The sequence below is a fragment of the Bos taurus genome, chromosome 23 (genome assembly GCF_002263795.3).
Source record: "Bos taurus isolate L1 Dominette 01449 registration number 42190680 breed Hereford chromosome 23, ARS-UCD2.0, whole genome shotgun sequence".
NCBI lineage: Eukaryota > Metazoa > Chordata > Mammalia > Artiodactyla > Bovidae > Bos > Bos taurus.
The window spans coordinates 35,878,653-36,000,548 of NC_037350.1; the positions used below are offsets into that span (position 1 = coordinate 35,878,653).

Genomic DNA, 121,896 nt, shown 5'->3' on the forward strand with positions numbered 1-121,896 from the left:
TTAATGAAACTTTTCATTGCATTGTTTCTTTCGAGTCTATTCAGTGAGTGTTACAATTGCGTGGTATGACAGAAGTTATAATAGTTTAAAGGAAAATGTAAAGCACTGATTTACTCACAACAATAATTAGGTTCCTAATTCCAATTGTATTGGGAAGAGAATTTCCTATCACTAGTTCATGCATTTAAAGGCAAATATTTATCATGGGACTGTTTGTAGAGGGAGGGGGAGTAAATGGAATCTGGTAAGTTGGGTAAGTCAAAGATGGAAGCAGTCAATGAAGTATTATAAAAGAGTTACAAACAACAGAGTAGCTGTACACATAGCAACATGAAGGTATCTTCTAAACATAACTGAGTAAATAAAAACCAAGCAAAGATCAGATTGAAATCTCTAAAACCATATATTTAGGTAAATTAAAAATGCATGCTCTCTCAACAACCCTGCATATCTCCAGGAACACATACAAAATAATTCTTATACACATGTTAGAATGATTGTTCCTGGAGAAAGGAACAGAAAGAAAAGAGAGTGCAGAAAAGGATAAGAAATGATAGATAATAGGTGGGTGGATGGATGAATGGATAGAAGGAAGGAAAGATTGATTGATTGATAGATTAAAAGTAATGGGAGTAACTATTCATTGAGCAATAATGATAATGTGTAATAAAATGAAGAGAATGAATAACTCCACATTTGTACCTAACTACAGTCCATCTGACGGAGAAGGCAACAGCACCCCACTCCAGTACTCCTGCCTGGAGAATCCCAGGGACAGAGGAGCCTGGTGGGCTGCCGTCTCTGGGGTCGCACAGAGTCGGACACGACTGAAGCGACTTAGCAGCAGCAAGGTCCATCTGAAAGAGGAAAGAAAAAGGAAAAGAAACTGGGTTTTCTGAATGTCACTTTTGTTTTTTTCTCTCTCCTTTATTTTTCTGCTTGGGACAGTTATGATTCAGTTTCACACCTGTTTTATAAGTTAAACTGATGGACAGGTTTTATGAAAGACCCATCAAACTACTGTTACAGTAATTCTTAGCAATTAAAAGTATTAGGCACAACATTTGCAGTGACCACTGTAGATATAAAGTCAGATTTTTAACATCTATACACTATTAAAAGCAAATGAAAACTAATTTGGTTTGTTTTGATGTTTACCACTGTCTAATTTCTTTGGAAGGAATGATGCTAAAGCTGAAACTCCAGTACTTTGGCCACCTCATGCAAAGAGTTGACTCATTGGAAAAGACTCTGATGCTGGGAGGGATTGGGGGCAGGTGGAGAAGGGGACGACAGAGGATGAAATGGCTGGATGGCATTACTGACTCGATGGACGTGAGTCTGAGTGAACTCCGGGAGTTGGTGATGGACAGGGAGGCCTGGCGTGCTGCGATTCATGGGGTCGCAAAGAGTCAGACACAACTGAGCGACTGAATTGAACTGAACTGTCTAATGATCTAGGCCAGAGGTTGACAAACTATAGCTTGCATACCAACTCCAACAGAACAAGCTGTTTTTGTACTGCTCATTGAGCTAAGAATATCATTTACATTTTAAAATCGATTTGTAAGTACCTACATAGCATCCTTCATACTGCCTCTTGGCTAGCAGAGCCTAATGTATTTACAATCATGATCTTTAAGAAAATGTTTGCCAACCCCCTATCTAGACCAGAATGACAAAAAATAACATTTCTGATATTCTTTCCATTTTATGGCTTGTATCTCAGGTTATAAGACAATGTTACAGAAACAGTTTGGGGAAATAAAGGAGAAATCATTGTTTGCCAATCCCTGAAGTAGAATATGGGAAAATGTACTGCTAGTTGTAAAGAAATATTAATTATAGGTAGATATCTAAGATCCTTTGGAGAATAATTTATGAAATAAACATAGCATCAGCACAAGAATATAATGATTATCATAGATTATGTTTTCCAAGGTGAGTATGACAGAATTTTCCATTCCACAGTTTTCTTTTAATGACCTGTTGACATCCCTCTCATTGATAGATGGGCATTTGGGTATGCTGGTGACCATGAAGGCAGTGAGGCTACAGACTCAGTAAGCCAGAAATGGATCGACAGTATAATTCAAAATTCCTCTTTTGTGTTCAATGATTTATTCATAAGTCTATTTCTTAAGAATCACAAACAACGTGGTCCAAAGAATAAGCATATTTTTTCATCCTGAATGTTGGAGTTTGGTCTGACATAACCATTTCTAAAAAATAAGGCTTAAGATGTACACTTGTAATTTGTGTTTGTAATGAAAGTAAAACAGTTTGATTGTCATTTTTTGTGACCTGTGCTAAAATGTGTCAGCCAAAATGAAGAATATATATAAATTCTTTCATAACATTATAAAAATATTTTTGATTTATATTTGGGATGATGAAATTTCCTATGCTTGGAATGACAGTGATGTAAACTTCAAGAAAAGACTTTGCAGTTTGTTTTTTTGGTTTTTTTTTGATGAGGACAAACGTGACATTTTCACAAAGCCTTTGGTCTTAACCTTAGAAATCTGGCTGCTTAGGATAAAGGCAGAGAAAATAAGCAAAAAAGCTCTAAAGGTGGGCTGCTATTATTAAATGCAAATATATTCATAAAGGAATTGGCCAAATAGGAAGGTATATTCCACTTTTAATGAATTTTTTAAACACACAAATATTCTGCAGGTATGCGTTTATAATTTAATTAACCTTTAAAGGAAGCAGTGGTTATCACTGGATATGGGCCTGGGGTGATTAGATGTTATCTAGATCTAAGTTTTCATCTTTTATTTTGCGTACATGTTATATAAAATTTTAAATCCATCAAAAGCTACCTTATTTCTCTTTTCATATCTTTGATTTTTCTGCAGAGTCACTGAAAGCTCCAAAAGCACCATGTTTATGGTTTTGAGTTGTGTTGCTAGAAATGCTTCCATATGATGAAAATGCTACATTACTTTTAAAGACACATTTTTCTAAAAACTTTAAAACACTGGTGAGGAATTAAAATACATTTTTCATGTAATATATTCTTGTGGTACACAGTCAGACGATGACAATTATCTGAGTAATTCAGAACAGACATGCACAAGCATCAAAGGCTCACCCCCTAAATACAGTGAATGAAAGTGTCTTACTGAATTTTTAACATTAAAATAGTCAAATAACATTGATAAAATCTACCCTATGGGTGTATACTATAGGATGTTGATCAGAGCACTAAAAAAGCTGGTGAGTGAGTGAGTGAGTTCAGTCACTCAGTCGTGTCTGACTCCTTGCGACCCTATGGACTGCAGCACGCCAGACCTCCCTGTTCATCACCAACTCCTGGAGCTTACTCAAACTCAGTCCACTGAGTTGGTGATGCCATCCAACCATCTCATCCTCTGTCGTCCCCTTCTCCTCCTGCCTTCAATCTTTCCCAGCATCAGGGTCTTTCCCAACGAGTCATTCTTCACATTAGGTGGCCAAAGTATTGGAGTTTCAGCTTCAGCAACAGTCCTTCCAATGAATATTCAGGACTGATTTCCTTTAGGATGGACTGGTTGGATTTCCTTGCTGTCCAAGGGACTCTCAAGAGTCTTCTGCAACACCACAGTTCAAAACTATCAATTCTTTGGCGCTCAGCTTTCTTTATAGTCCAACTCTCACATCCATACATGACTACTGGAAAAACCACAGCTTTGACTAAATGGACCTTTGTTGGCAAAGCAATGTTTCTGCTTTTTAATATGCTGTCTAGGTTGGTCATAAAACTCAGCATTCAGAAAACTAAGATCATGGCATCTGGTCCCATCACTTCATGGCAAATAGATAGGGAAAAATGAAAACAGTGACAGACTTTATTTTGGGGGGCTCTAAAATCACTGCAGATGGTGACGGCAGCCATGAAATTAAAAGACTCTTGTTCCTTGGAAGAAAAAAAGGTGGTTTCACTCTTTTAATCATCATAGTTTGGGTAATCAAGGTATTTGAAAAGTCAAAATTATTAATGATTTCACTAACAGTTGCTTAGAAGCTACAAAGCCCACCAAGCAATTTGATTGGCTGTTTTAACTATTTAACTTGCTCATGTGTAAAGTAAACAAAAATTTTAAAGTTTCTGCACAAAAATAAGATACAGGTCTGGACAAGCACATGCAACAAATTCAATCGGCCCTCCATAGCTGGGGATGCAGACTCTGCAGATTTGCAGGGCCAATTCTATTTCGATGACATTTTACACAGGGATGTGACCACCTGTGGATCTTGTATCCACTGAGGTCCCCAAACCAGTGCCCCCTCCATGACAAAGGACTGTACTTCTTGAGATGCCTTGAAAAAAAATAACAAGAGCAAAATGTCTGGATATCTGAGATTAAAGTTCTCTTTAGATGGACCCATATGAACCTTATTTAATTTTTTAAACTTCACTTATGCACACAAGTGTTGGGAAGATGTAGTTATTTCATAGAATTATCTTCAAAAAATGTTCTTAAATGATAAAATACATGTTTCTATACGCTTAATGGGACCTAGAATGAGAACACTTCATATACACCGAACTTGAAAACATTTTCACAATTTCATAGCTGTTGCCCACATCTGCATCCATGATTTTCTATTTATCCAAATGAACATGATCCCTTTTGTCAGGTACTGCTGAAAGTAAAGTCGAGCTGTTATTCTGCAGTTACTAAAAGAAACGTATAGCTTATACTCATTTTCTGTCTTTCTCTATGAAGTGAAACCCCTTTCTGGAAGAAATATCCTATTTTTCTTCTACTAAGTTAATTTATAAGATATGAGTACAAAATGGCCAGTGAAAAAGAGGACATTCAAATGCCACATCACCTATAATGGTAATAATAATATTGCTTCTGTCAAGTGGCCGACAGATAACCTTCTATTTTTTTTTAATCTACAAGAATTCTCTGACTTTCACTGTACTAATGATGTAGAGTTGTCAAATGAAAAAGTTAAATGAAGGTTTTGTGACATATGCAAGACTTGCATTAATAAAAGAATAAGAGACCAAAATGGCAGATAAACCAAAGACCAATTTGAAGAAGAAATAAAATCACTAGCTTTTCATCCCTTATCTACATAACTCATTAAGACATATTCAAACAAATGGATTGTTTTACAATATAATTTAGAATCATTCTCAAATTCTCCTTGGCAGTGGTAACATTTCCTTAGTGACTCCAAAGGGTTTACAACATGCTATTTCTCTCTCCTCTCTCTTTGGGAACCCAGTTACCTTGGCATTTTCCCTTGAAGTAATGTGTTCTTAATTTGCCTTCAATGTCATATCTCCTCATATCTCCTCAGCAAGACTCACCATCAGCTGCATAAGAATTTCAGTGGGTACAGGTATGATTATAGAAGGAAAAAATATTAATGGTATGACAAAAAAATAGGGTTCCTGTGCCAGTTCTGTTAATAACTACATATGGTCAATACATTTTCTTCACCTGCAAAATGAGATATTTGATTAGATGAACTCTATGGGTCAAATACGATGATTTAGACAAATTACAGATTGTTTGGAAGTTGTCCTTCAGGATGATTAGTCTTCCTGATGAATAAACAGATTGAAATTGAAATGGACATAATCAGGAGAAAATGGAAGAGAAGCTATTATAAATATTCAGGTCAAGATGACCTAGAGAGAGGAGAAAAGAAAATGCTATGGATGTTAGAGAGGAAGAATTGCAACATACCAACTGGTTGAGTGTGAGTCAAGAGAGACAGGAAAGAGAAAGAAAAGGAAAGAAACACAACCCTGAGATGTTAAGTATAGGTGACTGAGAAGAGAGTCGTTTAAAAGATGGGTCGTTAAAGATTTTCTTTTAATAATTCAGCATATCTTGATTGAAGACATATAAGTTGAAATGTCTAACAAGTAGATGGCAGCTCAGAAGAGAGTCAGGAAAAGAAAAATAGAGTTTGGATCATCTTTATGGAAATGACAGGTAAAGCCATGACACTGAATGTGTCAGCCAATGGGGAGAATGCCAGTGGCAGGACTGAGTGCCAAGTAAAGGTTTGACATTGCAAAGGACTCAGGTTATTTAGATTCAGAATTATTTAGACTCAGCAGTTTAAAATCACAGGTGACTAGTAAGGAAAAACAAAACAAAACAAAAAGCCCTCAACTACTTATATATTCTGTCCTGCGTTCTAACTTTTAGAAAACTGTAACATTTTCATTATGGCCAAGTATAATGTCATTTATCATATATGTTTCACAGCTGTTTGAAATACATACACACATATCAACTCCTGCTCTTAAATCTTTATTCATTTCCCTCACACTTTCTTAGTATATGCTTTTATTTATTATTTATTTATTTATTTTAATTGGAGGCTAATTACTTTACAATATTGTAGTGGTTTTTGCCATACCTTTACATGAATCAGCCATGGGTATAGATCCTGCCATTAAATGCATAAAGACAGTTGATAACTTTGTCTCCATTGTAGACTGTACTCAAAACATCTCAAAGTATGCCCCTTTGCTGTAACATGTTTTGCCTTACATTTAACCTTGCCTGTTAGTAAGTTTATTTTCCAGCAATTTTATTTTCATTTATTTTTATTTTTGTGGATCAAACAGAACTTTAATATAAAGAAGTGTCAAGGTATGACAAAAGTATAAGAAGCTTGAGATTGACAAATACACATTGCTATATTTAAAATAACCAACAAGAACCCACTGTATAGCACTGGGAATGCTGTCCAGCAATTTTAAATAACTTGCTTGCTGTGGCTTTTTTGTACTTACATTTTCACTTTTCATAGCCATTTCATTTTAGATCTTAATGTTAGGTTTCTCAACATTGGAGCTACTGACATGTTGGATGGCATACTGATTTGATTTGGGGGGTTTGTGGTGTGTTGTGGGATATTTAGTAGCATCTCTGGCCTCCATCCAGTAGATGCCAGGAGCACTGCCATCTTCAGTTACAACAATCAGAAATGTCCAAACACAGGTGAATGTCCTCTAGGGGGAGAGGCCAAAGTCAACCCCTAAATTCATGCTCTTTTTTCCTTTAATATGTAAATGTATCCCATAAGGTATTCTGTTTGATTCTATTCTGATCTCTAATTTTATGGGGTTTTTGGCTTATTTTTCTATCTTTTGTCAAATGGAAAATATATTTTGTGTGTGCCAGTGTGTTTGTGTGTGTGTGTGTGCGTGATGGTTCCTTTTTTTCTGAGAAACTAAAAGGTTTATAATCTGTTCTTGATTTTCCAGTGATTGTGATGATAACTTTACATCATTCATTGACATCTTTTCTTTTTCAAAAATCAGCTTGACTGTATCTATTGATTCCCAGCTCTGAACCATGAAAAGAGTAACATGTTCATACCTCCTTTCACCTTTGACAGACGTGCAATTTTGCTAGCTTTTTAAATAAAGTTTGTTTTGTTGCTCATTTTATTAGAATTAGGGAGAGATTTGTTGCCCTGACTTCCCAAGCACTCTGACTACTCTCGATGGTTTCAGCCCCTCCTCTGAACCTCCACTGTCTCACCACAATGGAACAATTAAAGAAATGAAATACATCAGACCAGGGAGCCTCAAGGACCCAGGTCTATTGCTATAGCTTCCTGTTCTGTTTGGTGGTACCCAGACTAATTATAAAATTTTAAATTATCCCTGGAAAAGACATGGCTCAGAGTCCCATTTCCTATTACACAATCTCTCTCTTTCCCTCTCTCTCTCACTGGAAGTAGGCACGCTTCAAATCCACTTGCCAATAGACAAGGAATACATGCACACTATATCTGATGAAGAATGGTTTACAAGGTAATTATCTGCCCCACATAACATTAGCATACAGCCAAATATGTGATGCTTTTACTGGAAAAAAATTTAATCTTAAGAAGAGACTCTGTGAAGTCTCTAGCCACATCACCCTTGGGTCTGGCGTTGTTTTTATATCAGGCATTATACTTGTCCAAAAGTATGTGCTGTGCTGTGCTTAGGCATTCAGTCGTGTCCAACTCTTTGCAACCCCATGGACTGTAGCCCACCAGACACCTCTGTCCACGGAGATTCTCCAGGCAAGAATACTGGAGTGGTTTGCCATACCTTCTCCAGGGGACCTCGCCAACCCAGGGATCAAATCCAGGTCTCTGGTATTGCAGGAGAATTCTTTACCAGCTGAACTACCAAGGAAATCCAGAAGTATAGATGCTTCAAAACAAACGTGATAAGAAACTCATAGAATAAGTAACACAAAGAACTCAGGGATCCAGATCAGAAGATATGAATATTCTGTCAGTGAGAAAAAAAAAAAAGGAATTACAGAGGAAATTTTCAAATGCTACTACTACTGCTTTCTTATTGAAGGAGCAAATGCCCTCAAGACACTGTTGAGATTAAGAACTTGGGTTCTAGAGTTATTTAGGAAAGGTAATGATTTGCAAAGCCCTAACAAAGACCAACCTAGATAGCATATTCCAAAGCAGAGACATTACTTTGCCAACAAAGGTCTATCTAGTCAAGGCTATGGTTTTTCCAGTGGTCCTGTATGGATGTGAGAGTTGGACTGTGAAGAAAGCTGAGCGCCAAAGAATTGATGCTTTTGAACTGTGGTGTTGGAGAAGACTCTTGAGAGTTCCTTGGACTGCAAGGAGATCCAACCAGTCCATCCTAAGGATCAGTCCTGGGTGTTCTTTGGAAGGAATGATGCTAAAGCTGAAACTCCAGTACTTTGGCCACCTCATTCGATGAGTTGACTCATTGGAAAAGACTCTGATGCTGGGAGGGATTGGGGGCAGGAGGATGAGATGGCTGGATGGCATCACCGACTCGATGGACATGAGTTTGAGTAAACTCCGGGAGTTGGTGATGGACAGGGAGGCCTGGAGTGCTGCAAATCATGGGGTCGCAGTCGGACATGACTGAGCAACTGAACTGAACTGAACTGAACAAAGAGTTAAGCGATGTATGTCTTAACAAAAAAGAAGGCAATGTAAATAGCAGGATGTAATCAAATAATTACTTCTGTTTATTCTGAAAACAGTGTAATTCAAGAAAGTCCCATCACATTCATCGTTTCTCCAGTGTACCCTTTATATTTTCTGATTTTTCAAATCAGAAACAACACAGGGAACTCTACTCAATACTCTGCAATGCTATATAGGAAAAAAATCTAAAAAAAGACTGGATATGTTTATGGGTAACTGATTCACTGTGCTGCACACCTGAAACAACATTGTAAATCGACAATAACAAAAAATGTAAAAAAGGCAAAAAAAAGAACAAACTCAAACAACACATATCTGATTTTTCTTTAAGTTAAGAACTGGATTTACTTAGAGAGAAACACAATGCACACAGTGGGCCATCTCAGAAGGTGAGAGGCTCCGATATACGGACTGGTTAGTTTTTATGGTCTGGGTAATGTCATAGGATAAAGAGTGGGAGGATTATTCTAACTATTTGGGAGAAGGGACAGACTTCCAGGAACTAGGCCACTGCCCACTTCTGGCCTTCTATGGTTGGCCTCAGACCTGTCATGGTGCTCGTGGGTGGGTCCCTAACTTGCTAATTAGGCACCACAATGAACAGATTCCAGATTCGATTTCCTGTCTGATCTTTTTAGTCCAAGTTTTGAAATTTATAAATCCATAAACAGTATGCCTGTAGTCATTTCCAAATTTAACTTTACTAAAACCATCACTGCACATATAAGTGAAAACATATAGAACAAATATAGCAAAACAGAAACAGATTCACAGACGCAGAGAACAAACCAATAGTTGCCAGAGAGGAGGGGTTGGGGGAATGAGCAAAATTGGTGAAGGGGATCTGGAGGTACAAACTCCAAACATATTTCAGTATAAAGTAAATAAGTCACAAGGATGTAACACACAGCACAGGGACTATAGCAATAATATAATAATTTTGTATGGTGCATAACTTTAAAAAATCTAATCACTACATTGTACACCTGAAACTAATTTTGTAAGTCAACTATATTTAAATCAAAAAATAATAATAAAAAAATCATTACTAATCTAAGTTGAAACATCCTTTTGATCCATTTATTCTGATGATTTAAAAATTTAATTTCTTTAGCTCTTCAATATTCCCACTATATCCAGTGGCAGACAACCTTCAAGTTATGTGAAGTATTTTAAATATTTTTACATCATTAAGGACAGGACAAAAATATTATTCCAAACTTTAAAAATGATGAACAAAAGAAAATATAAAGAATATGCAAGCTCCATTCCTACTTAAATATGAAATCCAATATGATATTCCTTAGTATTAACAATTAGAGTCATTTAGGGGAAAAAAAGGCAAAACTGTCTATTAGTTTCAGGTACTAAAAATATCATGAAGCATTGACCATCATTTGATCTATTTATGCAGCTTTTGACAGAAATCAATCTTCAGGTTTAATCCTAAACCCTCAGGCCAAAAATGGCAATGAATGAATTTTTTAAGTAGAAACAGACAAGTCCATTTTTACTGACCTTCTTGACTGCTCTAAAGTAAGGGCAGGTTTTGATAAAGAGAAAAATTTGCAAAAGAGCACATACAAAATTTAAGGTGGAAAGGGGGTGACATATGGGAAAGAAAGATAGCCATGATTTCTTACATAAAATATGCCTTTAGGGTTATTTAGATATTGCAACATCCCTTTAATAAGAAACATGGGGCTGTGAAGCAGCAAGAATGCACACAAGAAATTTTACAGAGACACAGGTACTTTGGAGTCAAATAAATTAGTTGGCCCCCACTGAATAAACACAACCTACGCTTTTTTAGATTACTCTTTTCCTGGCTATCTACAAAAAGGGCAACACTTTTAAATTTTAAGATTAAGTTGTCAGTTCTTAGGGCAGATTCTCCTACGCTTAAATTTCCAGAAGAGGAGGGACATTTGGGGCAGCATTAACTTCTTTACCACATGGAACTGTTTGCAACAACTCAGATTTTCACTGTCTGGGGGAAAAAACTGGATGCTGAGCATGAGTGAACAAAATCCTGACAAGCACGTAAATCAAGTATGATACTGTATTTTGAATCTCATGAATGAAATATGAGCCTATATAGCATCATATAGTTTCATCATATACCATTTTCCTAATTGCTTAGCTTTGCAACACTAGATTTTGAATCAAATGAATCGCTCATACTTGATTCATTTGATTCAAAATCTAGTATTGCAAAGCTAAGGCAATTAGGGGGATAGTTTTTAAGTGATGTTAGTCTTTGTTGAGATTTCTAAGTCCCCTAAGAGCATTTAGTTAGAAAGATGCTAAAGCATAAGTGTAGCAGGAGCAACTACAGAAAAGGTGAATGCCATAGAAAGACATAATTTTTTTTAAATCACCTCACCTGTCAATTTACTCTGAGAACATGTGGTAAAATTGAAACTAAAGGTCACAGGCTGCTTTAGATGCACAGACTTAAAAATTAAAGAAAGTCATCACAACTTGGTTTATATTCACTACAGTCATTTCATTCAGGGAATCTCTAAAAGGCAAATGGAAATTTTGAGCCATGAAAGATGAATTTTTGTCACCTTGGCCCTAGAGTGGCTTGAGGTCAGAGAATTAAAGCTATCATAAGTTAATAACACTTTGTGCACCCCTGTTCTTGAGGAAAGTGGACATGACTGTCTAGAATTTTGTTCTACTGCTTCATAAACCAGGGTGTGTGTGTGTCTGTGTGTCTGTTTGTCCTTGAAAACTATTGTCTCTTCATCAGAATAAACTCCCTAAGGTTGTTTTTCAGTCACTCAGACATGTCTGACTCTTTGCAACCCCGTGGACATGCATGCCAGGCATCCCAGTCCTTTACCAGCTCCCGGAGCTTGCTCAAATTCACGTCCATCAAGTAGGTGATGCCACCCAACCACCTCGCCCTCTGTCATCCCCTTCTCCTCCTGTCTTCAATCTTTCCCAGCATCAGGGTCTTTTTTAACGAATCGGCTTTACGCACCTGGTGGCCAAAGTACTGGAGCTTCAGCTTCATCATCAGTCCTTCCAAAGAATATTCAGGACTGATTTCCTTCAGGATGGACTTGTTTGATCTTCTTGCAATCCAAGGGACTCTCAAGAGTCTTTTCGAACACCACAGTTCAGAAGCATCAATTCTTCGGCACTCAGCTTTCTTTATAGTCCAACTCTCACATCCATACATGATTGCTGGAAAAACCATAGCTTTGACTAGATGGACCTTTGTCAGCCAAGTGATGTCTCTGCTTTTTAATATGCTATCTAGGTTGGTCATGGCTTTTCTTCCAAGGAGCAAGCATCTTTTAATGTCTTCATTCTCCATTTGCAGTGATTTTGGATCCTAAAATAAAGTCAGTCACTGTTTCTATTGTTTCCCCATCTATTTGCTATGAAGTGATGGGACTGGATGCCATGATCTTCATTTTTTGAATGTTGAGTTTTAAGCCAGATTTTTCACTCTCCTCTTTCATTTTCATCAAGATGTTCTTTAGTTCCTCTTTGCTTTCTGCCATAAGGGTGGTGTCATCTGCATATCTGAGGTTATTGATATTTCTCCTGACAATCTTGATTCCAGCTTGTGCTTCATCCAGTCTGGCATTTCTCATGGTGTACTCTGTGTTTAAGTTAAATATGCAGGGTGACAATATACAGCCTTGACATATTCCTTTCCCAATTTTGAACCAGTCTGCTGTTCCATGTCCAGTTCTAACTGTTGCTTCTTGACTTGCATACAGAAGACAAGGTGGTCTGGTATTTCCTTCTCTTAAAGAATTTTACACAGTCTGTTGTGCCACACAGTCAAAGGCTTTAGCATAGTCAATGAAGCAGAAGTGGATGTTTTTCTGGAATTTTTCTTGCTTTTTCTATGATTCAACAGATGTTGACAATTTGATCTCTGGTTTCTCTGCCTTTTCTAAATCTAGTTTGAGCATCTGGGGTTCTCAGTTTACATACTATTGAAGCATGCTGCTGCTGCTGCTGCTGCTGCTGCTAAATCACTTCAGTCGTATCCGACTCTGTGCGACCCCATAGACGGCAGCCCACCAGGCTCCCCCGTCCCTCGGATTCTCCAGGCAAGAATACTGGAGTAGATTGCCATTTCCTTCTCCAGTGCACGAAAGTGAAAAGTGAAAGTCGCTCAGTCGTCTCCAACTCTTAGCGACCCCATGGACTAGCTTAGAGAATTCTGAGCATTACTTTGCTAGCATGGGAAATGAGTGCAGTTGTGCAGTAATTTGAACATTCTTTGGCACTGCCCTTCTTTGGGATTGGAATGAAAACTGACCTTTTCCAGTCCTGTAGCCTGCTGAAAACACTGCTGAGTTTTCCAAACCTGCTGGTATATTGAGTGCAGTATTTTAACAGTAACATCTTTTAGGATTCAAAATAGTTCAGTTGGAATGCCATTATCTCCGCTAGCTTTGTCCATAGTGATGCTTCCTAAGCCCCATTTGACTTTACACTCCAAGATGTCTGGCTCTAGGTGAGTGACCACACCATCACGGTTATCTGGGTCATGAAGATCTTTTTTGTACAGTTCTGTGTATTCTTGCCACCTCTCCTTAATATCTTCTGCTTCTGTTAGGTCCATACCGTTTCTGTCCTTTATCGAGCCCATCTTTGCATGAAATGCTCCCTTGGTATCTCTAATTTTCTTGAAGAGATTGCTAGGTTAGGGGTGACTATTTTGTGCATCATAGAAAATGGGCAATGTATGTTAAAGGATTCATTTTCCAGCTCTCTTCACATCCCTCCTGATTCCTCTTGAAATGATAAACCTTTCAGTATCTAACTTAACTAATTACTTCCTCTATATCCTTGACATTTAATCTCTCCAATCTGTTGTTTTTCAATCTGTAAACTGGGGATGAAAATATAACTTTACATACATGTTAAAATCTAAAGAAACAAATGAAAATGTACATTTTACTACCAAGATACATCATTTTATAAGGACAAAACTGAATGTGTAAAAATTAAGAAAAAATGAGGGAAATGTATTAAGAGAATAACATGAATTGAAAATCTTTCTTTGTCATCATTATTCTATATTTCTTGGTATGTAGCACATAAGTTTTCAAATCTTAACCTCACCCAGCAATGCTGAAAGAGAAAAAAATACTTTGATAATACATGAAACATCTACATGAAAGATAATGTTATATCCAAGAAACTGCAGAGAAATGAAGGTAAATGTTGCAGTAAATGACTGCTCTAATTTTATAGGTCCTCTAACCCAAACTAGACTCCAGATCTCAGCTTCATTCTCTCTTATTTCCTTTTGGTCTAATTAATCAGACTCCTTCCTAGGTATTCATGTCTGGCCAGTATGTCTTCCTGAATATGAATAAGAAATAGAATACCATTTGATGTTTGAAATTCTGGGGGTAATCTCAACGACGGAAATAGATGACTGGCAAAAGCGAAGGGAATGCCTGATTAAATATATTCATGAAAATGTCACAACCTTATAAAGCCAACTTCTAGGGAAGAGAAAGATGTAGGATGAGATCTTATCTGGTGAAGTGTGCTTCTCTAAATCATCGCCACCATGGACAACAAAGGTTCATCACAGAACAGTATGCGCTAATTAGAAATTTTAGGAAATATTCTCTTAGCCAGAAGTTTCAGGATTACAGACTTTAGAAGAACTAGCTAATCACTGCTCTAGAAGTCAGCTGTATTGGACAGTGGTTCTATGTACGATAGGACAGTGGTTCTCAAATGAAGGAATGTCTTCCATAGATAATTGGTTTACGTCTGGAGATGGCTTTGGTTGTCTTAATATGGGGCTGGGGTGCTAGAGGTACCCAGTGGGCAGAGAGCAGAGATGTTGCTAAACATATAATGCACAAGTCAGCCCCCAGAAAAAGTACTTATCCAGCTCAAAATGCCAGCCATGCCAAAGTTGAAAAACCTTGGTCAAAAATAAGACCAAAAGTGTCTCTTGAGTCCAATTCATCACCATTACAGAAGGTAAAAACAAACATTTTCTAGTTCCCTCGTCTCTTATGTGGTGTGGCCAAGATGAGTCATTCTGATGAAACTTTTAACTCTGAAGCCATAATACAGACAGTGACAGTAGAGTTGTCTCCTACAATACTTCGTCAACTGGGTTTAGGCCAAATGACATCTTACAACTAAAAACAGGCTCGTAGTAGCTAATTGCCTTTACTTTCTTGGTTGACATTTGCAAGAAAAAGAAATTGCAGATAACGAATGAGAACTTGGGAGCTTCTCAGGTGACTCAGTGGTAAAGAATCCATCTGCAGTGTAGGAGACTCAGGAGACACAAGTTTGCTCCCTGGATTGAGACGGTGCCCTGGGGAAGGAAATGGCAACCCACTTCAGTATTCTCGGCTGGGAAATCAAATGAACAGAGGAAACTGGTGGGCTACAGACCACGGGGTCACAAAAGAGTCCGACATGACTTAGTGACTAAACAACAATGATGAGAACTTACTGTATAACACACAGAACTCTAATTAATGCTATGTGTGACCTAAATGGAAAGGAAATCCCCAAAAAAGGATTATCCACGGATGGAGTTTATCCATCCATCTATTATCTATCTACCTTTCTATATATTTACATACATATATCTGATTCACTTTGATGTACAGCAGAAACTAACACAACATTGTAAAGCGACTCCACTCCAATATACATCAATAAAAAGGAAAAAATTGCAAGACAAAGAAAGTATTAAAATAATTTTATGAAACAACAGAAACAGTTCTCTTTTATCTCATCTTAGGCTGTGAAAAGCCTTTCGGATGATAAAGGTACAAATATCCCAGTTTCTCTATCTGCAGAGTACTTTTTATTTATACTTGGAGATAAAACATCTAATCAGCTATGTTACATGACTATCAAGTACCTAAAATAAACTCTTCGGAAACATGTTTTTGAATAATTGAAAGTCTGCTACATGAATCATCTTATTTTGCTGCTAAAAGCTTTGTTAGTTACATTTTATGCTGAAGAGTCTTGTACATATTTTCAGGTATTTGGGGTTAGGTATGTTTTTGCTATAAATCTTTAGTACTTGCCTACTTTTCAATTGGACAATTACATTTATTGAAGATCCCATAGGAAAAGAGTTTTCTCATAAACACATTTTAATATTTTATATTCCTTCTGTTCTTTTGGAGCAGTAAAAGTGATGAAAGTTATTTTAATTATTGTTTCTTCCTTTTGTAAGTGTAAATTATTGATTTGTTAGTGGTTCATATCTGTCCATCTGCTGAGGTAGTAAATTGGTGACTATGTAATCTATGATAATTGCAAAAGACTTCAAAAGTGAATGTTTTATAGATAGACGAGAACAAGTGGATAAAGTCAACTTTCTAGAGTCATTGTTGTCATGCAATAAAAGACACATTTTTTTTTAATCTGCTAGTAATGGCAATGACCTCTGTAAGCATGGAGTCATCACAGCTACTGATGTGGGCCCTGTAACACACATGAAGACTAAAAGCCCACGTGTATGTGTGACGTGACATAATGAAGTGAAAAGATGACAGTACTAGCACCCAGGCACCTCCATCTGCTAATAAGGGGACGAGGGGGAATATCATTTACCCTCTGTAAGTGGTTGCTTCTTCACTAATATAATTTGATGACAACACGGAAGGTCAAGTCTATCTCACAGGGTCGTTATGAAACACAAATTTTAAAAATGTTTTAAAGCTTTTGGCAAAGTATCAAGGAAATGCATGGGGTTATTAAGGTGAGTTAGCAGATCCAAGGAGAAGGCAATGGCACCCCACTCCAGTACTCTTGCCTGGAAAATCCCATGGACAGAGGGGCCTGGGGGGCTGCAGTCCATGGGGTCGCTAGGAGTCAGACACGACTGAGCGACTTCCCTTTCACTTTTCACTTTCATGCATTGGAGAAGGAAATGGCAACCCACTCCAGTGTTCTTGCCTGGAGAATCCCAGGGACGGGGGAGCGTGGTGGGCTGCCGTCAATGGGGTCGCACAGAGTCAGACACGACCGAAGTGACTTAGCAGCAGCAGTAGCAGCAGATCCAAGCTACAGTATCCTTTTTCTCTTAGTATTCTCTTTTTATCAACAGTAGTGATCAGTCCCTCATGTGTTTATTCTTACCCAGAGTGATGGTAAACCACACAGATCAACTGTACTTTTCTGATCATTTCGGTGTCTAAAATTGAAGCATTAATCAATGTAGAGTAAAAAATTTGCAAACTCTTAGACAGCCTCATTGCTGAGAATCTGCAGAGTCTCAACATTAAACTATCTTAAAAGAAGGACCTAAACACTCTGGCTCAGAATTAATTTAAGCTCCAAATGTTTGCAGAACACAGAAGCACTTCTAGGAGCAATACAAAAATGCAGGGAGTAACCTAGCTCTCCAACTGTATCTGTGAAAATATAATCATCCATCTAAATTTACACAGTGGAAGATGTGGCTTCTTCCCCACCCCAGCTACTACAGCACCAAATCCTGCTCAGGGCAATGGGGAGAGATAAGGCTTCCCTGGACTGGATGGCTTTTGATAACCTCGGGTGAATAGATCATCCCAGAGTGGCTCGTGCTTGTATTTAAGCAGGGTCCTGTCTGCTCCTGCTCCTGGTGGTGTCAAATCTGCTCTTGTACCAGGATGTGGTCTCCACGCCTATCTGTCCTAGCAGGGATCACAACTGCCTGAAGCCCCTTTGAGACCTGTTTTCCCAAGCTGTCAGACTGTCCCACAACGCCTATAGGCATTCCAGGGAAATGTTCCTCAAATTTCTAAGTACTGTACATCTTGTTTATTTCCAGAAGGAACCTTCATATAAGTGACTGGGCTATACTATCCTTTAAAAAACAAGGCTGTATCAGCCAAACTTCAAATAATACACTTTCTAGATCAAAGAAGGTGTCAGCATACAAAATATAGAAATAAAAGAAAGGGTCAGTTTTAGGGAAATCTCAGAGATTATTAAAGTGTGCAATAGCTTTTCAATTTTATTTTTTAAATCTCCAAAACAAATGTTAAGCATCTGTATTTGTCAACCTGGAGCGCCGTAATAGAATACAATAGACTCAGTGAATTAAACAACAGAAATTTATTTCCTCACAGTTCTGGGGGCTAGAGGTCCAGGATCAGGCTGCTAGCAAGGTCAGGTTTTGGTAAGAACTCTCTCTTCCCAGCTTGGCTTCACAGGGTGGGGCATGGGGAAGAGAAACAGATGGAAAGACACAGAGACAGAAGAGAAAACTCTGGTGTTTCTCCTCATAAAGACACTAATCCTACTGGATCAGTGTTCCACGCTGAACTTATTTAACCTTAATTACCTTCATAATCCTTCAAGCTAGGCTTCAGCAATACATGAACCGAAAACTTCCAGATGTACAAGCTGTATTTAGAAAAGGAAGAGGAACCAGACGTAAAATTGCAAAAATCCACTGATCATAGTGAAAGCAAGAGAATTCCAGAAAAACAGCTACCTCTGCTTCATTGACTATGCTATAGCTTTTGTGTTGATCACCACAAACTAGAAAATTCTTAAGGAGATGGGAATACCAAGCCACATTTCTCAGCTGTCTCCTGAGAAACCTGTATGCAGGTCAAGAAGTAACAGTTCGAACCAGACATGCAACAATAAACTGGTTCAAAATTGGGAAAGGAGTACATCAAGGCTTCATATTGTCACCCTGCTGATACAACTTACACGCAGAGCACACATGTGAAATGCTGGGCTGGACGAATCACAAGCTGGAATCAAGACTTCTGGGAGAAATATGAATAACCTCAGATACGCAGATGACACTATTTTAATGGTAGAAAGCAAAGAGGAACTAAAGAGACCCTTGATGAGAGAGAAAGAGGACAGTGAAAAGCTGGCTTAAAACTCAACATACAAAAAGCTAAGATCATGCCATCTGGTCCCATCACTGCATGGCAAATAGATGGGCAAACAATGAAAACAGTGATAGACTTTATTTTCATGGGCTCCAAAGTCACTGCTGATGGTGACTACAGCTGTGAAATTAAAAGATGCTTGCACCTTAGAAGAAAAGCTATGACGAACTTAGACAGCATCATAAAAAGCAGAGACATCACTTTGCTGACAAAGGTCCATAGAGTCAAAGCTGTGGTTTTTTCAGGAGTGAAAGCTGGACCATATAGAAGGCTAAGTGCTAAAGAATTGATGCTTTTGAATTGTGGTGCCTAAGAAGATTCTTCAGTCCCTTGGACAGCAGGGAGATCAAATTTGTCAATCCTAAAGGAAATCAACCCTAAATATTCAATGGAAGGACTGATGCTGAAGCTGAAGCTCCAATATATTGGCCACCTGATGCAGAGAGCCAACTCACTAGAAAAGACCCTGATGAGGGGAAAGATTGAAGGGAGGAGGAGAAGGGGGCAACAGAGGATGAAATTGTTGGACAGTATCACCAACTCAAAGGACATGAACTTGCAAACACCAGGAGAGAGTGAAGGACAGGGAAGCCTGGCATGCTGCAGTCCATGGGGTCACAAAGATTCGGAGACAGCCTAGCGACTGACCAAGAACAAGAACCCTCATAAAGAACAGTTTCCAGACATAGAACGTTGGGGATTGAGGCTTTAGCACTTGAATCTGAGAAAGACACATTCAGTCCATAACACCACCTGACATAAAGCACTCTTAGGTGGAACGGGCAAAACAAAGCATGTTTGATATTTTGGTCCTTCAATGTCTTTGTAGGCATTTTTCACCCAGCCCACAGTAAATAGTCAATAAATGAGAACTATGCCTCAGTTCTGAACGGGGTGGATGGGATATGTTAAACAAAGTTGATTCCATGTCACAGAAACAAATAATGATAGTTTTTAAATGCTACAAATTATTGTTCTAAGATTTGCAATAAACAGGTTTAGAACTAACAGAGAAAGGTTGGTTTAGAATTGGGCGCAATTATTCTCTTTATGATGAAGGTACATTGAAAGTTGTATGTTAATACTTCTAGGTCAATCAAGGAGCCCCCAGTAGAGCAGCCAACTGATGAAAAATGGTGCTCAGTGTTTCTATTAAATTCATGCTCTTCTTTTTACGCACTAGTTTTTCTTTCATCCTCCATTTGAACTGTTCCTCTTTTCTCCCAAAAGTTCCAAATAATCTCTTTAAATGTTCACAACGTTTGCTAAAACTAGTTTTATTTATTAATACATTAGCTAGATTTTCCTACTCTTATTCCCAGTCCATTGCTTAGTATTTTGTAGAATTTATGCCAAGTTTTTCTGACTTACCATTTTGCAAGCATCAACAACATTGTACTCTGCATTCATGATGAACACTAAGTTATAAGCGTGTGGATTAAGAGATTAGTCAAAGAAAAGTTATAATTTTATAACTCCTATTTAGGGAATATATTGGTTCCAATCCACAATAAGAAATTAAATAGCTAAATAGAGGTAAATATATGTGCTATATTTGGTTTCAAAACTAAAAGAGATGACACAATAAAACACTCGGGGATGGGATGGGGAGGGAGGTGGGAGGGGGGGTTCAGGATGGGGAACACATGTACACCCATGGCTGATTCATGTCAATGTATGGCAAAAACCACTACAGTATTGTAAAGTAATTAGCCTCCAATTAAAATAAATTAATTTTAAAAAATAAATAAAACACTTTAGTAGTTCATATTTGGGGCATTTTCAGTGTTTGCTATCCAAATAATAACTTGTGGGAAGGGTAAAATTAACCAAGAGAAGAGCAAAGATGGGAAGAGGTTGAACTTAGAAAAGCTGGATGAGAAAACATTGTTCTAGAGATTATGGAAGGGAAAAGTCAGGAAAAGAATGACTCCATTTTCACATGACCCTCATTAAAAAAAAATGATATATCTATCAAACATGTTAATATTCTGGTAATGCATATATTTACTGAATGTCCAAATAAGTCTAATTCTGAATTTGTTTGATCACTTCAAGAATAAACAGTATGCCCAGGGCAAAGTGTACTATATCAATGCCACCAACAGCTGCCACAACTCCGGCCTCTCTATCCTTGAAGAAAAAGAACAAGTGGAACAGACCCAAGGGAGCTTTTTATCTGGGTTTTTCACCTGAGTGACTGAGAGAGTACCCTTGTGTTATCAGACTTCAGATTATCAGAGTAATGGTAACCACACATGCGGGAAAAGGTAGATGAACAGTGAGCAACTGAAGAGAAATTAATTATGTAGCTGATGAAGTATGAGTAAAATAAAGGGATGACTAAAATTTGTAGCAGTAAAATCAGTAACAGATCTATAAATTGTCCATGTAGACAACCTTAGTGCAAGCAACGCATTAGACCCAGGACGGCAGCTATTTTACTGTATGAAAGCATGGACTCAACGGAATCTCCATCTGTACAAAAATAAGATTTGCAAAATTCATGGATATGTAAGAAACACCCCAGTTTTGAGTAATCCCTGTTACTGGAGACTCCTTCATGGGCATCACATCTACACTGCATCACTTGAGCCATCACTGCTAACATTCAAGGCTCACTAGATTCTGCTTCTACTTCTCTGAAACTACTTATTCTTCATTCATCAATGACTCCTCTGTCACCTCATACTCTTAATTATAAATTTCCTTTCTAAGATTTCCTACAAAATATTATGTTTTGCATCTCAAGGTTGCAATGATTACCTCTGTGGTGATGACAACATAGTCTACATATCAAGTCTCAATCATTTATACCAGCTCCAACTTTTTATCATTATAATCTTTCCCTTCTGATTCCCTGCTAAACACAGTCCTAATATTACTTAAAATATTTTCACATGCATCTCCCCTTAGACACAATCTGTTCTCTGCCTACAACTTGGTTAATGATACCAGCATTCGTTTCCTCTGCTAAGCTCATTAATAATGAGGATGATAAAATGAAGGAAGGAGGAGGCAGAGGACTTATTTTAATGAATTTAAAATAAATTTAAAATTTATTGAGAGCTATTACATTGCCACACAATTTGCAAAGCACTTTATGTTAAATACTATATTCAATCCTGAGATAAGGAAACCAAGGCTCATAGAAGTGATGGAATTTACACCAGTCACACAGGTAGGAAGCACTGAGTCTGAATCTCATCTAACTCAGAGCTCTCACTATTAACTGTTAAGCTACAATGCCCCCAAGAAAACGATGCTGCCACTCACTATACAGTCTGACTTTCTTTACAGCTCCTTCCTCTCATGTCCCATCCTATTTCCTTTGCAATGTCTATCCACCTCTTCTGCATTCTTCATTTCCTTTACCACTAGACTAGTTCATAGACATCAAGAAAGTAAGTATTTTAATTAGAGAGGCTCAGCTGCTGGGAGTTTAATGCCTAATGCTCAAAGTAGTGAACTAGGAGGCAAAACCCTCCATTGTGAATCCCACTGATGCTGTTACTAAAGACAACATTGTGCCATTTTCTGCCCAGAGACATGTCAACAAAATAGACTGCTCTGATATCAGCTTGGGGGCTGCTGTTGGGATGGATTGAGGAAAGCGTGTTTAGGAATGTCATGACTTCTTCATTGCTGCTTTGTTCTAATATCATAAAACAAACTACCAGTCAAAAATGAACACATTAATGACTGATCTGATTCATTAATATGAATGAAACATTGGGTGAAAATAACAAGGGCTCAAGTGAGAACCGTCTTTCCTGGGTCAGGCACTCCAGGCACGTACTGAGTTCCAACGAAGTACTTAGACTTCTTTCCCCGGACGAGCAAAGTATTCAAATATAAAAGAACTCACTGAGTAAATGGCAGCATTGCAGAGGGATGAATAAAATTCTTCATGTTAAATTAGAACCCATCAGAATGATTAGTTATTAAATATGCCAGATTTTTTAATGATTCACAAAGTATAAACAATAGCCTACATTCTATAACTTTGCAACTTTTACCACATTCAAAAATAATTGCATACACAAATGAATAATCAGAAATTTTTGAGGCCAGCTACTCTGAGCAAAAATCACATATTACCAAACGCACTGAACTATGCTGATTTTAATGAGATTATTTCCTATGGTTGCTTAGCATGAAGTCCTTAAGAGCTTGATACTCGTGTTATAGCGTGCTCCTGGAATGACCCTTTGCATCATCTAGTCACGGACCTGCGGAGTATGAGATATCTCCGATGCTATCCTATCAAGGGCCAGGGAGAATGTGACAAAACTGCAAGAACGTGAAGCAGTCATAAGGAGGGCAGTCTGCAAGGTGAGCACCCTGCTGAGGGCTTCCTTGCTTTTCTCCTGAATCAAAGAGGAGAACTCTGTAATGAGGAATGGGTTTTGAAATATCTCACTTTGTCAGAACAAAATTATGGCCTCCTGTATCCTAGACTGCTATTACAAAGCAAGAGCCTAGTCATTCACACTGATAGATTCTACTGTAAGTGGGTCGGAATTCTGCTGCAATATTTGACATGTGCAGCCTTCCCTGCATTGAGCACAATTCCACCAAAAGCTTTTCTCTTCCTGGGCACAGGTGGTTGAAACATTTTCAAGGGTGAGAGAACTACAGAATAGAATTTCCAAGATGAGCGCTTTCTTCAAAGTATATCCCAGTACATTCACTAGTAAAATTCTGCTCATATCCTTTCGGTTCTCCTGAAAACAAAGGATGAGAGTTCAAAGAAAGAAAAGAGAAAGTCAAAACCAAAATGGAGTTATGTTTATAGTTTTTAGATTTCTAACAGGTTTCTTTTAGGCTGACTCCGAAATCTATATCTAGAGAGCTTTATATTCATGCTGCTGCTAAGTCACTTCAGTCATGTCCGACTCTGTGCAACCCCATAGACGGCAGCCCACCAGGCTCCCCCGTCCCTGGGATTCTCCAGGCAAGAACACTGGAGTGGGTTGCCATTTCCTTCTCCAGTGCGTGAAAGTGAAATCTCAGTCATGTCTGACTCTTCGCGACCCCCTGGACTGCAGCCTACCAGGCTCCTCTGAACATGGGATTTTCCAGGCAAGAGTACTGGAGTGGGTTGCCATTGCCTTCTCCATTATATTCATGTATATTCCTCAAATCTTAATTTGATAATTAGAGGAACAAAGAAGAGCAAATACTAATAAAACTCATAAGAAGTCATTGTCTTTTGGGTGTTTAGGTTCATCCTGAAGTCAAGACAAACAAGATCTACCCTGACTTTGCGTGGTCAAGATCCCCATGCCTGCAGATAGACAATGAAGATACACATCATTCTGCATTTTTATTCTGTTCCACTGCCTGTGGAGGGATTCACATCAAATTGACATTTATACCAAGCTCCTGGTGTGCCAAGTCTACAACAAAAAGTGCTAAGCCCACATCCATCCCATCCATTTCTGAGATGGTTCTAGTGATCCATCCCACTGCAAACTCCATTGAGCTTTATAGCTTTTTAATGCATGCCTGGGTGTAACGGATCTCATCTTAATAAAAACAAACAGACTTTGTAGCGATGTCAAAATCTAAGAACAATTTGTCAATGTTTCTTATCTTTCTTTAATATATATTCAAAAGAAAACCCATTCCGACCATTGAGAGAAAGAAGTTCTTATTAAAATTTGTCACAAATACAGAAGCTGGCATTACAAAGAAGACCATTAACAGCTTACGTTAGAATCACAGTCAATTATTCTGGGTCAAGTTATTAGAATCAAAGAATTAGATAATTATTCGTCATGCTAGTTACACTACCAAGAAGACTGAATTTTCAGGATTCTTTATGAAAGCCAGTCACGAACTATCAGCCAACTATCACAGTGTTACCCCAGACAGTACAAATGCTTTCCAACTAGTATACCCAAATAGCATGAAGTTTACTGAACTGTCTAAAGATTGTCAGGGTGCTGCTTAGTCCTTCTGGGTTGCTATAACAAAAGATCACAGACTTATAAACAATGGAAATAGATTTCCACAGCATGGTCAGCAGGGTCCTTTCTGGTCACACTCTTCTCATTGTATCTTCACTTGCGGGGAGGGCTAGGGGGCTCTGTGTGTCTCTTACATATAAAAGCAGTCATCTCATTCAGGAAGCTCCATCCTTATAAGTCTATCGCCTCCCAAACGCCCCACCTACAGATACCATAACCACAGGAATCAGGATTTCATCATATGAAATTTCTGGGGGACACAAAGGTTGAGACCAGAGCAGATACAAACGTGAACTGCTCCATCCTCCTCCAGTGGCTGCCTTCAGCCACATTCCACTGCATCCTCATCCCCTGCATCACCTTGCAGCCATTCCATACGTTCTGTCTCTCTGGGTGTAACAAGGCCAGCTCAGTAAGGTATCAACCCCATCTCGCATTCAGCCTAATGTCTCCCTCTCCCCTACTGAGCCCCTGGGAACCTACCAGGGAAAGCAGATGTGTACATTCCTGCAAGGTTCCCTCCACCTCCCTCTCTGGATCTTCATTCCTCTGGCCATGTTGGAAGCAGGATAGAGGGTGAAAAGATGGAAAAGTTCTGACATCACTGACTTACATGGTGCCACTGTAGCCTTTTCATGACCAAGAGGGACTTATCTAGAATTCCCCCTGATTGACAAGTGTCTCTCATGTGGATTTCCCAGGGATATTCACAAGTTGGGGAGAGTTGACTTCATAGTTTCTTTTTAAACCAGGGGAAATGTTCTGGCCCCCACAGCTCCCTACCTGCAGTATTCACAGCCTCTCCGTTTCTCCCGCTCTGCAAGCACCATCTGGAGAAAATTAATTAGCCTGAAGTCAGTTGCCCACTAGCTGACCCACAGGAGACCCATATATCATAAACACTCCAAACAACTGAATGGCAAAAATACTGGTGTGCATCTGACCCCATCCTGGGTTCTCTGGACAATTCTCTGTCTGGTCACATAGACATAGAGTAGATCTGAAAGTTGGATCCATAAATATTTATCTGAGGGGTGAGATACTATTCTCTCCTGTTAGGTCTTCTTTACAATAATTATTTGGCTTTACAAACAACCTCTTCTAGGTCCCTAAATTACAAAACCCTCCAAACAGACTTAGTCTCTATTGTACTGGAGAGAAGTGACTGGATTAAGGTTGTTCAGCTTGATCAGCTGCCTGCAGACAACCTAGGATGAGGGCCAATCTCCCACCTGACTCTCCTGAGAAAGCAGTGAAGTTGCTGGATGGTTTTGCAGCATCTTTAGGGCTTCCGCAGGAATTCCTAGAAAACAGACAATGGGAAATAAAAAGGTAGAAGAGAAAGGGGGTTGTAGGGGAAGGAAAGAACACAAAAATGGAAGCAAACAAAAACATCAGAGGGAAAGTGAGTTAAAGTTTTGGGTTCTGAAGAATAAAATGCTATTACAACACTGTATTTGGTGAAGACCCAAATATAACCTAAGAGCAAATACCATCTCATATTCTCCTTTTACTTCCAATTTCTCTTCTGTCCTCTTTTCCTGAAATTGTCCTTTGTATTAGTGTTCTTGGTTGCTATTAATTGAGTTGACATAGTTCTAGAGATGAACAAAATTTGGCACCTCTTCAGCGCAGAATCCAGGATAATTTTCTTCTGTCATGCAAAGAAACCTTTAACACTCATAGAGGAACACTGTCCAGCAAAAAAATCCTCTTCCTTCATAAAGTGAAAGAAATTGAAGTCACTCAGTCATGTCCGACTCTTTGCGACCCCATTGACTGTAGCCTACCAGGCTCCTCCATCCATGGGATTTTCCAGGCAAGAATACTGGAGTGGGTTGCCATTTCCTTCTCCAGGAGATCTTCCCAGGGTTATTTGTGCCTGAGTCCTGCTCCTGCCCCTAGCTGGGATGACCCAAACCTTTCAGAACATGACAGAATACTCTGTTCCAAACCAATCTATCAATCTCCTCTTTGGCTCCTGCATGCATGCAAAATGTCAGCTTTCTCCTCTTTTCACTTTCTTCTTTTAAAAGGCAGAAGACTGGGAAAACCTGTATGCACTTTCTTTCCAAATCATTTACTGTTGAAAACATCTAATTCTACTCTGTTACCTGCTTAACTTCTTTCCTTCAATGTCTAGATATTTCCAGCAGAGAGGATGGTATTTCTTAGAGAGGAAATTAGGCAAAAAGAGGGACAATGCAATTGTAGGAAACATACCCTCACCATTAGCCCACACTCATCTTCATGTATCTGTCTGTTATAAAGTTTATTCCAAGCACAAACTTGAAGCTTTAGATCAAGGACAGAGGTAGTGATATTAAAAGACCTCTCTGTGCTTGACCATGACATATGAACAGAATACTGATTTCAGAACAGATTTCTGAAAATATTGAGCTGAGTCACAGGTGTTCTGTAGATTCAGCAAGGAGTAGCTGAAAAGAAGATATTCATGGAACTTTTAACAATCACTCCCCTGCCATCCAGAGTGCATTATTTTATCCTCTTCCTCAGATTTTCATAAGATTACATTTGAAGAAATGGCTCTGCTACAGCAAGAATAGTAACAGTGGTTAGCAAATGGAAACAAATGAAAAACCCTTGAAGTTCACTGACCTCATAGATTAGTAAATCATGTTTCAGAGAAACAACAACATGCATTGAGGTTTAAGTAAATCTCTATTTTCCAGAAGTTGGTTCTCAATTTTTGGAGAAAGAGAGGATGACTTAAACACACAAATTACTATATTATAAGGTAGAGCAAAGTAAGGATTAAGAGGTGAAGCCAAAGAAGGTGCTAGAGTGCATTCAAGTACAGTTAGGAGCCATTTGGATGTAAGAACAAGGATTTTTTGGAGTTACACAACTGCATTGGCTTGTTGATGGAGTTTCGAAAGGCTGATAGGATATTAATATGCAAAAGGAGGAAGACAGTATATCTGTCAATTCATTTAGGATCATCTTATGATGTACGTATTGCCTATGTCCTGGAGCAAGGGAACTGAGATATTAATACATATAGCATTATAAAATACCAGTGAATATTCAAGTTTGAAAAAACACAAGAAATGTTCATTTTTCTAATAAACATGTAATATTTCTCATGATTATACTCCTATGATATGCTATATACATTACTGTAGGGTTAGAATGGAGAAAATCTTGTACAGATTACTCATGCATTACATTAGGGGATATAATTTATACCAATTTGGAGAGTTTGCATTTATTCTAAAGGCAACAGGGAACCAGGAAATTTTAGTGCAAGAGAGCAGTGTGTCCAGAATTAGATAAGAGAAATCTTAACCTGGATTGAGGGGCTGTGGGTGTTGGGGCTGGTAGAGAAAAAGAAGCAGCCTAGAAACAGCTGGGAATATTATGACACTAAAAGAAAATCAAAGAGGGCTCTGCCAAGCTAAAAGAAGCAAAGGATGTGAGAGATACAGGAAAAGAATTAGGCCTTGACCACAAAGAGGGAATGAGGCAGACCTAAGGGTCAAAAAGGCTCCAAGAACACGGGACTAGATGAGTAAATAAATGCCTGAAAAGTCAGAGAGAAGGGAGGAGATAATTAAGGTTCTGTCCAAAAGCATACGAACTTTATTTTCCTGTTATTTCATTGACTTTTACCAGAAATCATCAGAAAACATCAAGTCACTGCAGCAAATCACAGAAATAAGTACACTCAAGTCTCTGCTAGACTCTATCGAATACCAGAACCAAAGCATGACTACCCAGTGATAACAAGCAGTAAGTCACCGGTCCCTTTCAACACTCAAATAAGACATGCATTGTAAAGCATACAGGATGAATGGGAATAAAATGAAAACAACCCATTCCTTTACGGAGCCAGCCCAACCACTAAACCTAAACAAAACATAAGTAATGCTTTCCTTAAACATGTGTCCACTTCCTCCAAGAGTTTCTCATTCCTTTTGCTAGAATCCACCCTTGTTTACTATCCCTTCATTGTCTTATTCTCAGCAGAAGGTCAGCTAATCACTAATCAAATAAATAATTAAAAAGTGTTCAGTCCTAAGATAATTTTCGTATTGATGGACTCTTGAAACTGAAAAGCTTTCTAATCCCCTAACAGTAAAGCTCTAATATTGAAAGGACTCCTCCCGAGCCTCTTTCCAAAATGCCCAGTAGGCAGCAGATGCGACTCTAGCTACTTAGACATCTTCTGCTGTAATTATAACATATTTGATAGTGAAGACAGGAAAGACAAATGAGGCAATGAAAGATGTTGAGGAAGAAATGCACGGACAAGTGGGGGAAAAAAATGTATGTTTTAAACACAGATCTCTGCCTGCACACCAGACAAAGTGTGATGGCAGCCAGGTGGAACTAGTCGGGAGTGGATTTTCAAGAAGCTCTATATGAACTGGCACTGAGAAGTCTTATTCAGCTTTATAGTTTAAACATGATTCTTTGGTTCTAAGATTCAGAGACACTTGTCCCATTTAATTACACTAAGTCAAAAAAGGGAAATGCTTATTGCCTATTTAAATGTTGCTAAGAATCTTAAAAGTTCTCATCAGAAGAAAAAAAAGATTGTAACTGTTTGGTGACGGATGGTAACCAGACTTACTGTGGTGATCATTTTGCAATATAAACATATATCTAATCATTATGCTGTACACATACAGCATACACATATGCTGTACACGTACAGAGTACGTCAAGGCTGTATATTGTCACCCTGCTTATTTAACTTCTATGCAGAGTACATCATGAGACATACTGGGCTGGAAGAAGCACAAGCTGGAATCAAGATTGCCGGGAGAAATATCAATAACCTCAGATATGCAGATGACACCACCCTTATAGTAGAAAGTGAAGAGGAACTAAAAAGCCTCTTGATGAAAGTCAAAGTGGAGAGTGAAAAAGTTGGCTTAAAGCTCAACATTCAGAAAACGAAGATCATGGCATCTGGTCCCATCACTTCATGGGAAATAGATGGGGAAACAGTGGAAACAGTGTCAGAGTTTATATTTGGGGCTCCAAAATCACTGCAGAGGGTGATTGCAGCCAGGAAATTAAAAGACGCTTACTCCTTGGAAGAAAAGTTATGACCAACCTAGATAGCATATTGAAAAGCAGAGACATTACTTTGCCAACAAAGGTCCATCTACTCAAGGCTATGGTTTTTCCTGTGGTCATGTATGGATGTGAGAGTTGGACTGTGAAGAAAGCTGAGCTCCGAAGAATTGATGCTTCTGAACTGTGGTGTTGGAGAAGACTCTTGAGAGTCCCTTGGACTGAAAGGAGATCCAACCAGTCCATTCTGAAGGAGATCAGCCCTGGGATTTCTTTGGAAGGAATGATGCTAGAGCTGAAACTCCAGTACTTTGGCCACCTCATGTGAAGTGTTGACTCATTGGAAAAGATTCAGATGCTGGGAGGGATTGGGGGCAGGAGGAAAAGGGGACGACAGAGGATGAGATGGCTGGATGGCATCACTGACTTGATGGACGTGAATCTGAGTGAACTCCGGGAGTTGGTGAGGGACAGGGAGGCCTGGCGTGCTGCGATTCATGGGGTCGCAAAGAGTCGGACACGACTGAGTGACCGAACTGAACTGACTGCTGCTGTACACCTGTTATATGTAACATGTTAAATGTCAATGTTATATATGTATAATGGACATATTACCATTATATTCTATACATATAATTCATACATAATGTAAAAGTGAAAGTGAAGTCGCTAAATCGTGTCCGACTCTTTGGGACCCTGTGGACTATAGCCTACCAGGCTCCTCTCTCCATGGGATTCTCTAGGCAAGAATACTGGAATGGGTTGCCATTTCCTTCTCCAGGGGATCCTCCCAACCTGGGGATGGAACCCAGGTCTCCCACATTGCAGGCAGACGCTTTAACCTCTGAGCCCTCAGGGAAGCCTAAGTTACATATAAACAAATATATATACATACACATATATATGGAAAGTTTTTTTTAAAGGAATATACTAATATTTTGGGTAAAGAAAGCAAATCAACTAAAAGTTACTGGTTTTATTTTCAAAGGTACGTTCTACTTAGCATATTGGGTCTAAAGCATCTTCATGTTTATCTTTACCTCTAAATGTACTTTATGTTTATGCTGATATAAAAATGGAAAAGCATCCTAACCTTGTAATTTTAACTGCAGAACAGTTTAGTTACAATAGCTAATAAAAACCACTAAATTCTGAAACCTATAGGTCAAGAAGGTCCTCTGCTATTGTTGGTCATGTAACAAATATTCACTTAATTCCTCCTTGACTCGGGAACTCTTACAGGTCCTTGGTTTACACCAGTAAACAAAGCAGGCAGACACTTGTCCTCATGGAACTTATATTCTAGGTGGGGGAAGACAGATAACCCACAATAAACATAAATCAAATTATATGGTACGTTAACATTATATGGTATGTTAACAGGTGATCTGTACTATGGGAAAAGAAATGGTAAAGCAGAGGAAGGGGTTTAGGGAGTAAAGGTGAAGAAAGGGAGGTGATTTAAAGATCACCTAATTTGTTAGGGCCTCTTGAGGGTAGCAAACGTGCTTTCTTGCATTCCAGATCCAAGGTTTCCCCTGTCCAGTCAGATTTCTTGCTCTTCTGCCCAACTTCAAAAATGTTTCCATTTCACAGGCTCTATGAAGACTCATACAAACATGAATATTCTGAACATTCTGCCTCTCTTCAGTTGAACCGATTTCACAAATGATTTGGGATAAATTCCCTCAAATTAAGTAACATTTAATGTAGCAAATTTTGATAATTTTCTGTTTACTGAAGAACTAATCTCTACACTATTTTCATTTTACAACACACTATCAGTGCCCCAAATTATAATACGTAGAAATATTATATATGCATTGCTCTTCTAATATATTATGACATTTACAAATATACATAAAATATAAGTTAATGACAGTGAGCTAAAAATAAATAGAAATGCTAACATTTCCTTCCCAAAGGGATAAGGACACTCATTTTTAAGGCCACTGGAATAATGGATTCTGAATGTACAGACATAGTTATACCACAGTAGCTTATCATAATAAAATAATTTATTTTACATATCATTTACTTCAAAGCTCTCAGAATACCACAAGGGGCCAGGAATGAAATTATCTGTGAATATTTCTCTTCATGTTAGGGTTTGTTGCTCACTTGTGTCCAACTGTTTGTGATCCCATGGACTATAGCTCACCAGACTTCTCTGTCCATGGAATTCTCCAGGCAAGAATACTGGGATGGGTAGCTATTACCTTCTCCAGGAAATCTTCCTGACTCAGGGATTAAACCCAGATGTCCTGCATAGCAGGAAGATTCTTTTACCATCTGAGCTACCGAGAAAGTCCATCTCTCTTCATATGCATATATAAAATTTTGTAAGCTCAAGTAATCATTATTGGTCATTTTATTATCCCATCAATTCATCTATTGCTAAATAATCCAAATAGATTTCTTTTTTTCATGGGTTTAAGTCTCAAGTCATAACTTGAACAATTGACCTAGAAGAATAAATAAAATGTAATATTGGTATCATTACACATACCCATTTGTAAGGAAAATTGATGAAAAAATACTGAAGACTTAAAATTTGTTGAAACAGAAAGTGTACTCAGAATTGAATATACATATCACCTACATAAATACTTTCTGAGCTTCCTGTGACTTCCAAAGAAAAGGGTGACATGACTTTCATCTCCTGCCTACTGTGGACTCTTTTTCACTTTCCTCCACAACTTCCTTCACTGAAATCTCTTCCCTAGGTTATAAAACAGACCTTGCGTTTCTGGTTCAGACAAGATGGACTTGATCTCTTTGTGCCCACTCCTCTGTTTGTTCTGGAAATAACAAGAGGCCACTAAATGAGACCATTTATAGTTAGTAAGGAGAGGGTGAACTAGCTTATTAGAGCCCGAAGACTGGAAGAGCAACACAGCAGCACCCAACAGAAGAAAGCAACCCAGGCCCCGCATTCCTGACCTCCAACCTAGCATCAGAAGGCAGCCTGAGAAGGGCCCTTTCTCCCCAGGAATGAATGTGAAGGAACACCAGATGAGTTGGCCAAGTCATCAGAAGGATGGATAGGGAGCAGTGTCCTGGGGGAGCCTTCCATGCAAGGCTGCTGTGCAGCACAGCAAGAGACACAATACAAGCAACCAGGTTTTGGAAGCCTTTGTGTCCCCATTGCCTGTGAGCCCCCTCCAGAGAGCACCCGTAACGTAACCCCATCAGAAACAGCAGGCCAGCCTCAGAAGTACTTGTGGTCCCCCAGAGCAGGGAAGACTGTTAGAACATGTAGCTGGCCAGGGAAGCCTCCACTAGACTGAAACTCCCTTTTGCACTGGGAATACAAGAAGGGGTGGGTAGAACCAGCAGGAAGGACTCAACCACACAGGCAGAGCACCTGGAAAATCTTTGTTTTCAAGAGCCTCAAAGTTCGTGCCTCTGTCCAGAAACACTGAGCAGCTGGGAGGCACTAGGAGGGGAGATCCTGCCCCAGCAAGTCTGGCCCAAGAAGCCCCCTTTTTCCCTAAAGACCCTGAACTGCCTTGTTTCATCTAGAGACACCCAATGGCCTAGACTGGGGAAACCCCTTTTGCTTCCTCAGACACATCCAAGCAGCATTAGATTGGTTAAACAGATCAAAATAACATGGCAAAGGCTTTAAAAAAAAAAACTGTTAATAGAAACAGACCCCACAAACTAAGCCTGGAAAGCCACAATAAACCTAAACAGGATGGCTTTCTGGTAAAACAAGATTTAAATAGGATTCCAGAGTCTTCTAACATAGGACAGTATCAAAGCAAAAAGTGAAAATGACTTGTCATATCAGAATCAAGAAACTGAAAACTGGACTGAGAAAACACAACCAACCAATGTCAACGCTGAAATTAATCAGATGTAAGGAACTGGCACCCCACTCCAGTACTCTTGCCTGGAGAATCCCATGGAGGGAGGAGCCTGGTAGGCTACAGTCCATGGGGTCACAAAGAGTCAGACACGACTGAGCAACTTCACTTTCACTTCAATTATCTGATAAAAGTCTTAAAGCAGTTATCATAAATACATACAAGATAAATTACAAATTCTCTTCAAATAATGGAGAAAAAATCTTATCAAAGAAACAGAAGTTATAAAAAAGAATCAAATGAAAATTACATACATAAAAGTTACAATAAAACATAATTCACAGAATGGGGATGACAAGAGGTAAGAATCACTGAATTTTAGGATAGATTAATAGAATTCATATAATCTGAATAATAAATAGAATACAGATTGGAAAAAAAAAAAAGAATAGAACCCTAGTGACCTGTCAGTTCAGTCACTCAGTCGTGTCTGACTCTCTGTGAGCCCATAGACTGCAGCATGCCAGGTCTCCCTGTGCATCACCAACTCCAGGAGTTTACTCACTCATGTCCATTGAGTTGGTGATGCCATCCAACCATCTCATCCTCTGTCTTCCCCTTCTCCTCCTGCCCTCAATCTTTCCCAGCATCAGGGTCTTTTCAAATGAGTCAGCTCTTCGCATCAGGTGGCCAAAGTATTGGAGTTTCATTTCAACATCAGTCCTTCCAATAAATATTCAGGACTGATTTCCTTTAGGATGGACTGGTTGGATCTCCTTGCTGTCCAAGGACTCTCAAGAGTCTTCTCCAACACCACAGACCAAAAGCATCAATTCTTCAGTGCTCAGCTTTCTTTATAGTCCAATTCTCACATCCATACATGACTACTGGAAAAACAACACCTTGACTAAATGGACCTTGGTTGGCAAAGTAAGGTCTCTGCTTTTTTAATATGCTAACTAGGTTGGTCATAACTTTTCTTCCAAGGAGTAAGTGTCTTTTAATTGTGACCTGTCAGATAACAATAAAAAATCCAAAACTCATCTCATCACATTCCCAGAATAAAAAAAATTGAAAGAAAACAGGTCTGAAGATTACGCAAAGAAATCATGGCTGAAAACGTTCTTATTGTGGAAAAGATACAAACATGCAGATTTAAAAAGCACAGCAACTCAAAATAGGATAAACCCAAAGGAACCCACACCAAGACACATCCTAATTTTATTTCAGAAAATGAAAGACAAAGGAACAATCTTGAAAGCAGCCAGGGAGAAATGATGTATTACCTGTAGGGAAACATCAACTCCTGTATCAGTGAATGCCTCCTATGAACTCTGGATGCCTTATGAAACTCATAAGTCCTGAAAGAAAAGAACTGTCTATTACAGGTTCTTTACATGGCTAAATTATCCATTAGGAATGAAGGAGAAATAAAAGCATTCTCAAATAAAGAAAAAAAAAACTAAAAGAATTTGTCAATAGCATCTCTACCCTTAAAAGTGGCTAAAGAAAGTCTTCACAGAGAAAGGGAAAAGCAAAAGAAAGACTCTCAGAACACTGGGAGAAGAGAACAATGGAAAGAACTAAGTATATGCAATAGACTGTCCTTTTCCTCATAACATTTGTTAATCATACTTAATGACTGAAGCAAAAATTATATCATCTGTAAATCAAAGAATGGTATTTAAAAGGAAGGAAGGTCCTAAATGGAAGGAAGTCTCCACTCCTCATCAAGGAATGCAAAATACTGATACCAACAGGCTATGATAAATCATAGATGTGACTGAAAGATTGACAGACAAATAGACCCATAGGACAGAGAGACACTCAAAAGCACAGAAATAAATTAAAGGCTTAAAAAGGGTTCCAGTAACACAAAAACTGAATAAAATATAAACAGAGAAACAAGAACCAGAAGAACAAAACCAAATAATAAAATGTCAGACTTAAGCAATAACATATCATTAATCACCTAACATATAAATGGTCTAAACATACTGATCAAAAGACAGAGTTGGCAGAGTGAATAAAAGAAGAACATGAGGCCCTGCATACTGTTTCAAAGAAACTCACTAATGACATGGATATGCTGAAAATAAAAGGATAAAAAGGATAGATTAATATCAGATAAAGTAGACTTCAAAGCAAAGACAATTCCTGGAGACAAAGAGGAACACAAGGGAATTACATAAGGATAAAAGACTCAATCCAACAGGCATGCATAATAATCCTATGTATGCATCAAACAATAGTCTTAAAATAAATGAAGCAAATATGGATAGAACTCAAAGGAGAAATAAGTAAATCTGTAATTATAATTCAGAACATCAACATTCCTCTCAGAAACTAAGAGAATAGAGAACTACTAAACAGAAAATCAGCAAGGATATTGAAGATCTGAAGGTCACAAGGAAACAGGACCTTAATGACACACATATATAAACATGAAGACACACACACATATATAATGCTCTCCCCAACACTGGCAAAATATATGCTTTTACCCAAGAAACATTCACCAAGACAGACCAGATTCTGAGCCACAAAACAAAGCTCAACAGATTTAAAAGTGTGGAAATAAAACAAAGTATTCTAAGTATGATATGGGAAAAAAATCAATAATGTAAGGACAACAAGAAAATCTCTAAATGTGTAAATTAAACAACAGATTTCTAAAAATCCACTGGTCAAAAAGAAAATATCAATAGAATTCAGGAATGAAAACAAAAACACAACATATCAACATATGTGAAATGTAGCAAAAGCAGCACTGAGAAATTTTTTAGCACTAAATACTTAAATCCATAAGAAATCAGGGTTTGAAATTAATAATAAAATTTCACACCTCAAGAAACTGAAAAAGAAGAGTTAAATAAACCCAACACGATCAGAAAGAAGGAAATAACAAAAAGTAAAAAATTAATGAAACTGAAAATAGGAAAACAGCAAAAAAAAGTCAATAAAACAAAAAGCTGCTTCTTTGAAAAAATGAAATTAATAAAATTCTAGCACAACTGACAAAAAGAAAGACTACACAAACAACTAATATTAGGAATGAAATAGGGGATATCATACAGATCTTACAGTTATTAAGAATTTTAGCAAGAGAGTATTATAAATAATTTTATATTCATGGGGGTGACAACTTAGAAGAAATGAACGGTTCCTCAAAATTCATAAAATTATCACAACCCATCCAAGTAGATCATCTGAATAGTCCTATAACCTTTAATGACATTGAAACTGTAATATAAAACATTTCAAAAAAGAAATCTTTAATCCAAGATGGTTTTACTGGAGAATTCTAACAAGCATTTTAAAAATTAAGACCAAGTTGACATAATCTGCTAAATAAAACAAAAGGGAGGAAACCCTTCTAAAATAATTCCAAGGGGCCAGTATTTCCCTGCAGCAAAACAAGACAAAGCAGCACAAAAACAGAAGATTACAGAGCAGTAACTCATAAATTTGGACTTAAAAGTCCTCACTCTCACATGTGTAAGTTAGCCAAATGAATCCAACAATTTATAAAAACACATCTTGATAGCTTCGAGTCCCTTCCGAAGTCAGGTTACACTACCTATTTTTTTCAAAGGGTTTAAGTAAATCAGCAATACAGTCAGTTGGGGTCCCAGTAACAGCGTTATGTTAACAGCACTATAGTGCAAATGTCCAAATCTAGGTCAGATCAGAACCTGACTTTTCCCCTTAAAGTTAATAATGCCAAGAGCCATTCTAAATGTCTATGAAGAACAACTACATTTACAGGATAAAGAAAACATTTATACCATGTAGAAATGATGGGTGTGTTGGATATTCCTTATATGCCCCCCTCTAGAACCACCCTTGATCCTTTTCTTTCATGTTATGAACCTTTGGAGATTGCCCAGACCAGACTGCATTCCTCTGGCTTTCCTAGGCGCTGACTTCTCCTTGAGTTTGGCCAATGGGAGACACTAGCAAGAGACTGGAGAATCAGTGGAGAAAGAGATTAGTTATTTGATTCTTTCCTCTGACTCCTTTTCTGCTGGGAGGTGACCAAGTTTCTCCACCGAAGCCCAGAGCTCTGGTCAGAGGCTCTCGCCTTCAGCTGCAGCTATAATATACAAGTCTCTCTAGAGATTGCAAGTTCCACTCTCTTCCTTTGCCCTGTAGGCATAAATGTGTTCATCGCTCCCTATTTTTGCCTATCTCCAAGAGTTTTTGCTATTCCTTTTCAGTTATCCTTAACTCTGATACAACTTCCAATAACCGCTTAAGTTCACCGCTGCTGCTGCTGCTGCTAAGTCGCTTCAGTCGTGTCCGACTCTGTGAGACCCCATAGACGGCAGCCCACGAGGCTGCCCCATCCCTGGGATTCTCCAGGCAAGAACACTTAAGTTCACTAAGCTCTCTTTATTTTCCTTACTTGTGTAAATCATCTTGTTTTCAGACAATGATACAAGTGATTATGGAGCTGCTAGGTAAAGATGGTTCCTCAAGGACCTATCACTAAAGTGTTTACAACAGGAAGGGGATATCTTTTTTCCTGAATTCAAAACCATAAACACAAGAATATGTCTCAGATCACATAAAAATAAATGCTAAAAAATCAACGAGAAAGGAAAGAATTTAGTGAAAGAGTACAAACTTTAACCTCCAAGATGAATAAGGTCGGGGGTTCTAGTGTATAACATGACTATGGTTTGTAATGTATTATTGATATTTGTTAAGAGACTAAAGGGCTTTCCAGTTGTGGTATAGATAAAGAACCCATCTGCCAATGCAGGAGACATAAAATAAATGAGTTTGATCCATGAGTTTGGAAGATCCCCTGGAGGAGGGCATGGCAACCCATTCCAGTATTCTTGCCTAGAGAATTTCCATGGACAGAGACAGGCTACAATCCATGGGGTCATAAAGAGTCAGACAACACTGAAGTGACTTAGCAGGCATGCAAGAAAGTAAAACTTTAATGTTCTCACCAAGAAAGAGGTGATATTAATGGATGTGTAATTAACCTGATGGGGGAATTCTTTAATAATATATACATGCTTAAATCATCATATATACTTTAAATATCTTGCAAGTTTGTTAATTATATTTCAATAAAACTGAAAAAAGAAAAAAAATCAATGATTTCAATACGTTTTTATATAATTTTTTTTTTTAGCTACATCAGTCATTATTCTTGGCAGGTAAAAGGGGCTTTTATTCCAGATAATTGCCCAGCGGGATTAACTGGATATTCAGAAAATGAAAAATCTTGGAAACAACTAGACAACCCTCCCATTTTAGAGATATATAAATAAATCCAAGAATGATTAAGTCACTTTTCTCAACTCATAAAACTCAATGGCAAAAGCAGAAACCCAGTTGCCTAAGTTTAACTGAATCTCTACCAAATTCCCAGGCAAATGGAAATATCTCCTATCCTCTGAAAAATTTCATTCTTATCTCTTTCACAGCACGGACCATATTCCACCATGTATTCATTGTCTGGTTATCATAAGTTTTACCAAGTAGACTAAATTCCTTCAAGGTTCAATCCTCATGTGTCTTTTCTTCTCACTCTATATTCTCACATATGGCTAAAAAGCTCTTTATAAATGCCCTTTCCTCTACTTGGAAGACCCTCTGTCTTTGACCTGATTACTTCCCCGACATCTTTCAGATCTCAGTAAAAACCACTTCCACAAAGCAGCCTTTCCTTTCCTGACTCCAACACAGCTCAGGTCTCCTTGTTATGTGAACATATGGCATTCTGTGTTTCTCCCCTTGACATTTGTCCCAATTGTGGTGCAACATTTAACTTTGAAATTTATCTCATGTCTGCTTTTCTATTAAAATTTAAGTCCTGAGTTACAATGTCCACACGTGCACTCTTCACTGCTGCCCATTCTTCGCATTCAGCAGACCTTCATTAGATGCTTGTTGAATGAAACCATTTTATTCCTTCAGAGTAAAATTTTCCTTAATTTTTAGATGCTGCCTCCCACAACTTACAGGAAACCAAAATCAATGAGGTTTTTTTTTTTTTTTTTTTTCCACCCAAACCGTTATGCCTGATCATTTGGACATAATTACAGAACTGTAATTATTGCACTCATCTCACATGCTAGTAAAGTAATGCTCAAAATTCTCCAAGCCAGGCTTCAGCAATACGTGAACTGTGAACTTCCAGATGTTCAGGCTGGTTTTAGAAAAGGCAGAGGAACCAGAGATCAAATTGCCAATGTCTGCTGGATCATCAAAAAAGAGAGTTCCAGAAAAACATCTATTTCTGCTTTATTGACTATGCCAAAGCCTTTGACTGTGTGGATCACAATAAACTGTGGAAAATTCTGAAAGAGATGGGAATACCAGACCACCTGACCTGTCTCTTGAGAAACCTGTATGCAGATCAGGAAGCAACAGTTAGAACTGGACATTGAACAACAGACTGGTTCCAAATAGGAAAAGGAATACGTCAAGGCTGTATAATGTCACCCTACTTGTTTAACTTCTATGCAGAGTACATCATGAGAAACGCTGGGCTGGAAGAAGCACAAGCTGGAATCAAGATCATCAGGAGAAATATCAAGAACCTCAGACATGCAGATGACACCACCCTTATAGCAGAAAGTGAAGAGGAACTAAAAAGCCTCTTGATGAAGGTGAAAGAGGAGAGTGAAAAAGTTGGCTTAAAGCTCAACATTCAGAAAACGAAGATCATGGCATCTAGTCCCATCACTTCATGGGAAATAGATGGGGAAACAATGTCAGACTTTATTTTTCTGGGGTCCAAAATCACTGCAGATGGTGATTGCAGCCATGAAATTAAAAGACGCTTACTCCTTGGAAGAAAAGTTATGAGCAACCTAGATAGCATATTGAAAAGCAGAGACATTACTTTGCCAACAAAGGTCCGTCTAGTCAAGGCTATGGTTTTTCCTGTGGTCATGTATGGATGTGAGAGTTGGAAGAGTTGGAAGAGTTGTGAAGAAAGCTGAGTGCCGAAGAATTGATGCTTTTGAACTGTGGTGTTGGAGAAGACTCTTGAGAGTCCCTTGGACTGCAAGGAGATGCAACCAGTCCATTCTGAAGGAGATCAGCCCTGGAATTTCTTTGGAAGGAATGATGCTAAAGCTGAAACTCTAGTACTTTGGCCACCTCATGCGAAGAGTTGACTCATTGGAAAAGACTCTGATGCTGGGAGGGATTGGGGGCAGGAGGAGAAGGGGACGACAGAGGATGAGATGGCTGGATGGCATCACTGACTTGATGGACGTGAGTCTGAGTGAACTCCGGGAGTTGGTGATGGACAGGGAGGCCTGGCGTGCTGCGATTCATGGGGTCACAAAGAGTCGGACACGACTGAGCGACTGAACTGACTGACAGAACTGTGGACGCACTTGTTGTTTTAAGTGTCACCTTATTAGATGGAAACCATTGGATTTGCAGTCTCTTATTTCACCTACCTGGTGGCTCTGATGGTAAAGCATTTGCCTGCATGAAGGAGACCTGGCATGAAATCCCTGGAACAGGAAGATTCCCTGGAAAAGGGAATGGCTACTCACTCTGGTATTCTTGCCTGGAGAATCCCATGGACAGAGGAACCTGGTGGACTACAGTCCATGGGGTCGCAAAGAGTCGGACATGACTGAGCAACTAACACTTTCACTTTCCCATTCCACATACACTAGATTTCCCACTTTCACATCCTAAGATAATGTGATAATCAAGTCACTGTCAAAAAGGCTGAATAGGATAGAATAGAGACAGTGCTCTGAACCTGCCACTCGAATCTACTTTCTACCATAGAATTCTTATACTTTACCACAGGAGTTCAATTTCTTAGCTGTACTCAAATCATGACTGATAAAAATACTTTAAGGAGAGCCTACAAATCAAATATTCCTACACTGCACACAAACACCTAACCTCTCTTCCACGGTCCCAAAGAAATTCACCTCCTTGATGAACTGTTATCTACTTTTCCTAGATCCCATCCCTCCTTATGGCTTCCTAATTTCATTCTCACCATTTTTATCTCACTGACCACATTCTGGCTTATATTACAGTTAATGATCTGAACAACACCTATTCCTACTACTTTAGTTCACTTCCCTTAGGGCTACTAAGCCACACCAGCTGCACTGAAATTACTATTTACTGAGTATCTCAACCATGCCAGAAACTGGTATTTTTCACAGACCAGCTTATTTAGTTCTTTTTGAAGTAAATATTATAAGTAAAAGCATTTCAGAAATGAGGAATCTGAATCTCAGAGAAGTTGTTATTCTTTATATTCCTCTGTACCATGAGTATTTCAGTGGAGCATGTATCAAATGAATGATTGCCAAACTGATGTTAGGGACAATTTATGTGGGAATTTCACCTTCCTGGGGATGATGGTCCCACAATGAGATTTATATTTTGGATTAGATGACAACTGGACAAAATGTTAACTGCTATTCCAGATAAAAGTTCCTTTTTTTGTCAATTTTCACTTTCAAAAAGAGGATGTATTCTATATAACTTCAGGCAAATAAGAAAAGGATAGATATGTTATTTGGGAAAAAAAAATACTGTTGCAAGAAACAAAACTATGCAAATTATACCTCTTCTGTATAGACCAGGACCCATTTTTAAACTAGTAAACTTCTTCAAGCTGACATGCTGACATTTTCAACCAAGTTCTCTCACTAGAGTGCATTAATTACAACTCATGCTTTTTACTGGAAGACCAAAGAGAGAAAAATAGTATTCCATAACAGTCAAGTTATTATTTCTATCAAGGAAATTTTCTTACGGCTAAGCTAGAGAAATACACTATGAAACAGAGCACATAATAAGGAGCCTAAGAGTTCCTAACAGGGAAGCTATACAAGAAATGATTTTCTTTTCGAGAGAGGCACAAATAAATCTTCAGCTTGGGATCATGTTTTACACAGAGATTTGCATAATCTTTGGAAATGTAAAGGATTTTCTCATCTTATTTCCTGTGTAGCTGAGAAAACTTAGGCCTAGAGAAGTAAATATAAGTTTTTAAAATCAAGAGCAGTTATGTTAGGACTTAGATGAGAGCCCAGTGACAGCCCTTAGTGTCTAGTCATTGCTCCACCTCTGTGGAGTAGGCTGGAGATTTGGGTACCAGTTAATGGTACAGTCTTGAGGCTGAGTTGCTTTTATTTTGGGAAACCTCAATTTTTGTTCTTAGGCCCGCAACTGACTGCATAAAGCCCATCCACATTATAGAAGGTGATTTGTTTTAGTTACAATCTTTTGGTTTAAATGTCAATTACATCTCAGAAAATGCCTTCCCAGGTGAGCATGTCACAGGACTACAAAAGGAAATTTACAGTTCTATGGAGTATGTTATCATGTGCCACTTTATCTAGAATTGAATATCTATGCTACCTGTTCCACTTTCACGACTATGGAAGAGAAAACAAGCTTGACAATTTTTTTTTTTTCCCCATTTAATCATGTCTAGTGTCTTAGTCCATTTTGGCTGCTTTTACAAAATATCAAAGGTTTGGGGGAGTTATAAACAATGTTATTTATCACAGTTCTGGAGGCTAGAAGTCCAAGATCAGGGTGCCAGCATAGTTAACTGAGAGCCTCTTCCAGGACACAGACATTTCTTCCACCCCTGGACAGCAGGGATGATCGAGTATTTCAGGCCTCTTTCAAAAGAACGCTAATCTCTGCCCACATGCGGGCTCTGCCCTCATAACCTAATCATTTTCCAATGATTCCACCTCCTAAAACCATCACCTTGGGCATTAGGTTTTCAACATAAGAATTTTCAGAGAACACAGAACTTAACCCATAGCACCCAATGAGGATACTAATTCACTAAGGTAACCCAAAGCCTCATCCGTACTGAATGCTATCTAATTATAACCTAAATAATAATTGTGAGTCTAGTCATGACTTTTCTTGTCTCCCGCCCAAGAATTGTGGATCTTCTGTTTCGAATGGTGGTAGGAAGCAATAGAGTTGCCCCATATGTAGTAGCATGAAAATCACTCATTTCTATATCCATGGGGAAGTATGCTGAGAAAACCTGTCTACAGTGGCTGTCATAAAAATAACAATAAGTGAATAACTCCATTGTTCTAGTTATCTATCCGTTTCATGATCAATTCACACATCTGCTTTGTTCTGTCTCTTCATTGTCAGATTTCCACAAAGTGCATATTTGCTTCAAAAACAAAGCTGTCTATTACAGGGAGCACTGATGTGAATATCCCTATGAGTAATATCATTTGGTCCACCAGACAAATTAAGAATACTAAGAATGCCACTGCAGTAGAAACACAGTGGGAGTTTGTTCCAGGTAATTGGAATCCACAACTTAGAATTTTCACCTTTTCCAAAAAGAAAAAAAACATATATATATATATCTCATATATATATATCTCATATATATATACATATATATACATATCTCATATGTATACATATATATACATATATATGTATCTCATATGTATACATACATATATGTATACATACATATCTCATATGTATACATACATATCATATACATATCTCATATGTATACATACATATACATATATATATCTCATATGTATACATACACATCATATGTATACATACATATCTCATATGTATACATACATATCATATATATATCTCATATGTATACATACATATACATATATATCTCATATGTATACATACATATCATATGTATACATACATATCTCATATGTATACATACATATCATATACATATCTCATATGTATACATACATATCATATACATATCTCATATGTATACATACATATACATATATATCTCATATATATATATCTCATATATATATATCTCATATATATATATCTCATATATATATATCTCATATATATATATCTCATATATATATATCTCATATATATATCTCACATTTTTGAGAACTGATTTGTGAAATATACTAAAAGTCTTTTTAAAGAGTATCCCATCCAACATCTTTACTTATTTGAAAATTAACTAACTCTTCACTACTTAGTGAAATTGCCACTTCCAGTGGGTTTTTCCCTCTGAAGAATATTCCTCTTAGATCTAAAACTGCAAAAGACATGAATTAATGAAAGAAATTACAGAATCTCATTGAGTACCTCAAAGGTTTAAAATTCCATTCAGTTCAGTTCAGTCACTCAGTCGTGTCCGACTCTTTGCGACCCCATGAATGGCAGCATGGCAGGCCTCCCTGTCCATCACCATCCTCCCAGAGTTCACTCAAACTCACGTCCATTGAGTTGGTGATACCATCCAGCCATCTCATCCTCTGTTGTCCCCTTTTCCTCCTGCCCCCAATCCCTCCCAGCATCAGAGTCTTTTCTAATGAGTCAACTCTTCACATGAGGTGGCCAAAGTACTGGAGTTTCAGCTTTAGCATCATTCCTTCCAAAGAAATCCCAGGGCTGATCTCCTTCAGAATGGTCTGGTTGGATCTCCTTGCAGTCCAAGGGATTCTCAAGAGTCTTCTCCAACACCACAGTTCAAAAGCATCAATTCTTCGGCACTCAGCCTTCTTTACAGTCCAACTCTCACATCCATACATGACCACAGGAAAAACCATAGCCTTGACTAGATGGACCTTTGTTGGCAAAGTAATGTCTCTGCTTTTCAATATGCTATCTAGGTTGGTCATAACTTTTCTTCCAAGGAGTAAGCGTCTTTTAATTTCATGGCTGCAGTCACCATCTGCAGTGATTTTGGAGCCCCCAAAATAAAGTCTGACACTGTTTCCACTGTTTCCCCATCTATTTCCCACGAAGTGATGGGACCAGATGCCATGATCTTCGTTTTCTGAATGTTGAGCTTTAAGCCAACTTTTTCACTCTCCTCTTTCACTTTCATCAAGAGGCTTTTTAGTTCCTCTTCACTTTCTGCCATAAGGGTGGTATCATCTGCATATCTGAGGTTATTGATATTTCTCCCGGCAATCTTGATTCCAGCTTGTGTTTCTTCCAGCCCAGCGTTTCTCATGATGTACTCTGATACTCAAAACCAAGTTCATCTTTCAACTGAACTACAACAGAAAATTTTCTTCTGCATTCATGGAGTCATTTGAAACATTGAAGCATTTCTCAAATGTCTAGTTCTGCAGTCTTTACCTAAGAAATTTTTTCTTAGGAGTTAGCGAGAGATTGAAGAAAGCTCCAAGGTCACTCATGGTTATAAACGCAATCATAACTGGTCAGTTTTATGAGCAAAGAGCAGTAGCACTGGGATGCATGTTTTCACTATCAAAAATCAAACAACACAAAGACTGTCACTGCTACTGTTGCACAATAAACACCACAAATTCTACATTGAGGATGACAAAATTAATTTGGAAGTCATACAGTGTCTGACGGAAAATTACAAAATGTATGCACATAGCAGGAAAAAACAATTCCACTAATATTCCAGTTGTATTCGAAAGAAGATCTCCACAGCTGCTGTTTTTCAAACTTTCACTGATGAGGAAGCTAGGTTCATGGGATTTCAAAAAGCCACTCTGTCCCCAAACCTCCCTCCAGAGTAGAAGTGGCACCAAAGAGAAGCAGGCAAACGTCAGGCAGCACATATCAAAAACGAATGACTCCTGAAAATTTAAAGCAAACAAATACCTCCTCTCCCACCATGAGCCAACCATAGATGTTTGCTTCTATGTCTTCAGGAAATTCTCATCTTATTAGAGATGCCTGAAAAAATAAAGCCTGGAGGAGAAATGAAGGGATGTGTGCACATCCCTCACATTCTTCAGTTTCAAGAAATCTGTAATCTTTGTAAATTGCTAACAACTTGATCTTCCCTCATAGCTCAGTTGGTAAAGAATCTGCCTGCAATGCAGGAGACCCCAGTTTGATTCCTGGGTCGGGAAGATCCCGCTAGAGAAGGGATAGGCTACCCACTCCAGTATTCTGGCCCAGAGAATTCCATGGACTATATAGTCCATGGGGTCACAAAGAGTCAAACACGACTGAGTGACTTTCACTTTCACTTTCAAAGAGGTATTTATAAATATCAGCAGAAATAAGCTAAACAAAACCAGAGCCAAGGTTTGCACTGCTATTACTTACCACTGTTTGGACTGGGAATTAATAAATTTCACAGATTAACCACTCAAATCAGGAACCAGACTCACCTGCCACATGCCAAAGGCTTGTCAACAAATGAATTTCTCCCCTCATCCACAAAAACAAATACTGCTATATGGCAGCAATTTACCTCTCTCCACTTGGTATTCCACATGCAAAAGGAAATACCCAAGTAATACTGTGATTTATAAGCAATCTTTCAGGGAAAACTGTACTTAAGAAAGATTGTGCTGTGCTGTATTGAGTTGCTCAGTCATGTGTGACTCTGCGACCCCATGGACTGTAGCCCACCAGGCTCCTCTGTCCATCAGGATTCTCCAGGCAAGAATACTGGAGTGGGTTGCATGCTCTCCTGCAGGAGATCTTCCCAACCCAGGGATCGAACTCAGGTCTCCTTCACTGCAGGTGGATTCATCTGAGCCACCAAGGAAGCCCTGAGAAGATGATTAAAAAAAAAACAAAAAAACTTACTTTAAATTTTAACATAAAATTCAAGATGAAAATTAAAAGTAGTTAATGATAGATTTCACAAGAAGGTTTTAGATTATATAACTTTATAAAACATGTAGAAATATCATTAAGCAGGCATCTATAATTTTCAAAATACTATTTTAAAGTATACATTCTATTATCACAAAGATCTTAGAACCTTCCATCATATAAAACTGGATTCAAAATACTGTTCCAAGTACAGAAAACAGGAAACAGTATAAATGAACCTTTCCAGTCACACCAGCCCTTCCCCGAGGTAGCAGTCAAATGGAGGAAAGCTGGACGCTCTTGATAAACACATGTGGGTTCTAATCCAGGTGTGGCCAGAGGTGTAACTTGTATGACTCAGGGCAGGAGATTCAACCTCTCCAGTTTTATGTTTTCTTAAAAATCTTAATGTATTTGACAACTGTTTACTGAATGCCTCCCCAGCACCAGATTCTACATTACTGAAAGAAAATACTTTGATAAATGGGGCAGGTGAAGTCACTGATTTCATTAAGATTATATTCTAGCGGAAAAGACAGGTATTTGAACAAGTAATCGCAAACATGAAGAGATGGGGCAACAGGAAGGATTCACACTGTGGGAGCAGAGAGCAAGGAAACTCGGCTCCTAGTCTAAAGGGTTAGGAGTCACTGTCCAAGGAACTGATGCAGAAGCTAAAAGTCTAAATGATACATGGGAGGAAGCTGAACAAACTATAGGAAAAAATGTTCTCGGCAGAGCAAAACAAGGCAAGGAAGATAGTGCAGGACCATGGTATGTTCAGGGAACTGGTCAGGTCTGGTGTAGCTGGACTGGAGAGAGGAGAGGACAGGGCAGGAGTGGAGCTGAAGCCCAGGCAAGGGCCAGATCTAGGAGAGACCCAGGAACAGCAGGAAGAAAAGGAGGCTCTCTCTAGGGAAAAGGGTAGCCATCCAAGGGTTTAGGGAGTAGAGACACGATTATACTTGTATTTTTAAAACAAAGCCCCACTGAAGAACGGAGCCAGTATTAGAGGGAGCAGAAGGGGATTCCAGGGATATTAATTTGGGGACTGAGGATCACTCAGGAGATTGATGGAGCAGTTTGTGGTAGAAGGTCTGGAAAGAACAGGAAGAAATCTTTAAAAGATTTAAGAAAAAGAATGCTTAGAACTTACAACAAAGTCTAATATGTATGAGGAATAAGGAAAGCAAGAGAGAAAGAAGTTCTCTGGCTATAAAATAACTAGAGAGTCATCCCTGCCATGTGTGCTCGTGTGAATAAAAATATAAATGTGACAATGTAGACTACATTAAGCATCTCTTATACCGCCTAGTGCATACAAGAAACTCAAAAAAATGAAAACGGCTACCTTTAGTGTGAAATAACAATTCACACTTCTTACAAGTGATGTGAGGCTGAATTTTTTTCTGGGTCAAATCCCTTATTTTGCAGTCTACCATTGGGTGCAAAAGCTGCAGTTCACCAATGCAAATGGAAAGGAATGTGGCAGGAGGCTGTGTGTGGAAAGTGTCTACACTGTGACCTCCAGATTATGAATGCTCCACCTTTACATGCTGGCAGCCAATAAAAAATGTTATTTGAGAATATATATCAATCAGTTTGGTGAGATTTTTCTCTTAAATTTATGAAGATGATCAAGAGCATGATATTGATCACAGTTTGTGTTCCTTCCCAGGGAGTCTGTTTTTACTCCTATGGGTTATACTTTTCTGATGAAATCTTTTGGGATGGAATAAAATCTTGAGACTCTGCATTTGCACCTCCAGTAGCCAAGACAAAGTTCTTGGCGGGGTGCTATAGAACTGCGGTTTACCCACACATAAGGTACACATAGATGGAGATGGCCACACAGAGACCTCTCTGGTGGGCAGGGCACAGGAGAACCATCCCACAACAGAAGAAGCCTGTTTTACTTCCCTAGCTATAGACACCGACCATCACTATCACCAAGGAGGAGGGTGGTGTTTCTGTATTATAGGTTAACACGCATACATTTAGACTTCGTATCTACAAGGATGCAGTTCTAACAAAAGAATGGGAGTTGAACGGGCTTTTTTCTAAATTGTAAGACCTCCATATCTTTATACAGAATTACTCTCTCTGAATATTCTGAAAGAGAGGGAAGTCTGCGTGCTACACTCTGTAGAGTCGCAAATAGTTGGACACGATTTAGGACTGAACAACAACTCTAAGTATTCTTTTGTGCCATTACAATGGAGCTCTATGTTATTCAGGAATTAAATAAGTGGGGAAAATTTGTATGGAGAAAAACTTACCCTTGAACATTCTTTAAATCACACACAAAGAATGGTATATGTGGTTTTATACATACTTTGTGGTCTTACAATAAACCTAACATGGTCAGGCTTTCTCAAGCATTTAGACAAAATTCTACCTCTTTAGTGGAGAAAACAGATGAAACACTAGGCCTCCATTTAGTGGTGATTTTTTAAAAATAAATTTTTGTCTGTCTTCTGCTTTTTTAAAAAAAATATATACAATGTTTAAAGGTTGCTTTCTATTTATATTTACTACAAAACATTGGCTACATTACCCATGTTGTACAAAACATCCTTCAGCCTTTCTTATATCCAATAGTTTGTAACCCCCCATCCCTAAACCCACCCACCCACTACTAACCACTAGTCTGTTCTCCACATCTGTGAGTCTACTTTTTCTGATTTTTTTTCAAGCACATGTTAAAGATATACAACTGTACTACATACAAAAGAAAAGTACTTTTCTAAATCTATTTTCAAAATCAACAAAGTCCTATTCTAATTTTTAAAATCAACTTTCAAGAATAATTTGAATTTGTTTATTGTCTAGTTTAACTAAAAAATTACCTAGCTGTTTTGCCATGTCATTGAAACAGTAAAACATCATTGGCCTAATTAGTCATGCTTTTAATGAACTGGAATAATAAATGTGCAGGAAAAAAGGGGGGGTGTGTGTAAGATTTCCCTCCTCTTTTCTCACTCATATGTGTACATTAATCCAAACGAATCCCAATGTCACGTCCTTCTAGACTTTTATTCATTCTCATTTAATTTTAGAACTGAAAGACAAGTCCAAGGTTATCTGCCATGCCAGATACCTTCTCTTTGCCCTTCTGGATATACTTTTTCCTTCTCCACCATGTTTATGGCCTCTGTGGGATGGCCTAGGGACCACATCAACAGGGCCCCTTACTTTCTGTCTTCCTGTTGGGGTCAACAAATGGGAAGCCCTGGCAGGAGATGGATGGAAGGAAACAGATTGAGATTCGTGAACTTATTCCCCTGGCTCCCTCCTCTTAAATTTTCCCAGATACAATCACAGTTTCTTCAAGGTGTCCTCCTCTGCAAGACTCTAAGTTCCAGAGATGCCCCCTTCTCCTGTTTCTTTGGATCTAGGCTGATAATAACTCATTTAATAGCACCCAAATTCCATAACTTGATAACACTCCCGAAATATTGTCATTTCAGTATACTGTTTAATTTGTTTGATTTCTAAATGCTACAATTAAATTTTACACATGAAAACACTGAACCTGAGAAAATATGGCTGTCAAGTTCAAGGTAACACAACCACTAGCCAGCCAGTGAATGACGGTGGGAAGAAACCAGAACATTCCACTGTCAGGAACAGAAGCTTGAAGCAAATTAAACAGACAAAAGGATAAAGACGTTCTTTGGACCACAGAGCAGGGAAGTTCAGTGGGACTGACTTGGAGAATGGGAGGAGGCAGAGTCCAACCTTTATTATCAGGAATTAGCCTTTATTATCACATTTCTGATAATAAAGGCTGTCCCCACAGAACAGAAAATGCAACTACTAGAAGCTGTATCTTACTCATCCCAAAAGTTCTAGCAAAGTCCCAGAGGCAAGTATAATCAAGTTAGCACTACTCACAAGCCCACCATGAACAAATTAGGTGAATCCTGAGTGCTCAGATCAAGACAGCTGGCCATCCCTGGAGTGAGGAAATAGGGTCAGTCCCACCCCCAAAACATAGACTCAGGTGGGGAATAGATGATTTCTAAGAGAAAAAGACAGACAGAAAGCAGAGGAAAGAAACATTGCCAAGAAATAGGGGTAGAAGGAGTGTAGAACCAACAGACAACTGGTATACCAACACAAGACCGGAATCAGTTATCTGAACCTAATTTATTTTCAATTTATGTTTCACTATGACACATACAGCAACCAAGTAATCTGACCTAACCTAAATCTTATTCCATGGAACCTAAAGAAAATAATCAAACTGTACATACCAATGATCAACATCAGTCTGGTAGTTACAAGTCACAGAGAATTATCACATACATTATCTCATTTAATTCAGTTATTCCGGATTCCGAATTCCATATACTTTGCCTGTGGCCTTTTTCAAGGTCAGACAAATGTTTGTGAACTTTGAGAATCCAAAGATTATTTATAAATTCTTCAATGGTGTTCACATGTGGCTAAGAAACTACAGTATAAACATTTCAGAAAAACTCATGGTTGTCAGTTTCATTGTGCTAAGAATCACTGTGGAAATTCAGCCAGAGACCCATTAGGATATATTTCTGGGTCAAAGGCCAAAGTTCTTGGAATGGTCATGTCTTCTTTTCTGCAATCTGCATTTTACCCAGGCCCCAGGGGTCACTCTAATACTAAAAATATAGCTTCCCCACTCCCTGTGAAAACCACAGACCAAGGCTTTTGCCATAATATTGCAGAAAAGCATGGATATGTGTGCCTACTTACCCAGAAATGCATGGTTAGTATAAAAATCTCAAACAAATGATCAAGAGGCCTAGGCTGGCAGACTCTCATGATGGTTTTGAGGCAAACTGTGGGTTTGCTCTGGTGAAATTTAGAGGTCAGAAAATACATGAAAATGACCCCATGATGAAGTATTTAATAAGCTTGGGGAGAAAACAAACTTGGTGTGGATTCCACTCAATTTAGACTGAAAACTAGAACTTGATTCAGAAGGTTAAGAGGAAAGACCAAATACAATAACATAAAAGACTGAATTTGTTCTGCCCTTTCTTGATAAAGGTAAAAAGTATTTAATACAAATAACCTTTGGAATTTATATATATATATATAAGCATCAGTTCAGTTTAGTTGCTCAGTCGGGTCTGACTCTTTGCAACCCCATGGACTGCAGCATGCCAGGCCTCCCTGTCCATCAACAACTCCCGAGTTTATCCAAACTCATGTCCATTGAGTCAGTGATGCCATCCAACCATCTCATCCTGTGTCATCATCCCCTTCTCCTCCTGCCCTCAATCTTTCCCAGCATCAGGGTCTTTTCAAATGAGTCAGCTCTTCGCGTCAGGTGGCCAAAGTATTGGAGTTTCAGCTTCAACATCAGTCCTTCCAATGAACACTCAGGACTGATCTCCTTTAGGATGGACTGGTTGGGTCTCCTTGCAGTCCAAGGGACTCTCAACACCACAGTTCAAAAGCATCAATTCTTCAGCAATCAGCTTTCTTTATAGTCCAACTCTCACATCCATACATGTTTAAGTTTATATTTATAAATTATATCTATATGTAAAACAGTACATAAAATTGCATATATACAGTTTCAGATATTTTCTAAATTTCTCAGTCATGACAACAGATGGATTCTGAAGATTCACAAAAGTTTGCAGTTGAAACTCACATTATGTGATATATTCAAATGTACTTTTCTACATGGTGATGGCAACCATGGATCAACCCCAGTTGGCAAACATGAGGTTAGTAATCTCCAGGTCAGAATTTATTCAGTGCTGCTAGTTAGAAAAACTGAAGTTGATATGTCTGTCAAAGCTCAAAACTATTTTCAGTGCATTTCACATCAGAGGCAGGTGGAAACGCCCACTCTCTGGAGAAACTGTCTCAGAAAACTGGTGACAGATGTGATATGAGGACAGGAAGGGAGAAGTCAGTAAGCAAAAGGTGACTCTAAAATCTTGAGCCTCTAGCTGTGTATTCACTCAACTATGCTTACAGAGCCCTTTGCTTTTCCACTGACTACAAAACAGTAGGAAAGAAAACAGCCGAAGTCAGCTGCTTTCTTGCACCAATCAGTCACTGAGCAATACAAGAAGTAAGCATTTTAGGGGATGCAATTTCATTCTGCAAAGTGTTGGGAGGTTCCCCTTAGTCTATTACCTGTGTCTAAGGGGATTAACTAAAAGCAAATTCAAAATAACCTGATTAAAATCTCCGAGGCACTTTTGGAGTTTAAGTAGAAATGAAATGCAGGTCTGGTAACCAAGATTCAGTCACAGATGAGTCAGATCCGGAACCAGTTTAGACAAATATCTGTGTATCGAATCTGCTCAATCTGGAGTCTCCCCATTTTCCAAACAAATGACTGTGCAGTATCATTTAAGATCCACAATTCAGTTTCATCTCAGTCTACATATGAACTTTGACATGTTAGGACTGTGTTGGAAAGAGGATGCAAACAAGTAGATTTATCAGAGGTTGAGAAGCAAAATAAGAGCTACAGTTGTGGAAGGAAAACTATTGCCTTGCCTAACTGCTGACCTAGCATCTAACGGCTTAAGGCAAAGTTAAGGAACAGATCAGACCTCAACATTCAATCTCTGAGTCTCATGTTTTGAGCTTTACATTCTGAACATAGACTTCCACAATATTATAGCTCACCATCATGATTTCAGGAAAGAATATGGGGAAAGAAAGAGTTTTCAGGAGAGTTAATTTTCATCACAATATGGTTAATATTTAGTTTCTAGCAAATTAGATAGTGTATGTAAGAAACGTATGTCAAGTAAGTACCAATATAATCGCTAAATCATTTGCATGCATAGACACACACAGACTTTTTCTAATGTTATCATAAAGCATGTTGAACATGAAAAGAAAAAAAAAAGCAGTCCTATCCTTAAACTGTTGTGTAATCTAAAGATACAATTATATTGTACCTAGAAGAATGACAAACACCCATAAAATGGGTACTCAACAAATGCTATAACAACAAAAGAAAAAAAATCCTATGAATACAACTAATTTTCTGGGACTAAAGGTATTTAAAGGGCTAATCCACATTATCTCTGTTTCTCATTTTATATTCTTCCCTAAAATGCTATTTCTTTAATAAAGTGTGACTAATTTGCATTCCAAAAGTGTGAGGTGGATCAAAGTTTGTCACTCTTGTATTCTAAGTGTACAAGATTATCACAGGTACAGGCCATTAATAAGCAGATTGCCCTACACCCAGAGTCCTTGGGGACCCATCACTAGCAGTAAAGGGATAGTTGAGACTTCAGCTCAGTTACAAATAGAATTAGGCAGAGAATATTTATACACCCTGTTCTCATTTTCTCCGTTTTCTTTTGAAATTGAGAACATACTTGAGTCACTTTGAAGTGATATTTTGACTTGCATAACATTTTTTTTTTTTGCTCTGCAATGTGAACGTGCATTTTTCAAATATCAAGCCTTTGATCTGAGTTGCTCCACCAGAACACTCTATAGAGGCTGGAAACCATTTCTATATAAGGGTTTGCTATGCTGAGGGGAAGACTTCTCTAGCTTGGAAGAGGTTGGAAATATCCCATCTGAAAGCTCTTTTCAGTCCTCCTCAGCCTAAACACTTTACTGAGAGGGGTCAAAGGTCATCAACTGCCAAAACAAAACCCAAATTACGCAGTGCTCCCACAAGGAAGCTAAGCTAAGTGGAAACTCAGAGTTCACCAACTGGACTCCTTTAATGCAGCAAGGGACAAACAGTAAAAATGCCCTTAAAAAGCAACAGGTACATTCTCCTAAATCCTACTGATTTTTACAAGTTGTCCACTAAGTTTAAAAGACCAGCTTCTTAGGTATCAATGTAGAAACTAAATTGAACTATTCAAGGAGGGAGTGGTAACAATAGTGGTGTGGTCAGCCCAAACTTTGAACTCTCAAAGCAACCAGCCTGCAAACTACAAAGGACCAGATGGTTTTATAAACTTGAAGGTCTATAAATCTTTCCTTAAAGTTTCCAATTTCAAAAAAAAAAAAAAGGTTGTTTTCTTTGTGGGATTGGGGAAAATTTTTGCCATTGGGTATCTGACCCTCTCAAACCCTAATGGCTTTTTAAGTTTTCTTGCCCTACATGCAGGAGACAAGCAGAACAGAAGCCAAGAGAGCAAACTCAGAGCACAGCGTCATCTGGCAGCTGTCTTGCTGGGGAGAAAAGGTTGAGCTTCTATTTCTCAACCTTGACTGTCTCAGTGTAGTCATCACAACTTAATGAAGTTCTGAGATTTTAAACATTCATGGACTGAGTTAACGGATTTGTCCTTCAATTGGAAAAGTAATATATATTTCTGATTTTCAATTACAACTCCAAATCTCCAGTTTTTAAATCATATTCAGCAGTGGCCAGAAAGAGGGAATGATGGGGAAAAGACTTCCCTGATTTTGTTATTTAGTCACTAATTTTTGTCTGATTCTTTTGCAACCCCATAGACCATAACCAACCAGGCTCCTCTGTCCATGGGATTTCCCTGGCATGAATACGGAATGGGTTGCCATTTCCTTGTCCAGGGGATCTTCACCACTCAGGAAATCGAACCCGGGTCCCCTGCGTTGGCAGGTGGGTTCTTTACTGCTAAACCAGCAGTGTAACTGTAATTTGTAATGGAGTCAACTTTATCCCTACAACTTTTAATGTGTGTGTTTGAGCTATCCATTTCCCACATCTTACCCGGTAGAACATGCAGGAAGAGTACAGAAAATTGGAGGGAAAGAGGGGCAGACCAAAGAGCGATCGGTAGCCACAATGCAAATCGGCTCATTTCACTTGTCAAGGTCTGTGTACACACGTGTGTGTGGAGCATCTGTGTGCCAACTTTGTCAGGATGGGATTCAATCAGGCAAGAGTCTGCAAAAAATATGAGGCTTTGATTTTGCTACAAAAATTAGTGAATCACAAAAGGGCAACTGTTCTTGGCAGACCCATCTATCTTACATAGTTTGGCCACTGAAATATGTAAGCATCCCATTATTTCATGTTCTTACATCCATTTCCTGCTCTATTCAACCCTTCATTACACATCACCTTAACTTCCTTCCTTCCCAGGTTTCTTTCTTCCTTAAGTGCATGAAACCCTTGTCTCCTTGTTTATCACAATGAGACTAAGACCAGCATGGATATAAAAATTGCTTTGTAAATTAAGAAGCTTTGAAACAATTTCAATCATGATTATTTATTCATATGCCGAAATATACAAAAGAGAGAGTGGAAAGGAAGACACGAGAAATGCTAAATGCTTAAGATGGCTTACCTTTAAAAAATTATGTTTAATATCATTTAATAATCACATTAAAGTGTATTAGGAATTATTAGACTAAAGAGGTTTCAAATTCCACATAAAATGGAAAAAAAAGAAAAAAACATGGAATGTTTTCAAGCTTCAAGATATATACAATAAGAAATTTCAACAATCTGGGTTGTTGAGTCCTGGGGTGGATGAATCATTAAAGGAGACTGTGGACTGACTTCCCAGGAATTGTATAAGGAGCAGAATGGTCACTGTCTGATGTGGTTCACACTCTGTAACCAAGCAAAAGAAATGAGAGAAATCAGGTCACCCCAATCCTATTTTCCAGTTACAAAATTTGATCAAAGCATTAATTTTTAAAAACTCTTATGCAAAGTCCCTATAACTTTAATACAAACACCCACATTTTAAAATGTAAAACTTCCTACAGAATGGGAAAGTAGTTGAAAATTCCAGCTATTACGGTAACAAATAATAAAAATATCTTTTCAAATAAAACATGCAGTATACAACACATGGACATTTTAACAGCAGCCATTTCAGATGAGATTTCTGTTTATAAGACAACCACAGAGATTCAAAAATCAGAGGTGGTGATATTTAAACAAGAGCAAGTTTCTTGGTTTTTTCATGTAGCCCCACAAAGGCTTTATGATCTTAAGTATCCAGAAGGAAAAATACACTTCAGCCCCATGAAAAATGTCAAACCTCTCAGTGACTGGTCATCATAACACTGTCACAGACCTTCCACACCAACGTTAATGACATCCTTGTTAGAAGATTCTTCAGCTACCCTTTATGTATATCTGTATGAACATATTGATGTCTATGTATTTATATTTGTTGAATATTTTTATTTTAAGAAAATGAAGGAGGAAAGTTAAAATTCTCTTCTGATTTAAAGGTTTTGTGTGGGATTTTCACTTTTTTCATTCACATTTTACTCTGAAAAGAAGAGAATTAGGGCAACAAGATCAGTCTAAATTTTTTATCTTCAGTCACTGGAAAATGGGAACCTGAGTTTCCTTTGCACGCCAGTCTTTTATTATGTGGGGAGTGTGTGTGTGTGTGTGTGTGTGTGTGTGTGTGTGTGTGTGTGTGTGTGTGTGTGTGATGGGCATATGTATGCAAGCATAAGACAGCCACTGCTGAAAAATTTCATACACCACCGATCTAGTCCTGACAAGAGGATCCAGCTTGGGAAACAGAACCTCCCCCTCAGTGCTACCCTCAGCCTCTTGGATCTCCTTCAAAACACAAATGATATGGGGGAGGCTTTATTTCACACAAGCAGGTTCAAGTGATAAGGGACTTTGTCACCTCTGGGGACTAAGCACCCAGTTATAACATTTGTATGGAAGCTGACTTGTTAAATTTGCCCTCAAAGATAAGGAACCCACCAAAGCACTAGAAAAAGGAGAAGCAGGGTCCTCACTTAATAAAAGTGAGGCCAGAGGCTGAGGGGCTATTCTTCCACTGATAACTACTTAATTATTAATCTTTTTGCTCAAGTGGTATTTAAGCAATCAAAAAACGTCTCCATTTTGCCTTTCTCAGTAAATACTGCAAAGTTTTTCTTTTTCCTATGTAGACACCAACATATATAAATCAAATGTCATGAATAGTGACTAGCAAGCAGAGTATTTTTTGAGACATAATTGGCAAATAAAACTGTAAGATATTTAAAGTATATAACATGATAATTTTATATATGTATATATTATTTTAATTTACTTTTAATTGGAGTATAATTTCTTTGCAATGTGTTGGTTTCTGCTGTACAACGATGTGAATCAGCCATAAGTATACATGTATCCCCTCCCTCTTGAGTCCTCCCACCTGCACCCCATCCCACTTCTCCAGGTTGTCACGAGCTCTGGGTAAGCTTCCTGTGTCACAGCCACTTCCCACTGGCATCTATTAACATTTTACATATGGTAATGTACTACGTGTCAACGCTACTCTCTCAATTCAACTTGCCCCCTCCTTCCCCTGTTGTGTCCACAAACATGTTCTCTGTCTGTGTCTCTCTTCCTGCCCTGAAAATAGGTTAACCAGTGCCATTTTTCTAGATTCCATATGCACGCATTAATATACAATATTTGGTTTTCTCTTTCTGACTTACTTCACTCTGTATAACAGGCTGTAGGTTCATCCACCTCAGCTCAAGTGACCCAAATTCACTCCTTTTAACGTTAATTAGAATTCCCTTGTATAGATGTACAACTTCTTTATCCATTCCTCTCTCAATGCACATCTAGATTGCTTCCATGTCCTGACTATTGTAAACACTGTTGCAATGATCTTTGGGGTACACGAGTCTTTTTGAATTATGGTTTTCTCAGGGTATACGGCTTCAGCAATATGTGAATACTGAACTTCTAGATGTTCAAGCTGGTTTTAGAAAAGGCAGAGGAACCAGAGATCAAATTGCCAACATCTGCTGGATCATCAAAAAAGAGAGTTCCAGAAAAACATCTATTTCTGCTTTATTGACTATGCCAAAGCCTTTGACTATGTGGATCACAGTAAACTGTGGAAAATTCTGAAAGAGATGGGAATACCAGACCATCTGATCTGCCTCTTGAGAAATCTGTATGCAGGTTAGGAAGCAACAGTTAGAACTGGACATGGAACAACAGACTGGTTCCAAATAGGAAAAGGAGTACATCAAGGCTGTATGTCGTCACCCTGTTTATTTAACTTATATGCAGAGTACATCATGAGAAACGCTGGACTGGAAGAAACACAAGCTGGAATCAAGATTGCCGGGAGAAATATCAATAACCTCAGATATGCAGATGACACCACCCTTATGGCAGAAAGTGAAGAGGAACTAAAAAGCCTCTTGATGAAAGTGAAAGAGGAGAGTGAAAAAGTTGGCTTAAAGCTCAACATTCAGAAAATGAAGATCATGGCATCCAGTCCCATTACTTCATGGGAAATAGATGGGGAAACAGTGGAAACAGTGTCAGACTTTATTTTTGGGGGCTCCAAAATCACTGCAGATGGTGACTGCAGCCATGAAATTAAAAGACGCTTACTCCTTGGAAGGAAAGTTATGACCAACCTAGATAGCATATTCAAAAGCAGAGACATTACTTTGCCAACAAAGGTTCGTCTAGTCAAGGCTATGGTTTTTCCTGTCGTCATGTATAGATGTGAGAGGTGGACTGTGAAGAAGACTGAGCACCGAAGAATTGATGCTTTTGAACTGTGGTGTTGGAGAAGACTCTTGAGAGTCCCTTGGACTGCAAGGAGATCCAACCAGTTCATTCTGAAGGAGATCAGCCCTGGGATTTCTTTGGAAGGAATGATGCTAAAGCTGAAACTCTAGTACTTTGGCCACCTCATGCAAAGAGTTGACTCATTGGAAAAGACTCTGATGATGGGAGGGATTGGGGGCAGGAGGAGAAGGGGATGACAGAGGATGAGATGGCTGGATGGCATCACTGACTCGATGGACGTGAGTCTGAGTGAACTCCGGGAGTTGGTGATGGACAGGGAGGCCTCGTGTGCTGTGATTCATGGGGTTGCAAAAAGTCAGACACGACTGAGCGACTGATCTGATCTGATCTGATCTGATGCCCAATAGTAGAACTTCTAGGTCATATGGTAGTTTTGTTAGGACTTCCCTGATGGCTCAGCAGGTAAAGACTCTGCCTGCAATGCAGGAGACACAGGAGATGGTTCAATCCCTGAGTCGGGAAGCTCCTCTGGAGGAGGAAATGGCAACCCACTCCAGTATACTTGCCATTTCCACCTACCCCTCTGCCATAGTGCTGACCCTCATTTACGTATGTATTAGAAAAGATTTTCCCTTTCTATTAACTTAAGTTGGAGAAGGAAATGACAACCCATTCCAATACTCTTGCCTGGAAAATCCCATGGATGGAGAAGCGTGGTGGGCTACAGTCCATGGGGTCGCAAAGAGTTGGACACGACTGGGCAACTTCACTTGTCACTTGTCATTAAGTTAAGTAACATAGCTATCATCTGACATGTTTACCTTTTATTTTTTGAAGAGAACACAGGTAAGTGCCACTCTCTTAGCATCAATTATACAACACAATTTTATCAGTTATAGTCATCATGCTGCACATTAGATCCTTAGACCTTAACATTTTCATATGTTATAATGTATAACCTTTTATAAACCTCTCCCTATTTTCCCCATCCTCCAGGCCTTGGCAATCACTTTCCTATCTGTTTCTGAGTACCACATTTTTTTTTAGATTCCTTACAATTGAGATCATACAGTATCTTTCTTTAACTTATTTCACTTAGCATAAGGCCCTCTAGTTTCATCCATGCTGCCACAAATGGAAGAATTTCTTTCTGTTTGTAATGGCTAAATAAAATTCACATGTATATGTCATATCATATTGTTTTAATCTCTTCACCTGCTGACAGATACTTAGGTTGTTCCTATAATAGGCTGTTTCTAGGCTACTGTGAATATTGATGCAATGAACATGAGAGTACAGATTTCCTTTGAGATAATTATTTCATTTCCTTTGAACACATATTCACAAGTGAATATATATCCAGAAGTGGGAATTAATGGTCACATAACAGTTCTTTCTTAAATTTCATGAGAAACTTCCAGAAGGTATTCCATGGGAGTTGCACCAATATACATGCCTACCAATAATCCATTAATACCTCCATTTTCTACACATCCTCAACAACATTTATTTCTTACTTTTTGGTAAAAGCCATTTCAACAGGAACGAGGTGATATTTGTTGTACTTTTGATTTGCACTTCCCTGATAGTGATGTTGAGCATCTTGTCATATACTTCCCGGGCATTCTGTATGTCTTATTGGGGGAAAAGTTGTCTATTCTATAAAAAATAGCATGCATTTTGTACACTGTATTTGAATATATAAAACTCAGTTACCTATCCATACACCAACAACAAATTATAGAAATAGAAACAATCCCATTTACAACTGCATCAAAAAAATAAAATACTTAGAAATAAGTTTAAGCAAAGTGTTGAAATATCTATGTATGAAAACATTCAAGACAAACATGAAAGAAATTTTTGAAAGACACAAAAGGAAACATATTTTATATTTACTGACTAGAAGAATTAATATTGTTAATACATCCATACTACCCAAAGCTATCTACATATTCACTGCAGTCTCTTTCAAAATTCCAAGGTGTTTTTCACAAAACAGAAAAAAAATTCTACAACTTGTATAAAACTGTTGCTTTGTTCAGTTGACAAGTCGTGTCCGACTCTTTGTGATCCCATGACTGCAGCATTCCAGCTTTCCCTGTCCCTTACCATCTCCTAGAATTTGCCCAAGTTCATGCCCATTGAATTGGTGATGGCATCCAAACGTCTCATCCTCTGTCAGCCTTTTTCTTCTGTCTTCAATCTTTCCCAGCATCAGAGTCTTTTCCAGTGACTCAGCTATTCACATTAGGTGGCCAAAGTATTGGAGCTTCAGCTTCAGCATCAGTCCTTCTGAAGAGTATTTAAGATTGACTGGTTTGATCTCCTTGGTGCTCAGGGACTCTCAAGATTCTTCTACAGCACCACAGTTCAAAAACATCAGTTCATCAGCACTCTGCCTTCTTTATTGTCTGTCCAGCTCTTACATGTGTATGTGACTAATGGAAAGAGCATAGCCTTGACTATACAGACCTCTGCCAGCAAAGTGATGTCTTTGCTTTTAACACACTGTCTAGGTTTGTCAGAGCTTTCCTGCCAAGAAGCAACCGTCTTCTAATTTCGTGGCTGCAGTCACCATCCACAGTGACTTTAGAGCCCAGGAAGAGGAAATCTGTCACTGCTTCCACCTTTTCCCCTTCTATTTGCCATGTAAGTGATGGGACCAGATGCCATGATCTTAGCTTTTTTTTTTTTTTTAATTATATTCCATTGTGTGATTAATCATTTATTGACAAACAACCCTTGGTGGTTTAGTCACTAAGTTGTTACTCTTGCGACCCCATGGACTGTAGCCTGCCAGGCTCCTCTGTCCATGGGATTCTCCAGGCAAGAATACTGGAGTGGGTTGCCATTTCCTTCTCCAGATCTTAGCTTTTTTGATATTGAGTTTTAAGCCGGCTTTTTCACTCTCCTCTTCCACCCTCATCAAGAGGCTCTTTAGTTCCTCTTTGCTTTCTGCCATTAGAGTGGCATCATTCACATATCTGAGGTTGTTGATATTTCTCCCAGCAATGTTGATTTCAGCTTTTAGGACTCATCCAGTCCAGCATTTTGCATGACATGCTCTGCATATAAGTTAAATCAGCAGGGTGATAATAGTCAGCCTTGACAGACTTCTTCACTAATTTTGAACCAGTTTATTGTTCCTTGTCTGCTTCTAACTGTTGTTCTTTAAACTGTGTACAGGTTTCTCAGAAGACAGGTAAGGTTGGTCTAGCATGCCCAGCTTCTTAAGAATTTTCCACTTTGTTGTGATCCACACAGTTTGGTGAGATCAATGAAGCAGATGTTTTTCTGGAATTCACTTGCTTTTTCTATGTTCCAGCAAATGTTGGCAATTTGATCTCTGGTTTCTGTGCCTTTTCTAAACCTAGCTTGAACATCTGGAAGCTCTGGGTTCACATAATGCTGAAGCCTAGCCTGGAGGATTTTGAGCATAACCTTACTAGGATGGGAGATGAGTGCAACTGTTCAGTGGCTTGAACATTCTTCAGTACTGCCCTTCTTGGGAATTGGGATGAGGATTGACCTCTTCCTGTCCTCTGGCCACTGCTGGCTTTTCCAAATTGTCAGACATATTGAGTGGAGTACTTTAATAGCATCATCTTTTAGGATTTTAAATAGCTCTGCTGGCATTCCATCACCTCCACTAGCTTTATTGGAAGCAGGGCTTCCTAAGGCCCACTTGACTTCACATTCTAGAATGTCTGGCTCACAGTGAGAAACTACACCATTGTGATTATCTGGGTCATTAAGATTTTTTTTATAGTTCTCCTGTGTACTTTTTCCATCTCTTCTTGGTCTATTCTGCTTTATTAAATCACAAAATACCAAAGAGTCAAGGTGATCTTGAGAAAGAAGAACAAAGTTCGAGACTATGATTGCTGATTTCAAATATATTAGAAAGCTGTAGTAATCAAAACAGAATGACTTGCTTCTGGCACAAAAACAGACACATAGATCAACAGAGCAGAACAGAGAAGCCGGAAAGAAACGCACACCCGTATATTGTCGGTTAGCTTATGAAAACGGAGCCAAGAAGATCCAGTGGGGAAAGGACAAGCTTTTCAAAACGGCACTGGGAAAACTGGATAGTCCTGTGAAAAAATGAAACTGTACTCCTGTCTTTTACCATACACAAAAGTCAACTAAAAATGGAACATAAGACTTTAAGCGGTTAAACTCCCAGAAGAAAACATCGAGGTAATCTTCCTTGACATGGGTTTTTGCAATGAGTTTTTGGGTTTCACACCAAAAGCAAAGGCAACAACTGCAAAAATAAACAAGTGGGACCACATCCGACTCCAAACAAAGGAACATCGGCAAAATCGATGGCAACCTATGGACTGAGAGAAAATATCTCCAAATCACGTATCTGATAAGGGCTTAACATTCAAAAACACATGATACTCATACAACTCAAGGGCAAAAAAACACAAATAATCCACATTTTTAATGGAGTATAAGAAAAGTAAGAGTTTCAATAAATCTGAAGATTAGACTGGAGATGAAAGACACAGCAAGGTTCTCCTTCCAGAACAACAACAGCCTGTGCCTTCCCGGCATTACTTTCTTCATCTCCACTCACTTGTTTGACAATTACAGTTCACAGTGTACATTCTTCAACTCATAGCAATCACTGCACAGTGAGCTATGATATGTGCTAAGAATAGTCCCACTAGGGGAAAAAAACTAATATTTGCATACTTACTATTTAGGCATATAAAAAGGAAGGTAATTCTCAGAGTTTACCATTTCATTATTTTCTATATTTCATTTCAAAATTGAACCATCTAGTAAAAAAAATGAGTTAAGAGACCTCAATAATATACACATAGAAAATCATTTTTAAATGGGAGCATTAATGGATTATAATTTGCAGGTAATTTATTATTACTATTGTAACTGTATTCCTTTTGATTCTCTGCTGCATCAGGTTAGTAATTTATTATAAATATTAATACCAACATAAGGACAAATACTACTAAAGTTATCGTGAATAGAGAAAGACATAGATTATATTAGGCAAGAAATGAAAGTATGGGAAGTCAACAATGGTATTAAAATAAAGGGTAGTATTGCCTTGAGACAAAGTAAGGTTCTCAAAGTTTCTTGAAACACCAAGAACAAGTCAGATGTGAGGAATTAGCTTAATTTGTATACCAGAAACTCTACCTGAAGAAATTTAAGTTCATAAAAACATTATGATGCTAAAAACCAAAATTTGGCCAGAGAATAGGGTAGGGTAGGGTATATAGGCATTCAAAATTCTCCATTGCTTAGTCCATCAGGCACTCAAGGACCACCCTCACTGAAGTCTTTCTCTATTGCTCAACCTACAGGTACCAGCATGGAGAAAGAGATAGCTCTAATCCACAGGCAGTTGAACCCTACTTTTATGGCCTCATGGCTTTCCTTAAGAAGCATTCCATGCAGCACATTTCCTCCACCCCATCCCATCCGGCTGACTCCCCATGGTCAACAGGAGTCCTCACCCTGGGATCATTCCACAGTCCCCATGGCTCCAGCTCCCAGCTTCCGTGGACACCAGTGGACTTACAACCCTGTCCGAGGTATGAGAGGCTGCAGCATGGCTTGTCTATGTGGTTCTCACTCCGTTCAGACTGTCACAGATTAGTTAGCTCACTCCCCAACTGCTTCAAATGCCTCCCCCGTCCCAGTGGATGGGCATGGACGTGGGGATCTCTCCCCTGTGCTTCAGCTCCCTCATCCCCAGGTGCAGGCTGGTCCCACTTGCTCTCCTCCTTCTTTCCCCTTCTCCCTTGTCCCTTCTTTCCTTTGTCCTACTGAGTTCTGTATGAATCCGGATGTTCCTTCTCAGTAGTCAGGGAGTCCTGCAGGATTCACCTGGTCTTCTGTGAGAACTGCTGCGTTTAGACGTTCTTGATGCATCAGTGGAGAGAGGTGTACCCCACTTCCACCTACCCCTCCTCATCTTGTCCACCCCCATTTGTGCATGGATTAGAAACGAGTTTCCCTTCTATTAAGTAACACCGCCATCACCACACGTTTAACTTTTGCATTTTGAGGAGAACACAGCTAAGTTCCTCGCTCTTCAGTTCAGTTCAGTGGCTCAGTCATGTCCGACTCTTTGCGACGCCATGGACTGCAGAACGCCAGGCCCCCCGTCCATCAGTGATTCCCAGAGGTTACTCAAACTCATGCCCATCAAGTGCAGTGGTGCCATTCAATGATGTCCACTCTCTTAGACAATTTCAAATACACAACACAATCTTATTAGTTACACTAACCGTGCTATACATTAGATCCTCAGTTCAGTTGCTCAGTCATGTCCAACTCTTCGTGACCCCACAGACTGCAGCAAGACAGGCTTCCTGTCCATCACCAACTCCCAAAGCTTGCTAAAACTCATGATTGATCTCATGATTAGATCATGAGGCTCACACATTAGATCCTCAGACTTTACTAATTTTTTATACACGAAAATGTGTAACCTTTAAAAATCTCTCCTTATTTCCCCCACCCTCCAGGCTTTGGCAATCATTTTTCTACTCTGAGTTCCTTTTTTTCTTTTCTTTAGATTCTTTATAATTGAGATCACATGGTATTTGTCTTTCTCTGACTTAGTTCACTTAGCGTAATGCCCTCCACTTTCATCCATGTTGCCACAAATGGAAGGATTTCTTTCTTTCTCTAAGGGCTAAATAATATTTACCTATATATGTCACATCACATTGTTTTAATCCATTCACCTGTCGAAAGATATTCAGGTTGTGCCTATACCAAGGCTACTGTGAATAATGCTGCAATGAACATGGGAATACAGATCTCTCTTTGAGACAATGATTTCATTTCCTTTGACTATATATCCAGAAGTGGGATAACGGATCACATAACAGTTCTCTTTCAAATTTCTTGAGGAACCTCCACAGTATTTTTCCATGGGAGTTGCTCTGGTATACATCCGTACCAACAGTGCATAAACACTCCTTTTTCTCCACATCCTCAATAACATTTGTCATTTCATACATTTTTGGTACTAGCCATTCAAACAGGTATGAGTTGATATCTCTTCTGCTTTTGTTCTGCATTTCCTTGATTATTAGTGATGTTGAGCATCTTGTCATATACCTCTTGATCATCTAAATGTCTTATTAGTGGAAAAATGTCTATTCTTTAAAGATGTAGCATACATTTTGTTTACTATATTCCAATATATGAAACTCAGTGCCTACCTATATATCAACAATGAACTATCAGAAAATGGAATAAAGAGAACAATCCCATTTACTATTACTATCAAAAAAAGATAAAACACTTAGAAATAAACTTAAGCAACGTGTTGAAAGATTTTATACAAAACCTTTAAGACATTGATAAGAGAAACTTTTAAAAAGATAAATATATGTAAATTTAGGTTGTCTATTCAATGTGTTTCTTGTTTCTTGAAGTAGGATTTGTATTGCTATAAACTTGCCTCTTAGAACTGCTTTTGTTGCATCCTATAAGTTTTAGATCATCATGTTTTCAAGGTTCTTTGTTTCTAGGAATTTTTTTTATTTCCCTTATTTCTTCAGTAACCTGTATATTATTTAGAAATGTGTTGTTTAATCTCCTTGTGTTGGTGTACTTTAAAGTTTTTTTTTTTTTCCTTTAATTGATATCTAGTCTCAAAGAGTTGTGGTCAGAGAAAATGCTTGATATGATTTCAATTTTCTTAAATTTACTGAGGTTTGATTTGTGACCCAAGATGAGGAAAATGTTCCATGGGCACTTGAGAAGAAAGTGTACTCTTCTGCATTTGGATGCAATGTGCTGAGATATCAATTAGGTCCATTTGCTCTAATATTTCCTTTTAGGCTTATGTTTCCTTATTAATTCTCTGTTTTGATGATCTGTTCATTGGTGTAGGTGGGGTGGTAACTTGTCCTACTACTATTGTGTTAACTGTCCATTTCCCCTTTTATGTCAGCGTTTACCTTATGTATTGAGGTGCTCTTATGTTGGGCACATAAATATTTACAATTGCTATGTCTTTTTCTTGGACTGGTCCCTTGATCATTTGGTAGTGTCCTTCTTTATCTCTTATAATAGTTTTGATTTTAAGGTCTATTTTTTCTGATACGAGAATTGCCAATCCAGCTTTCTTTTGATTTCCTTTTGCATGGAATATCTTTTTCCATCCTCTCACTTTCAGTCTGTATGTGTCTCTAGGACTGAAGTGGGTCTCTTGTAGACAGCATATATATGGGTCTTGTCTTTGTATCCATTCAGCCAGTCTGTGCATTTGGTAAAAATGGAAGATAATATCAAGTAAAACAACTGATAAAGGATTGCTTTCCAAAATATACAAGCAGCTCATACAACTCAATTATCAAAAGCAAAGGTGAGAGCTGCAAAAATAAACTAGTGGGACCACATCAAACTCAAAAGCTTCTGCATAGTAAAAGGAGCCATCGATAAAATGAAATGGCAAACTATGGAATGAAAAAAATATTTGCAAATCACATATTTGGTAAGGGCTTCATATCCATGTATATATAAGAGACTCATGCAACTCAGTAGGAATAAAAAATTAAATAACCAAATTATTAAATGAGCAAAGGAAAAGTATTTTGAAAAATCTGAAGTGTACACTGCAGATGACAGACACTGTAAGATTTTCCTTCCAGAACAAATGCCTGTGTCTTCCTGGAATTGCTTTCTTTCTTTCCAATCACCTGTTTAGTGATCGCAGTTCACAGTATACATCCTTCACTCAATAACAATCACCCTACACTGAGCTATATGTGCTAAGAATAGCCCTACTGACTATAAAAAACTAATCATTACGTACTGAATCTTGAGGAATCTAAAATACAAGGGGATTTTCAGAATTTTCCACTCCATTGTTTTCTACATTCTATGTCAAAACTGAAACATCTAGTAAGGAAAAATGACTTAGGGGACCTCAATAACACATGGATAGAAGTCATTTAAAACTGGGAGCATCACTGGATTATAATTCAGGGGAATGTATTATTCCTAGTAGTACTGTAATTTTATTCCCTTTAATTCTCTGCTATACTAGGTTGATGTTTATTTAGAATAGTAATACCAACATAGAGACATACAGTACTCCAGTTACAGTAGATTGAGAAAGACAAGCTTATGAGGCAGGAACTGAAATTACAGAAAATTAGCAATGGTATCAAAACAAGGGGCAGTATTGCCTAGAAAGAAAGCAGAGTTCTCTAATTTTCTTGAGACAACACACACAAGCCAGATGTGAGCCAACCAGCTTAAACTGTGTACCAGAAACCGCACCAGAAGGAAAATGAAGTTCATAAAAATATGACGATGCTAAAAGCCAAAATCCAGACAGTAAGAGAATAGGGTAGGGTTTATGTAGATGCTGAAAACTACTCAGAGAGATAGACATGGAAGCAAATACACTAATGAGCATCAGAAAGATCAAAGCACAAATGGGTCTGAAAATAAATCATAAAGAGACTTGGTAATCTGATCAAAAGAATAAGAGAATCAAATTAGAAAACCAAAATATAAAGACTTGTGCACGTGATAGACCCAGAGAATGCTCAGCAGAGAAAATTTCGGCCTTAGTGACCAGTGAACACAAGCCTCCAGCATCAGGAACAAAAACCCTGGGCAGGACTAACGACTGTGCGCTTCTGGAAACAGCCTCAGTTTCAAAGTTTGGTCACCATACCACCGAAAAGCGAACGCAGACTAGGATTATAGCTTGCTATGACACTGAATCACAGACAGTAGTGTTTGTTAGTTTACTTTTCTCATTCAACTATAAAGTTAATGAATCACTAGCCGATGATAATTGATGCCATCAGTTTCGAGTCAGATCCTCTTTAGTCGTACAATGGATATCTAAACCTGTTATATGATCCCCAATAACAGTTTTAATAATTAAATTTATTAATATTTAATGGAGGGTAATTGCTTTACAATACTGTACCTCTTTTGGCCAAACATCAACATGAATCAGGCATAGGTAAATCTATGTCCCCCTGCTCTTGAACCTCCTTCCCACCTTCCTTCCAGTCCCACCCCTTGAAGCTGTTACAGAAAAATATGGAAGACTTCACAAATTTGTGTTTTATACTTGGACAGGGGCCATGCTAACCTTCTCTGTATTACTGCAATTTTTTAATATATGTGCTACCAAAGCGAACACAGAAATAACCTTTTTTTTTTTTATTTTATTTTTAAACTTTACAATATTGTATTAGTTTTGCCAAATATTCGAAATGAATCCGCCACAGGTATACCTGTGTTCCCCATCCTGAACCCTCCTCCCTCCTCCCTCCCCATACCCTCCCTCTGGGTCGTCCCAGTGCACCAGCCCCAAGTATCCAGTATCGTGTATCAAACCTGGACTGGCGACTCGTTCCATACATGATATTATACATGTTTCAATGCTATTCTCCCAAATCTCCCCACCCTCTCCCTCTCCCACAGAGTCCATAAGACTGATCTATACATCAGTGTCTCTTTTGCTGTCTCTTACACAGGGTTATTGTTATCATCTTTCTAAATTCCATATATATGCATTAGTATACTGTATTGGTGTTTTTCTTTCTGGCTTACTTCACTCTGTATAATAGGCTCCAGTTTCATCCATCTCATTAGAACTGATTCAAATGTATTCTTTTTAATGGCTGAGTAATACTCCATTGTGTATATGTACCACTGCTTTCTTATCCATTCATCTGCTGATGGGCATCTAGGTTGCTTCCATGTCCTGGCTATTATAAACAGTGTTGCGATGAACATTGGGGTACACGTGTCTCTTTCCATTCTGGTTTCCTTAGTGTGTATGCCCAGCAGTGGGATTGCTGGATCATAAGGCAGTTCTATTTCCAGTTTTTTAAGGAATCTCCACACTGTTCTCCATAGTGGCTGTACTAGTTTGCATTCCCACCAACAGTGTAAGAGAGTTCCCTTTTCTCCACACCCTCTCCAGCATTTATTGCTTGTAGACTTATGGATCACAGCCATTCTGACTGGCGTGAAATGGCACCTCATAGTGGTTTTGATTTGCATTTCTCTGATAATGAGTGATGTTGAGCATCTTTTCATGTGTTTGTTAGCCATCTGTATGTCTTCTTTGGAGAAATGTCTATTTAGTTCTTTGGCCCATTTTTTGATTGGGTCATTTATTTTTCTGGAGTTGAGCTGTAGAAGTTGCTTGTATATTTTTGAGATTAGTTGTTTGTCAGTTGCTTCATTTGCTATTATTTTCTCCCATTCTGAAGGCTGCCTTTTCACCTTGCTAATAGTTTCCTTTGTTGTGCAGAAGCTTTTAAGTTTAATTAGGTCCCATTTGTTTATTTTTGCTTTTATTTCCAATATTCTGGGAGGTGGGTCATAGAGGATCCTGCTGTGATGTATGTCGGAGAGTGTTTTGCCTATGTTCTCCTCTAGTAGTTTCTGGTCTTATGTTGAGATCTTTAATCCATTTTGAGTTTATTTTTGTGTATGGTGTCAGAAAAGAAATAACCTTTCAATAGAAAAAAAAAATCATATAGTCATCTACCAATAAATAATTGATTACATTAGGAATTAGGGTATTCTGCTATATTTACTACCTATTATAAAATCTAATTTTGATAAGGTCCAAATCTCCATGTAGGAATTAAGCATATATTTATGCATAACACATGTATGCACAGAAATACATGCACATAAATGCATCTATGTTATACAAGCTATTATTCTCCTTGCCTGTCACAATAAGCTCTTTAGTTGATGAGACAGATAGTCCCAAATTTCTCCAACTTATATGTCTTCTTTTTGAGAACCACTTATTTTCATCACCTAATTTTAAATAACCATTTTATTCTTAGATACCATGCCTCTCTGAACTAAGAGCAGAGAAAATCTAGTAAATGCTGATGTCTTATCCTTAATTAAATTACCACTCTTCTAGTAAACTGGAAAAAGAATCATGTTCAGATCTCATTCAGGAGGGTAAAATCTCTATTTTATCAGTTCTCTTGTCCAAACTAAATTCTTGCTTACTTCATTCTTAAATTCTGCTTCCTTACAAAGGACAGACAGGAAAAGTAATATTAAAATCATGCTTGCAAGAGTCTATGATTTATGCTTCTGTTGGCCAAAGGTAGGGCCACGTATAGTTTCTGAAATATTACAATACATCATGGAAGCATGAAGGTCTAGTTCTACTGTCAAAGAGGAGATGTTTGGAGATGGTTCAAAAACTAAGCCCCATGGGTTGTCAGGATGTACTCCCAACCAAACGGGTAAATTTTGTCCCTAAAAAGTCAAAGTCAGGAAAGGGCAGGCCATGTTCGCAGAGCTGATGACGTTGTCTTGGGTGCTGACCAGGTAATACTCTTGTATTACCATCTGGAGATTTATTTGCTATTTTCTCAAAGAAACAAACTTAACAAGAAGATTAAAGATGCATAAAAGTAGAAGAGCTGTCAAGGTGCCTAGAAGAAAGGCTAGCCAGGAGAACCAGGCCCCCACACTAATAATTGTCAAAGACTGTAACAGTAAGTGTTTTATAGACAGAGCAGAACGAGTGGATAAAACCAATGTTCTAGGGTCACTGCTGTTTTGCAGTCAAAAACAAAATATTTTTCTCTTTAAGCAGAGTCATCACAGCTCCTGATGTGGTCCTGGTTACACACATGCAGACCGAGAGCCACAGGCATGTGTGATGTGACATCAGGAGGTGGACAGATGACTGTATTGATGCTCAGTCACCTGCATCTGCTAATAATGGGACCTGGGGAAAATCACTTGCCCTTCTCTAAGTCATCACATCTTAATATAATTTGATGATAATAGTGAAGATTAAGGCTATCTCACAGGGTTACCGTGAAACACAAATTTTAAAATGTTTTAAAGCTTTTGGGAAAGTATCAAAGACATGCATGGGGTTACTAAGGTGAGTGAGCAGATCCAAGGTACAGAATCCTTTTTCTCTTAGTATTCTCTTTGTACTCAATAGCAGCGATCAGTCAGTCGTGTGTTTACTCTTACCAGCGTGACAGTAAACCACACAGATCAACTAGACTTTTCTTGTCATTTCAGTGTCTAAAATGCAAGCATTAGTCAATGCAGAGTGAAAAAATTACAAACTTCTAGAGGGCCTCGCTGCTCAGAGTCTGCAGAGTCCCAACATTAAATTGTCTTAAAAGAATGGCCTAAACATTCTGGCTCAAAATTAAGTTCCAAATGTTTGCACGGCACAGAAGCACTCCTGGGAGCAATATAAAAATGCAGGGAGTAACCTATTCTCCAACTATCTGTCTGTGCAAATATCATCATCCATCTAAATTTACACAGAAGGCGCTGCTTCTTCCCCACCCCAGCTACTACAGCACCAACTCCTGCTCAGAGCAACAGGGAAAGAGAAGGCTTCCCTCTACAAGATGGATTTGATAACCGCAAGTGACTAGATCATCTCAGAATGGCTCATGTTTTAAGCAGGGTCCCGCCTGCTCCTGCTGCTGGTCATGTCAAATCTGCTCTTGTGCCAAGGCAACTTCTGCACATCCCTCTGTCCTCACGTTGATGACCTCTGCCTGAACTCCCTTAAAGACTTATTTACCCGTGCCACCAACCTGTCCCACTACATCTATAACCTCTCCTCGAAAATGTTCAATGAGTTTGTAAGTACTGTGGTGGTGGTGGTGGTTTAGTTGCTAAGTTGTGTCCAACTCTTGTGACCCCATGGACTGTAGCCTGCCAGACTCCCAGAATGAAGCTTCGCATAAGTGACTGGACTACACTATCCTTTAAACAAGAAGGCTGCATCAGCCAAACTTCAAATAACATACTCTCTAGGTCAAAGAAGCCGCCAGCTCATAAGATGTGGAAATCGAAGAAAGAATCAGTTTTGTGAAATCTCAAAGACTCCAAAGGAGTGCAATAACTTTTTCAACTGCCTTTTTTTCATTTTCTTTTTTAAATTTCCAGAATAAATGATTTTGTATTTGTCAGCTAGGAATGCCATAAAAGAATACAATAGACTCAGTGGAATAAACAACAGAAATTAAGATTTGCAGGGAATAGGTTTAGAGCTACAATAGAAGGGGGGTCTACAACTGTAAACAATTATTCTCTTCCTGATGAAGGTATTTGAAAGTTATACGTTAATTCTTTTAGGTCAATCAAGGAGCACACAGTAGAGCAGACAATTAATAAAAAAACGGTGCTAAAGGTTTCTATTAAATTCATATAGTTCTTTTTCAGTTCAGTTCACTCAGTCGTGTCTGACTCTTTGTGACCCCATAAATCACAGCACGCCAGGCCTCCCTGTCCATCACCAACTCCCGGAGTTCACTCAAACTCATATCCATTGAGTTGGTGATTCCATCCAACCATCTCATCATCTGTTGTTCCCTTTTCCTCCTGCCCTCAATCTTTCCCAGCATCAGGGTCTTTTCAAATGAGTCAGCTCTTCACATCAGGTGGCCAAAGTACTGGAGTTTCAGCTTCAGCATCAGTCCTTCCAATGAATACCCAGGACTAATCTCCTTTTAGGATGGACAGGTTGGATTTCCTTGCAGTCCAAGGGACTCCCAACAGTCTTCTCCAGCACCACAGTTCAAAAGCATCAATTCTTCAGCACTCAGCCTTCTTTATAGTCCAACTCTCACATCCATACATGACCAGTGGAAAAACCATAGCCTTGACTAGATGGACCTTTGCTGGCAAAGTAATGTCTCTGCTTTTGAATATGCTATCTAGGTTGGTCATAACTTTCCTTCCAAGGAGTAAGCGTCTTTTAATTTCATGGCTGCTTTACTCACTAGTTTTTGTTTCATCCTTCATTTTTGACTGTCCATGTTTTTTCCAACTCTTCCAAGTAATCTTTTTAAATGTTCATAACTTTCGCTATTAGTTTTTCTCTGTCAATGTGTTAGCTAGATTTTTCTACTCTTATTCTCAGTCCATGCTTAGTGTTTCCTACAACTTTATGCCATGTTTTTCTGCCGTACCATTTTGTCACCATAAACAATATTGTATTTTGCACCTGGGAAGAACACTAAGCTTTTTGGTGTGCGGATCAGAGATAAGTCAGAGTCATAACTGTATAACTCCTTATAAGGGAATATATTGGCTCCAACCCACAGTAAACAAGAGATTAAGTGGTTAAATATAGGTGCGTGCATGCATCCTAAGTCACTTCAGTTGTGTCCAACTCTTTGCAACCCTACTGACTGTAGCCCAACAGGCTCCTCTGTCCATAGACAGGCAACAATACTGGAGTAGGCTGCTGTACCCTCTTGCAGGGGATGCTCCTCACCTAGGGATCAAACCTGAGTCTTCTTATATCTCCTGCATTGGCAGGAATGTTCTTTACCACTACCATCACCTGGGAAGCACCAAATATTGATACTTATGTACTATAGTTGGTTCAAATACTAAATTAAAAAAAAGATAATAATAAAACAGAGAGGTTGAACTTAGAAAAGTCAGATGTAAAATCATTTTTTATAGAGACAATGTAGAGAAAAAGTAGGAAAAGAATGACTTTCAAATTTTGTGACCCCCCCCATTAAAAAAATTACACGTCTATCAAACATGTTAATGTTCTGGTTCATATAATGAATGCCCAACAACCCTAACTAATTACCTGATCACTTTCAGGATGAACAGTATGCCCAGGGCAGATAGTACTATATTAACATCACCAACAGCTGCCACACCGCTTCCCTCCATGCTCCTGAAGAAAAAGAACAAGTCGAACACAGGCACGTGAGTCTTTTACCCCTGGGTTTTTCACTGGATCACATGAGACACTAACTGGTGTTACCAAGAATCAGATTATTAGAGGTAATGGTAATCGTACATGCAGAGAAAGGTTGAAGAACCGTCAGCAATTGAAGAGAAATTATATTATGCAGTTGTTGAAGCATGAGTGAAATCAAGGGATGACTAAAGATCTGTAGTAGCAAAATAAATAACAGATCCATAAATTGTCCATGCAGACAACTTTAGTTCAACCAATGCATTAGACACAGGATTGCAGCTATTACACTGTATCAAAACATGAAATGAATGGAACTTCCATGTGTAAAATATAAGATCGCAAAATTCGTGAATATGTAAGAAACACACCCAGTTTTGAGTACTCCCTGTTACTAGTGAGTCCTACGTGGGAGTCCTATACTGCACCACCCGAGCCACCGCGTCTGCCTTTCAAGGCTCTCCTGATTCTGCTTCTACTTCTCTGACACCTCCTTCACTCGTCATTTTCAACGACTCCTCTGTCACCTTTTATTCTTAATTTGTAAGTCTCCCCCACAATGGCCTATAAAACATTGCTTTGCTTCTCAAGGCGGCAACAATTGCCTCTGTTCAGAGGACAACACAGTTTACACATCAAGCCTTAGTCATTTATGGTAGCTCCAAATTTTCACTGTTATAATCTCTCCTTTCTGATTTCCTGCATTATCCTCTGTCTTAACATTATTTAAAATATTTTCACATGCATCCCCCCTTAAAATACTATCTTCTCTCTCTACAACTTTCTTAATGATACCAGCATTCTTTTCCTCTGTTAAGCTCATTAATAATGAGGGTGATCAAGTAAAGGAAAAAGGTCAAAGAGAAAGAGGAGGAGGGATTTTTCAATAAGCTTAAATTTAAAGTTTATTGAGAGTTACTACATGGCCTTACATTTTACTCAGCACTTCATGTGCATTACTATATTTAATCCTATTCAGTTCTCTGTTCTTTACCAGTAAAACAATTCACGGCTGTAAAGAAATCAAGAATATTAACTAGAGATCTTCAGCCCCCGGGATTTTCAGGCTCAATTCTGCTAGTAGTAGTGAACTAGGGGGGCCCTCCACTGTGAATCCCACTGATGCTGTTACTAAAGACAACGCTGTGCCATTTTCTGCCCGGACACGTGTCAACAAAACAGACTCTTCTGATGTCAGCAGGGTGCTGGTGTGGGATCAGCTGAGGAGAGAAGCCTGTTTAAGAATGTCATATCTTCTTCCTTGTCTCTTTGTTGTAATATCATAAAACAAATTACCAATCAAAAATCAATACGAAGGACTCATCTGATTCATTAATACGAATGAATCGCTGGGTGACAATGATGTGGGCTCAGGTGGAATCCCTCTTTCCTGGGTCAGTCACTGCAGCACATACTCACTTGCCATAAAATACTTAGATTCTCTCATGCAAATAGACAACATAAAAGAACTCACTGAGTGGTCATAGAATTTCAGAGGAAAAAAGAAAATTCTTCATGTTATAAATTAGAATGCATCAGAAGAATTAGTTACTAAAATAACCTCAGTTCAGTTCAGTTCAGTCGCTCAGTCGTGTCCGACTCTTTGCGACCCCATGAATCGCAGCACGCCAGGCCTCCCTATCCATCACCAACTCCCGGAGTTCACTCAAACTCAGGTTCATTGAGTCGGTGATGCCATCTAGCCATCTCATCCTCTGTTGTCCCCTTCTCCTCCTGCCCCCAATCCCTCCCAGCATCAGTCTTTTCCAATGAGTCAACCCTTCACATGAGGTGGCCAGAGTACTGGAGTTTCAGCTTTAGCATCATTCCTTCCAAAGAAATCCCAGGGCTGATCTCCTTCAGAATGGACTGGTTGGATCTCCTTGCAGTCCAAGGGACTCCCAACAGTCTTCTCCAACACCACAGTTCAAAGGCATCAATTCTTCGGCTCTCAGCTTTCTTCACAGTCCAACTCTCACACCCACACATGACCACTGGAAAAACCATAGCCTTGACTAGATGGACCTTTGTTGGCAAAGTAATGTCTCTGCTTTTGAATATGCTATCTGGGTTGGTCATAACTTTTCTTCCAAGTAGTAAGCGTCTTTTAATTTCATGGCTGCAGTCACCATCTGCAGTGATTTTGGAGCCCCCCAAAAATAAAGTCTGACACTGTTTCCACTAATTCAGCAAAGAGGTTATGTTTTATACTTCTACAACTTTTACTACCTTCAAAAATCTCTGCATACACATAGGAATAACCAAGAGTTCTTTAGGTCAACTGCTCTGAGCAAACATAACATGTTACCAAAACCACTGAATTATGATTATTTTAATGAGACTGTTTCTTATGGTTGCTTAGAACAAAGGCCTTATTAGGTGGCTACTCATGTTACTGTACTCCTGGAATGAATCTCTGTATCATCTAGTCATGAACCTGCGGAGTATGAAAGAAGTCTCAGATGCTATCCTATCAAGAGCCAGAGAGAATGTGAAAAAAAGTAAAAGAACTTCAAACATTCATAGAGAGGGTGTTCAGCCAGGTGAGCATCCTGCAGAGGACTTTCTTGCTTTGCTCATGAATGAAAGACCTCTGTAATGCAGAAGGAGTTTTGAAATATCTGATTTTGTAAGAAAAAGTTCATGACTTCTATATTCTAGACTGCTACTACATAAAGCAGGAGCCTAGTCATTCATAGTGATAGATTCTACTGTAAATGAATCAGAATTTCACTGCAGTTTTTGACATGTGCAGCCTTCCCTGCATTTCACACAATGCCACTGAAACCTTGCCTCTTCCTGGGCACTGGTGGTTAAAATATTTTCAAGAGTAAGAGAACTGGAGAACAGAATTTCCAAGATCAGCATTTTCTTCAAAGTATCCCAGGACATCTGCTATTGAAGTTCCACTTGTCTTCTTTCTCTGCTCTCCTCAAATCAAAGGATGAGAGTGGGAAGGAAGAAAAGAGAAAGTTAAAACTAAACTTGAGTTATGTTTCTGCTTTTTAGATTCCTAATAGGTTTCTTATAGGCTGGCTCCAAAATCCATATCTAGAGAGTTTTATATTCGTTGTGTCTTCCCCAAATCTTAATTTGATAATTAGAAGGAACAAAGATAAGCAAGTACTAATAAAACACATAAGAAGTCATTATCTTTTGGGTATTCAGGTTATTCTTACAGTCAAGAGGAAGATGGCCTGAGCTAACACTGTCTGGTGAGGACTCCCATCCCTGCCGTCGAGCAATGAAGATAGGCATCATTCTGCATTTTTTAACCTGTTCCACTGCCTGCATAGGAATTCATGAAAAATTGACATTTACACCAAACTCCTGGCGTGCCGACTCCTCCATGACAAGTGCTAAATCCACATCCATCCCATCCAGCTCTGAGATGGCTGTAATGATCTATCCCATAGCAAGCTTCTTTGAGCTTTACGGCTTTTTAATGCATGCTTTGTGAAATGGGTCTCCTCTTAAAAAAATAAACACAGACTCTCTAGAGATGTCAAAATCTAAGAAGGCAATTTGTCAACATTTCTTATCATCATTTAATAGAAAATCAAAAGAAAATTCACTCCTACAGTTGAGAGAATGAAGCTCTTATTAAAATTAGTCACAAATAGCAGAAGCTGGCATTACAAAGAAGACCATTAAGAGATTCCGTAAGAATCACAGACAGTTATTGTGGGTCAAGTTATTAGAATCAAAAATTAGATAATTGTTCATCATTCTGGTCATGCTACCAAGAAGACTGAATTCTCAGGATTCTTTATGAAAGCCAGCCACGAACTGTCAGCCAACTATCACAGTGTTACACCAGAAAATATAAGTGCTCTGCACCTTTGTATAAATAGCATGAGCTTTACTGAACTGTCTAAAGATTGTTAGGATGCTGTACTAGTTCTTCTGAGTTGCTATAACAAAATATCAGAGGCTTAAAAACAATGGAAATTGATTTCCACAGCAGGGTCATGCAGGGTCCTTTCTGGTCACACACTTTGTACTGTATCCTCACACGGGGGAGGGCTCGGGAGCTCTGTGCATCTCTTATATATACAAGCACTCATCTCATTGAAGAGGCTTCATCCTTACAACTCCATCACCTCACAAAGGCACCACCTATGGATGCCATAACCATGGGAATCAGAATTACATCATATGAAGTTTCTGAGGGACATAAATGTTGAGACCATAGCAGATACAAATGTGAACCGGCTCATCCTCCTCCAGTGGCTGTCGTCACCCACACTCCACTGATCCTCATTTCCTGCATCACCTTGCAGCCATTCCATACATTCTATCACTCTGGGTTTCACAAGTCCAGGTCAGTCAAGTGTCAGCTCCATCTCATATTCAGCCTATTCAATGTCTCCCTCTCCCCTGCTGAGGCCCAGGGGACCTACCAGGAAGTACAGATGTGTCCATTTCTGCAAGGTTCCTTCTCTCTCCCTCTCTGGATCTTCATTCCTCGGGCCAGGTTGGAAGAGGGTAGGGGGTGACAAGATGGGGAAGTTCTGACATCACTGACTTACACGGTGCTGTCGGAGCCCTTTGGTGTCAAGAAGGACTGACCTGGAATTCCCCCTGACTGACAACTGTCTCACTTGTGGGGCACCCTTGTGATTTTCCTGGACATTCACAAGTTGGAGATATCCGACCTCATATGTTCTTTTTAAATCAGGGGAAATGTTCTGGCCCCCACAGCTCCCCACCTGCAGTAGTCACCAAAGCCTGTTTCCCCCGCTCTGCAAGCACCTTCTGGAGAAAATTAATTAGCCTGAAGTCAGCTACCCACTAGCTGACCCGCAGGAAACCCATGTATCATTAACACTCCAAACAATTGAATGGTAGAAATACTGGTGTGTATCTGACCCGCTTCCTGAGGTCTCTGAACAATTCTGTGGTCACATGGACATAGAGTAGACCAGAAAGTTGGATCCATAAAGATACATTTAACTGAGGAGTGAGATACCATTCTTTCCTTCTTTTATAGTAACTATCTTTGTAGATAATTATTTGGCCTTACAAACATCCCCTATAGGTCCCTGAATTACAAAACCCTCCAAACATACTAAGTCTCAATAGAGGCTACAAAGACATGACTAAATCAGGGTTGCTCACCTTATTCAACTGCCTCCAGACAAACTGTGATGAGGCCAATCTCTTGGCTAGCTCTCCTGAGAAGTCCGTAGTGTTGCTGGGCTGGTTCTGCAGTATCTTTATGGCTTTAGCAGGAATTTCTAGTAAACAAGACAATGGGAAATAAAAAGGTAGAAGGGAAAGGGGAATGAAGAGGAAGGAAAGAGAAAGACAGGAAGGAAAAGGAGAAGAGGGAAAATGAATAAAAGAATTGGGTTTTGAAGGTTGAAATGCTATTAATACTAGAATACTGTATATGGTAAAGGAAAGGAAAGTGAAGTCGTTCAGTCGTGTCCGACTCTTTGCGACCCCATGGACTGTAGCCTACCAGGCTCCTCTGTCCATGGGATTTTCCAGGCAATAGTACTGGAGTGGATTGCCATTTCCTTCTCCAGCGGATCTTCCCGACCCAGGGATGGAACCCAGGTCTCTCGCATTGTAGACAGACGCTTTACTGTCTGAGCCACCAGGAAAGTCCCATATATATATTGGAGAAGGAAATGGCAACCCACTCCAGTATTCTTGCCTGAAGAATCCTAGGAATGGTTGCACAGAGTCGAACACAAGTGAAGCGACTTAGCATGCATGCGTGCAGGCACTGGAGAAGGAAATGGCAACCCACTCCAGGACTCTTGCCTGGAGAATCCTAGGGACGGAGGAGCCTGATGGGCTGCCATCTATGGGATCGCACAGAGTCGGACACGACTGAAGTGACTTAGCCGCAGCAGCATATATATATGATTTAACTTTTATACCCTAAGAGCAAATATCATCTCAAATTCTTGTTTTACCTCCATTTTCTCTTTTCTCCTCTTTTTCTGAAACTGTCCTTTGTATTAGGAGTATTCTTTTGTTGCTACTAATTGAGTTGACATAGTTCTAGGGATGAACAAAATCTGTTACCTCTTCAGCACAGAATCTAGGGAAATTTTCTGCTGTCATAAATACACAACCTTCACACATATACAGGAACACTGTTCAGCAAAACCAATCTCTTCCCTCAAAGCCAGGGTTATCTTTGTCTGAGTCCTGCTCCTGCCTCTAGCTGTGATGACCCAAACCTTTCAGAACATGACAGAATACTCTGCCTCAAAAAAATCTATTAATCTCTCCTTTTGCTCCTGCATGCATGCAAAATGCCATCTTTCTGGCAGAAGATCATGGGAAAGACCTGTATGCACTTTTTTTCCAAATCATTTATTGCTGAAAATATCTAATTTCACTGTGTGACCCTCTTAACTTTCTTTCCTTCGATGTCTAGGTATTTCTAGCAAAGAAGGTGGTATTTATTAGAGGATAAATTTGGCAATAAAGGGGAACAAAGCAATTGTAGGAAACATACACTCACCAATAGCCCACACGTCTTCATGTATTTGTCTCTTATAAAGCTTATTCCAAGTATAAATTTAAGACTCTGGATCAACAACACAGGTGGTGATATTGAAAGGTGTCTCCCTGCTTGACCATGACATATAAACGAAATACTAGAGATCTCAGACAATACTGAGCACAGTCATAGGTGTTCTGTAGAGACAGCAAGGAGTAGCTGAAAAGAGGATATTGGGGGTGGATTTAACAATCATTCCCCTGCTATCCAGAGTGCATCGATTTTTCCCTCTTTTACAGATTTAAAGCAAGATTGCACTTGAAGAAACTGTCCTGCTATAGCAAGAACAGTAGCAGTGGTTATTGAACAGAAACAAACAAATGAAAAACCCTAAAGTTCAGTGACCAATTAGATTAGTAAATCACGTGTCATGGAGACAACAAGGACTTAACTGAGCTTTTAAAAAAATCTCTATTTTCCAGAAGATGGCTCTCAAGTTGTGCAAAAGAAAGAACGACATAAACACAAAAATTACTATATGATATGGCAGACCACAGGACTGGAAAAGGTCAGTTTTTATTCCAATCCCAAAGAAAGGCGGTGCCAAAGAATGCTCAAGCTACCACACAATTGCACTCAGCTCACACGCTAGCAAAGTAATGCTCCAAATTCTCCAAGCCAGGCTTCAACAGTACGTGAAGCAAGAACTTCCAGATGCTCAAGCTGGATTTAGAAAGGGCAGAGAAACCCAGATATCAAATTGCCAACATCCACTGGATCATGGAAAAAGCAAGAAGATTCCAAAAAAAAAAAAAAACCCATCAATTATGCTTCACTGACTCTGCTAAAGCCTTTGACTGTGTGGACCACAGCAAACTGTGGGAAATTCTTAAAGATATGGGAATACCAGACCATCTTATCTGCCTCCTGAGAAATCTTATACAGGTCAAGAAGCAACAGTTAAAACCAAACAAAGGACTTTTTCCAAATTGAGAAAGGAGTATATCAAGGTTTTGTATTGTCACCTTGCTTATTTAACTTATATGCAGAGTACATCATACAAAATGCTGGACTGGAAGAAGCACAAGCTGGAATCAAGACTGTCGGGAGAAATATCAATAACCTCAGATATGCAGATGACACCACCCTTATGGCAGAAAGTGAAGAGGAACTAAAGAGCCTCCTGATGAAAGTGAAAGAGGAGAGTGAAAAAGCTAGCTTAAAACAACATTCAAAAAACGAAGATCATGACATGGAAAAAGTGGCAGACTTTATTTTGGGGGGGCTCCAAAATCACTGCAGATGGTGACTGCAGCCATGAAATTAAAAGACACTTGCTCCTTGGAGGAAAAATTATGACCAACCTACACAGCATATTAAAAAGCAGAGACATTACTTTGCCAGCAAAGGTCCGTCTAGTCAAAGCTATGGTTTTTCCAGTAGTCATGTATGGATGTGAGAGTTGGACCATAAAGAAAGCTGAGTACCAAAGAACCGATGCTTTTGAACTGTGGTGTTGGAGGAGACTCTTGAGAGTCCCCTGGACAGCAAGGAAATCAAACCAGTCCATCCTAAAGGAAATCAGTCCTGAATATTCATTGGAAGGACTGATGCTGAAGCTGAAACTCCAATACTTTGGCCACCTGATGCAAAGAACTGAGTCATTGGAAAAGACCCTGATGCTGGGAAAGATTGCAAGCAGGAGGAGAAGGGGATGACAGAGGATGGGATGGTTGGATGGCATCACCGACTCGATGGACATGAGTTTGAGGAAGCTCCAGGAGTTGGTGATGGACAGAGAAACCTGTCCATCTACTACATATCTACTACATTAGGGAGCAAAGGAGCTGAGATATTAGTATACATATAGCATTATAAGGTATCAGTGATAATCAATTCTGACAAAAATACAAGAAACATTCATTTTTTTAACACACATACATCTCTCATGATTATGCTGCCATGATGTGCTACATATATTATTGTAGGGTTACACTGGAGAGAATCCCATAAGGATTGTTTATGCATTAGGGAGGATCATTTATGCCAAATTGGAGAGTTTGTGATTATTTTGCAAGGCAGCAGGAAACCAGGACATTTTAGTGCAAGAGAGCAGTATGTTCAGAATTGACAAAAAGAAAACATTAACCAGTACTGACAGGTTGTGGGTGTTGAGACTGGTAGAGAAAAAGCAGCAGCCCAGAAACAGCTGGGAATATTATGACACTAAAGGAAAATCAAAGAGGGCTCTGCCAAGCTGAAAGAAGCAAAGGATAGGAAAGACACAGGAAAAGAAATAGGCCTTAACCACACAGACAGAATGAGGCAGACATTAAGAGTCAAAAGGCATTCAAGAACATGCGACTAGATGAGTAAATAAATGGCTGGAAAGTCAGAGACAAGGGAGGAGATAAACTAAGGCTTTGTCCAAAAGCATCTGAACTTTATTTTCCTGTATTTCATTCACTTTGTACCAGAAATCATCAAAAAATGTTAAGTCACTGTAGCAAATCACAGAAATAAGTACACTCAAGTCTCTGCTAGACTCTATCAGGTACCAGAACCAAAGCACGACTACCCAGTGATAACAAGCAGTAAGTCACTGGTCCCTTTCAACACTTAAATAAGACATACATTGTAAAGCATACAGGATGAATGGAAATAAAATGAAAACAACCCATTCCTCTACAGAGCCAGCCTGACCCAAATCCTAAACAAAACGTTAAGTAATGCCCTCCTTAAATATGTGTCTACTTCCTCCAAGAATTTCTCATTCCTTTCACCTGAATCCACCCTTGTTTACTATCCCTTCATTGTTTTACTCTCAGCAGGTCAGCTAATCACTAATCAAATAATTTAAAGTGTTCAGTCCTAAGATAATATTCATATTGATGGACTATTGAAACTGAAAATCTTTCTAATCTCCTGAAAGTAAAACTCTAATATTGGAAGAACTCCTTCCGAGCCTCTTTCCAAAATGCCCAGTAGGCAGCAGATGAAACTCTAGCTACTTAGATGTCTTCTGCATAATTATAACCTATTTTGATAATAAACAAAAGGAAGACAGATGAGGCAATGAAAGATGTTGAGGAAGAAATGCACAGAACAGTGGAAAAGAAACATATGCTTTAAAGACAGATCTCTGCCTGCACACCATACCAAGTGTGATGGGAGCCAGGTGGGCCTAATCAGGGGTGGATTTTTCAAGAAAGCTCTCTATGAATTAGAATTGAGAAATCTTATTCAGTTCAACTATTCAAACACGATTCTTTGATGCTAAGACTCAGAATGACTTGTCCCACAGTTAACTGCACTAAATTGAAAAATGAATATACTTATTGCATTTTGGAACGTTGCTAAGAGATCTTAAAATTCTCATCACAAGAAAAAATCTTGTTACTATATTGTGACAGATGTTAACCAGACTTACTGTGGTGATCATTCTGCAATATATACACATATCAAATAGTTACACTGTACACCTGAAACCCATATAACATTATATATGTTATAGATGTATGATGATCATACAAGCACTATGTTTTATATCTAAAACATGTATTGGTTTATATACACATATGTATAAACAAATGTACACACACCTATATACAGAAACTTTTCTTAAAGGAATATACTTATTTTGGGATAAAGAAAGCAACTCAACTAACATTTTTTGTTTTTTTTCCAAAATTACATTCTAGCTAGCATATTGTGACTAAAACCTTATCTCCAAATGTACTTTATGTTTATGCTGACAAAGAAAACAGAAAAGTGCCTTAACCTTGCAGCATTAACTGCAGAACAGGTTAGTCACAATAGCTCATAAAAACCACTAAATTCTGAAACTGCTACTGTTGTTCAGTCATTAAAGTACTCTGCTGTGCTATGTTGTACTTAGCTGCTCAGTCATGTCCAACTCTTTGCAACCCCATGGACTGTAGCTCTTCAGGTTCCTCTGTTCCTGGGGATTCTCCAGGCAAGAATACTGGAGTAGTTGCCATGCCCTCCTCCAGGAGAACTTCCCAACCCAAGGATCGAACCCAGGTCTCCCACATTGCAGGTGGGTTCTTTACCGTCTTGAGTCACCAGGGAAGCCCAAAGTACTCTGCCATTGGTCATGTAACAAATGTTTTCTTAATTCCCACTTGACTCAGGCACGCTTATGGCAGGCAGACATTGGTCCTCATGGAACTTATATTCCAGCTGAGGAAGACAGATAACCCACAAAAACCATGGATCCAGTATACTGTATAGTATGTTAACAGGTGATCTGTATCTGTACTACAGGAAAAGAAATAGTAAAGCAGAGCAGGTGATACAGGGAGTAAAGGTAAGAAAAGGAGGTGATTTTAAAAAACGAGGAGGAACCCATTGAGGGCAGCAAACTTGCTCTCTTACGTTCCAGATTCAAGGTTTACCCTATATAATCCGATCTCTTGCTCTTCTGCCCAACTTCAAAAATATTTCCATCTCTAAGGCTTTATGCAAACTCATGCAAACATGATTATTTTGAACATTTTTCCCTCTCTTCAGTTGAAATGATTTCATAAATAATTTGGGGGTAAATTGGGCTTCACTGGTGGCTCACATGATACAGAGTCTGCCTGCAATGCAGGAGACCCAGGTTTGATCCCTGGGTTGGGAAGATCCCCTGGAGAAGGGAATGGCTACCCACTCCAGTATTTTTGCCTGAAGAATTCCATGGACAGAGGAGCCTGGGGGGCTACAGTCCATGAGACAGCAAAGAGACAGACATGACTGAGCAACTAACAAACTACTTTCCAAACTACACTACTCCCAAATTAAGTAACATTTTATGCAGCAAATTTTGATAATTTTCTGTTTTCAAAAGAATTAATTTCCAAATTATTTTCATTTTTCAACACATTGTCAGTGATTCAAATTGTATAATGCAAAAATATTATATATGCATTGCTATTCTAATATATTGTGATATTTTAAAAATATACACAAAGTATAAATTAAATGAGTGAGATAAAGAGTCATAGAAATGCTATTATTCTCTTCTCAAAGGGATGAGGACATGCGATTTTACGGCCCCTGGACTAATGGATTCAGTATGCCCACACATAATTATAACCACCACAGTTGTTTAACTGTCATAATAAAATAATTTCTTTTACATATAATTTAAACCAAAGCTCTCAGAATACCACAAGGGGCTGAGAATAAAATTATATGTGAATATCTCTCTTCATATGCATATATAAAATTTTGTAAGTTCAAATAAGTAATCATCATTAGTCATTTTATTATTCCATCAATTCAGATACTGCAACATACTTCAAACTCTACAACAGATTTCTTTTTTTCAAGGGTTTAAATCTCAGGTCCTAACAAAAGCAGAGCAATGGCCTATAAGAATAAGTAAAATATAGTATAAGTATCATTATATACATCCATTTGTAAAGAGAAATAATGAAGAGATACAAGACTTACAGTTTGTTGAAACAGAAAGCATACTCGTTCAGAACAGAATGTGCATATGACCTGAACCGAATCCAACAATATATAAAAACACATCGTGATATGTTTCTAGTCCCTTCCTTCCTAAGTCTGGTCACATACCTATCTCTTCAAAGGGTGTAAGTAAATCAGCGATACAGTCAGTTGGGGTCCCAGTAATAATATTATCACAACAGCAATATAGTGACAAATACCCAAGGAAAGCCAAATCAGAAATTGACCTTTCCCATTAAAGTTAATCATGACAAGGGTCATTCTAAAGGTCTATCAAAATCAAGTATAACTACATTTACAGGATAAAGAGAACATTTCTATCACGTAGAAATGATGGGTTATCTGGTATTCTTTTTTTGAGGCTCTAGAACCACTCTTGATCATTTTCTTTCATGTTACGAACCTTTGGAGATGGACCAGACCAGACTGCATCCCTCTGGCTCCCTTGGCCTCTGACTTCTACTGGAGTTTGGCCAATGGAAAACACTACCAGGAGACTGGAGTCAGTGGAGAAAGAGATTAGTGGATTTGATTCTTTCCTCTGACTTCTCTTCTGCTGGGAAGTGGCCAAGTTTCTTCACTGAAGACCAGAGCCCCGGTCAGAGGCCCTCACCTTCAGCTGCAGCTATATACAAGTCTCTCTAGAGACTGCAATGTCCTCTTTCTTCCTTTGTCCTGTGGACCTAAATGTGTTCATCACTCCCTGTTCTTGCATGTCTCCGACAGGGTTTGCTATTCCTTTTCAGTCATCCTTTACTCTAGTACAACTTCCAATAACTGCTTAAGTTCATTAAGCTCTCTTTATTTTCCTTACCTGTGTAAATCATCTTGTTTTTGAACAATGATACAGGTGGTTACGGAGCTGCTAGATAAAGATGGTTCCTCAAGGACCTATCGCTAAAGTGTTTACAACAGGAGGAGGACATCTTTTTTCCTGAATTCAAAACCATAAATATAAGAATATGTCTCAGATCGCATAAAAATAAATGCAAAAAAATCATTTACAAAAGAAAGAATTTACTCTTTTACAGAGTATAAACTTTAACCTCTAAGATGAATAAGGTCTGAGGATCTAATTTTTAACATAGTGATGATGGTTTGTAATGTATTATTGACATTTGTCAAGAGTGTAAAACAAATGTTCTCACCAAAAAAGATTTTTAAGTAGTAAATAAGTGAGGTGATAAATGTCTTAACTAACTTGATAGGAGGAATCCTTTCATAATGTATAGCTATTTAAATCATCATGTACATTTTAAATATCTTGCAATTATATTTGCTAATTATATTTCCATAAAACTGAAAAAAAAGAAACACATCATTGATTTAGATGCTTTTTATATAATTTCATGGATATTTCAGCCATTACTCTTGGCATGAAAAATGGGTTTTTTTATTCCAGGTTTTTTAATCCCAGTGGGATTCATTTGATAGAAAAGGGAGAAACCTTGGAAATCAACTAGACTCTCCTCACATTTTCAGTTCAGTTCAGTTGTTCAGTCATATCTGACTCTTTGTGACCCCATGGACTGCAACACGCCAGGCATCCCTGTCCATCACCAACTTCTAGAGCTTACTCAAACTCATGTCCATTGAGTCAGTGATGCCATCCAACCATCTCATCCTCTGTCATCCCCTTCTCTTCCCACCTTCAATCATTCCCAGCATCAGGGTCTTTTCAAATGAGTCAGTTCTTCACATTAGGTGGCCAAAATATTGGAGTTTCAGCTTTAGCATCAGTCCTTCCAATGAATATCCAGGACTGATTTCCTTTAGGATGGACTGGTTGGATCTCCTTGCAGTCCAAGGGACTCTCTAGAGTCTTCTCCAACACCACAGTTCAAAAGTATCAATTCTTCAGTGCTCAGCTTTCTTTATAGTTCAACTCTGACATCCATACATGACCACTGGAAAAACCAAAGCTTTGAGTAGACAGACCTTTGTTGGCAAAGTAATGTCTCTGCTTTTTAGTATTTTAGATATATATATATATATCTTTCTATTTTAGATATATATATATGTAATATTTTAGAGATATATAAATAAATCCAAGAGTGGTTATGTCACTTATCTAAACTCATAAAACTCCATGGCAAAAGTAGAAACCAAGTTTCCTAAGTTTAACTAAATGTACATTCCAATAAACAGTACTATCTCTTTGACACTTTACTTCTCAAGTACATACAGGTTTGAGCATGAACTGTTGCAATCCTTGCTGTCTCTCATAAATCTATTGGTTGTATAACTTTAAATACGCTACAAGCATATATGACTTGTGCTTTAAGAGGCAAAACTGCAATGGACAAATAAGTGCCATACCCTAAACAGCCTGAAAGGCTGTTTTCAACAGTAGATATTGACAAAGGGCACATTTCTGCTGTGGTTCCTGAAGACCTAGCAAATAGAATCTTTTTGGAATTTGCAAAAACAGAAACTGAATACTTCAGCTATTTCTAAAAAGCCTCATTAATTTTATTTCTATTCTGTATAAGTTACACTCCTTCAATCACCAAATAAATTCTCCTACATGACCATTAAGTTTCCACAGATCCTCGAATGTCTGTGTTTCTGACGATCAGTCTCTTCCTAGGTTATACAATTACCAGCAAAGCTCCTTCAGGCAGGCCCATATATCATCCACGAACTCAGCCAAATATCACATACCATATGTCAATATTTCTGCTTAGATGTCCTAAATGTATTTTCAAACAATTTTTATTTGGAAGCTAAAGTGACTCTCAGACAACATTTCGAAAATATCTTTCCTCTGGGCTCTATGCCTGTGTTTATAGATGTCCCTCCATAATTGAACATAGAGGGGGAAATGTACTTTTTATGGGGGTAATTTTTTCTCTTTCCTCCCGATTTATTCATCTGGGAAGAGGAAATGAAAAAATATGAGCCATGGAGTTGAACATACTATAAACTACATCTATTTTTGGCGGGCAACAGACCTATGCACTGTCTTCAGAGTTGAGCAGGAAACACTCACCACTTGGTTTCTGCTTTGGCTAGGAGTCCATGCAGCCTATTTCTCTAAATTGACAGCAAAGTGCACAAAGACAATATAGAAAACAAAGCAGATGCCAACAGCAGGGTGGACCCAAACTAATTGAATAATACTGCTATAAGTTCTCAGCCTTTCCTTACAGGACTAAGCTTGCCTTCAGTGAAATCTCTTATATTTTCAAATCCTATATACCATCTCATGGCTTCCCTGGTGGCTCAGTGGTAAAGAATCCACCCGCAATGTAGGAGATGCAAGTTCAATCCCCTGGGTCAGGAGGATCCCCAAGAAAATGGCAATCCACTCCGATATTCTTGCTGGGAAATTCCATGGACACAGGAGCCTGGCAGGCCACAGTCCACGGCGTTGCAAGTGCTGGTTGGACACAACCTAGCAACTAAACAGCAAACACACCATCTCAAAGCAAGAAACAAGGACATTCTGTGAACATCTGAGGATGAGTGAACTGCAGCTCTAACTGAATGGTGAGTGCTGTTAGGGAGCAAAAGGAGGTAACATTGAGAATATAAGTTCTTAGCTCCTAAAAGCAGGTATCTGAACAAACGTTAAAAGAAATCATTTCAACAGTGTGAAATATATGCTTGGTATCTTGAAAATCAAATATTCATTTTGTGTACCTGATTATCAATTTTGTATGACTCCAAATGAAATGGAAAACAGAGTAAGGAACACGTATTCTTACTGGGAAAAAAATCCTTTTAATTTTACAAGAGCCTAAAGAGAAGGGTGCCATAGGAGGCAGGAGTACAGAAAGGAAGTGAGTAAGTGCAAAAAGGAGAGCTTCTCAGCTTTAAGGGATGGACTAGATCCAAAGTCCGAGCTCAGAGAAGGAGAAAAGTACGCCTCTCCCCTGTTTACTTCCAAACCAAACTGGGTCAGAACTCACGGAAGCATCATAACTACAGCCACTCAGCTTCAAAAATGGGGAATACATTTCTGTGAACTGGCATTTGAAACTAACCACCATGTTAAGCCTGCTTCTATGACAAATGAGTTCAAAATGGTTTACAAATGAACTTTCAGAACAAAACCTTTCCCAGGTAAGGGATCTCCTATAAAAAGGCAAGCAAAGGGGGAAAAAATGTCCCCGGAACTAATTCTCCTATGCCTAGGAAAACTTACAGAGTTGTAAAAAGAGACAAGTTAAAATTTAAAATTATTGCAAGCCACCAAATCATACGTTTTGGGTAAAATAAATGTAGCCCTATAAATTGATGCGTTAACAAAGACTATGCTACATATTACTTTAAATGCCACTGTTCAATAACACCAGGTACATAACTGCATTTGAATTTACGTAAACCATTAATGTGTTTACTGGTAAGCAGTGCTCAAAAAAAATTTTTTAATGGGTTTAAAGTGTGATTAGGTTTTCCAATTTTAGTGACAAAATTCTTGTCTATCATAATAACAAATCACTGACTACTTGATTTCATTTTAAAGTATCTTGGGGACTTCTCTGAAGTTGTCTTTTTAGTCATGTGTTAGTTTATTCACGTGTTTATTATTTGCTTCTATAAGTACAGATTCCATGAGGGCAGGCACTTTGTATTGGGTACAGACACAGAGGAGCTGCTGAGATGAATGAATGAAATGAAACTATTTTCCTAGATCCATCTTACTAAAAAAGTGTAAATGCTAAAGCTACAAATGGGATATTTAAATCTGCAGCTAATTGTTAGAATCATTTGAAATTTGAATTATTTCCAAAAATCTTTCAATTATCACTAAGTCATTGACTTATAAATTCATGTAACTATCTTGATCTCTATACAAAGAAAGTCAGGTTTAACTATACATTTCTAAATATAATCCTATAAGGCAAATCTAAGGAAAACAATTCTATGCCCGTTAGTTTGATAACTAAAGGCCAACACAATATAACAGAGAAAGCTCTTGGCTTGAGAGTCAAGAGACCAAGATTCTCGTCTAAACATTTACTCACTAGTTGTGGGAGTTTGCGTGGCCATTTGACCTCTTTGAGCTAAAGTATGATCTGTAAAACATCAAGACTGGATATGATTATTAAGACCTATACTTGTTTTAAAAGTCTATCAGAACAATAAATTGTTAGCTAGAGGAAAACTGTACCATGCATATATGCATAAGAATAGTAAGCAACACATATAGTTCTTACCAAGTGCCAGGCATTCTCCTGAGCATTTACCAGCGATTAACACACAAAATCTTCACAAACTAGCCTGTGAAGGAGCCTTCATCCTCCCCATTTGCTTCTGGAAACTGAGACTAAGGACAACTAGACATGAATAGTTAACAACCCCAAGTGACCCACTCCCTGCCGGCCCCTCATCCTCCTGGTCTACCACAGTCAGCTCAAAGCATGCCAGCCTTCTCCCTGGACCCAGAGCTTTCAACCCTTTTCTCATCTCAGATCCTTTGCACTAGCTGTTCTCTTTGCTTGGAGGATTCTTTCCCTGATCTTTGTGTGGCTGATTCTCTCTCAATGTTCGGGTCTCCTATCAAAGGTCATTATCCTGTCCTGATTCCTCTAACTAAAGTCATCACCACACTTAGCCACTTCTTTTTTTTCATAGTATCCAAAACCATCTGAGGTTATCTCTTTTGGTTATTTATGAATTTATTAGTGTGTTTATTATCTGTCTCCCCTAGCTATTAACAGAATATAAGTTCTACAAGGGCAGGGATTTTTCATTTTCTTCACTGTATCTTCAATACTGAGAACAGTGTAGGGTACAGAGTAGTTACTGATAACAGGAATTAAGTGGATGAGTGAATAAATGATAACATAATCAAAAACAATTTTCCTACATTCTTCTTAGTTGTTCAAAAAATGTGAATGGTAAAGTGAATCACAGGATATACTGAATGTCTGCCGTGCCATTTAAGTATTTTCAGACAATGGAGGAAGGAGTTTACTGACAATATTTACTAGCATTTCTCAGAATTTCTGCTTTACCATCAACTCCTATCAAGATAATTATGTAAACATTTCTTTTTTTTAATTGAGTGTGTTCATTTCAGAGAAGAGTTCAGATCTTTTATTAAATCACCCAAGAAACTGAGTGACAATATGAATCATCAAAAACATTGAGCTCACCAAATTCAATACTTCCAAGAAGCATTAAACTTTATATGAAAATTTATATGCTTAAAGAACATAGCACAAGTGACATGCCACACCAACCATGCTTCATGTCCTCCATGGGGAAGGTGGTATAATATTTTATCAATAGAGAAAAACCCTATAGAGGGAACAGTGAGCAAATCTGGAGTGCAGTCTGACTACACAGGGGGTCAGCTTAAAGAACACAGGAATCGCTGGACTCAAAGGACACAGAAGAATGAAAGGTTAAGGCTTTAACTGTTCTGCAAACTCTCACACTCACTTCCATAAATTTAAGGTAGCTTTCAAAATCTATGTATTAAGCAAAAACAAAATCTCAACTAAGAAGATAAAAAAATGAAACCAAGAGAAATCAATACTAGAAGAAATTAGTGGATACCAGGACTGAAACAAATACATAAGCTTCCTGTGGATCCGGACCTTCACTAGAAGAAGGCTATATGTTGACCCTAGCTTTTCTAGAATCCAGTGCCAGGGCAGGCCTTGGGGGACAGAGCCAGGAAGTTCAGGATTCAGAAGTGGCCCCATCAAGTACTTTATTAACAACATGGATGAGGAGGGCACTTGTGGCTCAGGGCAGGCATTCCTAGTTCTGAAATCCAAGAAACTCTTCTCCCATGGGTCCTGATAAAGATGGTGCTGGGTGATGAAACAAACCCAACATTCTTACACTAGATGTAGCATAATGTTTCATAAGACTGTTTCCTTATAAAATTACTCACTGTGGACTGGGGCATTGCACTAAAGAAGTAACTCAATAAAAGCAATTATATGAGGGGACAACAGCAATTAAGAAGTCAATTAATGCAGTTCTCAGCTGGACCACATACTCTTACAGTGATGTGTGTGTGTTTACAAACATACTTTTGTTCAAGTGAGTTTTTCATAAAATTGGTGCAGCGGGGACCTTAAGGTGATATTCCTTAACATGGACCTGAAGCACAACTGTCCCACGCTTTGTCTTAGCTTGGAATCTTATACCTAAATTGGGATGGGCTTTTAGAAGAGTTGGGCTTCCCTGATAGCTCAGTTGGAAAAGAATCCACCTGCAATGCAGGAGAACCTGGTTCGATTCCTGGATCATGAAGATCCGCTGGAGAAGACAAAGGCTACCCACTCCAGTATTTTGGCCTGGAGAATTCCATGGACTGTATAGTCTATGGGGTCGCAAAGAGTCGAACACAACTGAGCAACTTTCACTTTCACTTTAGAAGAGTCGTGTGCCTGCCCAACAGTATGGAGGGTGCACAGAAAGGCTTTCTCTTCCTCCAAGAAGATGTAAGACATTCCTAGGGATGTAATTTTGCATATGCAGATGAAGGAACCAAAAGTTCCCCAAGTTCTGCAGCAGAAGGTGGTGCATGTATGCTCAGTAGTGTCCGACTCTTTGCAACCCCATGAACTATAGCCTCCTAGGCCCCTAGGTCCATGGGATTACCCAGGCAACAATGCAAGAGTAGATGGTTGCAAAAAGAGCCTGAAAATGAAGGTCGTTGTTGTTCAGTTGATAAGTCGTGTCTGACTCTTTGCAGCCCGTGGACTGCAGCATGCCAGGCATCCCTGTCCCTCAGTATCTCCCAGAGTTTGCCCAAGTTCATGTCCATTGAATCAGTGATGCCATCCAACCATCTCATCCTCTGTCACCCTCTTCTCCTTCTGCCTTCAATCTTTCCCAACATCACACCTACTCCTTGGTCTTTTTTTTTTTTTTTAAAGTATCAGGAAAGTACCCTTAGAGTAGATAATCTTGAATAGCAGGCTGCTCTGTAGAGCACTGCTTACAAAATACATGCCAGGAGAACTAAATGAGCGAACTTACCACATAAGATCATAAATTATAAGGCAGTTGAATGAATAGCTTGGGCTTCCCAGGTGGCTCAGCAATAAATAATCCGCCTGCCAATGCAGGAGCCACAGGAAATGTAGGTTCCATCCCTGGGCCACAAAGATCCACTGGAGGAGGAACTGCAACCCATTCCAGTATTCTTGCCTGGAAATTTTCGTGGACAGAGGAGCCTGGCGGGCTGCAGTCCATGGGGTCACAAAGCATGGGACACTACTGAATGACCGAGCACGTATGCACACACGTGGATAACTTGCCAAGTTATTGACTTTTGTTTTGGAGTGGTGTACCTAGACCTTCTGTGGCAACAGACAGCATGGCTAGGTGTCTCCTAAGGCCACTGCGTTCATGGCACTCACACTATGCACTCTTACAGAAAATAAGGTTCTCTCTCTGCTTTGGTATAATACTCTAAGAGAATATTACATATATTTAATGTATTTACATGGTTGATTATCATATTTATATATTAACTTAGATTACTTAAATACATTATAATAAATATTCAATATTTAGCATATAATTCTTAAAAAAATAGAACTTCTGAACTCATCTCTAGGAATCTCATGCAGGATGTTGCTTACATCATCCTCTTAATGAGAAACTTTGCTAGAAATTTCTTTCTGGGATTAGTATACAAAATAATTTTACCTCTTAAACAGGTCTATTTTTAAAGCGCATGAAATCTGTGAACTATGGAATTTTTCAGGTTACAATTTTTCACTCAATTGTTGAAAAGTTTAGTGCTGATTTTTAGTCGATTAATACTTAAGGCAGTGTAGAGATTTCTGTAACACTCATTTAATAACCTTATCATTGTTTATCTTTAACTTTTAAAGTTTAAATCATTTTATATTCTGAGTGTTATGTTTTATTTTCTTGTTGTGTTTAAAGTCTCCTTTAAGTCTACAGTAGTATAATGGACTTGTCAAAACCTGTTTCGTCTTCAGGAAAAATACGGGATTGAATACCGGTTTTATTGGAAAAAAAAGAAAATAAAGCTGGTGTACATTTTTAATCAGATGACTAAACCATATTTAACCATATAATTAGTCTAACATTTGGAAGAGGAGAAAATAAATAAGCCATGTGCTTAGTTGCTCAGTCATGTCTGACTGTTTGCAACCCCATGAACTGCAGCCCACCAGGCTCCTCTATCCATGGGGATTCTCCAGGCAAGAATACTGAAGTGGGTTGCTATGCCCTCCTCCAGGGAACCTTCCCAACCCAAGGATCAAACCCAGGTGTGCGGCATTGCAGGGAGATTATTCACTGTCTGAACCACCAGGGAAGCCCAAGAATACTGGCGTGGGGAGCCTATCACTTCTCAAGGGATCTTTTCAACCCAGGAATCAAACTGGGGTCTCCTGCATTGCAGGTGGATTCTTTACCAGCTGAGCTACCAGACAAGCCCCAAAATGGACTTCTTTATTATTAGTTTGGAACAGAATTACTGATGTGGGCATCATTCCCAAATATCCTTAGAAGTTTAAAAGTAAAATTAAATTGATTTCTCTTAAGGTGTTGAGAGTTTTGAGGGAGAAGGAGGGGGGCTGCTGCTACTGTTGTTTTATCTAAAACTATTTGTGAAAAGTCTAATTGTGATTGGAACTAAATTCAAAAATGTTAGTACACATATAAATTAGTCTCATGTTATGGGACTTCCTAAATCATTTGTTATAGAATATGAATCATTTGTGAAAGTATTTACTTTTAATATCTTCATTATTTTACACTATATCATGCAGAAGTAATTTTATTCAACTATTACATACGTTTCAAAATGCTCAATAGATTTGTCATAATCTTATTAAATGTTTTGGCAGTCACCAGAACACAGTAGGATGAATTTAACAAAAATATGAATATGCTGATTTTTTTAAAAGTCTTACAATATTTTGTAACTCAAGTACTCCAATTTAACTCACAGTTTGAATAGGAAGAGTGTGAATAGAAGATTTCACAAAAGTTTAACAGGAATAGTTTAAATAAAAATATTCAAACAAATTCCTTAAATTTCAATCCCCAAATTTCCAATATAGCCATATTTTTAAGTGTTGATAGCAGCATCAATTTTCTATTTCAATGTTTTTATAAGAAATATTGAATAACATATAATGGTTTTGTCTCGTTACATATGCTCTATCACTTTAAGATTTTATTTTTTACTTCCATCAAACACTTGATATACCATTTTCTTTACTGTCAAATACAGTTTTCAAGTATGTTGAATGACATATGCAGATATGTAGATATTTTCAATTCAGAAGATGAGGTAACAAGAGAAAAAAATTTGGGTGAAACTGTCGTTCAAATTAAAAATGTGCTGAACAATCACTATACAAACATTTTGGAAAAGACAGAAATTGGTAGAGAATAAAAAGCAAATGCAAATGAACAGAATTAAACTGGGAGAGAAAATTAACCTGTTTAACCAATATGCTTGAACTTCTAAGAAGCAACTGTGGGGTCTCTTTAGGCCTTCTAACAGATAAGAGGTGGCATAGAAATAATTTCATTAGTAAAACCAAGCTTTAGGCAGCAAAATATTCTTTGCTTTTTTTCATGGTAACAAGAACAGCCAGGTATGATTTTCAGTTCAGTTCAGTTGCTCAGTCATGTCTGACTCTTTGCGACCCCATGAATCGCAGCACACCAGGCCTCCCTGTCCATCACCAACTCCCGGAGTTCACTCAGACTCACGTCCATCAAGTCAGGGATGCCATCCAGCCATCTCATCCTCTGTCATCCCCTTCTCCTCCTGCCCCCAATCCCTCCCAGCATCAGAGTCTTTTCCAATGAGTCAACTCTTCGCATGAGGTGGCCAAAGTACTGGAGTTTCAGCTTAAGCATCATTCCTTCCAAAGAAATCCCAGGGCTGATCTCCTTCAGAATGGACTGGCTGGATTTCCTTGCAGTCCAAGGGACTCTCGAGAGTCTTCTCCAACACCACAGTTCAAAAGCATCAATTCTTCGGTATGATTTTAAGATGAGACTAATTCCATAATCGTATATAAAAAATCAGGTGCATTGCCTTCTATCACATTTTATCTAGTACACAAAAATTTGTGCTCTAGTTTAGGACATTGACACCGAAGTTTTCTACATTTTCCTCATTGCTTGTTTGTGTTAAATCCTAAGCTTATACAAGAACAACATGGTTTTAAAAAAATAAAGACTTTTTCGGGTAGTCCTAGGATAACTTGAACACAAGCAGTAAATTTGGTCTTTGTGATCCCAGTAGTCAGTAGAATGAACCTTATGCAAATACAGGCCTGGGAAAGTGAAATTATCAACCACATACAAAGGAAGGGACACCTTGAATGTCATTTGAGATACAGGCACTCTAAGTATACAGCTTAAAAGCCCTTTAAAAATAAAATTTACTGTCATATTTTACTGTAATCACTGTCAGCAAAATTGGCAAATGGTGTTAAAATAATGGACTTGCTCCAGTGCCATTAATATAACTTTGAGTATAAACAGCAACTGAATTTTCCCATCGTCTCAAAAACTATGCACCTTTTGCTTAGGACCTGAATTAATTACTTGAAGACTGTTGGATATAGTACATATGTTATTAACCTTTAGCAAAAAGCTATGCAACAACACAAGGACCACCTTTACAAATAAACAAAGAGTAAAAAAAATAAAATAATTATTAAAAAAGCTGTCTTTCAAAAGAGAGCAAAAACTAAAAAATCAAACTCCAGTTTTGTTTTGGTTTTACTAACAGACGATTCATCTTTCAAATTAATTCCATAGTTTTAGGTGTCTAACTAGATAGTTTTATGATCTTAACCAAAAAAATTACTTACTTTATCTTATTCTCACTTTCCTTGACTCTAGGATAGTCAAGAAAACAAGTCCAGAGATGGAAAAATGTTCGTTTTCAAAGTTTTGTCCTCAGAGAAATGAGATTTAAGAAAATATTTCCCAAAGGAGGGGGAAAAGAGCAAGTGTTCTAGCAATGAGCAAAATAAGTGCATTTAGGGGAGTGGACAAAAATAGTGAAAAAAGGAGCAGCCCAGATGACAGAAGACAACCCAGAATCAAAGCCACAAAGGCCATTGTTTCAGGAAAACTCACTGTGATCTACAACATGAACATCTACAGAGATGCTATAGAGAATGAACACTGAGCAAAGGCCAGCATATATGGTTAAAAGAACGTGTCAGTGGCATTCTAGGACAGTCTCAGGGAAGACACAGAATTAATTCAAGTCATAAGGATACAGAGTAGACTCGCAGATGAGAAATGCTGACCATTCATTCTAAAACTGTGGTAGTAAAAGACAGAAATGTCAGAGCAGCAGCTACACATATGATAATGATAAAAACATATCATTATATTATTCTCAACTCTCCTCAGTTTTAGGAATATTCATCTTTGCCAGATGATTCATCAGTTATTTATTTCAATGACTTTTTTTCACTTAATTACTATTCTTAATATGATATTCTATGTTATTTAAAATCTGCAAAGGGACCTATTTATATAGATTTAGTGCAAATTCCAAAATAATGGGACACTTTAAAAAGAGGACTTGAGCTACTTTCATTTAAAGGCAGGTCAACAATTGTGATTATCATGTAACAAATAACTAGTACAGGTATATACTAGTTAAATACTCTTCACAATTAATTCTATGATGTTTTATAAAGCATTGTGTTTACATTCTATTTTTAAAACTCAACTTGAGTTACATGTACTTCTACTGAATTACTGCAATAAATTCAAATGAGATTAAAAAGTACACTATAAATAAAATCTAAAGAATATGAAAATTCACTTAAAAGACACTATGCAATACAGTAAATAATATTCCTTTCTAAATGTAATACTACACTTAGAAAAAGGATTAATAAGAAATAGTCCTAAGATATCTGTAAGGTGTCTCCGGCATGCTTACTATGTGATCCTGTGGTTTCTAGTTTCCCCCTGTAGAAATTTTAAGAGAGCCCCAAAGTGGGGTGACTGGTTATTGAATGGCTTTTTCATTCAATTAATAGTCACATTATCACTGTTAATATACACTGAGATCCAACACTATAAGACAAATATATAATATTCTGCATTTGATTGTTATGGAAGGGTAGGGAGAAGGGCATGGTGGGTAGGCAAAAGAAAGCACTGAAAAAGGTAAACCATCAGTCGTTACAGGGAAAGGTAAATTATAGTTGCCCAAGACATTTGTTGCTAATTATAACAATCATCTTCCTAGACCACAGGAGGATAATGATACTCAATCAAGAGCAAGTACTCACAATTTCCTCCCCAGGCTCCCCGGCCCCATCTGATTCAGTGTCTCTGTCCTTCTCCAAGTGGGATCGGATTGTTCTTTCTTGAATTAGTTCTAAACCATCCTTTAACCCTTTGTCCCACCCATTATCAAAGAGCTCTTTGTCTTGAGCAACCTGTGAAAAAAATGACAAACTAAGAAAGGAAGGAAAGCCATCGATTCAAACTAGGAAGATACACATGAAGAATAAAAGCAAAATATATACATCTGAAAACCAACACATTTGCCACAGAAGTAAATAAAATATAATAAAAAAATAGTTATAATTTTCTTTATGCTACGTTGAATCATTCTTAAGGCATGTTACACAAGAGCATTTCTAAACTGTCCTTGATTTTCCAGTACAATTTTCATATACTTCTATTTGCATGTGAAATTTATTTACTCAAAATATACACTCAATTGTCTTTTTTTTTTTTTACAATAAAAGCAATTACTTAAGTATAAAAATAAATACAAATTAGCTGGATACTTGTATAAGGCATCAAACACCATGTTATATCATATTAGAAATATATAAACTAGAAAAAACTGTGTGCTCTGATTTGGGGTTGACAAATTATCAACAGACACTGACCACCTAAAGAAATAGATGATAAATGCTGACCAAGTGTTCTCAATCTTTAGTAGGATAGACCAAGATGAAGTTTAAACCGTAGGTGGTGCAAATTTGAGAATGAAAAAGAAATACTGATATGCTGGAAAAATCTGGAAAAGTAGTTAGGGGGTTTAGCTTAGTCTGTAAGAATAAATGAAATAGCCATTAATTATCACTACCACCTCCATCAATCACTGCCATTGTTGTCATCACCATCATCATCATCAATATTTTCAAAATCCCTACAGAGTCTCTGTTACCATAAAAAAACCTCCATACACTGGGCAATTTATTGGCTGTCAATTCCAAATCCACTCTTCTTTGCCCACTCTCTGAGAATGGAGCTTTAATTATTTCTCCTTAGCAGCAAGCATGATCATTAGCTTTGTGAACAGAAGGTACTGGAGGATATTACAAAGGAGGGACTTGTCTTTTCCTACTTCCTGGTGAGAGTCAGTGTTTTATGTATATTTTCACATGTTTAAGGAAAAACTGTGCTGGAGACATAGGCAAATCCAGGTTGTGGGACTCCAAGCATTTTCGGGAGATTCCACTATAAGGATAAAACCAAATTATGGATATAAGATTGAATATTTATTTGGGATAAAAATAAATGGCAACAGATTTCAACATAGAAAAACTGACATACCACAAACATTATAAACCAAAGGAGAGCAAACATTTCTATTCATAACCTAACAGACCCACCTCTACAATAAGTTATGCCTACATTTTTAGCTTCAACCTCTTTGTCCCTTTTGCAAAGATGCTAAATAACTAATTCAGTCTCCTTGAGCATAGTTAGCCAAAATTTATTTTCTTTCACTACTGATAGTTTCTCAATGATTTTTAGCTTCTTGATGCATTATTAGCAAACTGAAATAGAAGTTTTGTTGATAACTTGGAAAAACTCTCTCAAGCCTTGTTCATGTGAGTTAACAGCCAAAGTCCTAAATCTAAATATTTATTTAATGTAAACCTTATTTCTTCTCCATTAGCCACATGCTCCATTAGTCCATACTTCTCCACTAGACCATCCTCAGCACCTCAGGATATGTTCATTTGACCCTGATCCTTCCTATCCAGATGCTAGTGAAAGTAACTGTCAGCAGAAATCATTCCAGAAATCATTCCTAAACCAGGATGACCAGCAGTGATTTAACTACGCATGAAAGTGACCATGAATCCCATAAACTGATCCCAAGGTACCAAAATAATATTTTACATAAAGAAACATCTAGAGGTAACATATACACTGATTATCCTGATAGTATATTATAGGTATACACACACACCAAACAGCAAATTGTACAGTTTAAATATGTGCAGTTTACTGTATACTGAATACAAATTTGTTCTCTTAAGTAATGTATCAGTCAGAATCTTATCAGGCAACATAAAATACATGATGATTTGAGCAGAGAAGTTTTGATATAAAGAATACTTAACTAGTGAGTTTGTGAGTTCTCCCCCCTATAGTGCAAGAGGTCACTCTATGTTGTATGAATGCATGGCATGATACAACTGATTTCATGAGTCTTCTATCAGTAAAGTCTGCATTAACTATAAAAAGGAATGTGCGTGTGTGTGTGTTGGTCAGTCCTGTCGGACTCTTTGTGACCCCACAGACTGCAGCCTGCCAGGCTCCTCTGTCCGTGGAATTCTCCAGGCAAGAATACTGGAGTGGGTAGCTGTTCCCTTCTCCAGGTGATCTTCCCAACACAGGGATTGAACCCGGGTCTCCTGCATTGAAGGCCTATTCTTTACGGTCTGAGCCACCAGGAAAGCCCATAAAATAGTGAACTATAATGAAGAGTAATAATAAAGATATAAACAAAGCTCTAAAGAATAATATAAACTTGAGGGAGAGTACTCAAAGAGGAATGCAATTGGAAGGGGTGCCCTTCTCAAGGTTGAATTAAGACCTTATTAGAAAAGTTGGTCTTGCAGCCCACCACATAACAGGGAAGTTCACTGCATTGGCTAAACCTGAACTGGTCCACAGGTGCAGGGAAAAAAAAAGGTAAATTAAAAACCTCTCCCAGCTGCAGGTGAAACCACACAGCACAGAAGGAGTCAAGGTGACTGGAGCACACTCGCTGTGGTGTGGTATCAGCCAGGAGTAACAGTGTCAGTGTCAGGAGGACTGCGAGAAACAGTCCGACAGGGTGCAGATGGGTCAGGGCCGTGGGATATTGTGCAGAGGACTGGAGTATGGGAAGTCTGTTGACCAGAAGGACAGAGCAACACCTGGAGCACATGGTGTCCGAGTCAGCGGGGCCACAGTGAGTGCAGTGGCCAGGGCGGTGAGCTCACGGAGGGACTGAGCGCTCGGGATGTGTCAGTGCCCTGCTGACAGCCATGCAGCTGGGGCGAAGAAGTGGCAGCACAGCAGCAAGGCTGGAACTAAGCCTGAAACTGGAAAGATGTGCAATGAGATCCATAAACTAACGAGTAAGCTTGTCACAGGTATAGACGTAGATATGTGTGTACGTGCATGCATAAATGCATATGCATTTACATAAAATCGCTCTTTCAGGGAACAGTACTTTCACATACACAGCAGTGTGTGTCCCTTCCTCATGACTCAGTTCTCCCACAGGGGGATGCAGGAGAATGTCACACATTCTCTTGCCACATGTGGGAATTGTTGCCAATGAGAATAGGGTGTGATGTGGCAGAGCCCATGTACCCTAGGCATTAAAATGGGTTTTGCACCACGGGATGGGCACTCCAACATTATGAAACTCAGAGCTTACAAAGGACTATTGGCACACCTGCCATGCTCCTCTTTAGAGAAACCTTTGCTCCAGAATATAAGCAAATGCTCTCTAAGGATTCCATCCTCTCCCCTCGACATTACCACCCTGTAACACAAACAAATATAAACAAATGGGTCTGCAGAGATCAATTATGTGTCTCTCTCCAGATGCCTTTATCTTCATGGTTCTATTCAGTCATCCTTCAACCCAGGTGCCAATGTTTTTTGCTCAAAAGCCCTAACTGCAAAAACTTGAGAATATACATAGAACACTGACTCCCACCAGAAAGAAGGAAGACAAGTCCCTCCTCTGTAATGCTCTCTAGTACCTTCTACTGACAAAGCATATTATCCTGCTCGCTGCAAGGGAGACATGCTTAAAGCTCCATTATAACAGAGCAGGGGCTTCCCAGGTGGGCTCAGGGGTCGAGAATTTCAGGAGACGCAGGTTTGATCTCTGGGTCAGGAAGATCCCTTAGAGAAGGAAACGACAACTGACTCCAGTATTCTTGCCTGGAAAATCCCATGGACACAGGAGCCTGGTGGACTGCAGTTCACGGGGTAGCAAAAGAGTCGGTAATGATTTACCAACTAGACAACAGATCACAGAGCAGGTAAAGAGTGGATCTGGAGCTGAGAGGTAATAAACTGATAACTAAAATAGCTAATAAAGGAATGTTGTAAACTTTATGCCTATAAATCTGACAACTAGATGAAAATGACGAATTCCTTCAAAGACATAAACTACTAAAGCTTACTCAAGAGGATACAGATAATCTAACACTATTTGTTAAGAAGTTGCATTTGTAATTTGAAATCTTCCCACCAAAAAATCTCTATGTACAGATGGCTTTTGGGGCTTCCCTGGTGGCTCAGATGGTAAACAATCCACCTGCAGTGTGGGAGACCTGGGTTTGATCGCTGGGTTGGGAATATCCCCCGGAGAAGGACATGGAAACCACTCCAGTATTCTTATCTGGAGAATCCCCATGGACAAAGGAGCCTGGTGGGCTACAGTCCATGGGGTCACAAAGAGTCAGGCATGACTGAGTGACTCCGCACACAGATGGCTTTATTGGTCAATTCTTTCTTTACTAATTTATAACTAACATATAATATTATATTAATGTCTGGTATACAACACAGTAGTTATTTTTTATATTTGATATTATCATACATTATGAAATGATTATGATGATAAGCCTAGTTACCACCTGTCATTTTATTGGTCAATTCAATCAAACCCTGAAGAAAGAAAGAAATTCTACACAACTTCTAGAAATTTGAAGGTATTATTCTTATCAAGTGCTCAACTTCATGGACTATACAGCCCACGAGGCTCCTCTGTCCATGGCATTTTCAGCCAAGAATACTGGAATAGGTTGCCATTTCCTCTACCAGGGGATATTCCTGACCCAGGGATCGAACCTGCATCTCCTCTGTCTTCTACATTGGCAGCAGGATTCTTTACCATTTGAGCCACCACCACTAGGTGAAGAGAAGGTAGTACTTCCCAGTTCATTCTACAAACACAAGAAAAATAACTACAGAGCAGCATCCCTCATGAACACAGGTGCAAAAAAAAAAAAAAATTAGCAAATCAAATCCAGTGATATATAATTTTAAAAATATAATGCATTATAACCAAATGAGATTTATCCCAGGAATACCAGTCTGGTTTCACACTGAAAATCGGTCAATATCATTCACCATGTAAAGTGACGTGTAAGTCACTCAGTTGTATCCAACTCTTTGTGATCCCGTGTAGCCCATCAGGTTCCTCTGTCCATGGAATTCTCCAGGCAAGAATACTAGAGTGGGTGGCCATTCTCTTCTCCAGGAGATCTTCCAGACCCAGCAATCCAACCCGAGTCTCTTGCATTGCAGGCAGACTCTACTGACTGAACCACCAGGGAAGCTTTAGCTGATTTAAACACACACCCACACACAATTATAAATAGATGGAAAAATTTTTTAGCAAAATCCAAATCCATCCCTAATTAAAAAAAAAAAAAAAAACTTTCAGGAAAGTAGCATTTCTCAAAAGGAAACTTTTTCAACAAGATAATGGACATCTACAAAAATGTACACTTAATATCCTCAGTTCAGTAATATCCTACTTAGTGGTAGAATACTAAGTGCTTTTTCTGTTAAAATCTTGAACAAAGAAATGATGTCTGTTTTTACCACATCTACTCATTATTTTACTGAAGTGCTAAGTCAATGTAATAAGACAAGAAAAACAAAATGAAAACCATCCAGATTGGAAACAAAGAATGTAAAATGTCAATATTTGCAAATGACACAATCACCCACAAAGAAAACCTTATGGAATCTACTCCCCAAATCTACTAAAACTAAAAATTGAGTGTAACACAGTCATGAGATCCTAGATCAATACTTAAATATTAAGAGTATTTTTATAGCTTAGTAATGAATAATCAGTTGAAATTGAAAGAATATCATTTGCATCAGTGTCAAAAATACAAAATATTAAAGTATAAACATGACAAAATGTGTACTTGGCCTATATAATGAAAACTACAGAACTCTGCAGAGAGAAAATTTTAAAAACCTAAGTAAATGAAGTGATATACTGTGATCATAAATCAGGAAAGACAATTTAAGATAGTAATTCTCTATAAATCGATTGAGAGATTCAATGCAGTCCCAATAAAAATCTCAGCAGGTTTTCTTGGAGAAATTGACAAGCTAATTCTAAGATTCATATGAAAATTCAAAACACCTAAAATTTTATTAGCTAAATTCAAGACTCATTATAAAACTGCAGCAATCCAGACTGTGTGGTATTAGCAAACAAAGAACTGTATCAGTGAAACAAAATAGTTACTTCAAAAATAAACCCACGGGAGCTCCCTGGTGGTCTAATGGCTAGGACTCGGTTCTTTCACTGCCTTGGCCAGAGTTCAATCCCTGGGTGGAGAACTAAGATCTTGCTAGTGGCATGGCCAAATATTAATAAATAAATCAAAATACCCCCAAAACATATGTGGGCAATTTACTTTTAACAGTTGCAAGGGGAAGAAAGGGAAGTTTTTCAATAGTGCTGGAAGAACTGGATATACACAATGATAAAAAATGGAAACCTTAAAAAAAACTTCTGACCTACCCTTCATACCACATATGAGTTTGTGGAGAAATTACAAAAAGAGACAAGGAAACTTTTGGGGGTGATGTTATGGGTTTTGGTGAGGGCATACACCACACACACATACACACATCAGAACAGCAACTTGTATGCTTAAAATATGTACCATTTGTTGCATATCAATTATACTTCAATAAAGCTGTTTTAAAAAACTAATACATTATCTATTATTATCAATTACTTAAGTGTCTTTTTAATACACACATTCACATACACAAGTACATGTTAGATATATTTAACAGACACTTGGATTCATAAAAGAGAACAGCTATTATCACTGTTTGCTGTTTCTAGTCACAAGTTTACATTAAGCACTTTATGAAAGATGAAGCACTTCCACATGTGGAAAGACTGTTCCAAACGAAAAAGCACTGTTTTCGTGGAAAGCAAGAGGAGATTTTGTGTGCCTGGACTTACTTTCCTTGTTGCTTGGCTTCATTTAGTTGGTGAGAACAACAACACAAGAGATGCCCACACAGTTGTTCTTGTTGAGGATCAGCCAGGACCTTGACCCAAGTTTCAGAAATATAAACTCCCATAACTTGATCTCTGCCACAAGGATATGTAAAACAGTAGAATAAAGCACACTCTCAACTCTAAGGGATTTTAGATTGCTTCTATATTATAAGTGAAGAAATGGAGGCTAAGAAAGATGAAATTATTTATCCACATCTTGGTAAAGGCAGTTAAATCGAGAATCCCGTGTTTGCTGTGATCAAATCCTGTGCTTTTTTCTTAGTATCCAGCACCATCCTCTGAGTATTTTCCTCGTAAAACACCCATTAATCATATTCTTTATAAAAACCATCTTTTTACATTTTGCTTAAACATTTTTGTTTAAGTACAATGAAAAATATTCAGGCAATCTTTTCTTTTGTCAAGCCCATCTGCAAACTCCAGATATGACCTTTTGGAAACATAGCTATTTAATTTATACACACTGGGGACAATGGCCCCTGATTTTGTTCCTATCTCCTTGTAACTCATTTTTCATTATCTGTGGTGAAGACAATAGTCTCTGTCCTTCATTTGGAATAACTGTTTTGAAATCCTCTTTTAAAACAAAAGTATCAGGTTAAGAGTAGTTTCTGTAACAGTAAACTCTTTAAATACAAGAAAAATATGCAAAATCCCAAGGACCTCTTAATCATATTACTACAATCCAGGTAGAATTAAATTAATTTAATTTCATATTTAAATATTCACTTTTTTCATTCTGATTTCAAAAGTATTTCCTGTTCATGAAAAAAAAACTACAGAAAACAGAGAAAAGCTTTAAAAAGATAAAAACCACCCATAAACTCATCAACTAGGTATAGCCATTATTAGTATTTGCCATTTTTTCAATTTTATAAATACATATAACTAAAGATGTTTAATTAACTAAAGAGGTATAGACATAGCTATAAAGACAAAAGCAGTGTCACAAATAAATTTAGTATATTCTCAATTACTGCATTATAATCCTTTCTTCATTACTAAAATTATTTGCAATATCTTTCTTAGGAAATGCTTATTATTCAGTCATTACTACAGTTGAGCAATTTGTAGTATAGCAATAATATGATACTGTACCATACCAGTTCATACTATATCAAAGTATAAATTATTATATTATTATTTCTTCTCTCATTACTGGATATAGAAGTAATTTTAAGCTGTTTATATGCTTGTTAATCTTCATCAGCATTTCTGATTTTTCTCATAGGACATATTTCTGGAAAGTTGACATTAAGTTTAAAAGTTAAAAATTGACCAAATGTAGATGATCATATAAGCTAATTCAAGGTTACATAAAGTTCTTCTTTAAAAAGACTGTGTGCCAAGTGCACTTGGAAAGTAAGAATGGAATGCATATAAAATGTCTTTTTCCATGCATAAGCATCCAGCAGGAATAGTAGCTATCTAATTTTAAACATTTTGCTTTATTTCCCTTTATAGTAATAGTGGAATAATATTTGCACACAAATTCCCAGTATCTGGACATTATGGTGGATTTGAAACTGAAAAACTGTCACTGCCTAAAAGACTAGTTCCTAGAAGATCTATTTAAGATAAATTTTTAATAAAGGCATAAGCGTATGGTGTCACCATGGTGATAAAAGGAAGCTGGGAATACCGTCTGATAGAATATAGGTTGAATTAAAAAATAGGCGGGTGATACAGCAGAAGTTCAGCCAAAGAAAGGATCAGAAGCAAGAGCAGAGGGTTTCTCTAATGAAGGAAAAATAAAGAATCACTGAAGTATTAGATTTCGATTAAATCATGTGAGTGCCACATTTAGTTTTCTTTCTCTGTGTCTACTCATCAAACCTTTGGGCTACAGAATCAGTGCATAGTACCCCGTCCTATCAGTGGGCAGATCTCAAAAACAAGAGACGTAACGGTCCTTTCCCAGAAAGCTTCTTACAGTGTACCACAGGGCTTTGTTGTTGCTGGACGCTAATTCTCTCAGGGCAAGGGGAGGGAAGGGTGAGCGGATGCTTCACCTCAAGCTGTTGGCAACAACCAGACATTCTCAAGGTATAATGAGAACACTGCCTGAGAAGATAGAACAAAAGGGACTTTAAAAAAAAAAACAAAAAACGATTCTTTCCCCCTGTTATTCCTGGGGCTGAGAATCTGCATGGATGCTGTTTAGGCATAATAAGCTGGAGAAAATATTCATTCTTGTTTTTGCTCTCCTTAGATGGGAAGGTAGAAGAAAAGGGTGGAAAGAACACGGACCCCCCTCACTCTGTAGAAATGTGACATCAGGACAAAGGCACTTAATTTCTCTCTTAGCTTCTTCATCAGTCAAACAAGGTTAATGCCTCACATAATTGTTGGGAGGATTAAAGACCCTGATAGAGCACTTAGTACATAATAAACACTAGGATGAATTTCAGTATTTATTATTACTGGTGTTATTTATGGATTAGCTTGGGAGATGCAAACATTTCCTAAGTATCATTAATCTGCATTCATATGGTACGAAGTGGGCCAAAACAGAAAACAACATGATAATTATTGGGAGAAAAGAAAGATTTTTAGGTTGGTCAGTGCCCTTTGATTTTCCTTAAATATTTCAATGAACCATGTTCTAAATATACCTGCCAGTATATACATCAACTTGCAGGATGAGAATTCCACTGAGATTACATTTCCACTCCTGAAATTGTGCTACCTTAGCTTACGAGATAAATAAGGCCAGACTTTTGTTCAAGATGATACCAGCACTTCCCACACATTAAGGTTCATATGATATCACCTAAGGATCTTATTAAAACACAGATTTCTATTCAGTGGGTTTGGGGTCGGTCTTGAATTTCTGCATCTCTAACAAGCTTACAGGTGAGGCTGATGCACTAGCCTACACCACACACTGGGGCAAGGGAATAAACCAGTAGTTCTCAACAGGGGGTGATTTTGTACTCCCACGGAGTACTTGGCAACACCCAGAGACAGGTTTGCTTATCACAAATGAGGAGAGACATCCAGCGGGTAAAGGCCAGGAAGGCTGCTAAACATTCCACAATGCACAGGGCAGCCCTCGTCCTAAAGAATTGTTGGGCTCAAAATTCAGTAATACCCAAATATCAATGGAGCCCTGGACTAAACAAATCTTCACCACTTACTGTAAACCATTTGTTGTTGCTGTTTAGCCATTAAGTCATGTCTGACTCTTTACCATCTGAGCAACCAGGGTAGCCCTTTTTTATTCATACCTAGATTCAGAAGTCAAAAAGAAGGAAATTGGGGACTAGAAATATTAAAAGTGTGTTCATGCATCAATAACAACAACAATGAAAACCACAGAGCCTACAATGGGTCACCCCAACAGCATACCCTTCAGTTACGAGTTATACTTCTGGCATGGAGACTGATAGTTTTGAAGCCACAGATCCTGGACATGAATGGGGAGTGGCCATGAGGTCCGTGAATCTGTCTGCCCTGAATAGACACAGGTAGCTGCCTGGAGATAGCAAGTGATTGAAAGGGTGGAGCCTATATTCCCACTACCTGCAGAGACAAAGGCCAAACCCCATCCTGTAAAAATGGCTCTACAATCTAGGCATGGGCACACTGCTTCAAACTGCCCTTTTCTAAACTAATATTTTCCTCTACTGGCATCTGACAAACTATTGTTTGACAAACAAAGTTTTGATTGATTAGGATGGAATCCATCAACATGCTTATGAGTGGACATGTAAAATTTTTTCTTCTAGGTTCATCAGTTTACTTTTACAAGTTGCCTTCACGATTGCACAAAGATACTTTCATTAGCAGAACTATAATCAACACCAGCTGTATTCAGAATTTAATAGACCCACTTGGCCAATCATCATGTAACAAAATAATTTCTCTTAGAGCAAGAGAAAGATAAAAGACAGAGGTTGGAGTTTAAATAGAAGACAATTCAAAATTATAGAGAAGGTTTATCATTTCTCAATGGTATATCCAAGGTTTCTTGGAAAGAAAATGAGCTGGTCTTCTAAACGCAAAATGAAACTCATGAAAGCCTTCAGGCCATCATACATTGGAGAACACTTATCTGGTATCATGGTACTTTTGGGTCATTCAAACATGACAGTCCAAAAACTGGATAACAAGCTCCCTGCCTCAGTCTCCCCATCAGGAATATAAGGTATTTTCCTAGTGTTTGATGTCTGGTGGAATTAGAGGAATAAATGCCATCACCAACTCTATGGACATGAGTTTGAGCAAGCTCTGGGAGTTGGTGATGGACAGGGAAGCCTGGCATGCTGCAGTCCACGGAGTCAGAAAGAGTCAGACATGACTGAACTGAACTGACTGAGAGGAATAAAAATGAACTAGTCCACACACAACCTAGGAGATGGTGGACACCAATCAACTGTCAACCTTTTGGAGGCAGCTATACTTTTTTCCTTTTTTTTTAATTTAAGATCAAAATATCTCATAAATAGCTTCAAATAAAGGAGAATATCAATGGAGTTCAGAAAGCAGGAGACTAATATCTTATTTGTCTGTGTATGGATGTGTGTATGATGAATCCAAAATTTGAAGATTTTATCGATATAGATTAACTTCAATAAGGTCTGGAAAACATGAAAATGTTATCTCTCACATTTGCTCTGACCTTTCTCCAATTTCCAAGTCAGTTAATCAGTGTTAATAAGCACATATTCTGTTGCATAATAGGATCAGGTCTGTAAGCAAATGTTATGTTGGGAAAAGGCCTGAATTCCTTTTAAATGACACAGGATGCAGGTCCTGGGAGTGAATCATCTGTGATGATTTTTTTAATCTACTGAAAGGGAGTGAAAAGGCCTCGGAGAAATTGTGTTGTCTTTACTCTGCCCTATGTTGTGTAAGGAGGATGCAGAAATAGGCTTATTTTAACATGTTTTATGAGCTTACTCCTATTGGCCAATAACAGCTATGAGGGGTCTTCTGTGAAATTTATCCAAACCTCACAACAGAGGAAATGAAGAGATCTCCACACTGTTAAATGCGCCTCTCTTCTCACATGACACTGACACAGCCTTGAAGAACTGGTCAAATTTAAGCCCAATCACAGAATTTTGGGACTGTGAAGACCCTCCTCCCCGACTGGAGGCAGAAACACTTCTCCAAAGAAGGAGATTCTCTCAACCCGTTATTAAATCTGTCTGTCCATCAACCCATCCGTACCTGGCTCTCCTGTAATTAAACCGAATGACTTGGGACTCAGTCTAAGGCTATCGACAAATGCTAAATGAATTCCATACATGGTCTTGGTAGGAGAATGTGGATCTTTTAAAAAGAACAATTATCATGAGGTGGCCTCACCATATGTACAAGCTCAGAGTGAAAGCAGGTTCAGAGCTGTGTGTCAACACCAACCATTGTTCCTATTAGGGTCCAATTTTCACGATATTTTTTAAGAACGGTAGAATAAGGTTAGTTGGAACATGCAACTCTAATCCCTTTCAGTGCTTATCACTCTCCAAACATTCAATAGCCACCCCTTAATACCATTACCTCTGGGACAACATTTGAGGAGGCCTGTGCAATCTAACAACAAGAGACCCGAGAGAAAGGCTGTGGTTTAAAAGCCTGGTTAAAGATTAACACAAACAGTAATAAGAAGGTTCTTAGGAAAGAATCAGGACATCTGCAGCTGAATCCCGCTACCTGCTGAGGGTTGCTTAGCAACCGGGTCTACCACTGCCCCAAGGGTGTTTTACTTTACAATTAGGATTTTTGAAGGGGAAGAGGGGGAATGGGGGGAGGTGATTCCTAGTGAAACTGATGGAGAGCCATATATATAGATACGTGGTGTTGTGTTATTTTTTTTTAATAGGGAAATGGTGTCACTCAGTCCTTTCAAAGATAGAACACACTATAAAAGCAGATTTTTTTTTTGTATGTAACTGACAAAAATCTAGCAATAACATGGAGTTTTAAAAGTGACATTTTGACTCTAAGGGAGGAATTATTTGCAATTTGTTTTGAACAGAAGCTTAGTTCATGTCAGATGTGAACCTCCAGACAATCATTAGTTTAAACTGCCTGCTATGTGTTTAAAAATTTCAGTCAATTTAGAGCTGAGCCCAACATCTGGATAAAATTTATTTTCGTTGGATTTTGGAATTAAGAGAAAGTTAGTCCAAACCCTTTATGAGGTCACTTGGGAAATCAAGAAAACAGCTTCTATGGTCAGGTTTCAGCTCTCAGTACAAATAACGAGGTTTTAAGGGTGCTTATTGAAAAAAAAAAAAACAACTCTTCTTTAAAACAGCATATTTTGATTTTCTAAAATAGTATATGTTTCGATAATCTCAAAACCATCAGTGCCAACAGGTATTTTATTCTCTCAGAGGTGTTTCAGTTCAGGAGCTCTGGTGTGAGCATAAATACTGGTGATGCAAAATCCCATCAATGTTTAGATTTATCCATGGTCAGTGACATGCATATTTAATTGAACAGAGGACAATGGAATTGGGAAAATAAAAGTGAGCTTCCCATATTTTCAGTGAGTCAGATACATTTTCTTGGTTCTTAGATACTTATTTCTAAAACCATTTGATTTCAGAGTTAAGCTAACCATCGCATGGGAAATGCCTACTGATCAACTGGCCACATCAAATCATTCAGCAAGCGCTGCCAGCCTCAGTACAACACCCATCTCTTCTCCTCTGAATTCGCTAAGGTTTGGCCCTTGGCTTTGTTTCAGCTGTATGAATAGGACCCCAGAAATCCCAGCTCTGCCGCTTGCCAGAATCTTTGGGAAACAGGGAAACTTATGAGTAATACATTCATGACATGTTTTCTCTCAACAAATTAAATATTTGCTAAGATAAAGTGTAACATCATCGGTAAATATAGCACAATATGATAGAATTGGAGTCCCAGGGGGAAATCTTAGTTAGATTTTAACTCCAAGGGGCCTTAGTCACCCACAAGGTCAGGGCTCTGGCCAATCTCAATGTTTGTTTATAACCTTGAGAATGAAAGATAAGGGCATGAACTCTGTGATGTCAGTTATATTGGAGAAAGAGGAACCTCCCAAGTGTCAGCTTTCCTGCCATGTCTGGACTCCAAAATAAATTAATTAAATAATTTTTTAAAAAGGAAAAAAAAATCTCAGAAAAATAACAGCCCTTCTTTTTCACACTGAATTGCTTCACTTGATTTTCAAGTATGTCTCTCCAAACCATCATGATAATGGGGAGAGGCTCCAGCTATGTCTAAGCCAGAAATGCAGAGCATAAATGGAGTCAGTCATGCATAAGAATGGGGAAGGTGAACCCGGGTACGAGAAAGGGCCTTTTCTTCCACCTCATGCATCTTGCCTCCCTTTATCCAGCCATGCACCACTCAACAAATATTTACTGAGCCTCCTTTGTCTGTGAGGAGTTGTGCTGGGCACTGTGGAGCGGCTAGGATGTTTTAAGACGATAGATTCTGCACACCTGGAATTTACTAAGAGAAACAGAGCCTTTGCATGAATAAATACCATAAAAGATGGAGGTGAAAAGTATCAGAAGAGGCACATATAAGGCGCTGGAGCTTGGCACAGGCAGGTTAATTTACTGGCAGTGTAAGAACTGAATCTGTGGACTCAGAAAGATTCAAGTCTCCACTGTTTTCTGGACTTGAAAGAAACTAAGCGACATGCACACCTTCCTAAGTCTGGCTTCCCTGTCTGAAAAATAAGGACTGCTCAACAAACTTCACAGGTTTCCATCGTCAGCATTCTGTCTTTTCCAAAAGCTGTTTTAAATCTTCTCAACTCCTGCAATCTCTAGCTTACTACTCTTTCCCTCCCTCCCAGTAGATGACCTCAATTCCCATCCTGGGAAGAAAATGGAATCCGTCTGTTGGAAACCCACTCAGCTTCCTGCCACCGGCCTACACTCCTGACAATTGCCAACACCATCATACTCCTCCTCTCTCCTCCCATAGAATCATCATAATCTTGTGTATTGTGAAAGGCTGAAGAATCCCTCCTGCTCTAGATCTTATCAACCTTACCTCCTCTCAGAAACTTTATTGATTATTTTCCTATTCCTGTGCTTCAACTTCAAAAGCTCTTCTGCCTAATGCTCATCATTTTTATAATCCTGTAAGTCTCTAATATCTTGAGAAAAACAGAAATAAAAACCTTCCTCAATACCCCTCAGTGACCTCTTTTTCTATAGATTGCGTGCTCTCTGCTCTGTCTTCTATGGTTGCCCCTGAAGTGAAGTCGCTCAGTCGTGTCTGACTCTTTGCGACCCCATGGACCATAGCCTACCAGGCTTCTCAGTCTATGGGATTTTCCAGGCAAGAGTACTGGAGTGGGGTGCCATGGACATAAGCAATTATTTAAATTAATTAAGACTAAAAATTTAAAAACTCAGTTCCTCAGTGGCACCAGCCACATCTCAAATGGCATTATCACCACTGTAGAGGACAGTGCAGATCTAGACCTGTCCACAATCACGTGAGTTCTGCTGCTAGATTTCTGTGTTCTTTCTCTTTCTCCTTCTCCTTCTGGAAGCCTTCTCCGTGGTGACATGACATTCTTACCCCTTTTCACTTCTCGACTCACAGCATTCTGACAATTCCACTTCTAGATATAAAATGGAACTAATCGAAAACAGGGTCTCAAATCTTGAAAATACTGCTGTCCAGGGCAGTATTGTTCACAATAGCCAAAATATGAGAGCAACCTGAGTGTCCATCAACAGATAAATGAACTAGATGTGGCATAGACATGCAATGGAATCTTATGCAACCTAAAAGAGAGAGAAATTCTGTACATGCTCCAAATAGATGGACCTTGAGGACATTATACTAAATAAAATCAGGCAATCCTCAAAGGACAGACACTGTATGATTCTACTCAGATGAGCTAGCTAAAGTGGCTAATTCAAATTCATTGAGAGATAAAGTACAGCTGTAGTTTCCAAGGGCTGGGGGACAGGGGGAATGAGGTATTATTATTAATGGTACAAAGTTTCAGTTTTGCAAGAGGAAAAGAGTTCTGGAGATAAATGGCATTGCTGGCTGCACAGCAGTGTCAATGTATTTAATACAACTGAACTACTTCTTAAAAATAAAGTCGTAGCTTTTATGTCATGTATACTATGCCACTCTACGTATGTGTATATATACACACACACAACTATATATATATATATATATAGAAAGAGAGAGAAAACACAGTTCTTAGTGGGTGTCTGGCACTGGACTAAGTATTTTGCATGAGTTGCTTCACATAATCTTTACAAAACCCGTAGACAGACTACTAACATCACTATTTTACAGATGTGTAATCTGAAGCTTTGAGTGATGTTTTCCACTACATCATAGTTTTTTCTCTATTCCCCAGCCTTCAATGGGCACAGAAGCAACTTTGCTTCCTATTCTTAGATTTGGCCTTGGCCTGAAGTATCGCTTTATACATCAACACAATCTCATTATCTTCCATGTTTTGAAAACAAAAACCGTTAAACATTTGTGTCAGTTATCTTCCAGTAAAAGTAGGAAGTTGGACTAATGAACTCTCAGTTCAGTTCAGTCACTCAGTCATGTCCGACTCTTTGCGACCCCATGGCTGCACCACGCCAGGCCTCCCTGTCCATCACCAACTCCCGGAATTTACTCAAACTCATGTCCATTGAGTCAGTGATGCCATCCAACCATCTCATCCTCTGTCATCCCCTTCTCCTGCCTTCAATCTTTCTCAGCATCAGGGTCTTTTCCAGGAAGTCAGTTCTTCCCATCAGGTGGCCAAAGTGTTGGAGTTTCAGCTTCAGCATCAGTCCTTCCAATGAATATTCAGGACTGATCTCCTTTAGGATGGACTGGTTGGATCTCCTTGCAGTCCAAGGGACTCTCAAGAGTCTTCTCCAACACCACAGTTCAAAAGCATCAATTCTTCGGTGCTCAGCTTTCTTTGTAGTCTAACTCTCACATCTCAGTTCTGACCTTTTCCAAATCTCTAATTCTATTATACAAACACATTAAGATGAGAGGCCTCATCAGAGAGACTGAGAAAGAGATTGAGCATAATTCAGAGAGACAATCAGTTTCCTTGTAACTTCGATGTCTTACTACAGCTTAATAGGTCTTGCCTTAGGAGTGGAGCCTCTTAAATATGACTTTTCACATAACATGCTCCTGACAGTATTTTTTATAAATGATCATCTATGAGTTATGAAGGATAAAGTCATGTGAATGGAATCTAAACGTCAAACAACAAGTCTCTCAGAAGCAACTGAACCTCATCCAACTGTAGCATAACTTTGGGAATGAGCTAATGAGTAAGAGAAAATACTGGAGAAAATGCTTTGGTTGAGCTAGTGATTTAATCTCTGAGAAGCACCACCAGAAATGTAAATAGAGGAAAGAAGAAAAAAAATTAAAATGGCCACAGTATTAAGAAATCTCCATGGTCATTCTCACAGTAGGTGAGTTGTACATGTAACCCTGAACTTTAAATCAGACGAATTCTGAAGGCTTGGAAGCAGATATATTTCTTCAATGAATGCTTCGTGCCTCCTCAGTCTTGGCAAACTTAGGTTTGTGAGAGCTCAGATGCGTGGAACTCCTGTCACAGTTTCCAGGGTAGGTAAAAGTCAATCATCTTAATCTTAATTCTGAGGCCACAGTGTGCTCGAGTTGGAAATCTACTCCATATGTTCATGATATTATTTTACAGAAGTTCTTAAAAGGTTTCTTCATGAGAATTCTGAGATTTCCAAATTTTCTTGGCCTCTTAGGTTTGGTTTATTTTAACCATTAAATGAGAATATCATTAGTAAAAAACAAACAAAATAAATCCAGTGACTCTTCAGATCAGTTCAGTTCTGTTGCTCAGTCGTGTCCAACTCTTTGAGACCCTGTGAATTGCAGCACGCCAGGCCTCCCTGTCCATCACCATCTCCCGGAGTTCACTCAGACTCAAGTCCATCGAGTTGGTGATGCCATCCAGCCATCTCATCCTCTGTTGTCCCCTTCTCCTCCTGCCCCCAATCCCTCCCAGCATCAGAGTCTTTTCCAATGAATCAACTCTTTGCATGAGGTGGCCAAAGTACCCAGTGACTCTTACTAACAGTCTTATATATTCCAGGCACTTTCACATGCATTATCTCATTTAAATTCTCACAACCAGCCAGCAGATTGGATGGCACTGTCCCCATTTTTTCAAACATTGAGGTACAGATGGATACATGACTTTCTCAAATGTGTCCAGCTGTCATATGACCTCAGCTGAGTACATCAGACTCCAGACATTTCCATTTACCACATCACACTCTTTCTAAACCTTGTTTCTTTTTACAGCTATGAAATGATAGATTTTTTGTGCAAAACATGGAATATGCCCTTGTTTGGAAGGAAATGAAGCCAAGAAATGTATTTTCTGCTACCTAGCCAATGTCCCAGCTGACCTTGCCAGCCACAGTGATATCATTATTTTCCTCCATAGAAAGGGTTCTTTATGTGGGTCCTGTAAAACCAAAAAAAATCAAGCAATTTGAATTCATATCCCTGTAAGGTTTTTTCGTGTTTTTTTTTTTTTTTTTAATGCTCATTACTTATGTCTGTTTCTCTTTCGACTGAACTTGTCAAGCTGTTTTTCCGAGTATTCAGAATGTTGCCACCGATTTAGTCCTTTTGAGAATATAAAATTTGAACAGCTTCTATGGAACTAGAAAGTGCTCATTTTGATAACATTTGGAAGTTTTAAAAGTAAAATGGAAAAATAATGCAAAATGATCAAAAAGGCAAATGCTAAGATGATTTGCCCTAACCTAACAGCTGTATCCTCACTGAACTTTCTCTTTTCTGTTATCTTAAGAAAATGCAAATTTGACTCACTCTTGGAAGACAATAACAAAAGCAGTTTTAAACATCTATATAACATAGTTTTACCAATGAGTTCTCAAGTAGAATTAAAAACAGTGACAATGGAAGCCCTAAAAGAAGCAAACAATTATGTTTATGTTTCTGTTCTATGCCAAGTATTCTGTCGGCTGTTTTCATGTAGCATCTCTTTCTCAGTATAACTTAATGAAATGGATTTTGTTCTCATTTTACAGATGAAGCACTGGAGGCCTTAACAAGGTCATACGTCTTGCCCAAGGTCACACAAAAAGTAAATGGGAAACCAAGAATCAGAATGAAGCTCTAACTCCAAAATGTATCTCTTTTTCGCTTTATTAAACTGCTGCCTTTAATTTTAAAATACGTGTGGAAGTAGTCATTTAACTCTATTTCCATCTCCTAGTAACTATTGTGGGGAATTCTTATAGAGTAATTCATACAGCCGTAGAACTTGCCAAGCAAATACATTTTTAATGACAATGACCAAAGCATACTCATGCAGCCATTTTAAACAGGTGAGGTGATCATTATATTTCTCCTCTGTTTAAACAAAGTTTCCATTCATTTAAGAAATATAGCATGGCAGGATGCATGTTAGGAAGAGATAAGACATGCCGCTGAGCCAACATCCGATGGGGTGAAGGCAGAGACCCATGATGTGAGGGGAAAGACAGTGATGTAAAATGTATTTTATCTCAAAGAAGCACATGCCTTGAGGTCCTTTCATGGAAAGTATTAAAGTTCAAGGAAAAAAAAAAACTACAGTTTTTCCCTTATTTTCCTCATCCAACTGAAATGATTTATCTTACTAGTTTTCACCATAAATAGAAAATGTTAATAAAGTAACTGCACAAGTAACTATTCTATACTATATAGTAAGATATTTTCTATTTAATCACAATGATGGCATTAATATTGAAATAACATTAAATAGGTCATTGGAATCAGTTATCATTTGAGGAACATACACAGACCTACTTCATGATTTTTGCATTTTTCCTTTTGTAAAAGAAGCATCAGTTGAAAAATTAGAAGGACATAAACAAAACTGACCACGCTAAGGCAACAGGCACCCAGCGTCTTTGTGAAAATGCTCAGGCTCACTCTCCTGGCACGGCTCTCTCTTCTGTCCATTTGGAATCTCCAGTTCTACCATCCCTTGGGTGTTCCTTCCCCCAGAGATGCCACTAATCTGACTTGATGTGAAAAACCCACCCAGAGCCATCATCACCGGGTAATGCCAACAGGGGCGTGGGGGGTGAATTTCTTGTTCCTCCTACTTCTTGATTCTCCCATGCCCTCAGAATGTGCTGTCTCCAGGAAGCACTCAGATCTTCTGTGTTAGTAAAATTCTACCCAGAACTCCCATCACTATCCCGGTTTGCCACACTGGTCTGCAACTAAGAGCAGATCAACCCACGCTGCTCCCTCCAGCATGAAGAAGCAAACCTAATGCTCTTTTCCAGTGAGTCAGTGCTCTTCCCCTTGTCCACCCCAAGCATGGGAAGATTTGTTAGTTCTTCCTACTCATCCATCTTCTCCCATCAGACAGCTCTGGCTGCATTGAAAGTAGTTCTTCTGTTCAGTTACATGTTGGTCACTCCACTCACCATGATGTACAGCACATGGCTTGGGCTGCCCCAGCTCCTCCCAGCAGAGCTGTGTTACAAGAAGCATCGCTTTAAAACCTGTCAGCGAGCAATACTCCAGGCGACCACACGGAAACTCCTATCATTTGATGTAATGGGGATGTTTTCTAAGTGGCAATGCTGCAACTGCTTGGAAAACTCAGGACTCATGTCTCTGACACATGGCAGCCTGGGACTGTGACACGACCATCTTCTTCTTGGCCTGGACTTCGGTCTAAGATTTATGTGTTATGCTCTATCCAATATCCCATGGAACACATTAAATCCCTTTATGTGGGTTCAATTTGAAGCACTGTCTTCACATGAACTTAATTTGAAACAATGTCAAATCACATTTATTTCTCCAAATATGCTTCTAATATCATGTGTAAACTTAGAGCATGAAAATCTCCCACCCAGCCAAGATGACTCTTGGAGGGAAAAAAATAAAAACTGTTGAAAGACATTTACTAACATATACTAGTTTTGACAGCAAGGAGATCAAACCAGTCAATCATAAAGGAAATCAACCCCGAATACTCGTTGAAAGGCCTGATGCTGAAGCTGAAGTTCCAGTATTGTGGTCATCTGATGTGAACAGCCGACTCATTGGATAAGTCCCTGATAGGCAAAGATTGAGGGCAGAAGGAGAAGAAGGCATCAGAGGATGAGATGGCTGGATGGCTTCACCAGTGCAACGGACATGAACTTGGGCAAACTTGGGGAGATGGTAAGGGATAGGGAGGCCTGGTGTACTGCAGTCCATGACGTCGCAAA

General features: G+C 38.5%; 1 long non-coding RNA gene, 1 other non-coding gene and 1 pseudogene across 2 annotated transcripts; 1 reads left to right on the forward strand and 2 right to left on the reverse strand.

Moving 5' to 3' along the window:
• Positions 1-56,505: 56,505 nt before the first annotated feature.
• Positions 56,506-100,775, reverse strand: LOC104975693 (uncharacterized). Its single transcript, XR_814922.4, has 4 exons — positions 100,608-100,775; positions 80,538-80,656; positions 75,303-75,392; positions 56,506-56,773 (listed from the first exon to the last, which is right to left on the reverse strand). It is a non-coding gene; the product is annotated as an uncharacterized lncRNA (long non-coding RNA).
• On the forward strand, positions 64,901-78,016 carry LOC788707 (placental prolactin-related protein 4-like; annotated as a pseudogene).
• Positions 69,755-69,863, reverse strand: LOC112443887 (U6 spliceosomal RNA). Its single transcript, XR_003032295.1, has one exon. It is a non-coding gene; the product is annotated as a U6 spliceosomal RNA (small nuclear RNA).
• Positions 100,776-121,896: the final 21,121 nt, after the last annotated feature.